The 143,176-nt window shown below is 48.5% G+C and overlaps 2 protein-coding genes across 6 annotated transcripts; both read left to right on the top strand.

Moving 5' to 3' along the window:
* Positions 1-10,020: 10,020 nt before the first annotated feature.
* Tifab (TIFA inhibitor) lies at positions 10,021-13,129 on the top strand. Of its 2 annotated transcripts, XM_057787884.1 has the most exons (3): positions 10,021-10,118; positions 11,540-11,702; positions 11,949-13,129. In XM_057787884.1, exon 3 carries the CDS (start codon positions 11,959-11,961, stop codon positions 12,529-12,531), a length of 573 nt encoding a protein of 190 aa, XP_057643867.1. In that variant the 5' UTR covers positions 10,021-10,118; positions 11,540-11,702; positions 11,949-11,958; the 3' UTR covers positions 12,532-13,129. The 2 variants fall into 2 exon arrangements, with proteins under 2 accessions (XP_057643867.1, XP_057643868.1); XM_057787885.1 differs by lacking the exon at positions 10,021-10,118 and having other exon boundaries at positions 11,516-11,702.
* A 36,532-nt stretch (positions 13,130-49,661) lies between these two features.
* On the top strand, positions 49,662-113,120 carry LOC130885446 (core histone macro-H2A.1). 4 transcript variants are annotated; one of them, XM_057786921.1, is made up of 9 exons: positions 49,662-49,829; positions 59,900-60,104; positions 85,407-85,513; positions 85,870-86,067; positions 91,898-92,005; positions 98,159-98,249; positions 102,227-102,316; positions 104,412-104,586; positions 112,364-113,120. In XM_057786921.1, the coding sequence occupies exons 2-9, from the start codon at positions 59,933-59,935 to the stop codon at positions 112,527-112,529; spliced, it is 1,107 nt and encodes a 368-aa protein (XP_057642904.1). In that variant the 5' UTR covers positions 49,662-49,829; positions 59,900-59,932; the 3' UTR covers positions 112,530-113,120. The 4 variants fall into 4 exon arrangements, with proteins under 4 accessions (XP_057642904.1, XP_057642902.1, XP_057642903.1 ...); XM_057786919.1 differs by lacking the exon at positions 98,159-98,249 and adding an exon at positions 96,499-96,598; XM_057786920.1 differs by having other exon boundaries at positions 91,895-92,005.
* Positions 113,121-143,176: the final 30,056 nt, after the last annotated feature.

Genomic DNA, 143,176 nt, shown 5'->3' with positions numbered 1-143,176 from the left:
ACAAATATATGTATGCCCCCCAGAACACAGACACACTTACCACATACATGGAAATTAAAAATCTTTTTTTCATGAAGACGAATGGAGGAACAAAGTTAGTAATTGCACACAAGGGAAGGACATAACAATATATTCATATTCGCTATACGAAGGACATAACAATGAGAAGGCAAGCTGCAGAACAGAGAACACAATTGCAAAGCACAGCTCTGACAAAGGGCCAGGACCCAAAGGATGTGTTAAGAGCTCCTGCAAGCCAACCACCGTGATAGAAGCAAAAACCAAAAAACAGCAAAGGACTTTGAGTTGCTGTTTCTCCAGAGATGTTTACGAAAGTGGCTAACGCACGTGAAAAGATGTAGAGCATCACCTATCACTAGAGAAACGCAAATCAAAAACACAATCACCCCTTGGCCATCAAAAATAGGAAGTGCCAGTTATCTCTGAGGATGTAGAGGGACCACAGTCTAATGACGTGGTCTGGGGATGAGAATGTGAATTAGTTCCGTGACTGTGGAGAACAGTGTGATAATTCTTAAGAAATTGAGGAACAAAATGTGAGTCATGAATTCTGCTTCTTAATCTGCCAGTGTCGCTTTTAGTGTTACAGTGACTGACCAACCTGAGAGAAAAACTTTGAGCTTAGGATATGTGGTGGCTGTGGTTTCTGAAGGATCAGTCCATGGTGGCTTGACCTGTGAGCTCCAGTGGAGCATCATACGAGTGGAAACACGTGGCGGAGAGTATAACAGCAAAGAACCAGGTCAAGGTGCCTCCAGTGACCTACCTCCTTCTAGTCATCTGGAGGCTGGGTGCAAAAAAAAAAAAAAAAAACCATGAGCCAGTGGGGGGGCACTTCATTGTCGAGCATTAACAGGACTCAGACATATATGCATTTCCCTGCCCCACCATGTACATATCAACATGGAACCACAATATCCAAGGTGGGAGCAACCCAAGCATTCACTGGCAGATAAATGGATGAGTAAAGTCGGTAACAGCATACAAGGGAATGTTATTCAACCGTAAAAGGAATGAAATTCTGATACAGGCTACAGAAAAGATACACATTAAGGACACTATGCCAAGTAAAATAAGCCAATCACAGAAAGATGAATCTGTATGATTCTGATTCTTTGAAGTTCATTTAGAGTAGTCACACTTGTAGAGATAGAAAGCAAGAAGGTGTTACCAACCTGAAGGAGAAGGAAATGGGAAGCTATGTTTAATGAGTTTGGAAAACATTCTGGAGACGGTAAGTGCACCAGTTTAAACATGCTTAGTAAACTGGTTGGTTTTAATTGTCATCTTGACACAATCTAGTCACTATGGGAACTAGTCTCAGTGAGGGATTGTCTAGTTTATGTTCATTGTTGTGAGAAGATATAGCACCATCCCTGAGCTTGGGTCCTGGACTGTATAGATGTGGAAGAAATGTTTTATGCATGCTTGCATTTTTCTCTCTTCTGGTCTCTAGAGGTGCTGTGACTGGTTGCTTTGAGTTGCTACCTTGGCTTTCTTTTCATGAAGGATGGCACCTTGACACTGTGAGCCAAAAAAGACCCCGCCCCTCCCAAGCTGCTTTTGTAGGGGTTTATCCCACAACCGAAACAAAAGTAGGACAGTACCACAAATGGTTAAAATGACCTAAAATGACCATGTGTGGATAATTACAATATTTACAAGAAGCTGTCTCTTTCGTCTTCCTGCTTTTAGATCAATACAATGCTTTAAGGAACATTAAACTACATTTCCATAGAAAGGATATTTTTTATGGCACATTTAAAATTTGCCTTTGAAGTTTCACAATTTTTAGATACTCTTTATTCCCACATAAATATGGTTTATCATAAATTATGATATTTATGCTGGGCTTTCACCTCATCTGAAAACAGAAAGCTCATGTGTGATCACATATCACATTGTGAGGTCAGAGATGCATGCTTTTAAGAGATGTGTATCGCATGTGTGTGTGTGTGTGTGTGTGTGCTTGCGCGCATGCGTGCATGCGCGCAATCTCAGCTGTCACTTCCCAGGTGCAGCTCTCATTTTTGTTTTGTTTTTTTTTTTTTAAACAGGTTCTCTCATTGCTCTGAATCTCACCAAGTAGGCTGCGAGCAAGCCCCAGGAATCCAACTATCTCAACCTCTCCAGTGCTGGGATTATAAGTATGTGCCACTAGGCCCAGTTTATTTTATGTGGCTGCTGGGGATTGAACTCAGGACCACAGACTTTTGCAACAAGCACTTTGTCAACTGAGTTATCTCCCCAACATTTTGATATGGAATTATAAACTGAAAAAAAAAAAAAGAGAGAGAGATCCCTTCCTGCTCCCTTAGGCCAACAGAACTAACGAAGATGTTGGGGATGGAGGTAAGGAAGGCTGTGCAGAAGCAATTTATTTCTATTCTAAAGTTGAGGAAACTAAGACTCAGAGGGGCCAATGTCGTGACATTTCAAGTGTATTTTAATAAATTAAGACTGCCTGAAGATCTGAGAGTAGAACAGTCCCACTGGTCAGCCTTACAGACCAGGTTATGATAACACGCACCCATCCCAGTAGCCACAATGACACACACCCTTAATCCCAATAGCTACCCTAGTTGCCATAGAAATCGGGTGGTGCACGCCTTTAATCCCAGCCCTAGAGAGGAAAATAAGATGGAGGGCGACAGCTCTTGGACAGTCTCATTCTGAGATTCCAGGACACAAAATCGCTGTTTCCGACTGAGGTAGAGGTAAGAGCCAGTGGCTGGCTGTTTTGCTTTTTGGATCTTAAGGTCAAACCCCAATTTCTGACCCTGAGTTTTTATCAATCGTGCATCAGGCCAAGTCCATGGTGGTTGTGGCTCTCTGTCCTCCAGGCTTGGTCCTCACCATCCTGAAAGCAGAGCAGCTGTACTTACCCCCAAGAGATCCTCACAGGATGGGGCCTGTCAACCTTTTCTTGTGTCTGAGATTGTGGTCCCTCTCCCTCTGCTACACCTCCAACCCCCTCAGTCTAACCCAGTGAACCCAGCTGCAAGGTTTTGGAGGCACTAAGAGTATATAGGAAATGAAAGGTTAGCCAGAGGGGAACGCTTCTGCACAGATATTGGGATGTCATCACCCACAGTGGGTGGGAAATTTGGAGATCATCTCCACCCCTGTAAGTAAGTAGATCTAGTAAGTCCATTGGCCAACCAACCTAGGTTTAGCTGGAGCTATTCCTTGGTCTGCTGTGGGTGCCCTATCCAGGGTGAGGAGCTGTCCACTCACACCTTGACAGAGAAGGTCATGCAGCGATGGCAGAGCGGAGCCTGGCTTCCCATGCAGTGGTGTGTGAAATGCAACCGCCACTGTGATGGTGTTAGGGACCTGTGAGAGGTGATGAGAGGCTGAGCAAATGGCTTGGTGAGGAAGGCACTTGTGCAGGTGTAAGGAACTGAAGGCCTGAGTTTGAATTCTTAGCATCCGTGTAGATACTGGGTGGATGAGGTGGACCACCTGCAATTCCAGTACTCAGAAGCAGAGATGAAGGGTTCCCAGGGAAGTGACTAGCTAGATTAGATGATTTGGCAAGTTCTGTGTTCAAGTGACAGGCCTGACTCAGTATACAAGGTAGAAGACAATTAAGGAAAGCATCTCACATCAACCTTTGACCCCCAAAGAATGTGCATGGAGACACACATGTATATCTATACACATGGATATGCAAATACATATGTGTGCACACCTTACACAAGTACATATGTAAAAAAGAGAAATAAGATTATGAGGGGCCTGTCATCCTGAATGGACTAATGGTTACCAGAGCATGGGACAGGTATCTCAGGAGTCATTTTTGATAAAAGGATGATGAAGTGTGGCCCTCATCCTGGGTCTGGCATGCTCACCTGCCCACCCATGTGAGGACAGAGCATAAATAGCCTACCAGATTCAACATCAGGCTACTAGACTTCAAGTCTTCTGAACCGTGAGCCAAATACTTTCCCATTCATTATACATTGCTTAGCGCACAATACCCCTGCGTAGGTTCCCTTTTTTCTCTATGGTCCCTTGGTCATCAGGATGCTGTAGGTAAAGGAAGAGGAGATGGCATGGAACCCAGGGCACTGGGAAGCCTCCTCCTCCATGTCCCTGCTCTCAGGCAGCCTGAGAGACAACCAGTGCATCCTGTGGACACAGGGAGTTAAAACATGTGAATTAATGGTGCCTTAAAGGAACCAGCTCTGAATGATCTGGTCTCTCCCCCAGGTCATGGTTCCAGTCATTGTTGAATTTAGCATTAAGTAGAATTTTGTAAATTAAAAATAGGAAGGGCAATGAAATTGTTTTAGTAATGAATCCTGGAATAGGGGAAGAAGTGTGGACCAGAATAGCAGCAGCTTCCTCTTCCCACCAGTTCTGACTCCTCAGGTGGAAACCAGCCAGTCTCTGCAAGGAGGCCCAGTGTTTGCATCTGGAAGCAGGAAGGGCCATCCTGACTGTGCTCCACTTGCCAGCAGGATTTAGGCCAAGGGATAGCAGAGCTGTTCCAACCTGTGTGAGCCCACCCAGTCCATGAGAGCTTGCCCTTGGGTTGACACGGAGTCCAGGAGTTAGGGGTAAAGATTTGGAGATCAGATCTGGGTTTGAGAGACAGTATATGTAGATGAACCAGAGTAAGAGGCCTCCTTAGCTCTGCCTCAGTTTCTCACTTGTAATAAAGATAAATAAATAGTGGGCCCTGTTTCTACCAGGAGGATTGAGCCAAGACATAATATTTAGGAAGGAATTATATGTTTTAGTGTTTTGAAATTCAAATATTCCATGATTACTGTTCAGGGCAAGGCAGAGTCAGCTACAGAACAGGAACCCACCCCCACAACCATCTTCCCACCAGGCCTTACCCCACATACAGCAATGCACCAACCCCTCATAATCACACAGACACAGGCACATCTCCAGGAGATCTTCCTGGTGGCTGCTTGTTTGAATATGACGAGTCTCCCACAGCTCATCATCTTAAGCAATCCCTAGATGACTACAGCGGTGACAGGTGATTGACCAACTAGGGTGTGACCTCATCAATGGGTTAATCTATGGATGAGTTCATATCCAACTGGATTATCAGGCAGTGGGGCCCAGTTGGAGGAAGCAGTAGGAAGTGGGCATGCCTCTGAAGAGAATATCTTACCCTTAGCTCTTCCTCCCTCCCCCACCTCCCTTTCTTCTACCACAGCTTTCCATCATGGTCCTGGCCATTCCGCCTTGCCCCAGACCTAAAGCAATGGAGGCAGGTTACCAGAGGTTGAAATGTAACAGAACCACCAAAACAGGCCTTCCTGTTTTGTTTTTTGTTTCTTTCATGTATTTGATGACAGAAGCAGAAGGCTCCCCTGCCTTGGGGTCACAGTCACAGTGAGTCACAAACACTCACCCTTCCTGAGAGTTGGCAGGGGCAGGAAGTGTTGTCTCAACCATAGAGAGCCACACTCAGCTCCCCTGGGAGGGGGGTCAGGGCCAAGCTTGGTTATATCTTCTCCCAGGTTCCCCTCAATGGGCAGGTCATCTCACCCCATCTTACAAGACAACTGTTCCCTGTGTCCTCCTTCCTGCGCCTCTGACCACTGTCCCACGTAGCCTGTCTTATCTCTGTACTCTCTGCAGTCTGAGTGGGGTCAAAGAAACCAGGCTCTCTCACTGTGTTGATTATTTTTTGTCAACTCAACACTGAACTAGAGTCACCTGGAAAGAAGGGCCCTCAAATGAAGAATTGTCTCTGATTAGATTGGCCTCTAGGCAGGTCTGTGGGTGTGATTTAACTTTCTTTTCGGATCGCCAGCTCATAGATAACAACATGAGCTTATTATTAATTATGAACGCTTGGCCTTAGCTTAGACTCTTTCCTAACTACTTCTTAAAACTTAAATTAACTCATATTTTTAAAATCTACATTCTGTCACGTAGCTTGTTACCTCACCCCAATACTGCCTGTCCTGCTCTCCCTCTGTGTCTCTCTGGCGACTCTGCCTTTCTTCTTCTCAGAGTTTTCTCTCTGTCTGGAAGTCCCACCGACACCTCCTGCCCCACTATTGGCCCTTCAGCTTTGTATTACACCAATCACAACAGCACATCTTCACACAGTGTACACATATTCCACAATGTGTGGGAGGGCTTGCCCAGCCCAACACTACAGTGCCATCGCTGGGCAGGTGGTCCTAGGTTGTAGCTGAGTAAGCCGTGAGAGCAAGCCCGGCAGTGGCGTTCCTCATTGCTCATGCTTCAATTCCTGCCTTGAGTTCCCGCCCTGACTTCCCTGGGTGACGGGCCGACACTCGGAAAAGTAAGCTGAAACAAACATTCTCTTCCCCAAACTGCTTTTGTCAGGGTCTCATGGCAGCAGCTAAAGGCAGATTAGAGCGTTCGCCATCAGAGGGGTGGCTCTCCTAGGATTTCTGTCTCTTCTCTCCCTTCAGCTTTGAAAAGCGGGTCACTGGTCTAGGGTGCTGCCGCAGATCCTCAAGGCAAGACACATCAAAGGCATTCAAGTTGGTTGGGGAGCCGGAAGCAGGCATCCTTAGCTGAGCAGCTAGCTGGCCAGGCAGCTAAATTCCAGAGAACACCTGGATGTAAGCAGCAGCTTGATGTGGTCCAGGAGCCTCACAGACCAAGCTCTAGTGTGGTCTGCTGCTGTCCAGGCATATGACCTTGAGCAAGCCACCCGACTGCTTCAGCCTCAGCTTCCGCATCTGTAAGATGGGTAGCAGGGACCCATTCTGCAGCAAAGAGTCAGAGACTTTCCGGCATGCTGTATTTAACTCATTTTGATTAAAATGGAACTCAGGTGACGCTCCCACATGGTGGTTATTTCACTCCTAAACTATCCTGTTTTGATCCCAAACTGGAGCTTTTTGGAAATGTAAGCTTTATGTGTGTCGGTCTCTCCTGAGAGCCCCTCTTCTGGGGTATATTCTGGGTCTTCAGCTAAGGCTTCTGCTGAGGCTGAGTTAGCAGATCTTGCCATGCCTGGCACTTTCCACACATTTAGTCCTTCCAACTGCAGCCAATTAAAGAGCAGAAAACTGAGGTCCAGACAGGATGCCTGACTCAAGGTCATGCAACTGTTGCTTGAATGAGCAAGCCTCAGACACAAGCGTGCCTGGGCATGGGAGCCTGAGGGGGAAGATCTGGGGAAGTGGTTGTTTTGTTTCTAGGCTTTTTAGCTGGCTCGTGATGGGGGCACATCTTCTTGAAACAACACCCCAGAGTCCTATACCGGATGCCAACAGTCAGTCAGTGGTGGTGTGGGTAACACAGAGCCAGACAGAGGAAACCTTCCTAGTGAGGCAGGGAGACTGTGCCTCCATTTCCTGGCTTTATTTTCCCGCTAACTTTGCCTCCAACCTTCCACATAAAAAGCTGGCACGAAGTGTAGTCTCTACACACCAGCCCCAGAAATTCAGAGTTCCTATTATGTCCAGAACCTGGGACAGAACTTCCTCTCTCCAGTGTTTCACTTCCCTTTCTTAATGGGAAGTGTTCTAGGCCACAACTTCTACCCCGCAGGGACTGAAAACTGTCTCATACCCACACCCTTGTGGAGGCGTGACTGTTGCAGGGAGGGGGGTCCCCTCCCCAGAGGAGAGACTCAGGAGTGGGCAAAGGCCCATGCCAGGCCCTGGTCTGTAGATAGAGAGGTGTAACATCTGAACGTCATTGAGGTATCATGTAAACTAGAAGGCCAGCAGATGCGGGGAACATTGAGGAGGCTCTTTCATGCAGAAAGAGGGGCTTGGTTGTCTTCAAGCTTGAGAGACCTATGTAGGCAAAGACTGCAGCATGTGAGCCCCGACGTGCAGTAGACACATCCGTCTGTGTATATACAGTCCATGAGGCTCCTTCTTGTGGCTACTGGACTTCTGGTCATCAGAGATTGTGGTGTTTTCACAGAATGGGACACAGCCCTGGTAATATGGCTGAGGTCCAGTCTAGCTTCCCAACCTATGTATGGCTTCTCACACTCCCCAGGCAATTAGCATGCCTGCCACATCCTCCAGGCCACTCCCTGGGTTACTATTGCCCCCCAAGTTCCCTAAAGAGACAGCCAGCTGGTCACCAAGAATTTTCACAGCGACATGGGTGTTCTACTCCTTCCTTTTCAAAGCCAGGAGGGCTAGGGCACGGGGAGTTGGGGGAAACTGAAGAAAGGGCTGTCAAAGGCACTAAAGCCGCATCCATGATAACACCAGTCGAAACACCCTGCTTCCTGCCATCGGTGGCTCCCAGAGGCAGCCTGGCTCCTTCCCACCTGTCCCGAATCACCAGTGGCAGAGTCATACTTTTTCCAGACCCCAAAGACTGTCCCCAAAACATGGCCTAGAGGGATTCCGTGGCCCAGCAAGCAAGGTATTGCACTACGGCCCGGCCATGGAGCCTGGGGATGAGTTCTCCTGGGCCCTCACCTGGCTGTGCTGCAGATTCACTATGTGACCCTGGCAAGTCGCCTCTGAGCCTTGGAGTCGGTTATTTCAGCACCAGCTCTGGGGTGGAAAGGAAAGGAATGGTCCAGGGGTAGCTATGGTGCCCCAGAGCTCCCTTGAGCAAGCACAGCCTCTAAGACACTGTATCAAAGGGTCCAAACCACGCCTTCTTATAAGAAAGCAGTAGAAGCCTCTGGAATGAGTGAGTTTCTGCTCAGGGAAAGTATTTCATGCCAGGCCCTCTCCCGTTCTACCCAACCCAACTGCAAGCCAGGACTAAACTGTCCTTGTCCTACCTCCTTAGACGTCCGCTTATCCTGCTGCCCTTTTTAAGCACATGAAGCCCTCACTGTCATTTTTTATTCCATTCTCCAGCCATTAGCTTGTCTTGGAGACATAATCTCCTGATTACATAGAAAATCAGATCATGCACGTTTAGATTATCATTATTATTGTTGTTGTTATTATTATTATTTGGTTTTTCAAGACAGGATTTCTCTGTAGCTTTGGAGCCTGTCCTGGAACTAGCTCTTGTAGACCAGGCTGGTCTCGAACTCACAGAGTTCCGACTGCCTCTGCCTCCTGAGTGCTGGGATTAAAGGCATGCGCCACCACCGCCCAGCACGCCTTTAGATTATTAAGTCTACCTTCAGTTCATGTCCCTGCATCCTGGACAATTGAGAGGAATTTGAAACACTAACTATATGTAACCCTCCCACCTACCCGGACTTTAATAATACATACATAAATTTGTAGATATTTTAAACATATATAACATATGTAATGAAGCCCATTTTAGAATGTCATCCTTGTTGTTTCATTGACCTGAACCAGCAGATCATTCTTCAGGGACGGTCCTCAGAGAAAGGACCAGAGGATCAGAAAGAAGGCAGGAAAGTGGGCTCAGGTGGTCTTGCACAAGCTGGGTCTCATGCCAAGCAAGTTTATGAAGAACTACGGCATCTTCTGTCTGATTTTAAGGGGAGAAACGGGACAAAATTATCAGAAGGCCTTCTCTGTGTGCCGAAAGGGGCCTATTCCTATGAGTGGTCATGCTCTCTGTCCCCTGGGTCTCTCCTGAGATACCCCGGAGAGCTGCCATTTCCTAAGACTTCCTTAACCAACCCCTGACAGCAGAAAGGAACCGTGTAATCTGGGAGCTCTCTGTCCAGCAGCCCTCTGCCGTCAGATGGGAGAGGAAGGTCGTCGATACTCTGTGGTCTCTGGGGCTGGAGTAGTAGAGCCTGGGAGCTCTGAGGCCCGAGACACCCCAATATCAAGAGGAGGGAATAGTAAAGGCTGGGAGCTCTGAGGCACAGGACACCCCAATATCAAGAGGAGGGAATAGTAAAGACTGGGAGCTCTGAGGCCCAAGACACCCCAATATCAAGAGGAGGGAATAATAAAGGCTGGCAGCTCTGAGGCCCAGGACACCCCACTATCAAGAGGACCCTCCTAGAGGGTACCAGTTTCGCAACTCTGGCAGTGGGTTCCTCTTCTGTCATGGAAAATGGCACTTTCATTTCTTTCCTAGAGGGAAAACGGAAGAGCCGTAGGACAGACGCTCTGACAATGCTTTCCTGAACTACAAAGAGCCCGCCCAGGCTTTGCCACAGCCCAGTCCCTTCCCTGCAGAGAGAGCACACAGCTGCAGAGACATACTCCAGCAGTAAGGTAGGTGGAGGTCAGAGGAACTGGGACCACCAGGGAGGCCTTGTGGGGCTAAGGGGAGGACTCCCGGCCAAAACCAGCGTTCCTGTTTGTCAGTCATGGTGGGCAGTAAGAGGTCTGGGTTTCTGTTTTCCCAGATCCACTGGGATTCAAGACAAACAGGTCAGCCTCTGCAGACGTGCTGCTGGGCAGAGAGCAGGCTCCCACTAGCTCTGACTGCTCAGCAGCACAGAGAGAGATCTCACAGGGCCATGCTTATTTATAGTATCCATGGGTCATGGTGTTGGTTTCTAAAGGATGAACGCTATGCTATGCTCTCAGGCTTGAGAGCTCTGGTGCCCAGCCCTCAATCCTGGGCCCTGCCACAGGAAGAAGTGTTCTTCGGGGTCAGAAGGCGGTGGCCAGAGGTGTGTGTCTGCCTGCTAGGGAATGAATATCCTCAGGGGACTCGGTCCCATTGTCGGTTAGATTCCCACTGACATACGACATCCAAAAAGCACCAGGACAAAGGGTGGTAATCTAGCAAGGCTCCCTATCCCACATACTGTAAGAACCAAGCTGCCATCTATAGTTGGTTGAATATCATCCATTATATGTGATGTCGCCTTACCTTGTTCCTGGCAGATGTGCCCCCAGACATCTGCTGTGGCCAAGTGCTCTCTGAACTACATGGCAGGTCACACTCTGCCACTGGAAGACCTTAGGGAGACAAGAGAGGAGATTGAGGAAGACAAAAGCCTGCAGAACTCTGGGGGTGGCAATGCAGATGTGTGTGAGGGGGTAGGGGTTGGCTGAGTGCCCTTGTGGCTGATATTAGAGGACACAGACAAGGTTACCTTCTCTAGAGAAGAAAGTATTTGAACTGGTTCTTGAGAGATGAGAAATGTTTTCACACACAATCTAGGATGGTACAAACATTCTTAGCAGAAAAAAAATACTGCAGACCAAAGCCAGGCACTAGAGAAGGTATATAATTGCTATTGAGTCCCACTCAGCCCTTGGTTCCTGCTGAAATTAGTGGCAAATGTGGGGTTACGTGAGGTGTGTAGATGTGACAGAGTCTGTCCTTCAAAACCAGGCAGGAACAAAGCCGAACATAGGATGGTCCTTCCCACGTGTGCCCATCAGACACTGAAGGACGAGTTCCTGGAGGTGGAGTTTTGGGACCTTATGTGCATTTCCCGGAGGCCCTGAGGGGTCTCCAGTGAGCCAGCTTCCCTCTGCCCAGTCTCTACCGGGATCTGCCTTCTGCCCGGATGTTCAGGAGACATGGTGCCTGACCCGCTGGAAGCACCAAGAAGGTGCTTGCTATGTTCAGGACCCCTTTATGTTGCTCTGTACCTCCATATCTGGAAGCACCATATCTTCCCCTCAAGAGGGGTGCCCCCAAGAGTGAAGGCCTGTCTCCTTCTGCTTCACCACAGCACCCAGGCTGACACCTGGCTCAAAGAAGGGCTCTGCGAGGCTTTGTTTGTTCGTGCCTGCCAGATACAAGGAAGCCTCACGTGTCTGCTTTCCTGTTCCTCTAACGCAGAGACAAACTGTCTCCAGTGACCTGCAGACTCTCAGACTCCAACCTGTAAGCTGGTAAGGTTTATCCCATGCCTAGAAGGATAGGCATGCCTTTATTACAAAATAGTACAACCCAGGGAGGACGGGCAATGTGTCCTGCTGTGAAGAAACGGAGTTCCAACACTAATGTCAACCTCCACTCCATCCTTGCTTGGGCAGAATAACTGTATCCATTTAGCCATGGTCCTCATCGGCAAGACGTGGCCCCAGGACCCCCAAGGTGACACAGACGTGTGTGTGTCTTTGTCACATTCTCCCCAGGATCTCATCCATGGAGAGGACCCTCACCGTCCTGCAAGTGAGCCTGTACCACTCCACGCCGGACCAGGTTGCCTTTGCCAAGGTCCCATTACAGCTGCAGCACGATACCAGTCGGCTGCTGGTGGGACGAGGGAAGGACACCCACATCCAACTGCAGCTGCCCCAGCTGTCCCGACACCATCTGTCCTTGGAGCCCTACCTGGAGAAAGGCAGCACTCTGCTGGCCTTCTGCCTCAAGGTACTGTCCCGCAAAAGCTGTGTGTGGGTCAACGGGTTGCCACTGAGGTACCTGGAGCAGGTGCCCCTCAGCACTGTCAACAGAATCTCCTTCTCCGGCATCCAGATGGTAGTCCGCAGAGAGGGGGGTGACTCCCTTGATACCTTTGTCTGCTACTTCCGGTTCAGCTCCTCACCCCTGATTTACAGACCCCAGGCCCAGGAGACTGACGAATGGGAAAACGTAAAGAAAGAGACTCCTCCTGTTCGGAGGGAGGCAACTCATGGTCTCTTGGGGTCTCCCCATGGCTCCTCCTGGACTCAGACAGCAGTTTCCAGCCAAGCCCCAGAGGAGCAACAGAAATGAAACTCCAGAGGGAGTCCCCAAACATAGCACCCTGCCAGCCCTGCTGGCTGAGAGCAAGCCTTGCTAAAACGGGGTTTGAAATATTTGAGCTACGGCATGCGAGATTGACACACGAAGCTGACATGCAAGGCCTGCTGGTCACCCCACTCATAGCGAACTGATTCTGTAAACTTTGAGCAGCCCATGGGTGGAGAAGTGCCCTTCATGGCTCTGGGTAATGGGAACTTCATATATTTTAAGAGGCCCTGAGGGGTTCTGGGAGTCTCTCCCAACACCCCCACCCCCCCACACACCATTTCCTCCCTTGTCTGTCTGCAGTTACTTTATGTTGCTCATTTCACATGCTGCTGAAGAACAGAAGCATAGGGTCGCAACAGGAATGCAAGGACACGTGGAGAGATGACATTTGGGGTAGCTTGGGGTTGCCTTCAGCTTTCAAATACCCACAGGCACTTGGGGCTTAGGAAAGCCTGTGTTTAATAAACTGAAAGTATTTCATTAAGCTGGCATACTCAGTAGGATTCCCTGAGCCCCAGATGGGCCACATGTACGCCATGTTGTCGTGTGGAGCTGGGAGGAGGAGGGGACCTGGAAGAGGTGTGAGAGGAAATTGGGAAGGTAGGTAGGAGTTTCTGGGAAGGCTGTAAGCAGAGCTCAGAGCTTCCAGGAGGGGAGCTAGGAGCCAGGACAGCTTGACTATTTCTTCCCCTTCTCCCCCTCCCCATCTTCCCTCCTCCTTCTCCTCCCCTCCTCCCCCTCCTCCTCCCTCTCTTCCTCCTCCTCGCTCTCTTCCTCCTCCTCTTCCTCCTCCTCTTCCTCCCTCTTCCTCCTCCTCTTCCTCCCTCTCTCCCTCCTCCTCTTCCTCCCTCTCTTCCTCCTCCCTCTCTTCCTCCCTCTCTCCCTCCTCCTCTTCCTCCCTCTCTTCCTCCTCCCTCTCTTCCTCCTCTTCCTCCCTCTCTTCCTCCTCCCTCTCTTCCTCCTCCTCCTCCCTCTCTTCCTCCTCCTCTTCCTCCCTCTCTTTCTCCTCCTCCTCCTCCCTCTCCTCCTCCTCCCTCTCCTCCTCCTCCTCCTCTTCCTTCGCCTCCTCTTCCTCCTCCTCCTCTTCCTCCTCCTCCTCCTCCTCCTCCTCCTCCTCCTCCTCCTCCTCCTCCTCCTCCTCCTCTTCTTCTTCTTCTTCTTCTTCTTCTTCTTCTTCTTCTTCTTCTTCTTCTTCTTCCTTCTCTTCTCCCATTCTCTGTCACTTTTGGACCAAGGCCTTTGCTCACCAGAGAGCAAAGATCCTCAGGGAAAGACGGTTTCCCAGAGAAGTAGGCTCTTTCAGAACTAATTCCATGGTTGGAAGGCAAGGCTGTGTCTGAAGACAACCAAGTTATCCCACTCAGAGTAAACCAGATGCCTGCTGGGCTTATCTTCCCTGTGGGGGTGGGGGTGGGGTCATTCAGGAGCAGGCAAAGGTTGGAGAATTTTCTCAGTGAGAAGGGAGCAGAGGGCTAGCAGCTGCTTGTCACTTAGAAACACATTGACTCTTGAGGGCAGGAGAGTCCCTCAGACTCAGGTAACCATCATAAGTCCACACTTTGCCCCAGATAGACACGGATGATCTCGAGTGCAGTTCACAGAAAAGGAAGGTAAGACCCAGAAGGTTAACTATCTAGTCAGGGCCTTGTCATTTGTGACCCAGGTGACCTTGGGCAACTGACTTAGCCTGTTTTGCTCTCCATTTCCCCCTCTGGAAAGCCAGGAAGATAAGCATACCTACCTGCCAGGACAGTTGAGAGGCTCTTAGGAGGTGAGACATGCAAAATGCTTAGTGCCATACCTGGCACACAGAATGCACTCAAGAAAGGCCAGCCATCCTGAGACCAAAGACAGGGAAGCTAAAATATACAAATCCTGAGGCTCATCACAAACATGGAACTTGGAGAACTTGAACCCTGGTGATGTGGCTCCAGAGCTCAAGGGCTTCCAGCGTTCTGTGACTCTACCGCTTTTGTTTCAGTGCGGCTCCTGGAGGGAGGAGGGGGCTTTAAGCTACTTTCGTATCAGAAGATCTAGGTTTGTAGAAGGAGAGACAGTATTGGCAGTGGAGAGGAGGCCCTGCCTGTAGTTTCAGCTGATCCAGTCCTCTGCTCAGGATTGCTTTGATGTGCCCCTAATTCTAAAGGAGGCACAGATCCTTGGAAGATTCTAGCACTGTCCAGTCTATGTATTACAGAGCAGCTGCCCACAGCCAAAGCTTGAGAAGCCACACTTAGAGACTGTGTGGCCACCCAAGGCTGAAGGCACCTGGGTCTCTGGGTGCAGCCCTTGCACCTCTGAAGAACGTTCAGAACAGACTACAGCGGCTGAGCGCCTCTCTCCATCCAAGAAGGCATGAGATAGCATAGCGCATTTCCTCTGCAGGGAACTGTGTGGTTGGTGTGTTGTGGGCGAAGTGACTGTGAGGTCCTCACACGGAAAAGTGGCTGGAGGATGACAGGCCAGACACAGGAAGGGGAAACGCCAGGAAACATCTGGCTTCTTTCACAAAGTCTCCTCGGAAACGTTCCTTCCTCCTCCTCGTTCTCTTCTTCTTACTCTTTTTTCTCTTGAGTTTTATTATTTTTGTAGACAAAGTCTCACTGTGAGTCTCAGAGTAGCCTTGTGCTCGCTATCCCGCTTCTATCTCCCAAGGCGTCAGTCACAAGCGTACACCTGGCTTGTGCTAAGTATTCAAGACAGCAAACTCTGCTAGACCTCCCTCTGGCAAAACACAAACTCCATCCCCCTCTATCACTTGAGATTTCAAGGTTGATTTCAAGACCCTGGTTTGTGGATTTGACATCGGGACCGCCACTTCTCTTGTCTACACAGACTCCTTTCTAACCATCTCTTATGAATGTTCTAAGCCTCTCCCCTTTCAGCAGGGCAACTTGTGTGGCCACGGGGGTAAGCACATGGAAGCATACGAACATGCAGACATGCAAACACCTATATGCACAAAACACAGGTCGTTTTGAGCTCTCTGGGCAATTCATGCTGCTCACTTACCATCCCATGATCTTTGGACCTGTGACTCCTCCAGTAGAGTCACTGTAGAAGGAAAATGAGGCTATACAGTTGTCTGTGGCACACAGTAAGTGCTCAGGAGGGTTGGTTAGTGATGGCCAGTGCAATGGAACAAGTTAAGCATATGTGGTTCTGTGGGCTCAGCTGCGTGTACACATATTTTCTAATGCACCTGCCATATGTGGAGAATCTCTTATGATCAGATGGACTGCAGACCACTGCAATCCCAGAGACAATGTCTGCAAATTCCAAGGTCATGCCCTGCCCTGCCTGTTGAAGCTATTTAATCCTCACAGGTACTGCTAATGCACATCTTCCCAAGCCGATACTATCTGCTCAGGACTGTGGGATGCTGCTCTTCCAGTGGCCGGGATGTTGCTGGACAGAGGATGTGAGGCCAACAGTGATAAAGGTCTGAGGTAAACCCACAGACACCAGCACTTAGAGACCCACAGAAGAAGCTAAGCAGCCAGCGAGGTCAAGAAGACCAGAGAGCCTGGGAGGATGAGACAGAGCTGTTGGTCCCTTCCTTGCCTCAAACAGAACACAGCAGTGTTTCCTTTCTCTTCTTCCTCAAGCCTCTGGACCCCAACTCAACTGGAATCTGGGCTTTGCGATTTCACATGGTGAGTGGTGACTGTCATGGTGAAGAAGAGACGATGCCCTCTCACCAGCACTGGTGATGTCATGGTGAAGGAGAGACAGTGCCCTGTCATGAGCACTGGTGACTGTCATGGTGAAGGAGAGATGATGCCCTGTCGCCAGCACTGGTGATGTCATGGTGAAGGAAACAGTGCCCTGTCACCAGCACTGGTGGCTGTCATGGGGAAGGAGAGACAATGCCCTGTCATGAGCACTGGTGGCTGTCATGGTGAGGGAGAGACGATGCCCTCTCACCAGCACTGGTGATGTCATGGTGAAGGAGAGACGATGCCCTCTTGCCAGCACTTCTAGTCTCTAATAGAGGTGCAAGAGGGCAGGCTCCTCCAGGAGACCCCCAGAATGGCTCTGAGCAATGCCAGTCAGGGGTCAGCTGGCTAGACTGAGTCCAGACCAGTCACCTACCAAATCTCTTCTCTCTGCTTCCCGTCCCAGGCACACACCAGCAATACCCACCTTGCTGTGCCAGCCTGACATCTACACACACCAGTTCTGCTTGAAGCCATAGGGAACCATGAGGCCACCCTGCTAGAGGCCTGGACAGGACAGTTCTTAACCTGAAAGAATACTTGTTGGTAGGCAAAGGAGCAGCAGTCTGTTCTGCCAGCGGGACACCAAGGGAGCACCAGAGGGTCACTGAGGGAGCACCAGCAGGTTACTGAGGGAGCAACAATGGGTCACCAAGGGAGCATCAGCGGGGCATGGAGGGAGTACCAGCAGGTTACTGAGGGAGCACCAGCGGGTCACCGAGGGAGGACCAGCGGGTCACCGAGGGAGCACCAGCAGGTTACTGAGGGAGCACCAGCGGGTCACCGAGGGAGGACCAGCGGGTCACCGAGGGAGCACCAGCAGGTTACTGAGGGAGCAACAATGGGTCACCAAGGGAGCATCAGTGAGGCATGGAGGGAGTACCAGCAGGACACTGAGGGAGCACCAGCGGGTCACCGAGGGAGGACCAGCGGGTCACCGAGGGAGCACCAGCAGGTTACTGAGGGAGCAACAACGGGTCACCAAGGGAGCATCAGCGGGGCATGGAGGGAGTACCAGCAGGACACTGAGGGAGCACCAGCGGGTCACCGAGGGAGGACCAGCGGGCATTGAGGGGGCAGCAGCGTGGTCACCAAGGGAAGAGCAGTAGGACATCGAGGGAACAGTTGCTCCATAAACGTGTAAAGGAAGCTTTAGTTGAGGGATCTGGTTTCAGGCCTCCCAGTGACTGACTGACTGGTAGAGTTGAGGACCTGGACAGAGGATCATTTCTGTAATGACCCACTGCACCACCAGGCTGCCATCAGCCATGAGGTGTCAGAAACAAGCAAGCTTCACTGAGTGTGGACGGTTCCTCACTACCTCTGCAGCCCAGAAACCAGCGCGAGCTGGGACACCTGCCTCCTACTCCATCCATCGGCCTCTGGGTCGCAGTCACTATCTGCTGCCTCAGCCCCTCCATCCGGCCAAGATCTGGGGGAGGGGTTAAGCCATTGATTTCAGTGAACTTGGTTCACATTGCGGGATTCTGATTCCTCTTACCTTTAACATGAACTCACAGGCGGATTAAAGTGAAATAAAACCTACCATTTGAGCTACATTTTCAGCTTATTGGAAACATGCACTGCCTCCTCGTGACTGGGCCGTGAGAAGGAAAGTTATTATCTCCCTTTAGAGTTTGTAAACGCTTTATGGCTGAGGCATTAATCCTGCTGGGGTGGGTGATGGAGGAAAAGATTGTTCCCACTTACCTTTGTTTCCCAATCACATGCTCCAGCGGGAATGGAGCATCCCAAGTGAGCAATGGAGGGCCAGGTGAGTCCCGGCAGTGGCGTGTAATTACCTTCTTCTTTAGGCATGGGAACTGCAAGGGCATTAAAGTGCCATTTGGCGAGGGAGCTTGTTCCATCCTCCGGAGAGCACGCAACTCACCCATCCTCACCCCAGCCTTGCCCTGGATCTTCTAGTATTTATTTCCAGGAGAAAAATGGCCTCCATCCCCATGACAACATCTGCATCTTAGAGGGGGTGCTTGCTGAGAAGGGCACAGCTCTAGACATCTGGGAACAAGAAGGAGCCAGAAAAAAAGCAGCGCAGAGTCACGATCACATCCATGCAGGAATGAAGGAGTCACCATGTGGACCTGGCTCTAGAGAAACGGGATTCTTCTCCCTGTCGTTTCCCTAATCCCTCTGTATACCTGTCAACACAGAGAAGCCCCAGCCCCAGGCTTGGAGTCCGGCTTCCTGACTCCTGGAAGGAAGCCTGGCTAAGGTGTCTGCTTTCTTTTAAAGCTACGGAGTCAGGAGCTGAGAGAGTCTTCAGGGAAGCAGAGGCTGGCCCGAGAAACCAGGACGCAGCCAGGCAGATAGACCTGACATTTCTGGGGTTGCTTCTCTGCAGGGTCAGATGTCATGATGCTATTCTTCTGGAGAGCCTGTCTCAGATGGGTTAGGTACAGGAACACTATCAAGTATCCCTTATTAGAGAGTCTTAGCCATCCAGGGTCAATTCAGGCAAACAAAGACAAACACAAGTATTGAAAAATTAAAAAATCTGATTTGGGGAATTGGAGACACAACTGAGAGAGTTGCTGAGCAGCTAAAGAGGACGCAGAACTCAGAGGAGGGCATGTGAAGACATTATAACCACTGCCGGCTGCACCCCTGGAGCTGGGGGTGGTGTAAGAGACACTAGGGTGGGCCCGATCCTGAACTGCCATGGCCAGCTGGGACCACAAGTGGCTCGTGAGTTGGTGGGAAGAGGCAGAGATGGTGGGGTGGCTCCCCTCTTCATGAGCCCCCATCTCCCAATAGACCTCCCATTGGCAGCAACAGCTGACGAAGGATACTGAGACCGACTGTTGGCCTGAAGGGCCTGGATCCCCGCAGGACAGAACGGAGGCGGGAAGAGTGTGGTGGATCAAACTTCAAAGCCAGCTCCATGTGCTCCCTCTCAGTGTCCCTTAACCTTGCCTGGGCCCTAGGGTAGCCACCAAGTACAACCCAGTACAGGGAGGGGGAGCAGTGCACTGCCCAGGGGCTCTGTCGCCAATCTCTCTAACCTAAGCATCTGTGGAAAGGCGTACAGCATAGTGACACACAGATGTGGCCTTTTTTGACTTGCCTAAGTCCTTACCAGGATGCCATAATGCCTTGTTCCCCCTTCTTAGGAGTCAGGGCACAGAGCAGAGGTGTCCAGAGAAGACCAAGCCCCAAATCCTAACTGTTTCCACTGATTCTAACAACCTCATCATCACACATGCCACCATTTCCTCATCTACAATGAGAATACTGTTAGCACCTTCCTCCCCTCTGTGACGGCGGAATAACCCAACGTGTGAAAACAACTTACTACATGGACCATGCGCCAAGCGCCAGCCGATGCATTGGCCACTGGATCCTTGCAGAAAGATCCCTGGCTGCTTCCGCTCAGAAGAGCCCTCTACCGCCCAGCTCCACACCAATGCTGGGGCACTGAAAGCAGTTATCTGTAGCACAAAAGTCCCCATCTCCACAGGGGTTCATTTTAGATGTCTACTTGCTGGAACTTCCCACCAGAAAAACCCTGTATGCAGCAGAAACTCTCAGACATGCCTATAGACTGTCAGCAACCCTGTATGTGTCAGAAACTCTCAGACATGCCTATAGACTGTCAGCAAACCTGTATGTGACAGAAACTCTCAGACGTGCCTATAGACTGGCAGCTGCCTGGCTCCCGGTAGGCAGGAGGGTGAGCTGTGAGGAAGAATTTTGGTGGGGCAGGAGCAGGCTTCTAAGGACAAGGCTGAGCTGACCCTTGATGAAGTCTTGGTTAAGCCGTTGCGGGAGCCAACCAAATGGACTTTGAACATCCGGGTGCTCAACTGAGAAGATGAAAATGGTTTCGCTCTGTTGCGGGAGCTCCTTCCGCTCCTTCAGCCAATAGCTGCTGAGAGACCATGCCCCAATGGTGCCATCATCACATTGCTTATTTAACATTTTTAAGGCTTATTTTGTTATGGATGCATGTATGCCTGCGTGCCAGAAGAGGGCGCCAGATCTCACTACTCTTGATTGTGAGCCATGATATGGTTGCTGGGAATTGAACTCAGCACCTCTGGAAGAGCAACCAGTGCTCTTAACCACTGAGCCATCTCTCCAGCCCCCAAATATATCTTATTATTAAATTAAATGGTTTGGTTCTACTTAGATGTCTCACATCTCATGATCTTTTTAAAGATTTTATATATATATATGAATGAATATATGAATGTGTGGTTTGCATGTGTGTCTGTGCTTGAAGGGTATTTCTTATGATCCCCTGAAACTGACATTATGAATGGTTTTGAGTCACTGTGTGGGTGCTGAGAACTGGATTTGGGTCCTCTGTGAGAATAGCAAGTGCTCCTAATGGCTGAGCCATCTCGCTAATAGACATCTCGTAGTCTTTAACAACCAATGCTTATGACAAAGCCTCAGTCCCCTGCTGCATGGGGAGCATTCTGGTCCCCAGTACTCAGGTGCTGGTTGGGACAAGAAAATAAGCAAAGTAAAAATGCCTTTAAAACATGAAATGATTTTACCATGCAGTAACAATTTTCTTTTTTAAAGCACTGCAGAGGTCAGAAGTAACTTCAGGAGAAGGCTTAGCTGTTGCATGTTCTAAATGAGGAAATGCAGGGTCAGAGAGCAGAAGGGAGCCCGGCCTTCTCAGCTGGTCAGTGGTGGCCCTCGGGCTTTGCTTACCTCCCATTCCTCCATCCACGGATAAAGGACAGCCCATGGTTAGCTCTGAGCTTGCCTGGTGGAGCCTCATTGCTGAGGTCTGCCTAGCAAGGGTGACCTGTCATATTTTATAGCTGGAGAGCCTATGCAAGAACTGGAATCAGGCAGTCCTTAAAATGCAGCCTGGTAGGGAGTAGCAGATAAACGGCCATAATCACGTCTTTCCTAGGGCCTTTCTCTCTCAGAACTTAGAGTCAGTGACAGGTTGAGGGTCACACATAGGCACCTAGAGACCCCCTTCCTTCTCACAAGGTTGGAGGAACAGGGTTCTCTGAACTTCATCTTCTGCCCTCTGGGATACAGGATGCTTCTGGAAAATGGATCAGCAGGAAGCAGGAGCAAAGGGTTTTAGCCTAGGTTCTCTGAGTTGGTCTCCTGGACGCTAAGAACAGGGCAGTGCATGGTTGGTCACCCATGTTATCTGTGCAGAGCTACCCAGCAGCCCTTGCAGGGCCCCATGACACCTCACCCTGCAGCTGCCAGCGCTGGGCTCCTGGACCCTGCTGGGTCTGAAAAGCAGCCCCACACAGCCTTCAATGTACACTGTCCCCTTCTCCCACCTCCTCCTCTCTCAGTGCCACTGCTGCTTCAGCTTCCGGGCAGGAGACACCCGTTGCCCAGGCTCCATCCCTTCTGTCTTTGTATCTCTCTGTTTTCTGTAGGTTTAGCATGCTTGGCTCTCTTAAAAATCACGCTTTATGGTCGTTTGCAGTGCAATTTTGTTCCTATCCTGCCATTCAATTTGAATTAAATATCAAACAGATGTGAGTCATTTTTGCTCTCTTTTTAAAGAAAAAAAGTTTAATATTGGGGAGCATGCCCTGCTAAGGTCAGGAAAGCCATTCAGAGAAATAAGCCCCCTCAAATTAAAAAAGAATCGCATTGGTTAGCTTGAGATGCTTTCAAGTGGTACCTTCCGAAGTGCTAGGGAACCGTGTTTCCAGCAAGCTATAAAGCATCAGGAGAAAGCAAGGCAAGATATATGGCCTGGGGCTGATGGGGAAATTGAGCTCCGAGAAGGGGCAGCCCCACCTGGGAGGAAGCGCTGAGCCTGGAGATGAGGTTTGCAGACGACGTTGGGGGAGGCCATCTTCCCTCGAGGCCCCAGGAAGAGCCTGTGCTTTGCAGCCTGTGTGGTCAGGCTGAGTAGGGGCGCAGGATAGGTCATCCGTTTGCCCAAAGAGCCAGTTGAACCTGTGCAGAATGTCCCACCTTCACAGGCTGGTACCCCATGGCTTCTCCCGCGGTCAACTGTTACAGCCTGAATTGTCTTTCTTGACACGCCAAACGCCTTTGGGTCTCTGTTACAATCTCCTGAATGGGGAATCTCTGGCCATTGGCTGGTCATTGGAGGATGAAGAAAAAGTCACACCTCCTCTTTGCAGACAAGATCAGAAATAGACTCGTCCATGACCTCGGTGGCTATGCTTACCACCCAGCATAGAACAGCTCATCTACAACCTCGGTGGCTAAGCTCACTGCCCAGCAGAGCCTTACAGCACAGAGTGGCTTGTCCTGAAGTGCTCCACTCGCAGGGCTGGGGCCCATCTCTTGATGGCTTTCCCCATGAACAGGAATGGTTGGTCAGGCTCCAAACAACTCCCCTCAGTTCTTGGCACAGCCGTACCTGCCTCTCCAAATTATTGGACCTGCCGCCGTCATGGCTCCCAGCCAGGACCTCTCCAGGGCCAGCGAGGCTAAAGTGTTTCCATGTGGTCCCTTGACTCAGTACACCAAAGACACCACTCCAACCGCTGTGCCGACTGCAAACGGCATTTCCACATCCAGGGCGCGGGGCCAGCTTGTTCTAGACATTTTGGATATTAATACAATGTTCTGCACACCCATGGTTTGCCTCAGGGACAACAAGGGAAGACCCAGGATCCTTGCATCAGGCCCTGCTGATGAAACAGAGCCAGCACTTCCCAAAATTCTGAAGAAAACAGACCAGGCAAGCGGAGGGATTTAAAGAAAGAAAAGCCTAGATGTTGGCTTCAGGTAGCCGAAATCAAGACTGAGGTTCTACCCCTTTCTAGTTCTGTGACCTTAGCAACGATCAACCTCACCCAGTCTTCCTTGTTTTTCGTGTGTGTGTGTGTGTGTGTGTGTGTGTGATTTTATGTGGGAGTGTTTGGCCTGCATGTATGTCTCTATGCTGTGTGCTTGCAGTGCCCACAGAGGCCGGAAGTTACAGTATGTTGTGAGCCACCACGTGGGCACTCAGAATCAAACCCTGGGGTCCTCCGAAAGAGCAGTCAGTGCTCTTAATTGCTGAGACATTTCTCTAGCTTTCCCCACCCGCGTTTGTTTTGTGTGTGTAACACAAGCATCTCTCACCTCATGGATGCCAAGGGAAGATGGGGTGACATGTGGAGGAGGGCTCAGCACAGTGGAAGACCAGTACTTTAGCACTAGTGGTAGGTAGTTATTCACCCCACCTTCAGGTAACAGGCACCCCCAATCTGATAGAACTTGCTAGGGTCTGGGAAGCTGGACGTTGGGTCAGAGCCAAGTTTCTCCCTGAAGGAACCGCACTGATGACCTCAGGAGGAATGGCAGACACAAAGAGAGGGTGATGAACTAGCTTTAGTTATGTCCCAGGGAAGGAAGAGCCAGGGTGGGGTGGGTGGGGTGGGTGGAAAACCTAAAGAAATATCAAGAAGCTACAGATAAGGAACTGAGAGTTGTGAACCCCTGTTGTTCCAAAGGTCCTGCGTCCACAGGACCCAAGGCCGGCCTCTGAGAGCCTGTGGTGGTGGAGTGAGATGGTGGGCAGTTGAGAGCGTGGAAAACAAAGGTCCTGCCCCATAGGGAGGAACAACACTATTTGGTTTCTAGCAGGACTCTCAGCTCAGACTAAGGCTGGTGAGAAAAGGTTTCTAGAAGAAGCTGATGAAGGGCAGTGGACGAAGACAGGGTGGAGGGGGAGAGTGTTCTCTCTTGCTGCTCACCAGGACGGGCAGCCAGCTCTTGGAGATCTCAGTCGCTTTCCAACGTGCACAGCTCCGCCCGCAGCCGCTTGCTGGGACTTCACTGAGGACAAGAGGTCCTCAGAAAGGGCGGCTTAAGGCCCAGCCGTGGAATAGCCGTGGAATAGCTCACCACTGAAGGGCTCTGCACACAGAATGGCTGGGGCCCTCTTCTGGCAGAATGCAGTGGACTTCAGGGGATCTGAAGGCCCTCTGGATCTTGGCAGCAAGCATGCCTACAGCTCAGCACAAATCCTCTGCCCCTAGAGCCAAAGAGGTCAGATATCCTGAGGCGCAGCCACAGAGAAAGGGGCTCTTCTCTCTTAGACCCAGTATTAGGTAGGGCTCTCCCTGCCCCCTCCATCCCTACAGAGTGTAGGGGTGCGAGACTCTAAGTTATGAAAGACCAACCATGGGATGGGGAGATGGTTCAGTAGTCAGAGTACTTGCCACTCAAGCATGAGGACCCGACTTTGGATCCCCAGTGTTCCTGTTGTCATAGCAGCTATACCTATATATAGGTATATATACAGCTATATACCCAATGCTGGAGGTGTGGAGAGAGGCAGGTCCCCAGAACTCATAGGCTGGCCAGTCTAACAGAAATGTCAAGATCTATGTTTGATGAGAAAGTCTGTCTCAAACAGAATGGGATGGGATGGGATGAGATGGGATGGGATGGGATAGAATAGAATAGAATTAGAATAGGCAATGAAGAGTGTTAGAGAAAGACACATATCAACCTGCACAAGCACAGGCGAGCACACCTACACACACACAAAGACACACAGACACACACAAACACACACAGACACACAGAGACATACACACACAAAGGCACACACAGACACAGACATATACACACAGAGAGACTCACAGAGACATATACACAAACACACACACAGACACACAGAGACATATGCAAAGACACACACACACACACACACACACGTGTGCGCACGTGGCTGACTGTGGTGCTGACTCAGTCTCACACAGCCCCAGCATACGCCTCAGGCTGAAACCTTCAATCTGCAGCCACCCATATTCACGCTGATGGCCTGCTTCCACATCCCTGGCCGGGCAAGGACCTTCTCAGTCCCTGCCACATCTGAGCTAACACTGGTCTCGTCCTCTGCTGATGCCATGGGGCTTAGGCTGATTGGAATTCAGCATCTTATACACATTCGTATCATCTCTGTTGCCGGGTGCATTAACCTATTAGATGGTTTAAGCCCAGTAAATAAGCAATTACTACACCGTCATTCAGTGTTCCTCAAGGCAGACAGGCTTTTGCTTCCTGGGCTCTGGGTCTGGGTCCATGCTTGTCGTATCCGTCTAACCGGTTACTTTGTCTAATCATCTGATAGACCTTTGAAATGTTTGCCGTATCTCGGGCTGTGTTTGAAGTTATAATCCAATGCATCCATAAAATGTGCCTTTGGAGCAATTCCCTTGGGGCTGTTCCAGGGCTACATGCCCAGGTGAGAGTTCTGTATTGGATTTTCTCAACTCTAAACCTAGGTATGTACCTGAGAGTTGACAAAGGTTATTTCATTAGCCCACATGCCAGTCTAGCTCGGAGTGCTCTTATGATGGGAAAACAGTGAGGTGGGGTGGGATGGGGGTGCTGGCTCAGTGGTGCCCCATGTCTGTGTGTATCATTTCTCAGGTTCCTCTGCTCTCAAGCTGTAGTCTGGATTGCACTGGGGCTGTGAGTGCCATTGTTCATGGTAGCAAAAGACTAACAGTGGAATTAGTCCCACAGCAGCACAGAGGCGCGAGGGGAGGAGAAAGCTGCTGCTTTGGCCTCTGAAGCCACCTCTGCAGATGGCCGTCTCAGACCAAGCCCAAGGCTGCCCTTCCTGACCCCTCTGAAGATGCCCTTTTAAGTGAGTGGGGTGCATTAGGATTTCTAAGCTTCTTGGAAGATGTGAAAATGGGGGCAGGTCAGTCACATGAAGAGCTGGCTACAATGTGTAAACACACCTTGGGGATGCTAATCTCCCAGGTCAGCCTCTGGGGCCTGGCTGCCCACTGCAGAAGCAAAGGCTGTGTGATCCTGTACCAATGACAGGTGGTCTCCGGGTTTCTAGGGTCAGGCAGGACACTATTAGTTGGCACTTATGCCCGCAGCAGCCCAAGTGTCCTGCCCAGCCTTCCCCAAATACAAAGCCACCAGAGCTACCAGGCTAGAGTGGAGCTACAGGTTCCCAGAAAGATCTCTGGCCCCTGGTTGTGCCCCTGGCTGAGGTGCACAGGGCTAATCAGAAACACCTGTGTACATGGAATTTCCTGCCCTGGTTCAGCCTTCATTTCCGCTGCCAGTAAAACCCCAAGGCAAGCAAAGGTGAAAGAAACCAGCCAGTCAATCACCCAGATGACGGCCACCAAGGCTACAGGGAAAGGACTTTCTAAATTAAAATTTAATTTTCACCTGATGGCCCAGCCAGGACAACCATGTTTCCAACCTTGCAACCAGTGGTCATAGCCGGGGAGCTCTCCACCCTGTCCTTGCTGGAAACAACCTCACTGCCTGCTCCGGCTTGATCATCAGGCAGTAGGGCAAGCCCCTGAGAAAGACACCCTTTCTTGTCAGCTCTATCCTGCAGCTGTAAGGGCTGTTGCCTGATTAGCTGCTCTTGACTTCAGGCTGTTTGAATTATTAGGTGCTGGAGAGATCAGAGCTCAAGGGTGACCTGGGGACATTTAGTAGACAACATCAAAGCCTGGGTCCAAACTAGAGGATAATGGTCAGAGCCTGAGGGTCTGTGCTCTGTCCTAGCCCAGCAGGTTTAGGTGAGGAGAGAGTCATAAAAATGCCTCTGTCTTTTCCAGACCATTTTCCCAGAGATCCCTGCAGGCTAGTGGGGGTGGGGCTTGGAATGGGGAGGAAGAAGTGTGGTGCTGCCCACTTTATGATCAAACAAACTTTGTCTGAAGAACGACCTGGCTGATTGCACAGATGGAGAGCGAGGCTCCAGGCTGAGGAAATCACAGGGGACGCAGTCCTGGGATGGACATGGCCCTGAGAGGCCACATCCAGGCTAAGGACCCAGGCCTGAGGTTATTTGATTGTGAGCTCAAAGCCTATCTTGGGCCATTGCACAAGCTGATTTTGAACAGAACAGAAATAATGGTTCTCTCTCTCTCTCTCTCTCTCTCTCTCTCTCTCTCTCTCTCTCTCTCTCTCTCTCTCCCTCCCTCCCTCCCTCCCTCCCTCTCTCTTTCCCTCCTTCCTCCCTTGCTCCCTCCCTTTCTCCCTTCCCTCTCCCTGATATGGCTAGACTGACTGACCAATGAGGCCCCAGGACCCTACTGTTTGCACCAATCAGAGTGAGAACCATCCAAATGAAAGCACAGCAAGCCCTTGGCCCCTGAGCCATCTCCCCCCCCCCACACACACACACTCCCACTACAGACAGTGGTAATGCAGGTGGCTTCCACTGGAAATACCAAGCACAAGCTTGCAGACAAAACAGTTCCTACGAAGAGTAAAATGGGACAAACCGAGTTTGTTACATTTAATCAGAAGAAGGGGGACTGGAGAGATAGCTCAGTGGTGCAGAACTGCTCTTGCAGAGAGACGACCTGGTTTTGGTTCTCAGCATCTGAACAGTGCTCATTACTGCCTGGAGCACCTGGTCCAGGAGACCCAACATCCTCTTCTAGCCTCTGGGCGTGCCTACAAGCATGTGGGGCAATATTCTCATGAAGGCTCGCACATACATTAAAGTCAACAAAGCTTTTAAAAATAAGAAAACACAATAAATCAGGAAAGGGTCCTCCTTGCCACAGGTATCGAGTAGGGGTTGCTGTTGGAGATAGGGCTGCAGTAATGACTGACTTATTTTGACCTCAGTGCTGGCTATGTGCACTTAATGAAAATCCACTCTGCCCTACACTCAATTTGTTTGCTTTCCCTATGCATGCCATATTAAATACCATTTTCATTAAAAAGTTGTCAGGTCCAAAACACTGTATATGCAAATAAGTAAGTATGTAACAGTCATCCTAGTTGAGAAAAATGTGGGTCTTACTTGGTTTTAAAGTAGAAATCTAGAAATACGTCATTCATCTCAGCATCTGGAGTTAATTCCTTAAATGTTTTAGTGGACTTCCTTCCCATTCTTAAAAATTCCTTTTTTAATATTTATGTACATGTTTTGCACAGGTACATGTATGCAGGTGCCTGAAGAGGCCAGAGAGGGTACTGGGTATCCTGGATCTGGAATTAGAGATGGTTGTGAGCTGCCTGCTGTGTGTGCCAAGAACTGAACTCAGGTCCTCTGCAGAAGCAGTAAGGGCTCCAAGCCCCTGCGTCATCTCCCCAGGCAGTTCTTCTCACTTTTTTCTAGTGCAGGATGCTGTGTGTGTTTTTAGCTTTAGTAATAGTCTCATATATAAACATTACATGCACTTTAGAAAACAGTCCACGGCTAGTCACGTCTGCTCCTGCTCTTGCTAATGACTGGGCTCAGGATTCCATTCCTTTTTCTGGTCAGTGACACTCCATTGTCTAGACGCAAGCCCACATTCGCTTCCCTATCCATCGGCTTCTGGCTCCGTAGGCTGCATCTGCATCTTAGCTATCGATGGGGCCTGTGTATGCACAGGCATGCGGATTCCATTTCCTTGGGCCATAAGCTGGCGTGTTCCTGTGTCACGTGGCAGAAACCTCCATACTTGCTCGCCATTGTGACTGCCCTGATTGATTCTCACCGAATGTATTCACAAGTTTCTTTTCTTCCACATCCTCTCCGGGATTTTATTGTTGTTCGTTCTTTCTTTTTTGTAATAGCCATTTTAACTGGAACAAGTAGATACCCTGTCTTAATAAATAATAATAGAGTTCTTTATGTATTATGGGTGTCTGTTGTCTGTCAGCTGAAGCGCTGGCAAATACCTCCTCTATTCTGTAGTCATCTCACAACGCTGTCCATCATCTTCTTGGGATCCCCCCTTGCAGTGGCAGCCTTTTGTTTCCTGTGCTGTCTGGATCCTCTCCAGAGAATCCTGCCTGTGCCAAAGTCTCGGAGTGCATCCCTTCTTCTTGAAATGTCGGTTTCAGATCTTCAGGTCTTTGATCCATTTGGGGTTGATTTTTGTGCTGAATCAAAAGGATTGCATTCCAGTTTAGGGGAGGGGATTTTTTGATAGTCCTCAAATAATGAGTTTTCTACTCTCAAATAAAACAAAACACTGGTTTCTGGTGCTGAGCTCGGTGGTGCCTCAAGAGCACGTGACACTTAAGACTTTGACATGAGCCATCTGCACAGCCACGCTTGTATCTTACGTGAGCTGGCAGTGCTCGGCGATGGAGCTGCAGCACCCTGCACCAGGGATCTCCCTCATTGTGCTTTTGTCTGTGGAAAGGAACGGGTCTGAACCTCTCCAGGAGCTAAGAGTTTATAAGTTGGCTTCTGTAGCATAACTTCCTTGGAGATACGAAAGCAGTGAGCAAAGTGCCAGGCAGCGTCTGAATGAAAAACTAAATAGATAAAAATAAAAAAGTAAACCAAAAACCTCATAAACTAATATACAGAGAGGGTTTCTCTGCTTTCCAACCACTAGAGTCAATAGGCCAGGTCTCAGTGACCCAAGTACCAGGCTTTGGGTCCATGTTGGCAGACACCACATTGGGAGACCTTTCTTGCAGTGCAGGATGTCTGGAAGCATGGGGAGGCCGCTTAGGAATTTCCATCAGCCTGGCCAAGAAGTTCCTGCCCAGTTGTTGTCTGAGAAAGGTTTAGTGGCATCCAGAGCTAATCCTGGAGCCCCCATGGAGGCTGCCCTCTGTCAACTGCCAAACGCAGCCAGAGAAACCCTCCCGGATCTGGCATAATAATTGCTGGTGTTCGGCTGCAGTGGGACAAGTAGCCCAGCAGAGCTCTGTGGGTAAGAACCTTCTCCATGAGACTTGTAAGAGCCACAGTCAAGAGATCAAATAACTCGCTTGCTCTCTGCCCTACAGCAGGCCTGGTCTCCATCAAGCAGGACGCGCCAAGCCAGTCAGGACATAACTTCCCTGCAGACAGCGGGGCAATGAGGCAAGCCATAAAAAGGCCTAATCTCTTAAAGCAACATGAACTGTTGGCAAGAACATAAGGAAAAAACAGCATTAGCCAAAGGCTAATTTTCTTCTTGTTTTAGATACCTGTTGACTGCCTGCAGAAACCAAAAAGGGGAAAAGTCCTGCAGATACTAGTGGGCAGCGAGATGCATAAATAACCTTCTTGTAGCTACTAGTGATAGCCACTGACTGAGTGCTCCTCTGCAAAAGAGAGTTTTATATTTAACTGCTTGACAAAACCTTGTGCTCCTAAGGCACTAGTAGTGTTATCATCCTATGCCATTCATATCCTGTACAAAACCCAGAAGACACTTGAGTATTTCCTACAAAAGGTTTACATATGGGGAATCAAAGGCTAATAAGTTGTAGTAAGGACTAGAGAAGACTATGAATAGAGGTGACAACTATCTTTGGAATATGAGGAAATGTCACAATCCTTACATTCGAGGACATGTGGACTATATATCTCAACTGAGGACAGCAAGCAGCTGCTGTAGCTGGCACCATAACTATTAGCACAACCAATTCTGTCACTCTTGAAGCTGGTGGCCCTCTTGGTTTGGCTTCATTACTGTCAAACTCTTTAGAAGAAAGAAGACTTACTGTGTTCTACCTTCCAAAAATCTCACAAGAAAGATCACTAAGAGGAATTTATTTCTACCTGAGAACCCTAGCTGCAAGGGAGTCCAGGAAACTTTCCAGGCAAGCAGCATGGATTGAGAATAAGAGTGTCTTCCATCTAGGCTTCTCGGTTGAGGTAAAATTAAGTAGGTAAAAGCCTGGCAGTGGTGGTGCATGCCTTTAATTCTAGCACTTGGAAGGCAAAGGCAGGCAGATCTCTGTGAGTTCAAGGCCAGCCTGGTCTACAGAGCGAGTTCCAAGACAACCAGAGGTACACAGAGAAACCTTGTCTTGGAGAAAACAAAACAAAACAAAAAACAGGCAAAAAACACTATCAAAGCCGGGCGGTGGTGGCGCACGCCTTTAATCCCAGCACTCGGGAGGCAGAGGCGGGTGGATCTCTGTAAGTTCGAGGCTAGCCTGGTCTACAAAGGGAGTTCCAGGAAAGGCTCCAAAGCTACAGAGAAACCCTGTCTCGAAAAAAAAAAAAAAAAAAAAAACACGATCAAGTAGGCAAGCCAGTACTTGAGCCTAAATTAAGGGATTCTGAAGTCTGACCTTATCCTCTGCTTTCTGGGGAATTAAGGAAAAAAAACACTCTGTATTCTAAGCATTTAATTATGTAGAATTACATCAATTATGATCTTATTAGAACTCAAATTAAACTGCTGTTGGGGGCTGTGGACCCACAGAACCTGAATTTCCTGTGCCAAAATAAACAGCTTGTTTTTCCTATGCTTGCAGCTGCTCTGAGCATGAGGCCCTCATCAGTTCCTGATGGAAGGGGAGTGGTTTCTGGTGGGTAGCAGGTGAAACTCCAGAGAGCTAGGGCAAGGCCATTGGTCAAGGAGATTCTATATAAGCTGCCCTGGACCACAATAAAGTGGGCTTTCTTGATTCAAGCTGGCATTCTTGGGAAATCCGAGGATGACCCATGTCTCTGTGTGTGTATGTGTGTGTCAATCTCCAGGCCTTTGCCCGGCTTGCGAACGTCTGTGGTACCGACAGGTACAGTACCGTAGTGAAGGTGCTACAGGACCGTAGCGCAGAGCAGGTGTTGCTTTTATAAACTGCCACAGGATCACTCTGAATTTCACACAGAAAATGCATCTTGGTTGTGAGAAATTGATTGTTTCCATATTAGTAGAGATGGGATGAAGACAGACACAGTGAAAGGAATAAAAATCAAAGTGATTGGCATGGATCAAGCTTCAGATCAAATCTGTTTTCACCTAGGTGCCACCAAGCCATTCTCCGGGGGTGACCACGGCGTGATACACATAGCTAAGCCTCACTGAGTTCATTTCATCTACTCAATGTGTTAAAGAGGCAGAGCTCTCCTTTGAATTTCATAAGCAATGATATTGAGTCTCAGGTCAAAGGAGATGCCCAAGGTCACACTGCCTGCCCATGGGAAAGCAGAGCTGGTATCCAAGTCTATCTCAGATTACATTCTGAACTTTTTAACCCCGGGCTATGTGCATACCTTCCTGACCGCTTAAGTTCTAGAAGCTTCTCACAGCACTGAGGAGTTAGATCCGCAGCAAGACAGTGGTGACGGCTCTGGAGCACTTGAGCAAGCTGGTGCCAGGAGATCAGGAGCTGCGTGAGACCAAGGCATCTCTCTAAGCCAGTGACTCCTGCCAGGCCCGTCACGAAACCCCATCCTTCAAACCCATCCTACTAGGTCCAGGACAACTCCTAGAACCACACTGTTCCAGATTAAGAATCTTTGCTAATCCAGCCCTGCGCAGACGATGGTAACAGGAGGGCCGAGCCCAGGCCCTGCCAGCCTCGTCAGCTTTGGCACCAACAGGACAAACCCAGTCTTGCCGAGGAAGCTGCTTCTTGCCATGAATGGGCATTAACACAGACCCACAGCTGGACAAGGCACTGAGCATGAGGGACTTCTGGACACTCAGAAGTGGGATGTCTTCCTCAAGGCCCTCCCTCAGGGCTCACGGCTATATGCAGAAGAGGAGACAGGAAGACTGTAAGAGCCAGAGGCGAAGGAGACCCCGGACACAGTGACTCCGGAAGCCGCAGGACTGATGCACACGTGAACTCACAGGAACCATGGCAGCACACACGTGACCTGCACAGGTTCCAACACTGAGAGTGGCCCATGAGCAAGAAGCCCCACCCCTTCCCAAGAAGCTCTCTGCGGCTGATACCCACCCAGCAAAGGGAAAACTGGCTTTCCCCAGTGGACTCTCAGTGTGTATATCAGCCACACTCCAGAGCAGGCCCATGCCCAGGAGTAGTTAGCCAACACAAAGTGAACTCCATGGTTTTTGTGTGCTGTTTGTTTCATTTTGGTCTATTAGTTTTGTTTGTTTTTATTTTTACGGCTCTTTTTTTTTTTTTTTGAGAGGAGAAATCAAAGTTGGGTATATAGGAAGGTGGGAAGGGTCAGAGAAAAGTTGGGGGAGGGGAAAACATGACAAAAATGTTGCATGAAAATTTTTAATGAGAGACAGAGAGAGGTCCCATAGCCCAATTGATGTGCCAACAGTTCTGCCACACACACACACACACACACACACACACATACACACACACGCACACACATACACACGCACGCACACACATACATACACACATGCACACACACACACACACACACAGGAATTCCTCCACATCTGTGGGCAGCTTGTGAAACTGGATAACGATCTATTTCTTGAGCTGGGTAGTTTGACCTGGCCATATTGACACAATGAAAATTCTCTGAACTCAATACTTCCATTTCTACATTTTTATATTATCTCAAGTTTCCAATTGAAAATTTACTTAGAAGCCATATTGTCTGCTGGACTGATCCCAGGACCAGGAAACTCATCCACATTGTGTTTGAAAACTCTCCTCTTTCTGGATGAAGAAGTTGAAAACCAGTCCTGCCCATTACAACCACCAACTCAGCTTGAGTAAGCACAGTGAAAGGCAAGGCCGTCTGGGAAACCGTGGCAGAAGCCATGACATTACTTCTCATGCTTTTAGAATGCAGGGTCTCCTGCTCTGTCTCCATCCCTCTCTGTTCCTCTCTGTCTCTCTCTGTATGTGCATGTGTGTGTGAGAGACAGAGAGAGAGAGAGAGAGAGAGAGAGAGAGAGAGAGAGAACTACACAAACCGTTCACCTCTCTTCCAGAGCAATCAACTAAATACATGTCTCAGCCTCCCTTGCAGGCAGTGCAACCATGCAATGGATCCTGGCCAATAGAACACTCAAAGTGGGCACAAGTAGTGAACGTGAATTCCAAGTCTGGCTCATATCATTGTCTTGTACAGCCTCAGTTACCGTCTCTAACCTGCTGGGAAAGTTCTCTGAGGTGCTGGAGGAGCATAGGACATAAAATGGAAAAGGCCTGGGCTCCCAAGAGACAACAAGGAGCAGAGCCACACAGGAAATTAACCTGACCCGGTAGACCTACAGTGGGGCACTTGCACAAACAAGAAATAAAGTGTGAGGCACACAGTGGTAAAGCCTCCTGACTCACGCGAGGGCTACTCCCTTACTGGGCACATCTATTCTCTGAGCCATTTGCATCGCTTCTGTTTAGAGGCAACCCCAAAAACATTTTTAAGTTTCAAGAAAACATGGTCACTTCTTAACCTGTGACTTTTAAAAACGATTTATTTATCTTGATTTCCTGTGTGCATGCAGGTTTTGCCTGTATGTGTGTACTTGCACTGCATGCGAGCCTGGTGTCTTCAGAGGCTAGAGGGTGGCTTTATATAGCCTGAATCTGGTGCTGTGGAAGGTGTGAGCTGTGGAAGGTGGACGGGAGCCTAACCCAAGCCTTCTTCAAAAGCAGCACGTGCTCTTAACTGAGCCATTTCTCTGTCCCAGACTTTTAAAGCCAAACCAAACCAAACCAAACAACAAGAACAACAATGAAAAAAAAATTAACAAGAGCAAGTCACTGTTTGGCTCTCAGGTCATCAGAGCGCGAATCCAGAGGGAGAAATTCACTGTCGTACATGGTAAGAACTGGATATTCTGTCCTTTCTTTGTATCTTTAAAAAAAATTTCTCCTGTCTTCCCCATCGCTGACGGAGAACTCAGACCAGCAGCAGCCTGGATTCACTTGATACAGGGCCTGACGGTCCCACACCACCAGGGGGCAATACTACATAACAGCAAAAGCAGATTGTGAGTGTTGTCAGAGAGAAATGGAGGGAATCCTCCAGCAGGGACTCCAACGTGGTCCTTGGGAAATGGGAAGGGGATGGCTAAGAAGGCTTCCTCGACCTCCGACTCCCACTTCTACTTCCTCTGTCATTCTTCCCAGAGCTACCCCTGCCTGTATTTTTCCTGCACATATGAAAACTCCACAGCAGGAAGATCCAGTTGCAGGAGGTAAGGAACAACCATGCTAAAGCCACCTGCCGCGGAGACATCTAAACACATAGCTGTTGGGAAATGAAAATACGGAGGGCAGACCTTGGGCCTGCAAGACAACAGTATCTTCCACATCACCCTGTGGTTTCCTAGTAAAACCCAGGGCTGTGAGTTCTGCTTCCTGGAATGGGAGCTTACTTCCCCTAACCCCCATAACGAGTCCTCGCTAAAAATACATTGAGAAAGTTCAGCCTGTTTAATAGCTGCAAAGAGCAGCTGAAGGTTTGTAGAGCAAGATGGAGGAGAAACGGTGAAGGGGCTCTAGCTGGTCCCGGCGCTGGCAAACATGGCTCCAGAGGGCCTTGCCTTTCCCTCGTCTTTGCTAAAGCTAGCCACCAAGTCTATTCCCTTATTTGGCCACTTCTGGCTGGCTACCAAGGTGTAGCTATCAAAGTATTAAAGTCCAGAAATCAAAGCCCCATTTTGACAATCAAAATTAAACCCCTCATTTTAACATGGGCTTCCCCTTTTTATCTTTATAAACCAGCATTTGCCTATGGGCCACACCTGTTTCTTCTCTATCCAGAGGCGGTCCTTTGTCTCTCTGGGGCAAATATCCCTTCCCCTCCCCTTGTTCCTTTCCCCATCTTCCTGGTCCTCTATCTCCTGTCTCTGTTCCTTATCCCTGCACTCTGTCCCTATGGGGCAAACAAATCTCCTATGTGCTGAGACCTAGGTCTTGAGGTGCCTTGTGCCAATACTGGTCCTTTCAGGTGGGGAATTCAGAGTTCAGGGTTAAGCAGAGCATTTGACAAGCCCTCACTGGATCAGGACCCAAGATACCCCAAACAGAAGAGCATCAATGAGCAGCTTGGATTTTCAGTTGGGATCTCTGAGTTTAGCTCCAGAACAAGGGAATTTGGGGGCAGGTAGCCTGAGGCAAAGGGTTTGACATGCGTGCAGGAAACAGGATCTTAAGAGAACGTCACAGAAAAAAGGAGACAAGGAAGAGAAGAGGCCACAGAGTTTAGACAAGGAAGATGTAAAAATTCTAATATTAGACCAAATAGATTCCAAGATGCATTATCGAGAAGAAGGGTGAAGGTTTCTTATGGTGTGACCTAGTTCATTATGACATCACAGTCCTGATCTGTCCATAGCTAAGACATATATAGCGTTAACACATTCATGTACAAAGCATGTTATATATAAAAGCATGTGTATATGTATATATATATATAATGCTAATGTATCTAAAGCCACAATCATAACTGACAGAACTAAAAGAGATTGACGAATCAACAGTCAGAATGGAAGATTCTCACATACCCCACTCAATTCCTGATTAAAAATAAAGACAAGAATTGGGGGAGGGAAATGGGAGGTGGTGGTGGGGAGGAGGCAGAAATCTTTAATAAATAAATAAATTAAAAAAAATAAAATAAAATGACTGATGGAAAAAATGAAAAAAAAATAAAGACAAGAAATCAACCATTGAAGTCAGGACACTGAAAATCTGAAAAATATAATTAATAAACCTAACTTAATTGATATATAAAATATATTCCCAGTGATAGTAAAAGGCAAACTATTGCCAAGTGCATATGAAATTTTTAATAGGAGAAAGCCATATGCTGAACCAAAAAGACTCTCAGCCATTTTCAATGCTCATGTGATCTGTTGAATAGTGGCTGCGTATAATAGCAGTAAGCCAGTAGTAAGCATCAGAATCCTGATGAGCCCAAATGTCAACTTTACAAGTCACCTAGACTTGGGGGCTGAAGAGCAATTAAAAGCACTCGTTGCTCTTGCAGAAGACCCAGGTTTGATCTCCAGCACCCACGCGGCTGCTCACAATCAAGTGTAACTCCAGTTCGAGGGCAGCCTAGGCTACAGAAAATCCATTTCCAGAAAGAAAAAAGAAAACGGAAACAGAACTGGAAAAGACACTAGATAAAATAGGAAAGCATGCAATCTTAGCAATTTAATTGGAGTAACTGAAAATTCAATTGAAGTGAATTAATTCTGGGACAAGCAAGTGACCAAACTGACACAAGAATAGATAATTTAAATAATACTTAAGAAATAAATCCTGTAATTCAAACCTTCCCACCAAGTGAAACTCCAGATGGTTCTACTAATTTCCACCAAGTTTATATATAGGAAATGAATCCAGTACTACTGATCCAATATAAAATCTTCCAGAAAACTTAAAAAAGAAGGAGAACACTCATCCAAATTCTATTTTCGACAAGTAATCTCGAGAGTGTCAATAAACTGATTCTAAAGCTTGTGAGGGAAGCAAGAGACCCAGAATGACCAGCACAGTATGGGGGAGAACAGAGGTGGAAGCCTGATGCAAGTTCAAGACTTCCTGCAAAGCTGCTGCCCTGAGACAGCTGCTGTGAGAGGCAAAAGGGTCTCCCACATGGCTGGGGGGAACAGACAGCCAGGAATAGGTCCACATGAACGCAGATTTCTTTAGCGGTCTTTGGTACAGGCTTACAGTATTCAGCACAGAGAAGATTTTCAACTGAGTGTTGGAGCAACTGGACACACACACTCTCTCTCTCTCACACACACACACACATATATATACACACACATATATGTATATATATGTGGGTCCAAGGTCATTTTATATATATATAATATATTATATATATATATATAATACTAGGTATAATAACCTAGTGATGTACACACAGACCTTGGACCCTTTACACTAAATGAAATGGGTCACAGAATTGAAATGTAAAACACAAAACTATAACATCCCTTCATGATACTATAGAAGAAAACCTTGGTGACCTGGGCTTGGTGATGATACTAAAACCAACACCAGAGGCACGATCTATGAAAGAAATAATTTACAAGATATACTCCATTAAAATAAATTTATCTAGGGGCTGGAGGGATGGCTCAGGGGTTGTGCACACTTGCTAGAGGACCCAGGTTCAGTTCCCAGCACCCACACTAGCTCACAAGCATCTGTAACTCCAGCTCCAGGGGACCCGATGCTCTCTTTAGTCACTGCTCGTACACGGTGCATATACATTCTTGCAGGCAAAACACTCATGCACATAACATTTTAAAATCTTAAAAAGTTAAAAAGGTTATCTTTTGTCTGAATTCAGTGGACAGCGTTCCGGAAAAGTGAACCCCTTACAGAGAGTTAAAAAAAAAATCAGTGTTTGCCAGTTATTGGGGAGTAGAAGTGGGAAAGGTAAACAGGCAGAGGGAAGACATTCAGGGAGTAAAATCACTTGCATGAAGCAACAGTGGGAGCCACACACCCTCCATGAGACCTTAGTGCAAACCCTTGCACTATGTAACACCGACTGTAAACTATTGTAAATCATAGTCTTTGTGTGACCATGGCATGTCAGAATGACTTTCTATTGGTAACTAAGGATGGCTTTGGTGAGGGCTGAGAGTGGGGAAGCTGTAATAGAAACATCACTAAACCGTATGAGCTACAGGAATACAAAGTATCAATTAAAGCACTAATAAATAACCACAAAACTGCAAAGTGCAGAACTGATCTTGAACAGCCTAGGAAGTTAATTTAAGGTAAGTGTGGAAACAGTAAACAAATGGTGCAGCAGGGAAAGGAGAGAAAGAGGAAAGGGACTAAGGGAAGACGTTATGGAGGGGGAGAGAAAAGAGCAAGAGATAAAAAGACACAAATATAAAAAGAAAGAAAGGAGAAGTTAAAGATAATTTACTGATTATCTGAGAAAAATACCAGACAAACCCAGGGGCTTAGGGGATGGCTCTGTCAGTAAAGTACTTGCAGCAAAAGTATGAGGACCTAAGTTCAAATCCCCAGCACTCACGTAAAAGCCAGGAGGGACAACACACATCTAACCCAGCACTAGGGGTATGTGAGGAAGGGCAGGTCCCTGGAGCTCACTGGTGAGCCAATCTAGCTGAATCAGTGAGGTCTGGTTCAGTGGGAGACACTATCTTAAAATCAAGGCAGACGCTGACTGGGGAAGACAGCTTGCACTGACCTCTGGCCTCCACATGCACACACACACACATCCACATGCATGTTCATGCACATGCAAATTGGTTAAGTGTAAGATTGAGCTAAAAATTCAAAGCATAATAATTAAAAAATAAAGTAAGTTAAAATATTACTAAAAAGTACAGTAGAGAGAAAAGCGGGACAAAGCAAAGAGGACCAACAAGATGGCTTTGTGGACGAAGCTCTTGCACAAGCCGGACAGCCCACATGCCCAGGACCCATTTGAAAGTAGAAGTAGAGGGCTGATTTCACAAAGTTGACTGCACACGTGTGCCATTGCATGTGTGCTCGCCTGCCCACAGAATGAAATTAAAACTCCTACAGAAAAAAAGAAAGAAGAAGAGAAAGGAGAAGGAAGGTATTTCCCAGTAAGGAAAATTTTATATAAGTTAAAAACATTATGTGAGTATATGGAGAATTAAAAAATAAAAAAACAATTAAAAACATGATAAAGTTAAAAAATACAGTAAAAGTGTAGGGGAAATGGGGGGTAGGGAAGAGCAAGAGCTTAGAAAGAAAACAGTGGATGTCTGTTTTCTAGAAAGTTAGAGACTGCTTACTATGTGCTGTGAAGGAGGAAGAGCTGCCCTGCGGGAGTCTTGCCTTTCTTCAACTTAGTGGCTTCCCTTCTTTGTGTACCAGGGGCCTCTGCTGGCCATGCTTAGCTTTGCAGTCTGTGGACTTGGCTCTCTCACCCTCCTGAGACTCCTCTCCACACCTCCTGGAGTAGCTAAAGCCCCAAGTGTATCTGGAGTGTTGGCAGCAAACAGCACTGAGATCTGAGCCAGTGGAGGTACTGCCTTCTTACTCAAGTCCTCCTATGTATAAACTACCCTGGTAGAAGGTTGCATTGGGAATGGGTTAGTCTTTACTAAACGTGTCTTGGCCTGAGCCAGACCTCCTGCCACTTGTGCCCTTTGGTTTTCAAGCATCTGTCTGTCCCTCCTCCTCTCCATGGCTGCCCTAAAAGCTGTCTCTCTTCTTGGGGGTGTGGCAGGTTAAATTCAGGCTCCCTGACTTGTGGTCAGGCTCCTTGTTCTCACGCTATCTCAGTTGGAAACCGTGGATTCACTCCAGAGGTGGTTTCTGGCAACCACACTCTGAGTCACAGGGAACAAAGAAAGGGGACTCTTTTGATGACAGGTTCCTACAGAGACCACTGTCTTACTGAACCCTTAACTTGCATTTGAAGCCTGTGAGACTGGGGACATGGCCTCGGGCCAGGACCGCAAGTCTATTTTCACCAGGACATCTGGCTAACCTTCTGGATTAGGCTTCTGTTTCCTTTTCTAGACCAGGGCACAGGGGCTGTGTTCCGCTAGGCTTGCTTTTCTGTGTGTTCTCTTTTTGTTGCATCTTTCTGGTGAACTGTCATTGTTCATTCAGAATCCCAGAAAGTCCCTTTCCCCTCTCTTTGGAAGAGTTGGCATTTTGTAGTTTTGATTTTTCCTCAGCCAGACGCCCACTTGCTTGATTTTTGACTTTGCATTTTCACTTAAAGCCTTTGGCTTTTAATAAGGTCAAGGCAGGGACATTAGGATAATCTTTTCAGATAACTGTGCACATTGTCCGGTTCTGTACCCAAATTTGACAAGTGGCCAGTTCTTAACACTGGAAAATGTTGAGTTCTTAGATCCCATAGAATTTAAAGCCAGGCCACTAACTTCACATACTGACATTAAACCCACTGGAGTATCTTGTACTTTGAATGGATCTTCTCATTCACATATAATCTTGTGACATTCTACATTCATAATTTGGAAAAGTTATGCAGATATTTAAAATGTTAGGTGACCTTACTGTACACTATACAATGTATGCCATCAAGAAGTCATACTATTTTGTGACACTATTTTGTGAAACAAATGTCTACTCACCCCAAACAGGGAACCAACGACAGACCAAAGTCCAACTTGGTGAACCAATGAGTTTTATTCGGGTTACTTCCAGGAGTCTGGGCGAGGGATTACTTAGAGGAACAGAAATGACTCCTGGGCAGCTGCATCACCAAAGCCCCTTCCCCAGTGCCTACCATGGGTAATAGTTCGTGAAAGCGAGACACTTGAATCTCACTGTACAACTTACAGGAAGCTCAACAGGTTGGAGAGTGTCTCTTACAGCTGTTCAGCTTGTCTGAAAGTATCTCTCAGTAAGCCTTACTGCTTATACATGCTTAGAGAGGGAGGGGCCTAGTACATCTGGTTCATTTCAGGGACTTTCTAAACCTTTTGAGTTGTTTTCTTGTTGAGTGGCAGTGTTGAAGGGTATTTGTTTACACTGTGTGAAGATGTGTCTTTGTGATTTGTTTAATGAAAAGCTAAATGGCCAATAGTTAGGCGGCAGAGAATAGGCGGGACTTCCAGGGAGAGAGATAAGAGACCAGAATAAGTTGGGCATACACAGTGGGGAGAAAGGTAAAAGCCACAAGGCAGAACTTTGATTAATAGAATCAGGTTAATTTAAGTTATAAGAGCTAGTTGGAAACAAGCCTAAGCTAAAGGCCAAACTTTCTTAATTAATAATAAGTCTCCATGTCATTATTTGGGGGTTGGTAGTCCAAGAAAGTCCAACAAAAAAAATCCAACTACATGGAAGAGCTAACCTGCAGGATGGAAATGTCTCGCCTTCTTTTAGGACCGACTGCCTGTGGGGTGTGACCCCTTTGGAGGTTGAAAGATTCTTTCACGGGGGTCACCTCAGACCATCAGGTATTTACTTTATGATCCATAAGACAGCAAAATTGGGACTGGAGAGATGGCTCAGTGGTTAAGAGCATTGCCTGCTCTTCCAAAGGTCCTGAGTTCAATTCCCAGCAACCACATGGTGGCTCACAACCATCTGTAATGAGATCTGGTGCCCACTTCTGGCCTGCAGACATACAGACAGAATATTGTATACATAATAAATAAATAAATATTAAAAAAAGACAGCAAAATTATGGTTATGAAGCAGTAATGAAAATAATCTCATGGTCAGGGGTCAGCACAACATGAGGAACTGTATTAAAGGGTAACAGCATTAGGAGGGTGGAGAAGCATTGCTCTAGAACATCCTGTGTCCTAATGGACTCTCCTCTAGGGGGAGGCTTTATCTAGGAGGAAACTGATACTCAGCACACATCAACTGTTACCTGTCACGTCCGAACAATTTTACACTTTGGGAAGACACACAGAGTTCATGTTAGAAGGCAAAAGTTTTAAACTTTTCTAAATTTTTATGATTACAAACTTTTTAACTCTTACGTAAAAGTATGCATGTAAAAGGCGAGAGTGAGGAGGATAGGAAGCGAAGAAGCCTAGGCATTAGCTCAGTCTCCTGTGTGTTGCTGGGCGCCAGGTTTATTCATGGAAGCCTTTGCATCTCACCATAAACAGCAAAACAGGCTTTTTTATTTATTTTATTTAATATTTATTTATTATGTATGCAATATTCTGTCTGTGTGTATGCCTGCAGGCCAGAAGAGAGCACCAGACCTCATTACAGATGGTTGTGAGCCACCATGTGGTTGCTGGGAATTGAACTCAGGACCTTTGGAAGAGCAGACAATGCTCTTAACCTCTGAGCCATCTCTCCAGCCCCAACAGGCTTTTTTAAATATTGGCAAATGACGCTTTGTTATTAATATAAAAACAATTTTGAGAAACAAACTTCATGAAAGGATCCTAGAGTCCTCGGAGGACCACATTCTAAGTACAGCTGCTGAGCTGCAGAATCTTTCAAACTGTTTACAGCCCTGCTCTAACCCCAGGGGCAAATTCCCACTTCAGTCTAGAAAGGTCTGTAAGCAACAAAAGAGATGGTAACAGTTTCTCCTCCTTCCCATAACCACCCCAGGCGGTCTTCCTGGCTTCTTTGTTATTCTTCAGGAAGGGTAAGCTGTCAGTCTCTTTCCCCCTAAAGCGGGGCATTCATTGCTTAACAAACTTGGGAGTTGAGTCTTAGAAAACCAGGGAGGGTGTTGGCTGGAAAAGTAAATTGTTGGTGGGTCAAAGTAAGAGACCAAAGGAGGAGCTAAGTGCTCCCCTAGGTGGAATGGAACACTGGCATGCTAGGAGGATGGGAGGAGCAGACAGTACCCAGTGGAAAGGTCTGCCACCCTCTCCTGCTTGCCCCACCCACTTTCCCTGAGCACACACACCTTTCTGGTATCCTGGAGACCCACTCTTGCCTTCTGCACAGCACCCAGGAGAAATAGGTTGTTTACTGCAAAGACATGGGAGATAGTCTCAAAGATTTGTTTCACACACATCTGAGTATTGGGGGGACAGTCTTAGAGACAGTGTCACAAGGTCAGAGATCGCTGGACTTCTAGCCCAGGTGGTCAGATGGCTCAGGGGAGATGTCAAGGTGTGTGGCCAGTGGGTGGGGTTAAGTGCCCTCCATGTCCTCAACGCTTCTCGCCCCCTCAAAGTGGTCCAACCTTTGTGGATCTGAGGGTCAAACTGAGACAGACTTGGAAGGGGAAAGGGGGGGAAGAGCACAGCCATCATCTGTTAAGTACACAATGGCTCCCACCCCTGGATGCACCTGACACCTTCCTGAGCTCTGGAGAGTCAACACAGCTCTCACAAGAACACTGAGACATGACTTGACTTTTCACTATTGATTTTTGCACAAAGTAGCGCAACCATGGTATAAACACAAGTCAACAGTCTATCTAGTGAGCAAATATGATTCAATTCACTACTTCCCAGTCTCGCAAGGGAAACTGCCAGCCCTGATGTGCTCTTGATGTCACAGCAAACAGGTGAATAATTGTTGAGCCTTTGGGACAAATTTTAAAAAATATTCTATGTGACTGAATGAGAAACATGCATGAGGTGCTTTGTTGTCTGACAAACGTGGACGGTCACCCGGAGAAAGAGCGCTCACTACCCATTCCTTTTCTGAGGGACATATTTCAAACTGGCACCGTGATGTAGGGCTCTGTCCTGCTTTCGTGGGTCATGGACACTCATGCTTTGTGAGCCCCATCCTTTGGGAAAAGGAAGGGAAAACTGCATTTTGAGATCTTGCTGTCATGAAGACAAATGTATTACTATTATCTGTTGTTTTCTTCAATTAAGAAAGGACCTAACCTTCATTTTTTCTGATTTTGAAAGAAATGTTTTTGTAGACAGGCAAAGACCCACAGGCTTTGCTGTAACTCCTCAGGGTGGGCTGAGCAGCTCTGAGACACCGCTTTCTACAGGCACGATTCCCTAAGAGGAAGTGTTCATAGGCCGTAACAATGTATCCGTCTTTTTACCAGTGCAGGTTGTTTTTGTTTTGAGACCGGATCTCACCATGAACCCCTAGCAAGCTTGGAACTTCCTGTGTAGACCAGGCTGGCCTCAAACTAACAGAGATCTACCTACTTCTGCCTCCTGAGTGGAATTTGAGGGGAGGGCCATGAACAAAGCAGTTATTTCAAGGAAAACTCATGTGACATTACTGTTTCCAACAATATGGTTGAGCTTTTGAGCAAAAAATACAAATTTGAAAAATTTGTTTGCCACCATGAACCTGACAACTTCCCGGTCTGAAAAAACCCTCACGGGAGAAACCTCTCTGCTGCTTAGTTTCTGTCGACTTAATCCGAGGGGTCCCCTGGGAAGAAGGAACCTCAGTTGAGGAATTGCCTCTGTCAGCTTGGGGCACGTCTGTGGAGTGCTTTCTTAACTGCTAAATGACAAGGGGAGCCCAGTGGCACCTTGGGCAAGGCGGTCCAGTTGTATAAAAAGGTTACTGAGTGGGAGCCTGCTTCAGTTCCTGCCATGATTTCCGACTGCAGCATAGATGTATAAGCCTTTAAATAAACCCTTTCCTCCCCAAGTTGCTCTGGTTATGGTGTTTACCAGAGCGACAGAAATAAAACAAGATATGGTGAGCAGGCCATGAACAGGTACAGTACCCATGTGCGCCATGAACTGTTTACCAGAAATCCGTCCTACGTAATTCAGGGAGTTTGCTTTGTCCAAATGACCGGATCCTGTGCAGCTAAATGGTCCCTTCCAGATACAAGACCAATGCCTTGTAATGTAAATGCCATCAAAAGCTGACTCACTGGTTTCAGATTCTACATTGCAATAATCTTGAAGAAACTATTACTTTTTAGGGCTAGAGATGGCACACTGGTTAAGAGCACTTGCTCTCTTCCAAAGAACCCGAGGTTTGATTCCCAGCACCCACATTAGATAGTTCACAACTACTTGTAACTCCAGTTCCAGGAGCCCGATGCCTGCTTCTGACCTCCATGGGCACCTGCGTGCATGTGGTGTATACACATACACTCGGGCACATGCATAGACATAAAATAATAAAGAACTCAAAATATTATTGAACTTGAATACAGTATCAAGAAAGTATCTGCAAAGACTATTTAAACCCTCTATCCAAATACACATCTATATCCACAAAGCTGATTCATCAAAAGTGCATATAGCAGCTGATTGAACACAGAAGATGCCAGAATCTAGCTCTATTAAATCAGGCATTCAAGAGGAGTTCAAAATCATGGCACAATGTCACTCTTCTTGCTAGCTTTTTAGTTAATACAAGTATTTTTATAACAGTTTCACTATTGTGTTATACATATGCTAACATTTTTTAAATGAACATTTTGCTGAATATTTATTTTTTCTCAGTTTTAGTTTAGTTTTTATGGTATTTTTTTTTTGGCAGAAAGGACTTGAATGTAGGGCCATGCACTTGCTAATTAAGGTCTCTATCACTGGGCTACAACCTTACACCTTAGCAGAGACTATACACACACACACACACACACACACACACATCTCCATATAAACAGGTCTCTTCAGGGTCTTCAGCACTTTTTAAGAGTGTCAAGGGGTTCTGAACGCACACAGTTTGAGAGCTGTAGCTATAGGAAAACTCTCTGGGAAAATACTCACGCAGAACCATTAAGTTTAAAAGCAGGTGCTGAGCACCGGAGTGGAAACCGTACACATTTAATATGAAGCAGATTTAAGAAACCCGTGTAACTCAGCAGACTTTAAGGGGAACATTCTTTCCCAGTGAGTGCTTCGAGTGATACTTATCTTTGCAGCATTTTTATTTTTGTAGTTTCCATGATGAACACACATTTATCTTGTGGGGGGGGGTAAAGTCTTTAAAAATTAAGAGGAGCAGCTGTGTGTCTCCCTGAGCCAGACTGAGAAGAGGGCAGATCTCTGAGAGAGAGGGTGGGGCACACGGTGGGGGGAGAGAGGCAGGTAAAGGCTTGCTGCACTGGACAGTACAAGAGTCTTACTGTATTCTTATGTAGTCTGTGTCAATAACACACTGGGGTTCCAGGGGTGGAGGTGGCACAAGATGGCCTCTTGAGGGGGACAAGCTCTGACTTTACCTGGTGGCCACCGCAGAACTAAGGTGCTTGCCCAATGATTCAGAGGGGGATCTAGCGACAAAGAAGGTCAGCCCTCTGGCTTCCCCATGTCTGCTCCCTAGGCACCCTGAATGCTTTGTTTGAGATTCGAAGTGTCTTCATTGCCTCAGCTTTTCTCCTGTCACAGCGAGTCTTGATTATATCTTAATTGCCAATTAGAACAGATTAAGAAGTATCTAAATTAGTAAAGTGTATCTTTGGGAGGAATAAGAAAGAAGGGAGATCTGCCATGAATCTGGGTGGCATGGTATCATGGGCTGGGAGCCCAGATGGAATAGAAGAGGGAGGAGGGCACCAGGGAGGCAGGCGGTCTCTCTGCATCCTAGGTATACAAGGTGATGAGTGGCTCCAGCAAGCACTCCCTGCCTCGATGTTCTCAAACTGTGAGTTGGGATAAATCTTCCCTAATTTGCTTCTTTTAATTCAGTCACAACATGACCAACATGGAAGTATGATATATGAGAAGTAATGTGACTGCGTAGCGCAGATGCCTTTAGAACTGGATCATGGCAGGAGACATACAGAGCTGTAAGCAGCACTTAACAGACAAATTCTGGTAGAAGCTCACAAGACCAGAATGGATATTAACGTAGACAAGAAAAACAGTGTTTATGAGCTTTCAAATGACAAGGACTTCATCGGAAACTGAGTCTGTGTTTATCACATTTTGGCACGTAGTTGTGTCTACGTTTTGTCTGTGTCCTGAGACATAGAAGACTGGGTTTGAACGATCAATTAATCTGATGGAGGAGGACTGAAGGCAGTACTGAAGTGTGGCATAGGTGTTGCTCAATGCTTTTAGCCAGGTTTACAGTGAGAATTAGGAGAAAATCCCGAACAGGAAGAGAAACTTGCACCTCAGTCAGAAAAGTCAGCGTCAAAGGCTGATAAAGACATGGTTTCTAAGGAAACCAGGGCTACCAAGGAGAAGCCAAGAGCTTTGTATTAGGACAACAGAAAGGATACCTTGAAGGCATCTCGAGAATGGGCCAGACCCCATGTTTTGTAGGCACAGGGTATAAGATTTATAAACTCATTTGGAAGACTTCCCCTTGATAGGAGTGTGCTTAGCAGTTCCCAGCTCACACAAGGGCACCCGGAGAAGTGTTTGGTTGTTTTCAGCTGCCTGGGCACTCAGAAAGTCGAGAAACACTGCCATAGGGGCTCACAGTTAAAGAGTTTGCCTCAAGTGTCAAGATTTTGGACTTAAACTTTTGAACAACATTGGGATATTAAGAGCATAGCCACTTGTGTCTTTTGCATTATGAGATGACACTGGCCCTTTAGCCCCCAGAGGCAGACAATATGGCTTAAATATGACGCCCGCCCTGACATGTCCACTGTTGAAAGTATGGTCTTTAGTTGGTGATGTTGCTTGAGGAAGTCTGAGAAGCTTTAGGGTATGAGTCCTCGTGGGAGGAATTAGGTTACAGAGGGCTCATTACTGTCCTGGCTCTCTCCCTCTCTTTGCTTCCTGTTTGCCATGGGATGAGTATCCTCGACCATGTGCTCTGCCACTTTGATGTTCTATTTCACAATATGCCCTAATCATTAGGGCTGTGGACTATGGGTTGAAACCTCTGACATTTAGTAAAAAAACAAAACAAAAAAACAAAAACCCTTTCTTCTTTAAATTGTTCCTCTCAAATATCTGTTACAGCGACAGAGTCTTACTAATGTGTTTTCCCTTCTCCATTTTCATACTCTGCTCCATAATAGTTTTAGACATGCTCTTGCCTCAGGGCCTCATGCTTGAAACACTCCTCTCCAACAACCACATGGTTTGCTTGCCCCCTTTATTCCTTCAGGCCTTTCCTTGAATGTTTCTTTAGTACTGAGCCTTGTTTTGTTTTGCTTTGTTTTGAGACAGTGTTTCTCTGTAGCTTTGGAGCTTGTCCTGGAACTAGCTCTTGTAGACCAGGCTGGTCTCAAACTCACAGAGATCCGCCTGCCTCTGCCTCCTGAGTGCTGGATGAAAAGCGTGCTCCACCACCGCCCGGCTGGGCCACCTCTTTAAAACAGATTTACTTATTTTAATTCTCTGTGCATGAGTGTTTTGCCTGCACGTGTGTATGTGCACCACATCATGCCTGGTACCCATGGATGTCAGAAGAGAACATTGTATCCCCCCAGACTGCAATTATCAGGACCACACGAGTGCTGGGAACAGAACCCGGGTCCTCTGTAAGAGCATGAAGTGCAGTTAAATACCGGGCCCTCTCTCCAGCCCCAAGACCGCCTCTTAAACACACCCTGTCTCATCTTTCCTATTAATTTCCTACCCCATTTCCTCCCAGGATTTATATTCTGTAATACATGATTTCTTTGTCTCTTGCTTTTCTTTCCCCACCAGACTGCAACTCTAGGACGTCAGGGACTTTTGCCTGTTTTGTTCATAACTTCATATCTAACACCCAAATTTATGCATGGTGCAAAGTATGTCCTAGGTATTTACTTGAAATAATGAAAGCCTGGATGACAGGTATCAGTGCTTTGTGTCACTTGAAAATTATGCGTAAGGGGTGGAGAGCTGGCTCAAATGTTAAAGACTAAGGGTCACAATCCAAATACCTGCTGCTATTTTAGCGCAGCCTGAGCTTGGGGGTGGTCTTTAGTTCTGTAGATGGACTTGGGTGTCTTTTCCTGACTGTCTGCTCTCCCCTCCTTAATACATGTCTAAGAAAAGTGTCAATCTCCACTTAAAGCCAATAGCCAACAAACGTTTGCTTAGTGGAGGTAGCTGACCAATGCCACGAACAAAGCAAGCTCGGACTTTGAGGCCATCTGTGAAGAAACCCCACTGATCCAGGGAGTCGAGATGCAGCGGCGGATCCAGGAGCATGCACCGGGTAGGCTTGCGGGGCCGGGGATTTGCACTGACTGGGGAGAAAAAGATCCCCGGTAATAACAAATATACTATCCTCGGTCTTTGTGGACGACGCTCCTGGGCTTGGGGCTGTGCAAGCCACACAGTAGGTGCTCACTGAAGACACAGGCTGCGATGCGCACCGGACGAGCATCTTCCTAAGGCCTGACTCCCGTAGCTCGCGCGCGCGGACCCACGCCTGGGGACAGGGCGGGCCAGCAGGCCTGGGTACAGCCCAGGCTAGAACCGTTGACGTCCGGGACCCCGGCACAGGCCCGGGGTCAAGGCCGGGGCGCTGGGCAGCGCGGGGAGGGGTGGCCGGACGCGCGAGGCCGGGAAGGGATGTGACGAGCGGCGCGCTGTGCATTGTGGGAATCCCGGGGCGGCCGCGAGTGGTTCCAGTTCACTGGTTCCAGCGGAGCCGGGCGGAGGGCGCGAGCGCGGGACGCGCGGGCGGGAAGCGAGGAGGCGTGGGCGGGCCGGCAGGAGTGCGGAGCGGAGCGGCGTGAGCGGCCGACAGGGCTTGGGCCCCACACCTTGCAGCCGCCCGGTAAGTGCCGCGCGGGCCTCGGAGCCGCAGACTGCCGGTCCGCACCGTCTGGGCCCCGCTCGCCCTCCCGCCGCCGCCGTGCGCACCGGCCCTGCCTGGTGTCCGGGAGAGCTCGGGCGAGTGCCCTCGGTCAGCGGGCTGCACGGAGCCCGCCAAGGCCCTGTCCGAGCAGTGCGCGGGTCCGGGTGTTTTTGTTCGGAAAGCAAACCCGGAAACCAACTTCTCTTGGAGACGCACCCCTGCCCCCGCCGGGGCGCTTTGTGGGAAAGGGGCCTTTCGGGTCCCCTCCCCGGGCGGTAGAGCCAGAGCTGATGCGGGCCCGAGGACACCGAGGCCCGGAGGCCCTGACTGGCCCGTCCGCCCGGGGCTCGGAGCTGCTGTGCTCGGAGTTGTACTTGGTCGCGCGCCGCCGGCCCGCGCGTGTCCTCCCGGGCACAATAAGTGGGGCGCGAGCCTTGGGCCGTTGTGTGGCCGGCTGGAGGGGACCTGCCGCGAGGCCTGAGCAAGGGAGGCCTGGGGACCACTCGAGGACCGAATCCCAGGCCGGGGCGGGCCGGAGTGGAGCCATGGAAGCCCCGCTGCTCTCGCTCGCCTTTTGTTTGCTTTGTGGTGGGGAGGTGTTATTTTAAGGTGACTCCGGAAGGCCGTAGGCTCCCCGCGCGCAGAGGGACAACTGAGAAGAGTCTCTGGGGGTGGGGCGGGTGGAGATGGAAGGCGCGGGATGCTGCTGGCTGGGTCACCTGACAACAGGTGTGCAAGATGATGAGCCCTGTCCCCCCCACACCTGCAGAGACCGCTGATTACTCACGTTGCTAAGCCGAGCAGAAGATCGCTTGAAAGAGTCTTTTAGAAGCAATGTAGGGGACGTGTTTTCAGAGTTTGAAAGTGAGTGACTTTTGAACGAGCAGTTGAGACAGACCTTGGCTGCAACAATTACAATCATTACGAAGTCTTTGTAAGATTTTAATGATCCAATAAACCGCTTAGAAGAATAGACAATTAGAAGGGTTCTCCTGCTCGCTTTCCTCCTTGCTGACACCTCTGTGGTTTGAGGTTTTACTGTTAAAAGAGAGGAAGTGTTTTGTTTCTAGACTCTGCTGCAGGGAGTCCCAGTTTGGGGCAGTTTTATACTGGAGTGCAAGACTCAGGAGCAAACTTGGGCAACGCTACTAACCCCCCTGCCACTTTTGGTTCCTGCTATGCAGGCACAGTTGCCCTTAGCACCGAAATGGACAGTTGGTGCCTGCTGCTGGAATTAATGCCCCCAGTCCACAGTCGGGCAGCAGCAACTCGGTTCACACACCCCCTCTGACTAGATCACCTTTTTCGATTTGTGGGTTTTCCCCTCAAGGATAACGAAACTCCTGAGACTTTAGACTTTCTCCCTTTCTCGTGTTGCTGTGAACGAGGGCCATAGTTTTCACGTGTTGCTGTTAGTGCTGATCCCTAGGTGAGGCGTGGAGGAGGGGTAGGTGGACACTGATAGTTTACATATGATGAGGCAGGGAGAGATCACATTGTAGTAACTGAGAACTGTCTGGACAGTCACGTGTGATGACTCCGCACTGGCTTGATTTTTACCAAATGGGCCAGCGTCACTGGTGCCATGTGCTTCACTCCTAGGAAGAGCCAGTTTTTTCCTCCCCCAGTGACAGGCTTGGAGCTGATGATACCCCAAGTTGATTAAAGACTTACTTGAAAGAATAAACTGGAAAACCCAGATAAGCTCTCTGTGATGTTCAGAGATGTGCAGTAGCGTTTGGTTCTTGATGGGCTCTGAGCCTGATCTTGGAACATGGGATGGGAAAGGGTGGTGGGAGTAGGAGGGAAGCCTACCTATCCTGAGCCCCTCCCCCAGTCAGTATGCTTATAGTCAGTGGCTCGTGCCTCAGGTCTCCTGAGTGCATCTGAGTAGATCAACTCTTCATTCCAGAGAGGCCTGTGGCTTGTTTGCTGAGAGCAACCCCACCTGGTTGGTCTTGCAGTTACTAGTATGTCTCAGGAATCTGTTCTGGGTTAGGTAATGGGGACAGAGTCATGAGCAAGAAATGTCCAGGCCTTGTCCTGACTGTAGGAGATGCAAACAGGTGAGTGGCTCTGAGGAGACCAGTGGGAGAGGGACAGTTGGGTTAGTGGGACTGAGCTCTGGTGGCCTGGGAAGATCGAGGGGAAGTTTGCTGCACAAAGGAGGACAGATGGGGGCCAGTGTCTGAGGGCTGAGGAACCACGTGTGCCGATTGTAGAAGACAACAGTAGAGGACCTGTGAGGTCCAGCCAAAGGTTTAGGATGGCAGTCTAGGGAGAGGGGACAGGCAGGCAAAATCACAAGGAATCCTCATCAGAACACAGTTGATCCTAAGAGCAGTCCGGAGCCACCAAGGAGCGCTGAGCAAGGGAGGAGAGCAGTGGTCAGATAGTCTTGTTTGGTTGGGATGCCTGTTTAGCAAACAGCCAGAAGCTTCCAGACATCCGCTAACTGGGTTCCTGCCCTCTTAAGGTCACATTTTCTTCTAATGGCTTTTTGGAGGAGCTGTCTTGGAATTTAGCACAACCTTTAGCAGGGAGAGGAAGCAAGTGGCAGTGTTGCCCTCACAATGCAGGACTGCCCCCTCCCCCTGTGCCACTCAGGAAGCACACTGTAGGGCATATTCGAGGGTGAAGTTGCAGGCCCAGCTACAAGCCATCTCCTGCTTGTGATTGACCCTTGGGTTCAGAGTATGCTTTTTCCCCACCGCTGGAAGCTGGACACAGAGCAACACACGTGTACTAGGACTGCTTCTGTTTGTAGTCCCGCCTTTGGTTGCCAATGATTCATTTTGTGACTTAGTGTTTGGTGAACAGAGAGATTTTTCCTGATTGACTAGAGTACAAAGACCAGTCTCTGTTCTGAACCAATCAGAATGCAGCTTGGGTCGTGTAGCAGCCACATGCCTCTGGGGACAGAACAACAGTGCTGCTGTTAATAGTCTGGCAGGAAAGGAATATGCAGGGGAGCGTTGCAGACAGGATTGCCATCAGAGTGGAGCCCCTCTGCTTTGCCTTCGTGATCAGCGCTGACAGGTGATCTCTACTGCATACAAGCATCTGCTCAACGGCAGGGAATGGAGCAGGTGGCCCTCAATGAAAGTGTCTTGAACACTTCATTTCAGAGTCCTCCATGCCTAGGACTGGGACTTAGGTTCTCTGACACAACTCCCCAGTGGTTCTAACCAATAACTTCATTCACAGTCAATACACATATATTTGTAGCTTAGAAAATGAAATGGATCATTCCTACGATTTGGGTTCCCTGATTGGTTACATGTACAGCCTACAACCTGCAAGCTGTGTGCATCCTAGGGTAGCATGAATGTGGTCCAGCACTTTGTAGATGCCAACTTCATGTTGTTCTGGTAAAAGCGTTGGTCACTCCAGGTAAAGGCTGTCTCTGCTATAGTGTCAGTGGGTCAGTGTCTTGTAGGTGTGAAGATTAACATTTCCTCTGGCCAGTATTCGTCAGAATAGTGCTGAGAAGAAAGGCAGACAGGGTCAAAGATTGTCACAGACATAACCCTTTGTGGGACTTGTGTCTCATCCATCAGGACATGTTTGCTTCCTGGGAACTCCCAAGGTGGCACAAACTCCCCTGACTTTTGAAGTTCTCAACTTTCACAGCTACTTGACAGACGGGTCTTGACAAATGGTATATAGGATAATCCAAAGATTACTGATGTTCCACTAGCCATGGTTGAGTCTGTAGCCTTTGGAAATGCTGCCCTGTTCTCTTTGGTGGGAACCCATTCACTGTAACTAAACAGCCAGACAAGATAGCAAGCAGGGATACAGTGGCAACCAGAGGAGAAATTGGTTGGGGTACCAAGACAGCTAAGAAAACAGGTGCCGATGATACAGTGTAGCGAGGGTTGAGGTGTCCCGATGATACAGTCGGTGTAGCGAGGGTTGAGGTCAGATCAGAATGGTGAACAGGATGGAAGGGAGGATTGAAAAAGCATTTGAAGAGAACATGACATTGAAAAGAATCACTGAATATATTAGAAGAAACTGGCAGAGGGAAATTATCATATAAGGATTTATTTATTTATTTATTGTTAGGTCCCCCGGAGCTATAGCAAGAATAACTGGGTAAAAGTCGGACTGGGGATGTTTTAGTTGCTAGAAATAAAAGATTGGGGAAAGAAAAGATGCTCAAAACTTTGTGCCTCAGAACTGACCTTGCCAGGATGTCAGCAGGGACAGAAAGCATGGCCACAATAGCATGGTGAGCCCCTTGATGGACTTGCATCATCGGTGGAAGACACAGGTCCCTCTAGGGAGGACAGCTTGTGTGGGGAGGGTGGAGTGGGAGTGAAGGAGGTTGTTGTAGGAAGGTGTGCCGGGCAGGTGGCAGATCTCTACAGCACTTCCCCTCCTGTCCCTCCTGGAGAAAGGGCTTCTTGTCTTGTCCACCCCTCCCATGGAGTCCTCACCAGCTTTCTGCTCCATCTGTGCTCTGAGGACAGACTGTACTATCCCAGTATACCTTCCTTGTCAAGCAGCTTGCGAGTGGAAATTGCCTTTTCATTCATGTGCTGTTTCTCCACAAGTTTTTCTTTGGGTAAGTTTTGCGTTTCTGCAAATGAGGTGCATGCTTGCTGTGATTAGCCTGGAGATGAAGGAGTTACAGAGTGAGCTCCTCCGTCTTGGTACTATGATGAGCTTTCAGAGGTGGGCTATTTTATAAAAGAAAGGGGTTTTGGAAGTAAGCCTTCTTCCTGTTACGGTCCTGAGGTTGTGTAGAGTATCACATGGTGTGGGACAGGGATTGTGTGTGTGTGTCTGTCTGTCTATCTGAGTCTTAAACTCTCTTCTTCCTTTAAAGGCACCAAGATTGACTCATGCGGATTCTTGTCTATTGACCTTACTCAATCCTAATCATTTCCTGAAGGCACCGCCTCTAAACGTACTGCCAGTTTAAATGTCTATCCTCTGACTGCCCAAAGCTGTAGGAAGCCTCAGAGACACTGAGACCACAAGTATCCCAGAGTATAGGGATGTGTGGCAGGAGCTTCATGTCCTAGCCTAGTGACAGCCGAGGGATGGCTAGCATGCAGTATAACCGGGTGCATTTTCAGTGTCTTCTGAGTGTTTGGGACCCTCTGGATCCTTCTGGATGGATCCTCCTGGATGGTTAGCACAGCAAGGAGAGAGATTGTTCGATGCCCAGAAGAATAGCAGTGGTGTCCTGAGAAGAGACTGAATGCTTGGAAAGTCTTGTCCACGATGTCGGACTGTCCTTCCCTCAGATCAAGCTGCAGTAGGACACAGGTTATACTGGACTTGCCGCTCAGACTGTGGCTTCAGAGTCAGCTTTCAGACTGGCTTGTCATGGGCCCATCACAGCCCCTCTTTTGGTTCCATAGAGATGTGTAACTAGGTTCGGTTCTGACTGATAGCTCACAGTCAGTAGTGGTGCGCCCATTTTCAGGCACAACCCCTAAATCTGTGTGTTATCCTCCATGGCAACAGTGGAAGACAGGCACGAAAGATGGCAGAACCACATATGGGAGGGGTCGGGATCTATATGTCATGGAGATGCGACTACCAGTCATCGAAACCATTTCTGCTTTCTGCTGCCATCATGAACTGAGGCTAGGTAACTTCACAAAGAAATTGACTTAGCTCACAGTTTCGAAGGTTCATGGGTATGGTGCCAGCCTCAGCCTAGCTCGGATGAGCCCCTCCTGATGCATATTACAGTGCTTTGGGGAAGGGGTTGGTGAGCATGATCCTCTGGTAAGAGAGGAAGGCAGAGGAGTCTGGAGGAGCCAGTACTAGAGTCCCCACTAGCTCCACATCATAAAGTCAATGTCCCTTATCACCAAAATGGAGACTACTCTAACACTCGAGTCTGGGCGGTGTCACGTCTAAACCATAGCAGGAATTTTTTTTTTTTTTTTTGGTTTTTCAAGACAGGGTTTCTCTGTGGTTTTGGAGCCTGTCCTGGAACTAGCTCTTGTAGACCAGGCTGGTCTCGAACTCACAGAGATCCGTCTGCCTCTGCCTCCCAAGTGCTGGGATTAAAGGCGTGCGCCACCACCACCCGGCTCATAGCAGGAATTTTTATGAGTGAGAAATAAGTTGTAGGGAATTACCTAATGGCAGTTTAGCAGTGGTGCCCTGTCCAGGACAAGTGTCTCACTAAAGAGTTGCCTTTTCTTAGGTGTCCTGTGTCTTGGCTCACAGTTGAGCAGTGACTCGGAGTGTTAGCTCCCTTCCTCACACACTCAACCAGTTTTCCTACCAGTTCTCTATGGTCCTTTTTACCATCACCTCCAACAGACAGAGGAAAAGAAAGGTTCAGAGAGATTAAGTCACTTGACCAAGGCCATGTGCCTACTGGTGTAGAGCCATATTAGAAGCAGGTCAGGTTGGTGGAGCTTCTCACTATGGATCATACTGCCCAGTAGCCTCCTCTCCCATGGCCATTCTTCTCACATTGGAGCTGGAGCTGCTCTTACCCCAGAGGTCTTGGAGCAGGCAGGACCTGGCACATGCACAGGCTTCTCTGGAGACTGCAGGTAGGAAGTGATTGGGTAGAGGATGCTTAAAAACCAACACGCACTGCTTGAGGTGAGGAGGCTCAGAGCACACAGCATTCTTCCATGACTTGGGGAACTGTAGAGGAAGTGCAGAAAGGACACAGGCGTGTAACACGACTACAGCGCAGCTGGGGAACTGTAGAGGAAGTGCAGAGAGAGCACAGGTGTGTAACACAACTGCAGCACAGCTCCCACGTTAGTGAAGATGCTGACACAAGGAGGAGATATGGGGATGCTCCTCGCCAGCATGGTGGCTTTGGGATTAGTGATGAGCCACCTGCAGTAGTTGGCATGCAGTCGCATGGGCAGGCACATACACATGCTGACATACATGTGCTGATACAGGCTTTGGAAATAGGGAACAGTGGTCATTCTGACTGTGGCCAGGGCCAAAAGGGCGTCTGTGAACTTCCGTTCAGCAGGTTGATAGGACAGAGAGCATTCCAGGCGGGAGAAACAGCGTATTTAAAGATGTTCTTGACACAGCATGGCGGGCTTGGGATGTCAGAGGGGGCCTGGGGTTCCTGAGCCAGCAAGGACAGTAGGAAACGGTGCTGTGGAAATAGGTAAAGATGTGTTCTCAGAGCTCACAGAGTATTGCCACAGATGGGACTAGAGACCCAGAGAACTTTAAGGCGCCTGTAGAACTGATAAGTGGGCCTTTGTCATAGAGGTCTGGTAGCCGGATAGACACTGACATAGGGACCGAGTGTCACTAGTTTGTGGCATAAAAACTCTTGGCTGCTGTCAGAAGGAAACAGAAGGAATATCCCTCCTAAAGAGTGAATATGTGTAACACTTGTCCGGTCCTGGTACCTATGGCCTCCGCTGAACACAGCTGTCCACAGAGGCAGCACAGGCACACTGTAGGCTTTCTGGGGGAGCTGCTGGTCTGTGCATGCATCATGAAGGGATTGAGCTGATGACACTCATCCTTGACCACAGACTGCTCCTGCAGACAGAGGAGAGACCCAACAGTAAACTCTCTGAAAGTCTTGGGTTGTTGGCAAAGATTGTAGGAACCAGTGCCAACTCCCCTGAAAACAGGTACAACTGTGCCCCCCCGCCCCACTGCGTGCTCGGAGAGCCTGGGTGCCTGTGCACGTGGTGTGCCCTGGAATGCTGTGGCCACAGAGAGTGCATTGCTTCAGAAAAGCTCTGACCGGCTCCCAGCATCCCAAGACATTAAGACTTTGTGTCTTGGATCTTGTGCAGTGCAGGGCTCCTGGCAGGGCTGGAGCTACATTACCTCAGCTGTTGTGTGACTGCCCCGGCACACCCAGGAATTTTGTTGCCTGTGGCCCTCACAGCTAATAACAAGCACTCCTAGCCTTGGGGTCTCCAGGCTCACAGGCATAGCCTTTAGCGCTGGAAGGCCCATATATAGAGCCTGACCTCAGTGCCTTAGCACATGGGAGACCTGTCCATTTGGTTCAGTGAGAGATAAGAGTGTATCAGGGAGACTCCAGAATCACCCGGTATCCCTCAGAACCCATCTTCATCAGCACCCACCTCACACTGACTTCACACGCAAATTTTACATTTGTTACCATTATAAATTAAGTGACTATAGGGTTTTTTGTTTAATTTTTTTAAATATTTATTTATTTATTAAGTATACAGTATTCTGTGTGCATGTATGCCTGCAGGCCAGAAGAGGGCACCAGACCTCATTACAGATGGTTGTGAGCCACCCTGTGGTTGCTGGGAATTGAACTCAGGACCTTTGGAAGAGCAGGCAGTGCTCTTAACCTCTGAGCCATCTCTCCAGCCCTCATTTTGTTTTTTGAGACAGGGTTTCTCTGCATAGATTGGTGCCTGTCCTGGAATTCACTCTGTAGACCATGCTGACCTCAAACTCACAGAGATCCACCTGCCTCTGCTTCTCGAGTGCTGGGATTAAAGGCGTGCACCACCACTGCCTGACTGACTATAGAATTCTTAATCACCACTCCCCGCCACCTTGGGAGGGCAGGGAGCTTTGCTGGGTAGTGTAAGCCCCTGTAATGCATACTCTGTGTGAGTGTGAGTGTTCGTCACCCTACAAGTGCACCAGTTCAGCCCTCCTTCCACTTGAGCAGTCTGTAGGAGAAGCTGGAATCAGGGCCCATCATTGCTGTGGCCTGAAGCTGGCGGAGCTGAGATTATGCTAGATCAGAGATAATTAGCAGAGCAAGGAGAACGCAGCTAAAGGAGGCCCTGACAAGGGAAGAATCAGCGTAGAGGCATGAAGAAGAAGCCAAGCCGGAGGACCTTCGTGGGGTGCCCCGTGGATCTCCATCAGAGTTGAGCTCATAGTGATGCGATGCCAAATTAGACTTCTGTGGCAGGCTCAGATTTCTAGGGCCTTGCGTAGTGGTATCCAAGGATCATGATTTTTATCTTGGGATTTGTGGTGGTCCTGGTAAGCTTGAATCAGGGTGAGGACACATTCAGGTATGTTTGATAAGCCTGCAGGGTAGAGTAGGAAAGCAGGCAAGTGAAGGACTTTGCAGATGCCTGGGACCGCATGGTTAACATTGGGTGAGCTGGGTCCATTCATGGCAGGTGACCACGTGGTTAGCATTGGGTGAGCTGGGTCCATCCATGACAGTGACCACGTGGTTGACATTGGGTGAGCTGGGTCCAGTCATGGCAGGTGACCACGTGGTTAGCATTGGATGAGCCGGGTCCAGTCATGGCAGGTGACCACGTGGTTAGCATCGGATGAGCTGGGTCCAGTCATGGCAGGTGACCACGTGGTTAGCATTGGATGAGCTGGGTCCAGTCATGGCAGGTGACCACGTAGTTAACATTGGGTGAGCTGGGTCCATCCATGGCAGGTGACCACATGGTTAGCATTGGATGAGCTGGGTCCTGTTGTGGCAGGTGCCAAGGAACATCCTCTGGGCTAAAGGCAGTGTGGGTGGGAGTAGAGAGTAAACGAAAGTGGGGCCGAGGCAGCCCCAGTGGACTGCGTGCACTCGGAAGGCCTTGTTCAGCTGCCACCTCTGGCATCTGGCGTTTCCTCACTGCTCTTGCCTGTCATAGATCAGGGTCCTAGGGGAGAGAACACAACTCTCATTACAGAATCGAGCCTCTTGGCTTTTCGTCCTTATTCTAGGTGAAGACTGTGGACTTTCTTTTATGCTGCAGATTTATTATTCCAGTCTCAAGTGCATAAAAATACAATTACTGAAGAAGTGTAGAACATCATAGAAAATCCCATTATTTTTATTATTTTTACACCATGAGGCATAAAGGCAAGACACTTAGGAGCAGTCGTTGTCAGCACAGTAAATGGAAGTGACCAATAAGACTGACGTCACAGGATGGAATGTACAAAACTGCGCATTCTCTGTGCAAGGCTCGGACAAGGCCTTTCAAGCACATAAATGCCTCGGCAGGCTGCCTGCTGCACCTGTCCTCTGTTCCTGTCGAGACCACAGCAGCCCTGGAAAATGGGTAGTGAGCCGTCCCCAGTGGCCCTGACTGTGCTTCTTGCCTTCACAGTGAACTTACTGATCTGCTTCTGGGGCCACCGCCATGTCGAGCCGTGGTGGGAAGAAGAAATCTACCAAGACCTCCCGGTCAGCCAAGGCAGGAGTCATCTTCCCTGTGGGACGGATGCTGCGGTACATCAAGAAAGGTCACCCTAAATACCGGATCGGCGTGGGGGCACCTGTGTACATGGCTGCCGTCCTGGAATACCTGACAGGTGGGTGTGCCCAAGCCAGCTGTGGCACCATGGGGTGAATGTGCTGGGTCTGTGAGCTTTCTAAGGACTTGGGGAAGCTTCTTCCAATTTCTGGAAAAGTCAGAATAGAAGAATTGTTTTTACTTAGATTTGCCAGTCTCTAACATTTTACCTCAGTTACTTGCCCCCCTCCTTTACAGTTTTGTGCGCAGATTCTTCTGTATTTATTTTTAGATGTTAGGTACCTCATTTTTAAGTTTTCAGAGTTACCCTAATTTCTAACGTCACCTTTGGATTTCTTTCTCGGTTCAGGATTTGTTTCAGTATGTTGGATGGTGCTGTCCCTCAGGTTGACTGGCTCCAGGCTTTGGTTGTTTCCGAGCCTCCTGTTGCCTTGGCATCTTAAGGCTCCCATGCCACTCACCTTGCCGGATGTCCTTTGCTCTGAGCTGTTCTCAGGATGGGAGACTGAGGCCCTGACTTGCAGGCGAAGCAGGGTGTGTTCACTCTTACTCTGCAGAGGCTGTGGGCGTGTCCTGTTCCTCGTTCTGCTGGAGTGGCAGCTACCAGCTCAGCACACTCTCGCTCGGCAGTCTGTCGTCCTTGGTCTTTAGTCTCCCGGGATGGTCTTATAGCCCGTAGGTCATGCTGTGGTTGAGCAAGGATCTGGGGCTTGGGCTATTTATTTAGAGATAAAATCTCATGTAGCCCAGGTTCTCCCCCAACTCTACAGAGATAAGAATGACCTCGAAATATGGTAGTTATAAAATAGAGTTTTTTTTTTCATCTCTTTCATTCTGTATGTGGGATGTTCTCCACCCCCGCCGCCCTTCCCTTCTTATTTTTTTTTTTTTTTTTTGGATTTTCGAGACAGGGTTTCTCCGTAGTTTTTTGGTTCCAGTCCTGGAACTAGCTCTTGTAGACCAGGCTGGCCTCGAACTCACAGAGATCCGCCTGCCTCTGCCTCCCGAGTGCTGGGATTAAAGGCGTGCGCCACCACCGCCCAGCTTCCCTTCTTATTTTTGTGCTATTAATATTGGCTGATGACTGCGTGACTTGGTGTGTGATTCTCCACTCTTGTCATGGCTCATTTTAATGCTCAAGCTGGCCCAAGGTAGAAGGAAAGGCTGGTTCTTATGCTCCTCTTCCATGTCCTCATTGCTTTTTGTATGTTTTCTTGCTGTGGAGCTCAGTGCCTTAGTCTCACCTTGAACACCTCTGGTCCTGGTCTTGGAGCTATCCACTTCTCAACGGCCTGTGTTCCTTTGCACAGGTCTAGTCTTTGATTGTGGCTCCATTGTGGGAGGCCAGCTGGGCAGGGAAAGATACTGTCCCTGTTTTCAGTAAGGAGAAAACGAGGCCTCGGAGCATGAAAGGACCTGCCTGGTCTGCACACGCCCTTTAAGGGGCTCCGCAGGTTCCAGATGCTGCCTGGTCTGCACACACCCTTTAAGGGGCTCTGAAGGTCCCAGATACTGCTTGGTCTGCACATGCCCGTTAAGGGGCTCTGTAGGCCCCAGGTGCTGCTTGATCTGCATGCATCTTTTAAGGGGCTCTGAAGACCCCAGATACTGCTGTCTTTCAGAATGGCACTTAATTGGATGAGCTTCCAGGGTGCTAAAAAGTAGCTCCCTGATGCTTGTGGCTGCCTCTCCTCTAAGAAAGAAGAGGTTTAACAAGACAGGGCACCTCTTCTAAACCGGCACAGCTAATAGCAGAGTTGCTGTCTGCTCCTGGATTGTCCACACCTTTCCGCATGGCAAGTCTCAGGCTCCCCTGGAGCAGACACAGTCATGAAGGAGACGACATTCTCATGATCATCAAGCCTCGAAAAGTAGTATTTTGTTCGAGTCATGATGTATTTGTACATATTTTGGGGCTTTTGATTTTCTGCTTGGGAAGTGTGCACATAGGTGACAGACCTGGTGGTGTGAACTGGGCACGAGTCTCACTCTATAGATGAGGAAACAGAGTACCCAGTGTTCTGGTGTGTTTCTCTGTCCTGTGGAAAAACATTGACAAAAAAAAGCAGCTTGGTGGAAGGAGAGAGTTAGTTTAGCCTACAGGTTATAATCCTTCATTGGGTGAAGCCAAGGCAGAAATTGGGGTAGGGACTGAAAATAGAGCCCATGGGGGAGTACTGCCTGCTGTCTTGCTTCCAGTTTTGTATTCAGCTACGGTTCTTACACAGTCCAGGCCCACCTGCCCACGGATAGCACTGCCCACGGTGGACTAGGTCCTCCTCCATCAGCAATCAAGAAAATGCCCCCCAGATGTACCCACAGGCCAGTCTGTTGGCTCAGTTCCTTAGCTGAGGCTCCCTCTTCCCAGGTCTGTCAGGTAGTAACTGAGGCTGACTGTGACAGGGAAATGATACATAGCATTGGCAGTCAGCCGGAGAAGGGGTGGGTGACTAGATAGAGAGCAGAGGACTGTAGTTTTACATAGGCAGTTGCAGACATGGTCACCTACGGTAAGTCACTTTCCTTACAGCTCACATGGAGTCAACCGTCCCTGCTCCACTAAATCCAGGCTCTTTGAGAGCCAGAGCAACTTCTTTAGAGTAAGATGGGAAAGCTTTTGTCTTGGGAGTTTTATTTCTTCCCTATAGCTGCTTCTGTTTTGGTAGTGAAGTGTGAGGGGACAATACCATTGTCATCTCAGGCGACTGCCACCTGTTGCCCCACATGTATCTATATGAGTCTCTTGTCTTTCTGTCTCCTTTTCACTCTGAGCCCACTACTTAGGGGACCTAGGTGAAGATCCTTTTGCATGGGTTTGGAGACTTTGACCATGGTGTCCTGCCACCTGTGAGGTCACGGTATCCTGTGTCCTGATGGAGACAAGTCAGATGAGTGCATGGGGCTGTATCCAGTGAAAGTCCTCAGAGCAGCGCTGCATGCACAGGGACTGCTCTCAGAAGGTTGTGGGATCAGAATGTGACGTGCAGGGATACCTGGGAGTTTTAGGTGCCTCCCTGTTCTCAGTCTGTTGACAGAGGTTTCTGTCCTGCCCTGTTCTACAGCTGTTCAGTCACAGAGAAACACACAAGAGACCTACATAAATTATAAACTGGTTGGCCTATTAGCTCAGGCTTCTTATTAACTAATTCTTACATCTTACAGTAACACATAATTCTTGTCTGTGTTAGCCACGTGGCTTGGTACCTTTATCAGTGAGGCGTTCTCATCTTGCTTCCTCTGTGTCTGGGTGATGACTACAGACTGTATATTTTGTTCCCTGCACCCTGCAGAGAGATTGCTTTCTTCTCTGCATGGCCCAGACTCAGGCAGGCATGGCATTGGGGATGTCTATTTGAAAGATGAACTGGCCTCTTACCTTTGAAAAGGCTGCTGGAGACACAAGAGGGGCCTGTGGATATGCTGAGCCTTCTGGAGAAGGGAGGATGTCCATGGGTGACCAGCTCTGTTAGTTCTGTTGTCTCTGGGACAAGAACCCTGACAGAATGACTGAGGAAGGAAGCACTTGTTCCTCCTTTCCTGTGGGAAGGCAGAGTCTCCCTCTCGTCACAGGAGGCGGTGGCAGGAGATGGCAGCTGCTTACACTGTGTCCAGGCAGGAAACATGGATGCTGATGTTCAGCCCACAGGATGATACTGCCCGTATTTAGGGTAGGCTTTCCTACCTTAATTAACCCAATTTAGAAACTCCCTTATACACATGCCCAGAGGTGTGCCTCCTGGGGGTTTCTAGATCCTGCTGAGCTGACAGTATTGATGTCACTCTGACCTAGGGTTGCCTTACTGTTTGTAAGGTGGGCGTCCCAGTCCTTGTCCCCGTGAGCTCTGAAGTGGAGGCAGAGGCAGCTGCAGAGTCTTCTCGACTGTGTACCCCGTGTGCCAAAATAGAACATAAGAGAGGTAGGAAGTCTCCACAAGTTCTATTCTGAGGTGTCCGGGTTGCCACTTCCATTGAGGATAAGGGGAGCTATCGTTGCCCACTGTGACTTGTCTCTCCAACTGACCCCCTGACCTGGTCTCCCTGGTACCCACAGGATGTCTTAGAGTTGCTGGACTGTGTTCCAAAAGCCTTCATCATTGGACATTTCAAGGTGCATCCTTGGCAAACTCTTATCTGGTGCTGTAGGTTCTGTGTCTTGAGTTCTGAAACATTCTTGGAAATCTGAAGGATTTCTCAGGTTATGGAGGAGCTGAGAGGGCCCAGCTTTTGGCCTATTACACCGAGCTAAGGCCAGACTAGCCTGGGAAGGTGTTGAGCTGGTGGTACCCTGTCAACCAGAGTTTCAGAGCATGGTTACACACTGTGGAGGTTGTATTTTCAGGGTCAGCCATGCAGCTTGTCTTTTACTCCTCTTAAGGATGGAGGGATGTGAGGAGGTGGTAGTGCATGTTGCTCTGGAACTTGAAGCTGGCATTGGTTCCTGTGGGAGGAGCCCAGTCATTTGCTGAGACTAAAAGGAGTGAGTGCCATCTGGAAGAAGCCCAGATCTACCAGACTCCCCAGCCTCTGCACTGTGGTCAAAGCCTGGCCCAACCCTTCCCTAGGTCCTGATGGGAAGTATATGTAGTGCTATATGCTGTCCCTGGAGTGCCTCAGCGGTGCTGTATAGCCTCCTGGCTCTTGGTCTCCCAGCCAGAAGATCAGAGCAGCCGTACCTCTTGAGAGTACTCCATATACTGATACTGCTTCTAAAACATGCAGGTATTTCTTCTCTTCCTTTCTTTCATTCTTTCATTATTTCTTTTTTAGGAAGTGTGAATCAGGTCATCCTCTAATTTTAGCCACAGACACTATACTACCACGTAAATGTCAGCCCACATCAATGGAAATCTCAGGAGCAGAAGTAATGACCCATGTCTTTGCTATTTTTTTTTTAGATTTATTTGTTGTATTTCATGTTATACAATCAGCAACAGAAAAAAGCAAGTGTTAACCTGGGGGCAGTGAGGCAGTCAGGGACAGACTATACCCAGCCATCATCTTTGACCCCATAGTATTGGGGACCTTTAAAAATGATTTATTTTCTTTTGAATAATATGTATATATATGTATATATTATATATATATAATCACAAAGAAACTATATTAATTACAACACCGGTTGGCCTATTAGCTCAGGCTTCTTATTCGCTAGCTCTTACATCTTAAACCATTTCTATTCATCTCTGTATAGCCACAAGGCTGTGGCCTACCAGTAAGTTCTGGTGTGTCCTTCTTTTTCAGCAACTACATGGTGTGTCCTTAACTCTGCCTACTCTCTCTCTAGATCTCTTCCAGCCTGTCTATATTCTGTCCTGCTGTTGACTGAGGTTTCCTAGCCCACCAGGTCCCACAGCCGTTAAGTCCCAAAGAATCACACAGAGGTCTATATTAGTTTTAAACTGATTGGCCCATTAGCTCAAGCTTCTTATTACTCTTACAACTTATATTAGCCCATTATACTTGTCTATGTTAGCCACATGGCTCGGTACCTTATTTGCCGAAGCAGTCACATCTTGCTTCTTCTTTGGCTGGGTCACGACTGCAGATTGCACTTCCCTCTTCCCAGCATTCTCGTTGTCCCGCCTATACTTCCTGCCTGGTTGTCCTGCCTATACTTCCTGCCTAGCTACTGGCCAATCAGTATTTTATTAAAATACAATTGACAGGGTACAAACCATTGTCCCACAGATCAAAGAAGCTTTATTCATTAACAAGTAAGAGCAACACATATACAGAAGGACATCCCACATCATCTCCTCTTTTCTGTGTAAGTAAAAAGGAAGATTTTAACTTTAACATAGCAAAATTACATATGTAAATCAGATATCAAGTAAGAATTATACTTAAAATATTTAGTCTATTTGTATCTGGAAAGTTTCATATCTAATTTATCTTTTATCATTAGTAAGCCAAACTATAACTGTAACTATCTGTCTTCAATTCTTTAAAGATCCAGAAAGATACAATATTACCCAAGTAAACAGGAAATGCATTGCAAGCAATGTCTAAAACTCTAGAATTGACAGATACATATTACTGCCTGGACAGTCACCCAGAGTTTCTCTGTAATGCAGGGCATCTATCTTCAGCCTACAGGCCATAGTATCCATCAGATTTTTCTATGAAGCAGGAAATTTGAAGATCTATTTTGTCTTATAATGACAAAGTTCATTAGTTGCTTTCTTCTGTGTCCTGCATAATTTCTGGCAGTTTCTTCTGTAAAACAGGAACCCTGAAGGATCATCCCATCTTTTGGAAAGTTCAGCAGTCACTTTTCTGTGGGTCCTGCATATCCAGTTTATATAGTACACAGTCAAGCAGTCTGGGCAAGAACAGTTTCTTACCCAAAGGGCTAGCCTTGTCATATTGAAGGCAAATTCTGTAATGAGTTTCTTCAGTGTCCATCAACCTCTCTGAAGTAATTGATACTGCCAGAAGCAGACATGTCTCACTAAGTTCTTAAAACATTTTAAATGCCATATTCTGTAGTTCTTTGAAAGATTTGAAGAATACCTATCCCTCTGAAATATATCTCTGTACATCTAGAAAATCTAACTAACATGGCTACAAGTTTGACTATTATAAATGACTTAATCTGTAATTTTTAATTATATATTGCATTTTAAATGAGCTGTATAAACATAATACCTCAAACAAAAGCAGAAAAACATATACACAGTATAACAAAATCAACCTTAAATATGTATCAATAGACCTAGATCCTTACTGATGCAAGTTCATCTCTGTATTATATCTTTTATTTTTTAAGAAATTGACTTTGACCATTAGTCATTTATAACCAACCTTTTAAAAATAAAAACAAATATTTATAAACAATCACTTTGAGAATGTGAATATAGTTTTCTCCAAACTCTTTTCTGCTGTTTTTTGGGTGAATTATTTTTAGGGTATACAGACACCTTTTGGGGAATCTTGGTTCATCAAACCACAGCAGCCTAGAAGGAATCCACAGATTCTTATCTTCTGTGGAAACAAAAGCAGAACCTTTTTTCTTTTCTTTTTTTTTAAAATATTTATTTATTTATTATGTATACAATATTCTGTCTGTGTGTATCTCTGCAGGCCAGAAGAGGGCACCAGACCTCATTACAGATGGTTGTGAGCCACCATGTGGTTGCTGGGAATTGAACTCAGGACCTTTGGAAGGGCAGGCAGTGCTCTTAACCACTGAGCCATCTCTCCAGCCCAGAACCTTTTTTCAAAGTAACATATCCTTAGTCTCAAATTTTAAAGTCAAAATACCTTTAAAATATATATGTTGGTTTAGCATAGCAGCCTCCAGAATCAAATGTGTCTCTTTAACCAAAAAATTTAAAGAAAACACAATAATATACATAATCCAGACTCTCTGTGTATGTCCCATCTTTATGTGGCTTATTTTTTTACTCTCTTAATACTGTCTTTACTCCTTTAATTTATGACTTTCTGTACTCTTTCTTCTCTCTCATAGCCCATATACATTTATCCAACATTGTGACCCATTCAGATGTCTTTTTTTGTTTGAATCCGTCTTTATTGCATATCTGTAATCATTTTCTGACCAGGAGCACCTTTTTCTTTCTAAATGCTAAGTGGGTGTGACTAGTACCACCTCCATGGCCTTGCCTGTTGGCTCCACCCTATCCAACATGACAGAGGTATGTTTACTGCCTCTGCTAGCCATGCTCATGGCCCCAGCTCCAGGGATGCAGTGGGTCTTTGTCGCCATTAAGGAACTAGTAGCATGCTGCTCACAAACCCCATTTAAGCACAGGACCTCTCAAATAGCCAGAGTTCATGCTGCCAGCACAAACCTGGAAAATGTTTTTTGGTTTTGTTTGTTTGTTTGTTTGTCTTTTGTTGTTGCTAATGGTGAGCCAGGAAGCCTTCCCTTAAAGGAGCCACACCTCTGCTTGCCACCAGCAAACAGAGCCTATCTGGAGAAAAAAAAAATGCACCAAGAAGCTGTGCTTGGCTTTCTTTTCTTTTCTTTTTTTTTTTTTGTGGGTCTATTAGCCTTCTTTCTTCTTCTTCCTCCTCCTCCTCCTCCTCCTTTTAAGCTTTTTAGGTCTTATGTGGATCCATGCCCCAGATGGTGGGTGTCTTTTTGTAACTGGAGACTGCTCTTGGGTTTCCTAGACACCCAGATCAGAATAATCACAAAGAAACTGTATTAATTACAACATGGGTTGGCCTGTTAGCTGAGGCTTCTTACTGGCTAGCTCTTAACATCTAAACCATTTCTATTCATCTGTGTATCACCTTGAGGCTGTGGCCTACCGGTAAGTTCTAATATGTCCTTCTCCTTGAGCAGCGTCATGGTGTCTCCTTGATTCCACCTACTTTCTCTAAATCTCTTCCAGCCTGTCTATAGTCTACCCTGCCATAGGCCAAAGCAACTTTAATTCATTAACCAATAAGAGCAACATATATACAGAAGGACATCTCACATAAGAAAAAAAAGAAGAAATACCTATATGAAGACTTTGCTATGACATAATTAGGAGCACTGGACCCAGAGCGGTGGCATCTGAGGAGGGCTAAGTTAGGAGACACAAAGCATTACCTTAAAGAATGAACTGTGGTCTGGCTTGGCGTTGACTTTCCAAGCTGGACCTAGGAATACCCGGGTTTCCTCCATAGAGAACTATAATGTAGACAGGACTGAAACATCTAAGTTAGACAGTCACCGTGGGAAGTTTTATGCTCATGCTATGTATGCTTGCACTAAGCTACTGAGGGACCTAGTGCTACACCCTGGGGCTGGAAACAAGAGCTCAGCCTTCAAGAAGCTTGCCCTGGAAGGAAGAGCCTTCATGGCCTCTCAACCAAAGCCCTGCGAGAACAGGTCTGGTTCTTCCATGATCAGATCATTTTCCTGTTTTCGTCCCATCCCTTGTTATGTTACCTTGCCGCATACCTTATTCTGTATTTATCATTCTATTGACTGAAGCCTGTATGCCCAAATGAAATCCACCAGCAAAAGGTGTCATGCAGATAAGCAGAATGGGAAATGTTGGCTACCAACTCCCAGGATAGGCTATCCCTACAGGACCATTGATTTGAGTCAAAGCTGGGATGTTTAAAAACCTAGTGTCATATTGGTATATGAATCTTGTAGGGTGAGGTGGTGGCCTGTGGCTTTTCTGCCTTGCTTGGGTCAAATCTGTAAAATGTATAATATAATGAGGACATCAGCATTTGCATATTGATCATCCCTTTCTCTTTCATTCCATTTCCAAAGCCCCACCCCATCCCCATGTTTTTAATCTTGGTCTTCCCTCTCGCGTCTCGTCCCTGGCTAAAGCCTTTCCATGACCTCTCATGGTCAGTGCTGCAGGTCAGATACTTGACTGATGGTTGTAAAGTTTCGGGGCTAACTCCTGACTTGAAGCAGATGTTCCCCCACTCCTCCACCCACCCAGGGTGACCTGATGGTCACTATTCAGCCTGAATGAGGTTCAGATCTTGGACCAGCCTGCACAAAACCCCAAGAACAAGGCCTGACTGCTCGACATTTTCCTGCCAACTGGGTTTGTCCAACAAAATGGTCGTCCTCACCCATGCACCATGGGGCTTCTGGTCTCTAACTAGGGCTAAATGTTGCATATGCCACAGCCCATTTCTCTTAGGGAAAGGGAAGAGAGAACTCTCTTGGCGACAGCATTGCTACACAGATGTGCCTTGCGACTCACAGCTGTCACGCTTGTTTGTTTGTTTGTTTGTTTTCGAGACAGGGTTTCTCTGTATCTTTGGAACCTGACCTGGAACTTGCTCTGTAGACCAGGCTAGCCTCGAACCCACAGAGGTCCATCTGCCTCTTCCCCCAAGGGCTGGGATTAAAGACATGCGCCACCACTGCCCAGCCCACACTTGCTACTTCTGTGGAGAAAAAGACAGGATCCTCCAAACTGAAGATTGGCTTTGGCAGGGCCTGCAGTTAATCTGTCGCTTTCCTTGAAAATGAGTCTCAAATCTCTTTGCTGCTTTCCTTTCTGGGACACCCCAGTGTGTCCTGAACTAACACAGCTAAAAATAGAGCAGAAAGTGGCATATATTCAGGCTGAGCTCTGTGATGCTGCACAGCCTTGGAATGCCTGCGTGCCTTGTCTGCATGACTGCTTTGACACTATGACAGCACCAACCCCATTTTCTTTAAATTAAAATAAAACACAGAACTGAGAAGCCAAAAATTTTAAGGAGACAGGATTGCAACAAGAAGAAAGGTGGTGGCTACTGAAATTTAAAGTTAACTGTGCAGAGGCCATTTTGGATGCGTGTCCTTTTCTGGCTTGGTGAGTACTTTGTGTCGGAAAGTCCAGGAAACTGAAACATACTTACAATCCCACCAGCCAGAGGGAGCAGCTGGCTCTGCAGCCCTGTGTGCAGGATGAACAGTGTTAGTCTGGCTGTCACTAACATGAACTATCAGTGTTCTTTTTTGGTAACAGACAATGGAGTTAATGCCGAGTCTTACACTAAACTGTTGCGTGACTAAGGAGATTCCGGAGCTGTGTCCACCTGCAACCTCAGTCTTTTATCTCTTGAGGGGCAGATGACTCCAGGGAGCCCTTGAACAAGAATCAGTTCAGCACTACTTCCCTAACTGAATGGTGTCAGCAGTAACGGCTTCCCTTGGGGTATACTTTAGGGCTAAAGGGAGGAGCCTGGAAGCCAAGGGTCGCCTTCCCGCAGATGTGGAGGAACAGCAGGGCTGGAGGACTGGCCTCCTGTGCTGCACTGACGCACAGGCTCTGTAGAGCTCCAGGCTGAGTTCTTAAAGAGTCCTTGATCTGCATTTAGTTTGTTTCTTATTTCTTCTTTCCTTTTTACTTTTGATTTTTGAGGTAATATGTTTCTCCCTTCCCTTCCCCCCTCGCCAAACCTTCTCCACTTTACTTCAAATTTATGGCCTCTTCTTTCATTGTTACTACATGCATATATGTATATGTTATTTACATATATATTCCTAAATATAACCTGCTTAGTCCATATGTTACTTGCATGTATGTTTTCAGAGCTGACCATTTGGCACTGGGCAAACAGTTGGTGTGTTCTTCCCTGGAGAAGACTATACGTCTCCTGCCCCCAGGCCTTGTGGGTCCCCCCCACTCCATCTCAGTGTGTCCATTGATACCATCCCTATTCAGCTCACGTTTGGGCAGTCATGGTGAGACTTTATGTGCGTAGCTTCTGACATTACTAGCAAATTCTCTGAGCCTCTGGCTCTTATGATTTTTTTTGCCCACTTTCTGCAGTGTTCCTGAGCCTTAGGTGCAGGACTACTTTGTACGTGTAACCTTTCACACTGGGATCCACAGCTCTGCATCTCATTGGTTGTGGTTTCTCTGGTTAGGGGGTGTAAAGACGTGTATAGATTGTTGTTAGGGATTACACTGACTAATCTGGCTTCCCTAAAATGTCCATGGAGCAGATGGGACCTAGATACTCTGAAATAGTTGTCCCTGATCCCCATTCTCTCCCAGGGCTGGATCACACATTTATATCAGACTTAATTTATATTATCATTTAGTGCTTAGGCTTCTTTGTATGTTTATTTTGTTGTTTTAAGACAGGGTCTTATTGTGTAGCACTGACTTGCCTGAAACTCGTTGTGTAAATGAGTCTGACCTTGAACTCGCAGAGATCTGTCTTTCAGGTGCTGGGCTTGAAGGCCTGTGTCACCCTGTCAGCACTACCATGCCCCCATTTTGAAGCCTGTAATCCAGGCTGACCTCGAAATCACTGAGTATCTATGTTGGCGAGGACTAGGGTGACCTTAAGCTCAGAATCCTCCTGCCTCAACATCCCAGTTCTGAGGTTGTAGGGTGATACCACCACGCTCAACTCATTGTTTTCCTTCCTTCCTTCCTTCCTTCCTTCCTTCCTTCCTTCCTTCCTTCCTTCCTTCCTTCCTTCCTTCCTTCCTTCCTCCTTTCTTTTATTCTTTCTCTCTCTTTGTTTTTTGGGGAGGTTGTTGTTAATGTGGCACTGGGGATTGACCCTAGGACTTTACAAGTGCTAGGAAATGCTTTGTCATTGAATTTCATCTCCAGCCCTTGACAGTGTCTTTCATAGAAGAGAACAAATAAATTTCAACAAAGGCTAACCTGTCAGTTCTTTCTTTCACAGATGGGACTGTAGTGTATTCATCAGACCCAAAGACATCAAGGTTTTTTTCCCATTACCTTCTATGAATTTTATGGTTCTTGTTCTATACAGTTAGATCTGTGGTCTATTTTGACTTAATTTTTTTTGTTGCCAAGTATAACATCCATATTGAAACTGTTTACATACCTGTTTACACATTATAGTATACTTATTGAAAATCTCTGCCATTGTGAAGATAAACCACAGCACCTGAGAACTGTAGAGAGTGTGGAGGCTCACTGTGCTTTCATGGTCTCTTTATCTCTCTAAAAAAATGCATTTATTTTACATCCCAACCAGAGTTTCCCCCCCCCCCTCTCCTACCAATCCCTCCTCCCACCTCCCCTCTGCTCTCCATCTCCATCCACGTCTCTTCCATTTCTATTCAGAAAAGTCAGGCCTCCCATGGATAGCAACAACATATCAAGTTGTAGTAAAACTAAGCACCTGGCCTTGTATTGAGACTGGGCAGGGCAAACCAGAACGAGGAATCCAGCCCAGTATGAGGGTCTCCAAAACCAGTAAAAGAGTCAAGCGGCCCCTGCGTCCACTGTTAGGAGCCCCACAAGAAGACCAAGCTCTGCAGTTGTCGCAAACACATGCAGAGGGCCTAGGTCAGTCCCATGCGGGCTCCCTGGTTGTCAGTTAAGCCTGGGAGCTTCTGGGAGCTCAGATTAGTGGATTCTGCGGGTTGTGCTGTGATGTCCTCTGGCTGTCACAATTCTTCCTCCTTCTCTTCAGTCGGATTCACTAAACTAGGCCTAATGTTTGACTGCGGGCCTCTGCAGCTGTCTACACCAGTTGCTGTACGAAGCCTCTCTGATGACAACTGGGGCAGTCACTGTTCGTATGAGAATAGCAGAACATCATTAGGCCTCATCACATCGACTTTGTATTTCTCATCGTTTTGGTTCTATCCTAGGTCTCTGACACTCCAGGCGTGGGCTCTCTCCTGGCCTGGGTCTCAGGCTGGACCAGGCAGGTTGGCCACTCCCACAGTCTCTGTGCCACCCTTATCCCAGCACATCTCATAGGCAGGGCAGGCAGTGGATCAAGGATTCTGAAGCTGGTTTGGTGTCCACTGGAGATCTTGCCTGGTCACAGGCGATGGTCAGCCAATTCAGGCCATGTATCCACTATTTCTAGGAGTCTTAGCTGGGGTCATCCATGGAGATTCCTGGGACTTGCCCTTGGCACCGGGTTTCTACCTAACCCTGAAATGATCCTCTTTCCACTAGTTTCTTTCAGCTTTCCCCCCCACCCCCCATGATATCTCTTGATGAAGCAATCTGGCATTTTTATTTTTGCCACCAGTATCTGCAAAAGAACAGACAACTTCTACATTAAGGGTCTGTTTTTCTTGGGCCAAGAGAAGCTTATAGCATCTTGAAATGCAGGCTTTACATGCCACAACCTTAATGTGCTTTCTTCCTTCTGGGATGTATGTCTGTTCATGGTAAATACTCTCGGGTTGTTTGTGAACTTGACGGTATCTCAGTCTTTCCTTATAGATGACAGATTTAACATGTGTTAGTGTTTCATTCCACCTTCCTCTGTTAATCTTATTTTTCCCCATCTCTTTATGAACGTTCTAGATAAGCTCTTCTGATTTGGGTAAGAGCCCTCTGGGTCTTCCCAGTTTATTGACTTTCTATTCAGTGATACATAATCTGTGGTTCAGTCAGAAAATGTTAGGGTGTTTGTGTGCTGGTGTGCAGTGCCACGGGGCACATGGGGGTCAGAGGACAGTTTCTGGGAGTCTGTCTTCTCTTTTTGAGGCAGGGTCTGTCATGCTGGCCCGTGAGCTTCTAGATGGTTCTTGGGTCTCTGCTCCTACCTTTCCTTAGGAGTGCACATCACTTTGGGCTCTCTGTGGTTTCTGGATTGAACATGGGTCATCAGACTGGAAAGTGCTTTTGCCACTTGAGTCGTCCCCAGGCCAGGCTGCAGCGATACCCCAATTTCTCTAAGTTCTTCTGGAGCTCTTAAAAAATGTCAGCTAGTCTTTATTTATTTATTTTAGTATAATTTCTTTGATTTTACATAATCTGTTATTATATTTAAATAAATTTTACAATTGTATGTTCTTTAAATAATGGTATAAAATCTTTAAAAAAGATTTATTTTAATTTTATCTGTATGGGTGTTTTGCTTGTATGAATGTAAGTATACTATGTGTATACAGTGGAGGTCAGATCCGTTAGAACTGAAATTACACTTGGTTGTGAGCTGAGCACTGAACCCAAGCCCTCTACAAGAGCAGGCAGTACTCTAACTGCTGAGCCACCCCCAGCCATATACTGTCTGACAGTTTGTCCGTGTACACACGCATTCTTACTCCGTTGCCTTTCTCACTGCCCTCCCACTTCTCGACGCCAGCAGGTTTCCCTCCTCCTCGCAAGCCTTTCGTCTTTGCGCAGCATTGATTTAACGAGAGTGACCTGTGAGAACGGGCAGAGAGTAGGATTGACACCACGGGAAAATGGTCTGTTTGTAGTGGTTTGCTTTTTATATTCTTACTTTAAAGCATTTGGAATTTATCCGTGTGATAAACTGGTTACTCCAGTACGGTTAACTGAAGTCCCCATCTTTCCCCTGATCTAGCTGCTGCCTGGATCACACATAGACTTCCCAGGATAATGGGGATTCCTTCTGGACCCCTTTTTTGTTTTATTGGTCTGAATTGTTGCATACTTCCCCCCTCGTCGCTGTTTCTTATATCCAGTGGTATGCGTTGCCTTGCCTTTTGTCCAATTTATTTTCTTTAGTAAGTAAAAGTTCCCTTGGTAAAATTCACCTGACAAAGGATATTCAGTGAGGCCTAGGATCTCTCTCTATGCTTTGACTACCTGTTTCTCCCTTGTTTTTTATATGTGTACTTTGTGAAAATAGTCTTTTCCTTTGAATAAATTTTCTAGAATAAATCTAGAAAATGAAATGAAAAAAAAAAAACCAACTCAGTGCACCAAGAGGGTAATGGGCTCACATGGTATGCACACGTTGATTGAGTGGGGTGGATCTGGGGATCTTTTAATCAGTCCCTAACCTGCCTCTACCCCCTTCCCCAGCTCAGTCTTCACTTGGGGCTGTGAGACAGGGCTTGCCACACCCTGAGCCCAGCCTGGCCTGCTTTCCTCTGGGATGGCACTTTGTCCCCACGGTCCTCGCCCGCACTGTATCCAGAGCCTGTGTTCTGATAGATGAAACCAGGCCAGGGCCTTGGAGAACAGCCCGTGCATCGCCTTCCGCACCTCCCGACCACACCAGTGATCGGGCCTCTCAGTTAGTAATTCATCCGGAATGACCCACTTGTGAAAGATTCACTGAGCCAAGTACACAAGCTGGGTGTGGGAGTCAATGGATTTGTATCCAGTGTCCCATGCATCAACCATATCAGAGGCTGTCACCTTGATCCAGCACAGGGACTAAGCCTTTCTCTCCCATCTCTCTGGTGGTAGCTGAGCTCCTTGCATGGGGCCTGAAGTCCCACAGCATGGCAGGAACAGTTCTTTCCTGAAGGAGGACACTAGTCAGGATGGTGAGCTTCAGGAGGGAGCAGGGCACTGATGGGTCATGATGCCGGGAAACTGGAGCTGCGCTGGAGCCTGGAGTTTTAAATGAAGCAGAATTGGGATGAACCTGAGAGCAATGACCACACCTGTGGAAGGAGGGGCACTTGATGGGGCTGCTGTTACTGGCAAGCAGGAGGGATTTAGAAGACTCACACAGACTGCCTTTTCCTGTTGTTCCTAAAGTCCCCGAGGTCCGTCATCTATACCATGAGCAGGTTTGCTTGCCAAGAAGGTGACATAAACCCTCCTTGGATTTGCCAGGTGCACCATTCGCCCGCAGCTCTGGTCCTAGTCCCTACCTTCCATCCCTCCTTTTCTGCCTTCTCTTGAGACCCCGGCTGCTTCTTTATTAGGTAATTGCATCTTCCATGCGTGTGTGGTCTCGGGTCTCCAGAACTGCCCCCTTCTGCAGCTTACGGGACTGCCCGATGTCCTCTCATTATATGATTACGTCTGTCTGTCTGTCTGTCTGAAGGGAGCTGTTTGGCATCTTTTAGAAGCCTACTCCTCCATTTCAGTTGACAGGGCCGTTTGGAAACTCAGACGCTCTGCAGATAGCTATGATCGTCCTTCTTATATCCTGACTGATGTTACTTGTAGTGATTAGTAGCTGAGGTAGACTTCGGTGAACGTTTATCTGTTGTCTTTATAAATCTGGATGCTGACTGCTGAGAGTCAGTGTCTGCATTCATTGAGAAAACGAGGACAACTTGCCTGAGGCAGTACCATTTTCCTTGTCCTTCTGACCCTACTTAGGCCCCTCTGGTCTCCAGGGACTGGTTTGTCATATTTTGTTGAGTATCAGTCAAGGGCTTTTGCGTGGAGCAGTTGATCTTTGTCGAGCACTTAACTGTGTGCCAAGTACTGGTGAAATATTTTACCCTAGGCAGCTCGCTGACTCCACAGCCACCCAAAGCTCCTCCACAGCTCCCCAGTACAGTAACTTGTCTCCCCAAGAGGAAGAGGCTTCCCTGGGCTGAACCCCTCAGAGCTTAAGAGAACTGGGACCCAGGACCACTAGTCCACTCTGTGCTTGCTTGTTTCAAGTAGCCCCTGGTGACCCCCAGGAGGACTGGTGTGTATCCAGTCTTAGTTCTTAGTGAAGGCTAAGCCTGAGGGGGCAGCTCCAGAGCAGACAGACACATGTCACTACCAGAGTGTGCAGGGGCTGGAGACCCTTCTGTGGCCTGGTGGATCAGGGAAACAGAGGTCCTGCAACAGAGACTAGGGGATGACAGGTACAAGGCCAAGGGTGAGGGGACTCCAGAGCATGAGTTGGAAATGGTAGAAGCCAGGAGGGCATGGTTCTTGGAGTGACCTGGGCTGGGGTTTCGGGAAGGATCTGGCCCATGCTAGCAGTCACAGAATAGCAAGTTTCTAGGGAGCATCTGCATAGCCAGGAACCTCGGGAGAGCCCCACAGGCCTCAAATGGAAGGCCTGTGCAATCAGTGTGCAAGGTTGTGTTGCTCAGGAGTGCTGGGGACGCAGTGGAGGGCAAGAGGCTTCTGGACCAATGTCTCTTCTTTGGTCCCTCAAAGGAGGGAGAATGGAGTCCAGGGTGTATACTGAGCTTATGCACGTGTGCCTAGACACTGACCCTCAGCCTCAGGAATCCACAGATAGTACAAAGGTAGGACTAATGAGGGTGGCCCCAGGATCTGCAGTCCCTCTTGGGGTCCTTCCTTTTGTGGCACTCTGCTACTTTGGCTACTCTTCCAGAAACACTCAGTCATGGAGAGCAACCTGACGTTCCCTGTGCTTGCAGCCTTGCTCTGAGAAGACAATGCAAGATGGGAGGCAGTGTCTGAGGTACTTGTGACTTGTAGTAGCCAAAGCCTATGGGACAGCATGGAGCTGCGCCACTTGGCATTCGCTCTTGTTTTGATTTCTTTCTGTTTCCCTGACTTCTCTCTGATTCTGGTCCCCCTGGCCATGCCTGTGTGAGAGTGTACCACAGCCATCGCCTCCACAGCAATGCAGTTTGCTGCTCTGCGCCTGGGTTTCCCTTTAGAAGCCCATCTGGAAAATGGTACCAAGTAGGGGCTCTTTAAATGAACTTCCTTTTTACATTATGCTCTAAATCATTTCATTTCCGCAGCCATCTGATTGTTCACTCCTTCCTGGCTGAACGAAGAACAAATGGCTGTGGTTTTCCGTATTAAAACAAGCATACCCATTAACCATTTCCTTGTAAATTAATTTAGAGACCTTGAAAGTAAGTGATTGGTGGTGCAGCACCAGCCAGGGCTGGGGTAGAGCACCTTTCCTTAGGCCACCTTTCCCATCCCTCTTTTGCTGCAAGAGTTCTGTAGTCTCCGCACCTGGCTCTGGTTCTGCCTGGCCATGGCGCCCCCTGCTGGGGTCAGTTAAAAGTCCCTGACCCCATCCCAAGGCAGAGCCCGCTTGCTGCCTGGGGGTCTCTGCCTGTGCAGCTGCCTGGGGTGCTGTGTTCTATCAAGGCAGGTCTGGCAGGACAGAGGTTAATAGAGTTCAAGTGCATTTTTCAAACATATGTAAACTGTTAAGTGTAACAGCAAAGGGTGAACTGCTGAGGAGGAAACACCAGGGTTTCTGCTGCTCTTCATACACCTCTGTCCACCCGGTGCTTAGATGAAGAAACAAGGGAAAGGAAGTCTCGTTTCTTGCCCTGGTAATTAAGGCTGGGCTGCTGCTATCACCTCTCCTTCCTCCACCTCCACCACCTTTCCCCTCTGCCCCTTCCTCCCTCTCCTCCCTCTTCTTTCTCTTCTTCATAAAGATAGTGTAGCCTTAGTACGTAGTAGCTTATGGTTACTAAGTCTACTAAGCATTTTTACTTAGTAACAGCCCTTACAAACCTCAGAGCTAAGCTCAGTCGTGTTTCATAGAATGGGGAAGGGTGTTGTCTTAGCCATGTCTGACAGCAAATTACAGAAGCTAAGATTCAAATCTCTGTACCTGGCAGCAGACCTGACCTAGTGCTACCCATGGCACATTCATGGCTGCTGCCCTTTGCCGCAGGTCCCTGGAGGTGGTGTAAGTAAAGCTCATATCTGCAGAAGTGAAGGACAGGTCCCTGCATCGGAGCTGCTCAAGCACTGGGCTTGGCAGCAAAGTTCAAATGTTTCTTCTGTTAGCATGCATGCCTCTCCAAACGCGCATATGACCCTGACGTGAAAAACGTGTGTCCAGTGGAGCATACTTCAGAGACTCCACGTTAGGCTGCAGTTCTGCCTTGTTGGTAGTCCTTGTGGGACTGGACCAGATGCCTGGTTCATAGAGCTGACAGCAGGGATGAGCTGCATGGGCCTCGTAGGAAACAGTGGAGCAGTTCACTCGTGAAAAGTCTCTGTATTCAGCATAGAAAGACTGTCTACAGTGCCTGTGTAGCCTTTACTTTATGGAATACCCGGTTCTTCTGAAAGCCCAGGGTCGGGGGAGGGTGGACTCTGGGACAGGCCCACAGCAGGGAGCCCCACCAAGGGGACAACTCTGCCAGCCTTAGTCTCTGCGATTCCCCATCTGGAAGATGGGGTGGATTCTGTGGTGAACATGGCAGCAGACAATAGGGTCACTGAGGGAATTAGAGAGGACCATGGTGTTGTCAGGACACAGGGTACTCTTAGCGGTCATCCTCCAGTTGGGGTTGACTGGGTTAAGGCCTTCTGGAATGGTGTCCCAGTTCTGAACCTCATGAAGTCCACGGAGGGGTGAGCAATCAAAAGAAACACAATGAACAGATTCCTTGTCATGCTGTTGGCTCTGCAGCAGATATCTGTGTTCTCCCTGGGATTACGTGAGTATTTGCTTTCTTTGATTTCTGATTGTTACTTTCGATCTTTCTTTTGTTAGACGAGATGCTTCAAACAGCTCTTTAAAAGCCCCAGATTCTTTCCTATTACAAGGTTTGTGTTTGGACTTTGGCTCAGCCTCGCCACATCACCTGTTAGCTGTTAGAGTCTAATTCTGCAAACCATGACTTCATCTCCCTCAAGGAAGGTAGACGGAATGCTTCCATACAGCAGAGCACTGGAGTTGGAGATGTTGCGTGGGGGAGGGGGAGGGGAGAGTCTAAACCTTTGGGCTTGGGGTAAAATCGAGAAGCAGAGCTGTCAGAAGTACTCTTGCTCAGCCAGCTGTCCCAGAGATGAAAGGGCTGCTAAATCACGCCCTTGTCCAGGGCTGTGGGAATCTTGTCATGTTGCCCTAAAACCATCATGTTCAATGAGGCTTGAGAGCTGTGCACTCTGAGAGACAAGACCACATCACCAGTCCTGGCCACCACAAGCCAGGAGACCTGGCCAAGAGTGGGGTGCTTGGGTGTCTTTCCAGTCAGATCTTAAACCAGTATTAAAAGAACAGCTACCGGAGTACCATCAGTGCGCCTCGTGCAGCTTTCTGCCTATGGAGCTTTTTCCGTATTTACAGTCCCTCTGGAGCTGACCTCGTGTGCTCTGGGCCCCAAACCAGGCCAGTGCTGGTCGTTAGCCATAACAGTTAGCCTGTCTCTGGCCAGGAAGAATGTTCCACGGGTGAAGGGCCTGGCGTGGGCTTCTGGTTCTTGTCTCCTAATGCTCCCATCCCAGCCTTCCATGGCTTGTCACCGGCTCCTAAATAGCCCTCTGAGGAAGAGTCTAGGCACTGAGCCCTGGAAGCCATGGAGATGCGGTCGCAAGAATTAATTGCCCTACAGCTCAGAGTCCCCATGATCTTGCCCTCCGTGTAACTCACCAATGAGAGGGTCACATTCAGAAGAGCAGAGCTCAGGCCCTCCTCCCTGTGGTGTTCACATTCGGCCACAGTCTCACAGCAACCTTCCTCTCCCTTTGTGTAAAGGCCAGTGTACCCTGAAGAGCAAGCAGGAACCACCCTGTTTTGCTGAATGCCTGGCAGTTTGTATCTCGCCTTCTCCATGCAGCAGGTGGCCCTCTCCTGGCCAGGAAAGCTGTTACTTTATTGCTGTTTCTAAGAGGGCAGAGGGTACCTGCTGCTCAGCAAGGAGCGAGCGCTCACAGCTGAATTCAGGATTTGCCCATCTTCTTTCTCACCTGCTGTAAAATGCAGTGTAGAGGCAGCTTGGGTGTGGAGCACATTTCTTGTAAAAGGTGTGTCTTTGAGGTGTTCTGTCTGTGTGTCCCCTTGTGATAGTGTTACTGTGGTTACTATCCATCTGGAAAAACATGCGAGTAAACAAACCACAGTACTGGCTCAGTCAGCTGGAGTCTGTCCAAGCCGCACCTTACTGTTGTACTGTTGTAATGTGGACAGCTCCTGCTCCTCCCTGCAGAGTCCAGGGCCCACTCTTTTGTGCTAGGAACCTAGTGCTGGACATTATTTTGGTCTGTGCACCTTGCTGGGTTTTGCAGAAAGGAAGCTTTGGACTTCAGTTCCTTGGTACAGAAGGCAAAGGAGTGACATCATTCCCATGCTCTTTCCCAGGAGCCCCCATTCCTACACCTGTCCACCCTCCTCTCTTCACGTCACCATTCCCATGGGACTCCAGCTGGCCTCCCTGAATCCAAGCTAAACTGGCAACATGCAAGGTGTCCTCAAAGTTTTCCAAGGGAAACTAATCCATTGAAGCAGGAGCCATAAATCAGGGGCAAGCTGGTGAAAGCTGGGTGTCCTCAGGTCTGTGGGGTTAGTGTGCCCCTTGACCTCTGGTGCTGCTTCTGGAGCATTCGGTTGCTTTCTATCCATTTCTCACAGTCTACCTTCCCCTCCAAGTCAGCAGCCCATACCTCTCAGGGTTTATGTTCATTTCTGCCTCCTCCCAAATCAGTGGCCCACACTGCTCAGGGTCTTCTATCTTCATATCTATTTCTCTGCACAGAGAATTGAGGACAGTTTTGGAAACAAAACAAAACACACAAAAAATCAGAAACCCCAGAGAGACCCCACCTCTCCTTCACCCCGCCTCTGCCTGGGGAAGCCTTCTGCTGGCACTCCTGTGAGAAGAGGAAAGAGGCTTCTTCTCCAAGAAACTGCTCTCATGTTTGCTCGTCATGCGGTGGGCTCAGAGTTTCTGTGAAACAGTGTACCGCTGTAGGCTCCTGTGTGCTCCCTGTGTTCCGAAAGGAGCAGGCAAGGCATTTTTGGCAGGAGGGTCAGCAGACTGTAACCTATCAGGCGCCTTCTGCTCACTCTGGTTCCTCCTTCCCTATAGCTTCAGGGAAGGAGGAAAGGCTTAAGAGGGGAGTATGCTGGAGGCTTGATGTTAGTGTTCTGGAATCTGTACTGGCCTGCCCTTGGGGTCCTGACAGGATATGTCCTCAGTCCGCAGCCACTAAGAGCACCTCCTGTGCTCTTTCATTAAGTTTCTTTTTAAAGGTGCCCTGCCCACCTCACCTCTCTTTCTTTTTCTCTGTTTGCCCCCCCCTCTGATTCTCTGCCTATCTCTCTCGCCTCCTCTCTCTTTATCTGTCCATCTTTCTCTTTTCTCCTGCTGTTCCTATCCCCAGAGGCCAGTCTCCCCCTTCCTTTCCCCCTTTTTATGTTATCTTTCCCTAATAAACATCCCCTCCACATGAGCTCTGTGCATGGTGTTTTTCTCTCTCGCACCGCTTTTTAATCTACAACACTAAGAAACGTCTAAGAGTGGGCTCCAGAGCTCCGTGATGCCAGAGGCCACCCTAAAGCCTTCCTAACTGCTGAGTTCTAGCCCTGGAACTGCTCTGGTGGGCTCTTCTCTCTGCCCTTTACTGCCAGAATCTGCTCTTGTGGGGCCTCAGGTACCTACTTTGCTAACTTTTGAGCTGAAGTTAGAACAGTAGCCTTGTGGATTTCCTCCTCCACCACAAGGCCAGGAACCTGAGGCTCCATTGGACCACAAGCAGGCGTTTCTGCATCCTGAGGCACTACAGCTAACCTCTTCGTTTACCATGAGAGCCCATGAGAGAACAGTTCCCTCAGTACTGAGAAACCGTGTGTACTGAGGTTGTAGAATCACCTTGTGAGGCTGGGGTGGAAAAGGTACACCTGTCTTCAGTTAGTGCCTGTAGGGCTTGGCCAGTCTCCTGCCTCACACTTTGACTAGTGTACATGAAGCCCAGTTTGGTACTCCCTAGAGCTCTTGTCTCCTGCACAGTCTTGTTCGGTCTCCCTTCCTGCTGGTAAGACAGGGACCTCAGTGCCTTTGCATCCCTTCTTAGACGCAGGCTATTTGTCTCTGGGTGACGACTGAGCAAAATGATTTCCTGGATTTAGGGACAGTGATCTGCTGTGCCAAGTGTCATTCCCCTTCTGCCTGCTGTCATTATGACTGTGCTCATGAGTAATCACACACTCTCGTCTTTATACAAACGTAACAAGTTTGGCATGGGGCTTAGTTGCTAATCTCAAAAATATACATACTATCTCAAGTGTGGTGATGCCTGCACTAAGCTAACTCTCAGGAGATTGAGGCAGGAGAGCCACAGGTTTGAGGCTAGCCTGGTTACCTAGTAATTCTAAGACCAAAGTAAGACTGTGTCTCAAAGCAAGCAGAATAGATGGCCTGAGTATTGTAAGTTTGAGGCTTGGTTTTCACACAGCTGCCAATATATCTATCTCTAAGACCCACAGTGTGGACAACAGATGATACAGTCAGGAACAGTCTGCACATCCCATGAAGACAGTGAGGGTTATCAAGGGAACTGAATTGCCTAGCAGGGAGTCTGGAGGGATCTCTTGCCAGGGCACTCCCCAGTGCCATTGGTAATGGGGACGATCTGTGTTTGCCCCACGAGGCTGCCTTGAAGGGCAGGAAGATTGACTTTGTAAGCATCAGCTACATGTTAAACCCCACCTCCCAGTCTTGTTTTGTTCCCCCTTGTGATTTTTGTTTTGAAGACATTTTAGACATCCAAAATGCTGGGAAAAAGGATTGTATTATTTCTGATGGATAAATACCAATCTGTATACTCAGGGTACAGTGCTGCTTTGTATGTGCTTACTTAGTATGTTAATCTGGTTAGCATGCTTGTCCTTCATATTCCTGTGGTTAGGTTTGGAGAACATTTAAAATACATGTTAGCAATCAGGAGATACATAGTATTTCAAACTACAGTCACCATCCTGGACACACCATTAGAACTCTCCCTAAAATATAACTCAACTTTTACCCTTTGACCCTCATTTCCCATCACCGCACCCCCCACCCTAGCCCCAACTTCTAAATTAAACTTATGTAGATCTGGTATCTTAGTAGGCTCTTACAGTATTTATCTTCCTGTGCCTGGCTTATTTCATTTAGACATATCACTTGAGGTCTGTAAAGTTCAGGTCTGTACATGTCACAAAGGACAGGATTGGAAAGAGGGACTCTGACCCTAGCAGATTAAACAGCAGCTGCCACAGTTCTCACGACAACGTCAGGACGCTCCATTCCTAAATACTTGAGCGTGAACTTTCTGTTTTATTTTTATTTACTTTCGTGTTGTGTGTGTGCGCGTGTGTGCATGCATTCAGTACAAGCAGAGGCCAGAAGATGACGTCAGTTTCCAGGAACTGGACTTAGATGTAGTTGTGAGCTGCCATGTGGGTGCTGGGAACTGATCCCAGGTCCTCTGAAAAAATAGTCAGTGCTCTTAACTCCTGAGCTATCTAGCCACAGCATAAATTCCTTAAGAACAAGAATGCTCCCTTCAAGTTGACCATGCTACTGTCCAATTTAGGAAAGATTGTAGTAGGAGACTATTCCTTTGTTCCCAGCTGCCCAGACCCAAACAATCACACAGAAACTATATTAATACAACACTGTTTGGCCAGTGACTCTTGCGTATTCCTAACTAGCTCTTACATCATAAATTAGCCCATTTCTATCAATCTGTGTATGGCTATGAGGTTGTGGCCTACTGATAAGGTTCCGGTGTGTCCTCCTTTGGCAGCTACATGGTGTCTCCCTGACTCTGTCCAGGCTTTCTCTGTTCGGATTTCCTGCCTGGCATCAATCACTCTACTAAGCCATTGGCCTAAAAAAGCTTTTTTCATCAACCAATAAACCATACACGGAAGAACATCCTCATCATCAAAACCATTCCTCGGATGTGACTCCCATGTTCAGCCCTCTTCGCTTGTCTTCAGAATGACTTGGGAGGATCTCGTCAAAGGAACACACTGTAGCTGGTTCTGTTCCTAGCCATCCTCAGCCTGTATTATCCCCACCCCTTTGTTTTATATGACTGTGACATTGACTTTGAGTCTACTCACAGCTTCCTGACTTCAAATCCAAATGTGCAGGTTTTCTTTCTTGATTCAGGAACCAAAGATTTCTCAAGCACTGTCTGTATCAAGCCCCCTCCCTATATTCTACAGGTGGGTGATGCATTACCGGAAGTGCAGGTATTGTGTCCTTCTGGCCACACCCACTCCAAACACCCCTCCCAGGCAGCTCTGTGAGATGGAAGCAGAGCTGGATTTCTATCTTAGTCCTACCACAGACTTAGTTAGTGGCCTTCCACTGGTCCCCATTCCTCCCAACTTCCCATTTTCAAAACGAAAGGTGGAACCTTTAATCCCGCCCATCTTTTCTGTTAAACTCTCCCTGGTTTCTCCAGAAGTTCTGCCTATAAAACCCACTTCTGGTTAGCTCTTTCTTGTGCCCCATCCTGCATGAGGTACAGAGGCAAGTGAGTTCTCTAATACCTTGAAATGACCACATGTTCCTCTTTGCCTACAGCTGAGATCTTGGAGCTGGCTGGCAATGCAGCAAGAGACAACAAGAAGGGACGGGTCACTCCCCGGCACATCCTGTTAGCTGTGGCCAATGATGAGGAGCTAAACCAGGTATGGGGCTCTCCAGCCTGCCACCCCCCTCAGCATGCTAGAAATACACTCAGGCGACCCCGGAGAGTCAGTGGTGGCTGTCAAGACCTGGAGCAGCTTCTTTTTTTCTTGGGACTTCACTGGGAGTGGGGTAGGGAGTTGGCAAGGGTGCCTAGCTCTCCTGGGAGAAATGATAGTGTAAACTGAAACCAAGTGATGAATGAAGGACTTTATCTCTGTCGTCCGAGTCCTGTCCCGTCCTTGTAGCTGCCACAGAGGCAGGGTATGTATGAGCAGGGCCGACCACTTGAGTCAGGCAGGGCACTCCTGGAGCAGGTGGTCTGGCTCACCCCCTGTGACTTTGCTTTTCCTGCAAGCTGCTCAAAGGAGTCACCATAGCCAGCGGGGGAGTGTTGCCTAATATCCACCCTGAGCTGCTGGCAAAGAAGCGAGGATCCAAGGGAAAGTTGGAAGCCATCATCACGCCTCCACCGGCCAAAAAGGCCAAGTCTCCATCCCAGAAGAAGCCAGTGGCTAAGAAAACAGGAGGCAAGAAGGGGGCCCGGAAGTCTAAGGTATGGAATCTGGCAGGGATGTGTGGGATGGGGTAAATAAGGTCATAGGGGACCTCGTGAGCCCTCTTCAGAGCTGATCCCCATTCCTGTTGGGGAAACTGGCTGAGACAGGAACATGTGGGAGTCCAGCTCCCTAGCTAGAGTGCCTCCTGGGACCTGGCCACAGTTGGAGGACTGAGCCCTTATGACTTGGGGATGTGTAGTGGGTATCCAGGCGCAGTTGGAGGTGGGTGGCAGCCCAGCCCCACACCTTCTGACCTGGTCTCCCACATAGATGTGAGGGCCTATGGAAAGGTTTCCTTCTGCCAGAACTCGGCCGCCATACCGTCCTCAGAGGGACCATCTGCCCATTTGCTTTGATGCTGAGTTGTCCAGTGTCATTGTGTTGCCATGGCAATGTGTCCTCCTTTGGCTGTGTTTGAGCAGGAGCACTGCAGACAGCTGTCAGGAAAGAAGAGCAGTACAGGCTTGGGGCAGTTCTTCAGTTCTTCCCTGGTGTGTAATGTCCAGGCCGTGATCTGTGGGAGGAAAGCCCTCTCGGCAGCATGACCTAAGCTATTTTCATGGAAAGGGCAAAAATTCCCCATCTCTTCACGTGTTTTGGAGCATGTGTTAGCTGGGGAGAAGGTGCTGTGTCTCTTCACACACACTTGTGAGTGCAGACAACACTGCCTTGAAATCTAAATCTAAAGAAACCCCTTTCCAAGGCCCAGAATCGTTTGCATTCCTGGAAAGAGAATCCTGACCTTGAAGAGCAGCCAGGTCAAAGGCTCCAAAGACTTGTGTTCCACCTCGCTCAGGAGGAGTCCTGGAGGAGGCAGGGCAGGCAGGGAGGGGCTTTACAGAATGTTCCCCATTCATTCCTAACTATGAAGTGAGCAAATTGGAAGGTTCCCTCCCCCCTTCTTCTGTTTGCAGTTGGGAGGAAGGGACGGGCAGAGGAAGCAGGACAAGTGCCAGGTGGCCTGGCCCTTTGGAATGTTAGAAGAAACACAGAGAAACCAAACCTCTTCTCCCTTGAAAATGGACCCCTGGGGCCTGGTGGCCTACAGCAAGGCCCTGGAACTAGGTGTTGGCACAAGCAGGGTAGAACCATGTATTGAACTTGGCCCTTGCTCTCTTTCATGTACACAAGTAGTGACATCTGTATTTGTATTTGTATGTATGTGTGTGACATGTGTATTTATGTGTATATGTGGTGTGTGTATGCATGAGTATTTGTGTGGATGTGTGTATTTGTATATATGTGTGATGTGTGGTGTGAGTGTATTTGTGTGTATGTATTTGCATGTGTATGTGGTGTGTGTATGTGTGTGGTGTGTGTGTATGTGTGTAGTATATGAGTATATTTGTGTGGGGGCTTTGTGTGTGTGTTTTCTAGTCCCTAGTAGCTATGTTCCTAATAACCATATGCCAATAATCACTTGAACACTCAACTTTTCCCTTGATTACTAAAGCAGAGAGTCTGTGGTGGTGGTCTGTTTTTCTTCCACACAATAAAACACATTGTCTGCTTACTGTACCAGTATTTGGCTAACATTAAACCCTAGGGGAAGCTGAAATTGGAACTGTGAACAGCTAATTTTCAAAACATTTGTTTAATGTAAATTGTATCAGCGCCCAGCAACAGTGTGGAGGACCTGGCATCTCCACGTTGCCATGGAACATCCTGAGAATCCCCTTTCCAGGGTCCTGTGCAGAGCCCCCCACCCCGGGACAATGCTAAAACACTTGCACTGAAAGGTGGCTTGTAGTTTTCAAGTGTCAATACTCGAAGTCCAAATCATAAATTTCTCCCTCAACTCTATATAATTCGAAGGTTTTGAAAATCTCCAGTGTGACAGTTGGGTCAGCTACAGTGGGAACGGAAGGCACAGAAAACCCTGCAGCCCAAGTGCAGAGCTATGCTGTGCCCTACTTGGGTGGCCTCGGGCAAGTCTGCTCCCTCTCTGCCTTGGTCTGCCCTAGCCCATAAAATGATAGGGTCTGTTCCAGCCCTGCAAGCCAGTGACTCTGGGGGTATTGCATAATATATTTTTGTATAGGTAATGTGTGTAAGTTTGGAGGCAGAAACAACAACAACAAAAAAGATCTTGCTCCCGTCACAGTCTGTAATGAATTATTAACAGACTTTTCAGAAAGTCTATATATATAAAAAGATTTATTTATGGGAATCCCTTCTATCCTAGATGTTTAAAGCATTAAATCACATAACCACTGTTTTGGCAATGTAGCGTAGTGTCAGAAGTGGAAGGCCTAGGGTCTGTGACCTGTGTTCTCATATACCATGTGTGTGCCCTTGGCGAGTTCCTTATGGTGCTCAGTTTCCCCATCTACGAACTGAAGCTACAACACAGAACCTTGGAAGGCTTAGAATTCATGGCAAGCACTTAACTGTGTCACTTACCTTGTCCGTGTTGTGGCAGGAGCTGCGGCTGCCCTGACCTGGGTAGTTCTCTCATCCTCTTGCATCTCAAATCCACCCTTTTTCTATGTAAGACCACACACACACACACACACACACATACACACACACACACACCTAGTGATGGAGGTGTGCTTACTGCGCGTGCCTGGCAGAAGGCCAGGCTGATTTTGGTGAGTGCCTCTTTTCTGAGGACTATCGGGCAAACTAAGCGAATGATGGTTTGCTGCAGCTGTGGTTCTGACACGTGGGTCGAGACCCTGTGGGGAGTTGTTTATCAGATATTTACCTTATAATTCATAACTAGCAGCATTCTAGTTTGAAGTAGCAACAAAATAAGTTTTATGGTTCCAGGTCACCAGAACATGAGGAACTGTGTTAAAGGGCCATAGCGCTGAGAACACTGTTAAAGGATGTCAAAGAAAGGAGTTGGTTCTCATGAGTAATTGCTTCTCTGGCAGTTCACTGCCCTTTGACTGATGAAGAGAAGATGAGGTCTAGGTGAACTTGGCCGATGAGTTTATCTCCATCTTTTTCAACAAGGTCTTAAATGTGACTCCAGAAAACAGCCTTGTACATGATCAATATGCAGCACTTTTGCATTTATATAAAGTCAGTGACAGTAGATGCCTGACACCTGACCATGGGAACAGTCTCTGACAATGGATGCCTGACACCTGTCCACGGACATGTGCTCTAACAATGGACTTGACACCTGTCCACAGAACACGCTCTGACAGGGGTGTCTGACACCTGTCTGTGAGGTCTTCTCACTGCTTACAAGGCAGTGTGCTCTCCCTATCTGCTTAACCCTTGGGGAGATACCTGCTCCCGGTTCCTGGCCACGGACTGGGCAATCCCCTTACAGGTGACACTGTGTTGACTAGAATAGTGGTGTTCAAGATTTTTGCTTGAATACCTCCTAAGAGAGCTTTCGAAAGCTTTGTAGATATGCATTTAAAACCTTGAGAGACTCTTCATAAGAAATTTAAGGCTATTTTTTGGTATGCTCTCTTTCTCTTGCTGTATGTGTGTGTATATACATATATTTATATACACATACACACACACACACACACACATAGTCAATTGTTTGTATGCATTCAGGAGAGTCAGCTATCCAGTACAAATTCACAGCAAAGCAATTTACTAACATTGAAAAATTTGTATGATTTTACTTACCGTCCTTTCACTTACCCTACAGAATTTAGTTCTAATATAATACTTTATTAAAAGTGTGTATGTATGTGCGCGCGTGTGCCTGTGCTGTGTGTGCATGTGCCACCATTCGAGTATGGAAGTCAGAAGACAATCTCCTTGATTGTTCTTTTCTCACACCTTTTCATGGGTCCTGGGGACCAAGCTGAGGTCACCAGGCTTATGTGGTTTGTGCCTTTACCTACTGAGCCATTTCACTGACCTCGTATACTGTATCTTTATGCCTAATGTTTTAGTGATGTTTGTAGCAGAGCATTGCATATTTCAACTCATTTGAAATCGTTCTTGTGATCTTATACTAAACAATGCACGTTTTCCAAGTTAACACACTTAATAGTATACATTTAATTAAACCAACAAATGCATGCCAGGTTTTAGAGAAAAAATTAAATTTTATTGGAAAACACCTTGTAGTAGAATGATTTCCTCTCCAGTTTGTTCAAGGACCCTAAGTTGTATGGATTGCTAAGATGACACAAAGGTCAGATCCTGTTCTTTGGCACGAGCTGCAGTCCTTGCAAACCTTGCTTCCTGGAACGATGAAATGATGATAGCGAGGTCTGTTTCAGCAGCGCTCTGGCCTCCTCTGTCCTGGTACAAATGGTCAGGCTAGCAGTCTCCCATCAGCTAATGGACTTAGATTTACAAGTGAGTTACAGAGATAGCATGGAGATTTCCCTGTTGTTAGTACTCCATGCTCACCGCTGATAGCAGCTGACATTGGTACATCACCATTAACCGCTCCCCCTGTGTGCTTTTTGGTGATCTCCAGCTGTTAACTATGATGGCTCTTTAGTTTTGTTGAAAGCAGCAGCCGTGTGAATGGCTTTGCCAGCCTCTGCTTTCCTCACTCAGACAGGGTATCTCCAAAGGCTGTGGCTCCCACGCCGCTCTTGTCTACCTGGCTCTCGGATAAATTCAAGCCAGTAGGAAAATGAACCAGCGAGAACCTACACATACATCTTCTGGCTCTCCTCCTTGATACAGTGCTTTTGTCTGATCCCCAAACCCTGGAGCTGTGGGCCTAGTTTAGTTTATGGAAGGCCAGCTATTATTATTACCAAAGCAGTCGTCACTGCTAAAGCAATCGACAAAACTAGATGGTTTTTCCACTGCAGGGGAGCCTGCTATTATACAGTGCTTATGGATTTGAATCGTAAGCATGTATATGGCCAGGACACGGGCCTTGTCCTGAGCTCACTGTCCGAAACCACCATTCTGGAAAGCAGAGCCCTCTGTGATGCCCCTTCCCCATCATCTAGGCAGGTGTTTGCCACCCAGCTAGGCCTCAGCTGCATCTTCTTGATCTTCTCCCACTGGACCTTTCTCGGGATCCGTGGACTCTGATGATCTGGGGGAAGGGAAAGGAAAGAAGCTGAACTGTCTAACTAGAAGTCCCACCATTCCCACTGTCCTCATCTGATAGCTGAATTAGACAACCCACAAATAAGTGAAATCCGTTCCTCTTCGTTTCCATCTGTGTGTCCCCAGAGCCACTTGCGCTTTCAACACTTGGGCGGTGAGAGGTGAGGGACCCAGGGCAGAGGAAGCACACTGGGGAGCTGAGAACAGAGCCCCTGCTCCTCTGGAGAGTTCCTCAGGAGCTCCAGGGCACACCAGTTTCAGTCTGCAGGATGCTGGGGAGTGCATTAAAGAATGGCCCCATGGAGGGGGCGTCCACAGCAGCCTCCATGGCACTCTCCCAGTGAGCTGAGCTCTAGGGAGGAAATGGAAAAGGGCTTCGGCTACTGTCTGCTCTCTAAGAACTCAGCTGTGTAGCCCAGGTTGCCCTAAACTAATGGCAGTCCTCCTGCCTCAGCCTTCTGAGCACTGGATTGCAGTAAGTCATGTGCAAATATCTAAAACGGGGAGATCTTTAAAAACCATTAGCAAAGATATTATTCTGAATTTATGAAGTGATTCTATTCTACGTTATTGGAAATTTAGGTTTGCTTTTAAGGATTTTTTCAAGACTATAAGTAATTTATACAATTAAAATTTTTTTTCATAAAACTCTGGGCTCTCAAAATAAGTCATAGCCTCCACTGTGGGACATGCCAATGTTTTTTGTTTCCTGTGTTCTCTTAATTAGTAATGGGTGAGGCCTGGGGTCGTCTCATTAGGAAAGACAGCTGTATGGCCCCTGCCCAATGGTCCATGTTCTAACTCTGTGCTTTGTACAAGAAGAAGCAGGGAGAAGTCAGCAAGGCAGCCAGCGCAGACAGTACAACGGAGGGCACGCCCGCGGATGGCTTTACTGTCCTCTCCACCAAGAGCCTCTTCCTCGGCCAGAAGGTAGGCAGACACCGCTCAGTCTGCTCCAGGGCCCTGGGAGAGAGGGCACAGGCTGAGATTCCTGAGTACCACTCAGCTCAGAGGGTGGGAATGACCAATTTGGCCGGGTGTGGGGGGGTTGGCTTTGGAGGTAGTCCCAGGGAGGGGGTGAATGCTGACAGAATCACCAAGCTGGGTCGGGATTCTGGCAGGTTCCAGGGAGGGGAGAGGGGAGGTGGGGGACAGGACCTGGGCTCAGCCCAGAGTAGGCGCCACTTCCCTGGAGTAGGCTGGTCATCAGGGGGCATGTGCGGGGGAGAGACCTTATCCAGCAGTTCTGGTGGGCTCTGGGTTGATCTTAGACAAACTGACAGGTGGACAAGGGCTTCTTCACTGACCCACCAGGCGACCCCTCCAGCCAAGTCGTTTGTTTTAACCACGGGCAATATGTTTTCAGCCGCCCCAGTGATGCAGCTTTGCCAGGACGCCATGGTTTTGTAAAAGTTGATTCACTTTTATTGAAAATAAAAATGATGCAAAGGCTTTTAAGACCTGAAAATGAGAGTTGGTTAAAAGAGGGGTGGGGATTGTCTCAATTTAAAAAAGAAAAAAGAAAAAGATAAAAAATCTTTAAGGACTGAATTCAACCTTGCAGGTTGGTTTGCTTAAAGATGGTGTAAATTGGTTTAGAAGCTGCATCATTTTTAGGTCCTCACTGTCAGTTTTATTTTGCATCACAGTGCCACCATTTTCTTGCTCGCTCATTGCCAGTTGTCCCCAGCCCTTCCCTCTCTGTCACTAATTGCACTCAGGCTCTCATGATGCAATTCCTGCGGTGACTGTTCCGGAATCTAACCATCCTCTTTACGTTTCATAACCATCATCTGTATTTTGTGTGCATTTTTCTAAGGCAGCAACTCTAGTTGTCATCTTAAGGTCTGGGACTTTGAAAGTTGAGCTTCTGCTCAGCACTGAAGGCAAACAGCTGGGTCTCCTTCCACTCCTTTAACAGGTCCAAGCAAAGTGCCTCAGGTGCCACCGATGCTCTCCTTCCCTAAGGGCCAGGAGACCTAGTGAACAGGTAGCCCTGCTCAATCTCTGGGGGCACCTACCTTCTTCCTCAGCTGCCCTGTCCTCTGTCACCTCCACCCTGGCCTTTCCCGATTCTACTCCATTCCACTGTCACCTCAGCTAGAATTCACATTTGCCTCACCGGAAAAGATACAGTTACAGACAGAGTAAAAGCACCAAGCTATGCCAGGCCAGTGTGCCAACACAAATGTCCTGTGGGCTCTGGCAGTTCAGAAAGACATGGGATCATGTCCACATCCGGGCTGTTGTCTGGAGCCCTGCTGAAGATACTTTGCTTGTGTCTGCAGAGCTGGGTATGGCAGCTCTCTGCAGTTCTTCCTCCTGGTCTGAGTGCAGAATGGGTATCTCAGGGAAAACACCGTAAATCTCTTTAATACTTATTGTCCCTCTTGGGCCTGGCAGGGTCCAGAAAGCCAGAGAAAGGCGTTGATGCTCCAATACTTTGCAGACGGTCTGATAAGTAGAACGAAGGCATCATGCTAGACCACAAAGCTCGTCTGCCTGATGGGCCTGACTGTTGATAAAGACTTACCAAACTAGCACCTAGAGTAGAATGGTCAGCCCTGAAAAAGGCACTGAATGCCAGCCTGTTTTCCTGGACATTTAAACACTTCAGTCTTTTGGAGGTCATGAAACTGCCCTTCTTGCTGAATGTGTGTCCAGAAGGATGTACTGACCCCCACGATCGCCAGATGAGGTCCCCAGAATTACTCACTGCAAACAGAATATTACCTCAGTCAGCCTGGGCACCCATAATGGAAATTAGGGTGCTTCTGTCTTTTCAAGAACCCTCCCCTCCGGTAGCCCGAGGCAGAGTAAGTGCCATCCAGGACATTACTCTGCAGCAGCACTTCCAGGCCCTTTGTTGGCTTTGACTGTCAGGCAACAAGTTTAGTGTGTAGTCCTGTGGGGCAGGAGTCATAAAACGGACCGCGGAGTCACACAAAGAACCCTGGAAGCCTGGCTCGGGCATTAGTTTGGGTTTGGTAAAATGTTTCCGAAAGTGTTCTGTAGAAGCATGGCTGTGACCCCTGCTCTGTGACAGCGTGAGCAGCACTTGAATGTAGCAAGCAAGCAGGTAGAGAAAGGCGGCATTGACCTCCAGCCCTGTGAGCCTGCCTGCTACTCACAGGAGGAGCCAGTCCGGGGCTTAGGAGCCTCGGTTCTAGTTGTTGGTAATGATGCATTTCACAGACTGCAGCCTCAGGAGCAGTCTCCCTCATTACTCCGTGATGGCCGTGCTCACACATGGTTGAATTTTTTTCCCCCTTTTTAAGAAAACAGTGTTGTGAGCCCAAATCCACGAATATTCGCCTTGTGGTCCCACCGAGACTTGGCTTCTCCTTCACCCTTTAAAAACTTCACGGTTTATTTAAAGCAGCAGCAGCAGCAGCAACAACAAAACCACTTGCAGTGCATGCATCCGTGTCTCTGTCAGCAGTGGTGCTTTGTTTTGTGGAGAAGCTGTCTTTGAAGCAGCTGGGAAATCAAATTAGGGAGGGCATAGTTCAGGATCGTGGTACAGTGCTAGAAGCCCAGGTGTCAGGTACTGGGCATTCCCTTTGTTCCATGCCACTTCTTCTGAGGGTGGGAAGTTGGCAAGAGAGGGGTAGCTCTCAATCCTGTCCCTCCGTTCAGATCACTCAACAGCCTCTGAAGTAGGACAGGGCATGATGATGGGGTCGTACAGCATGGCCCCACCCTGGCCTCTGGCACTTTCTGGATGTTCCCGTCTTTCTGGGGCACTGCTTGGTCACCATATGGTACCCCTAAGCCCAAGGCTCTGGGAGGGTTTAGGCTTGAAACATGGGAGACATAGTGACAGCACAGATGTGAAGATAGGAGTGGCCTGATGTGGCTCCCCTTACTTCTCTCACCAGTCTCTTGCCTTTTCACAGTGCAGGTTGGGTGTTTGGTGAGGGCATGGAGTATTGGCTTAGTTTTTTTCTTTTCCAAATAGTATTTCCTTGGAGTCTGTGCTCACCCTCCCTTCTTCCCAGCAGGAAGGAACAGCCAGGCCCACAGGGTTGAATGCATCTGACCCTGGTCCAGAGGTTCCGATACGCAGCTTCATGAGGAAACCTGGTGGCTTTCTTCTGCTGCCTTAGGGATGTGACTAGCCCCAAATCACCGTGAGGTGCTAGGAAGAGGAAGCCCTAGTGTGAAAACCGGGCCTTTCCTCTGACTTTGAATCTTTCTTTGGCCAAACAACCACATTCATTTTTACCATTGCTTTCTCCCAGAGGACTTTGAGAGTCTAGCAGCTTTTAAGGATCAGAAATTTGGGGGAGTATTTCTCTTGCATATAGCCTACCAAATTTTTTTTTTCTTTAAAAACAAAATGTTTGGCCCTAGAAGTTCAACACCTTGGGGCTCAGTAGCAGGAGCCATACTGGCTTGAACTCCATCTACTCCCCTCCATAGTGAACATCAGGACAGGGATTCAGTCCTGCTGCCCCATGTAGGCTCAGGCACTCCCCAAGCCTAGGCCTTGGTGCGTGTGTGCTGCTTCTGCTACAGTTGATGTCACTGAAGAACGAGCAATTCAATGACAAGACAGAGACTGTGAATGTGCAAGCGTAGCCACACCTGAACTTACAGAAAAGACAGGGCAGCAGAATCCAGCACCCACTGCTCTTAGTTAATGACCAAGGGTTGCCATGGCAGCAGAGCAACACTGGGAGAAAGGTCAGTGGCCCTTCAGAAAGACCCAGTGATGGGGCAGACACAACGCAAGGTATTTGCGAGCCACCCACCAGCCTCAGTGCTACCTGACAGGTGAGGTGAAATTATTTTTAAAAAGATAGATTGTCTTTCTGGAGAATGACTGGGCTTCTTCCCAGGTGTCTCCAGAGCTCCAACATTGTGACTAATGGACACATAGAATTAAATGTTCCCAAGCAACAAACTATTCTTGCTCTTTGCTGTCCCTGAGTAAGATGGAAGGAAGGAGAGACAGCCAGCAGCTACAGTGGTGGAGAGCCTTAGAGACTGACGAACACATACAAGACAGTGGCACTTTGTAGCTATATACACAACCAGGTAGGGTTTCTCTACCACCTTAGTGCCCAAGGACAAGGACCCTGCCTCCCCCCACACCGAGCATCCTGGTTCTGGGTTCTCATGGTTACAAGTTCCTCTACAGGAAAACTACCAGCTTTTTTCCCAGGCCAGTGTGGCTTGTGCTTCCCTTTCACCCTAAGCAACACCTGCAGGTTTTGAATGCCCCGCCTAGCTTGCTTCCCCTAGCAGCCCGTGGCACTGGACTCTTCTGTTTGAAGTAGATCCGCATTACCAGCGGTTCCTGTTTCTCTCTGTGCCCAGTACACTGTGGGCATTGCCGCCTCACCCGTGTCCAGGGGTCATCTCTCTGCACCTTGCCGGCTCTCCTGTTATTTCCCACCTCGTGCTTCTCTTTTCAGCTGAACCTTATTCACAGTGAGATCAGTAATTTAGCCGGCTTTGAGGTGGAGGCCATAATCAATCCTACCAATGCTGACATTGACCTTAAAGATGACCTAGGTAATTGGGGATGGGGTTTGGCACCACCAGCTGTCAGATGACAATTTATGGAACCCAGAATTTAGACTTTTCATTTGCCTAGACTTAAGCATGGTCAAGGCAAATCCCCAATCCTTGATTGGCATTTAGTTGTAGACCCTAAATATTGATTCGCTCTAGGCCACTCTGAACAGAGACCGTCTCTTAAGTCTCGATTGTGATTGGCTACTTCTCCTGGATTGCAAATACATCACCATCTAAATTCTCTTCCATAATGATCAGACTGGCTGCTGGTTTCTTGGGAGGGATTTTAAAATGTGTTTCTTTGGTTTGTTGTTGTTTTTCTTTCCTTTTTATTTTTGATTTTTAAGCTGAGAAATCTCAGGTAACAACAGAACAATAGTTTCTCCATTTGAGCTTGGTTAGAATGCCACTCTGAGGGTGCGGCAGAAAGCGAGCTGGCGTTTATGTCGTGGACTGTCCTTACTCAGAAGCAGATTCACCAGCCCTGTCCTCAGCCTTTGCTCCTGTGCGGTGTGTGGCTGGGCGCGGGGGGGGGGGGGGTGTTAATCAGAAGGGCAGACTCTTTCTGAGTTTGTTCCATTCAAGGAGAGCAGACATTCAGCACAAGGTATCCCACTTCTGTGGTTTCATTCATGAGAGGAACTGTAGCTCAAAGCATGATAAGTACCTGTCTGGGTACAGCCTTGCTGGGACATACAGGCTTTTCAGATGCCTCTTGGGCAGTGCCACCCAACACCAACCACAAGATAGTCTCTGTGCCTTCTGCTCTCAGCTGCAGCTGCTTTTGTCCTAACCTGGTGGGTTTCTCATCAAGGGGCCACTCCCACCCACACAAACTGGCCTTTGCTGAACAGAGTGGAGCTCAGAAGTACCCCAATCCAGATATGCCTTCCACCTGCCTTATCCAGATGCCGTCTGTAAAACAGAAGGGCAGAAGCTATAAATGGTATTGGTTCTGTCCAAAATACATTGAAAAGATTCGCTGGGGAAAGAGAAAAGCCTGGAAAAATATTTCTGCCCGTTCAGGGAAAAACTACTGGCAACTCTGGGCATGATATGGGCTGTCCTGAGCTCGTATTTCAGAGGAGGCAGAAATGGTAAATCCCGAGGAAAAGTCAAGCCTCCAGGTTGATTGCTGCAGACCAATGGAGAAACTCATTGTTGCGGTTGGCCTGACAGTCCACATTTTTTTCAAAGCAGATGCCATGTTTTTGTAGCCTTCTCAGTGGGGTGCCAGCATTGTACAGGCTTCTGCAGGGTGAAATGGGGCATCATTGTTTTATTTCTTTTAATCTTTGGAAATGATATCATATGTGTGTTTCTCTTTTTTTTTGACTTGTCATTCAAATGTTTAATTTAAACATGTCACATTTGATATTCCTCCTCCTGTCCTCACTCCCATCCACATGTGCGCACACTGCGTGGACTGATTGCCCCTTGGGCTCATATGTTGGAATCGACCAGGTAGGCTAGCCCTGCCATTGGGGCGTTAGTAAATGTGCCTGTGCGTGGGTCTCGGTCCAACACAGTTGATCTACATTTGTTTACCTGTTATAGTTGCAAGTTGTTCAGGCTGACATTGCCTCGATCGACAGTGATGCTGTCGTTCACCCGACAAACACTGACTTCTACACCGGTGGTGAAGTAGGTAATGCCGAGCTGGGTGCTGCCGAGTGTGTGTGTGCATGGTCGGTCGGCCGCGCAGACAGCTTGATCCTCTGACAGCTACGCAGGCTGCATTCATTTCACACTTCCAGCCGTCCCGACCTTCCTGGGGCCTTCGTCCCTGGGTTGTGAACTGGAGAAGTACAGCTGGCCATCAGCCAGTGCAGCGTGCAGCTGCCCCGTGGGCACTTCTGGTTTGGAAGCTGGCTCAGCGGCAGCATTTCTTTCTCCACTTCACGAGGTACCGCTCTGTTGGAGACTGGGTTCCCGCAGGCCTCAGTGACAGGCAGGCAGGGCCACTGGTGTGCCCTCATCGGAACAGAGGTGCAAACTCCCATGCACAGGGCTCAGTGCTCACGCCACTATCATATGTCAGAAGCATGTTTGTTCTTGCGAATGGCCTCACAGACTAGACACACAAAGGGGTCAGTCACTCTTTCTAAATGTGTTCCCACATGCAGGGTTTCAGTGAGATTCAAGGTGGATTTAATGAGCTGTCCTTGGACACCACTTTGAGAAGTGTCCTGCTAGACACAGGAAGCACTTGGCTCCCCACTGGAAGCTGGCACCTGTGGGTCCAGTGTGCTCTTGTTCAGTGTAGCTGAGTGACAACTTGAGGGATGTGGGGTCAGGACTCAGCATGGCCCTGAGGGTGTGTCGCGAGATACCCCACCTAGGAAGAGCCTAAATTCTAGCTTCACTGTCTACCCATTATAAGACCTAGCCAAGTCATGTGAGCCCCCACACCTCCTTTTCTCTCCTTGGTAATGAGGGTCTGTGAAGACCAGACAGCACCTATAGGGTGGCTCCTGGATTGTGCTTCCTGGTGCCTTCAGTGTTCCGTGCGTCTGTGACCTGACATAAGGGTGCTGGGCCTCAGCAGTGTTCTGAATGTGGACCCAGAGACAATGGTGACATCCCAAGTCAGTACCAAGCCCTGTAACTTTGAGGGATGAGACACTGGGCACAGATAGTCTGGGCCCGCACTGCCCAGCTTGGCTCAGTGTCACCAGCAGAGCCTACGCTTGCACTTGGTTCAGACGTGCGAATTGGGCTGTTGATTCTCCTGGGCATCTTAGACTTCAGACACGGATGGCAAGTGTGCCATGCCAAAATGAAACCCGGCTGCAGGCAGTTAAATCCCCTCCTAAGAAGGCAGCTAAAAGATGTTTCCTTTCTCAAGTCAATAAAAACTTGAGGGGAAGGAAGTACTTATTTGGAGAAAAGTAATAAATGAGCGGTACAGGTCTGGTCTTGTGAGCTGGGAATGCCTAAGGCCTGCTCATCCTGTCCTCCAGGGTGTTAGATGCAGTGGGGACCCTGAAGTCCCCGGGCAGAGTGTCTCGCTGGCTCCGTGAACGGCTCCTGGTCAGCAGAACTGAGCAGAGGGGAAGAGGTATAAGTTTGAGACAGGGTTGCAGCCCATTAGTGAGTGGCGTGAGAAGCAAAGGTGGCGTCCCCAAGCTGGGACTCATCCCGTCGCTGTCACAGCTCGCAGAACCTCAGGAGGAGGAAAGAGTAGCAGACGGGAACCCAGTCTTCCAGAGCCCACCTCTGTGCTCTCTGCCAAGATCCAGTCCAAACTAGTACTGACCTCAGATACCTCGTACAATCCCAAAACAACAATAATCCAGATTCATGCATCGCCTCAATTGGCTCCAGCTCCCACTTGATGTGAGAGAAGGGAAAGAGGAAGCTAGGAAGAAATGGCTGCACTTTGTGTTTTTGGTGTGAATTCCCGAGTCCTGAGACTGCTGGAAGAAGGGATTCGAGTGCAGGAATGCTTAGCCCAGTGATTAACTCTACCCATCAAAAGTTCTTTCTAACAGTGAAATAGACCACAGGCTGAGCCTGACATTTGTCCAAGCCTAAATTTTTGCCTAGGCTGTTTTGAACACTGATACTTATGCCTGCTTTCTAAGCATGAAATAATGTTCTTGTTCTCCTGGGAGTAACACATGTTTATGCTTGGGGGCAAATCAGCCGATTGCTTTATGATTAACCCTGAAGTTGAACCTAAAAAGCAAGAGCCTTACATTAAGAGTGTTGACAATATGGTTGAAAATGGGCCTGTTTCTTGTTAAAAAGTACACGTGTGTCTACATGAACATGTGCATACATGTGTGTGTGTAGGAGTCAAGTCCTGACTGGGTTGATTGCCTGTGACCTAGGGTTCAGTTTTTAAGTTTGAGAAATGCATTAAGTGTATTTTTAGCTTGCAATTTCACTTCTAATTAAAGCAATATTTCATTATTAGTAAAAAATTTCAAGTAAACACACTCTTCCTAAGATAAAACACCTTTAATTATAAAGCAGCCTATTATTTTAGGAAATGTTTTATATCTTAGAAGGGAGTCAGTGATCTTCACAAATGAAGAACCTGACTGTTTTCCAAATTGCTCAGTTCTCACCTAAGAGTAGATGTGACAGAGCCTTAGATAGTAGCCAACAGAGTACCGCCCCCTTCACACTTGAGACAGGCTAAAAGGAAGACTAGACTATGGACTAAATTATTTGGGCCCCATGCTTTCAGCTGCATGGACATTTCAGCTGGGTGCTATCATGATAGCATTTTGAGTGTGGGGGCATGAGGCCCAGAGTGGTCCCCTGAGACACATGGCACATTCAGTTACCACTCTGGTGCTGAAGTTTGCTATGAACATGGAGTAGCAGCAGGTGAAAATCTTTGGAAATGACTTTGAGCCACATAAAGTTCAGGGAGGTAAAGGCAAAAGAGCATTCTGAGCTGTTGACAACAGACACAGGATCCCGTCCTGTCTTAGCTCAGAACTCCTGACCATTGGCGTCCACGCACCTTGGGCTGCTGCAGTGACCGTGATGGGTCAGTCCCTGCCGGTAGCCTTGCTCTGTCTTCCCTGTGACATGTTCAGGGTCTTCCTCTTGCTTCCAGACACTTCCTGGGTTAGTTCCCACCCAAGGAACATGCATGTACACGAAACAGTAATTCTGGTCTGGCTGGTACTTTCCAGTAGACCTTGGCCAACCCAGGTACACTTAGACTTTCCAAGATAAATGGGAATCTTAAGGGGAGTATTTCATCCTCTTCAAGGAAAAGGACTTTAAAATGCACAAAACTGAGGAACCAGAGCTTAAGGAAGATGAGAACTGTGGGCAGAACAAACATGACAAGCTGTTGTCCCCACGGCTGAGATTGCTGCTCGTGGCCCACCTGAACTGGGAGCCCTGAGTTCTGACAGGTGCTGGTCATCTTGGCTTTCATAGCAAGCACCCTGGTTTCAGAAAGGCCTTTTAAAAGTTGGGTCCTAAGCAGCCAGCCTTTTCCAAGCGTTGTGAAGTACCAGTTTGTCTTTAGGCTCTGCTTCTGATGTTTTCATCTTTTCCTAAGGCAATTCTGAATCATTAATGTAATTAAGAAAATATTGTCTTGAGACCATTTTTTCTTTCTTTTCTCTATTTATTTAATTCACATATGACACCAAGGCTGCAACATAGGAACTAAGCACGCAGTGCTGGCCCAGAGTGGCTATGGGAACACTTTCTCCTTGGCCTCATTCCAGGAGCGCTGGCTGCTGGATAGGAGGAGCTTGTGCCTCAGCTTCACAGACCTCCTTATTTGGGGCTTCTCCCCGAGATAAGCCCCCCAGCACACTCATTGGAAGCCAGTGCCACCTGGTTTGTCATGCACTGGAAATCAGGCATGTTTGCCAAGAACAGATGCCTCCTTTGTATCTCCTCTGTTACCCTGGGAGAGGGGCAGCAGAAGGAGCCAGAGTGAACTGTAGTGCCTAGTGGCCACTGGCTGAAGGCATATCCTTTCTGGGTTTTCACTCTCTGGCCAGCCAGGGCATAGGTTCTGTTTTGCAGCCTTATGAAAGTGTAGCTTCTCAGACCACTTAAAGTATGTAATCAAGTGACCTGTTGAGTGTCTGTGTGCCACAGACAGGGGTGGCACTCTGACCCTGCCCTGCCCTTGCCTAGGAAACACACTGGAGAAGAAGGGTGGCAAGGAGTTTGTAGAAGCTGTTCTTGAACTTCGGAAAAAGAATGGACCCTTGGAAATAGCCGGAGGTAAGGTGGGCGGGCCCTGTGCTCATCCGGTGTGGCTTGCACAGTGCTTGGGAGCTGAGAGCGGAGGACATAGAGCAGTGCCACTTGTCTGTGAGGAAGACAGCCTTGACCCCTTAGAACGCAGCCCGTGCATAGTCAGCAGGTGAAGGCTCATGAAAACCTTCATGTGCAAAAATTTTTTAGTAGCTCCTGTCTAGTGTGTCTATCTCAAACGGAAAGGAATTACAGAAGCCGAGGCTGACAGATCTGAGAGCTGGGAACAATCGAGGGTGAGACTGAGCCACCTGCAAGTCTGCTGGCGAGCCACCTTCCTCAGCCAGCTGTACGTTTAATGGGAAACGTAAACACCCATTTCTCATGTGCCATAACCACCATTCTTGGCTGGAGAGGGAAGAAAAAGACTGGGGACGTCCATGGGAGATGGGCTGAAATCCAGAAGTAGGGCTCAAGTTTGGGAACCTTGGGGAGTTAGGTTTGAAGAACAGGGCTTCCTGTGTCCATTCAAGGGGAGGGGTACCTGCTCTGCATGAAGACAGACCCTCCCTTCCTCATTTCAAACTCTTGTTCCTTTGTTTTTTTGAGACAGGGTTTCTCTATGGAACTAGCTGTCCTGGAACTCACTTTGTAGTCCAGGCTGGCCTCAAACTCAGAGATCCACCTGTTTCTGCCTCCCAAATGCTGGGATTAAAGGTGTGTACCACCACCACCCAGCTCTTTTTCCTTTCTTACTCTGCAGTCCTGGATGTCCATTTTGTCAAGGCCCTTTTTTAAAAAAGTAACTCTTGACTACATGTAGACTACATTAGTAATTATATATAATGTCTACAGAGGTCCTTTCAGGAGAGACAGCTGGCCTCGCCCAGCAATGAAATACCATCTGCATCCTTACTAGTATCAGCATCTGTGGCATGGGAATATGAACTTTTATCTGTGCCGTGGGGCACGGTGGGCAGAGCACCAATGAAAAGGCTCTTCTAGACAATCCCACCTAAGGCCAACCTTGTACGAGGGTGGGGAGGGTGGACACAGACAGCTGACTACAACAGGGGCTACTGGCCACTCCTACCCATGCACCCATTGCAGGCCCGCGAGAGACTCTTGGCACATGCTGTGCTCTGATGGGAGGCAGCTTGGCACAACCAGAGCTGTGACTGAAGGATGTTAGATTTAGAATGGTTCAGATTATTTTAATAGAATTTTTAGATCTTGATTCTAAGCTATTAGGATTTTGTAGTTACCCAAGCTGTTCTCAAACTTGAGGACTCAGGCCTCTCAAATGCTGAGATTATACCTGACTTAAACTGTTTTGAAAAGTATAGGAGCTAATCTGTTAATGTGTTTTATTCTAGCCCTTTCTCACCCAATTTAGCCCTAGCTTCAAATGCTCCTTAGGGTTCATGTCACCTGTTAGCCCAGAGCGTGAGAACCTATAGAGCACAGCCTTACAACTGTTACTGGCACAAGACCCTTAAGTGTCTTACGACGTCCCTGGGGCAATGCTGATTATTCAAGAGTGCCTTCCTGTAGCGGCTCTGCTCCAGGAGACACAGAGACTGGTTCCAGCTCATGCGAAGGGACAGAACTGAGGCTGTACCCTTAGATTTCACGTAGGAGAGGAGACAGTCATGGAGCTGTGCGTCTGGAAACCGGCCCCTCCTTCAGAAAGGGAAGCAAGGCGCCCTAAAGAGCCAGTCTTGTTCTGTCATCATGGACAGGAGCAGATCACACAACCAGGCTGCCGCTTCTGCAAAGCCTTGCGCCCAAGGCCATCTTGACCTGTGCGTAGGAAGTTAGACATAGTTACTCACGGACATTCAGTGGAACTGATGTGAAAGCCCCGCGCCATGCTTCTGAGACAGGGACCGCGGACATTCCTCTGCAGCTCCCGGAGCAGCGAGTTGAATGCCGCTGCTCGTGGGGGGGGGATGCCTGAAGCGTGGGTTCCAGGTCAGGCTGATGTTGGAGTCACAGCATGGGCACAGCTGCAGTCTTCCTTGGACAAAGGCCCACAGAGGCAGCTAAGGGGTCACTCTAGAGCGGGAAAGAGGTGTGGGTTTGGTCTCCTGTGACATGTGCCGCTTTCTGTCCCTTCCAGCTGCTGTTAGTGCAGGCCATGGCCTGCCCGCCAAGTTTGTGATTCACTGTAATAGTCCAGTCTGGGGTACAGACAAGTGTGAAGAGCTTCTGGAGAAGACGGTAAAAAACTGCTTGGCCTTAGCTGATGACAGAAAGCTGAAATCCATCGCCTTCCCGTCCATTGGCAGTGGCAGGTATGGATGGGCACAGAAGTGGGTTTTCTGTAACGATGTCCCCCTTCAGAAGCACACTCAAAAGAAAGCCAAGGAAGCCTCAAGAGGTGTGGTGGGGCTTCCTGCTCTTCCGGGGTCCACCTGGGGACTCTTCCAACTGCCTGAAACTCAAGCTTCAGGGTAACGTGCTCCTGACTTCTGCAGACACCTGTATGCAGGTAGCACATACAAATATATACACACATCATTTAAAAATACAGTGTGCTGATGAAGGGTTAGAAAGACCTAAAACTCTGTGACAGCAAGTCTCACCACAGAGGAGTCCACAGACAGACAAACCCCAGGCTCTTGAGGAGCACTAAGACTCCGGTGGGTTCAAACAGGAGGAGGAAAGCAGGGGAGAAGGACCTTTCCAGCACACCTGTAACTGTGGTTGTTGAGACCTGGATTGCCGTAGAGAGTTCAGGCAAAGCCCTCGTCTTAGTGTTCTGCTGCTGTAAAGACACACAAAAGCATTTCCCTGAAGCAGGCTTATAGTTCAGAGGCTTAGTCCATTGTCATTGTGGGAAGCATGGTGGCAGACACGGTGCTGGAGAAGTAGCTCAGAGTTCTACATCTGGGTCAGCAGGAAGAGAGCCAGCCACTGGGCCTGGCTTAAACTAATGAAACCTCAGAGGCCAGCCCCAGTGACACACCTCCTCCAGCAAGGCCACACCTCCTAATAGTGCCATTCCTTATGAGCTTATGGGGTTATTCAAAACAGCACATCCACTCCCTGGCCCCCATAGGCTTGTAGCCACATTAGAATGCAGAAATGCATTTAGTCCAATTTCAAAAGTTGCTGTAGCCTATAACAGTCTCAGGCATGTTTAAAAGTCCAAACTCTTCTGAGACTCATGGCAATCTCTTAACTGTAACCCCCTGTGAAATCAAAAAGCAGATCATATATTTTTAACATGTAATGGCACAGGATACGCATTACCATCCCAAATGACAGGAAAAGGTGCATAATGAAGAAATATTGAACCAACGCAAGACCAGAAACCAGCAGGGCACACTCTAAATTCTGCATCTCCATGTCTGATGTCAAAGCGCTCTTGAGATCTCCAGCTCCTTTCAGCTTGCTTATTGCAGCACACTTCTTTCACCTGGGATGGTTCCACTCCCCATTAGCACCTTTCCTTGACAGGTATCCTGCGACTCTGGTATCTCCAACATATTGCAGTCTCCACAGGAAATCCGGGTTTCACCTTTACAGCTTCATGCAATGTCCTCTAGTCCTCAATGCAGGGACACCCCTGACACATACCTGGCCTCCTTAGCCATAGAGGGAGGTGGATTCAAAGTGGGGCAGAATGAAAATATCCAAAGATAAGCACTCAGGGCGAGGCCCTGCCCCAGGTCCTGTCCATCATGTACCCAGGTGGACTATGAGACCAGTGCTGGGACCGTGTACTCCTTCTACAGCTGAGGCAGGGGTCGGACTTAGCTCAAGTCCAGGCTTGGCTCCACCATGCCCTGCTGACTAACAGCAGAGAAACTCCCGTTGAACATCTCAAGGCTGTTTGGGGAGGTTTGAGAGCTGTGCCGTGGAGAGGGACAGGGTTCCTCAGAACATCAGGCCCTGGATCCTCTCTGCTACCAGCCTGGGAAGTCTGGGGCCAGGCACGAAGCACAGTGCAGGCCCTGCAGGGGCTTTGCTGGCAGGAGCCGAGTCCTCAAGAAGCTTATCTGGGAGTCTGTACAGGGCGAGTGGTGTAGCTCGGATAGAGCCCCTCCCAGTTTTGAGGCTGTGTCCCTCCTCTACCTGAGTAGGTTGGGATAAGGGCAGTGACTGCCTGAGCCCTGTGTTGTGCTGTCCTCCAGGCAGCCTCTGCCCTGCAGGTTAAAGGCATCTCTTGCCAAACATTCCCTTCTGCTGTCAAAAGAATTGTGGAAGGCAGAGGCCCCTGCTTCCCTTTTTGGGCAGCACTGAGATCTCATTACCTAAGTGACTCCACTGTGGTCAGTCTCTAGCTGTTGCTGACCCTGTTTCTCTGGAGCCATGACAGAGCCCATCTCAGCCGTCTCTCCCAGGCCAGGAGCTGTGGCAGATTCTCTCTGCAGCCTGCACTGGTGACAGGCCCTCCAGTCCCCAGCGTTGTTCACATGGGGACCAGAACTAGGCTCCACAGTGTAGATGAGCTCGAAGGACTCCAGCTCACACCTGTTCCTGCAGCTCGCTCACACCTGGCAGCACTCTGCAGGTGCCATGCCAAAGCAGGAGCTCAGCCCAGCAGAGCTGGGAGCCCCTGGGAACTCAGTGGGTGGCTGTGTCCTCTGACTGAATTATCTCCACTCCAGTCTCTTGTCATCATTTCAAATCGGCACCAGAAAACCGAGTGACAGCTGACATGTAATACCAGCTCTTGGAAGGTGAGGAAGGAGCCTGGCTATAGCGTGAGACCCTACCCTATCTCCTGGACACACAGCAGGGTCGAACCTTCCCAGTGCCCTTTCCCTCTGCTGTGCAAGTATCTGTGAAGACTAAGTGTCTAGTCATGCCATGCCACAGAACTTGTTATAGAACTGAATGTGTTATAGGTGTCAGGACCCCTCCCAAAGTAGATTCAAGATCTTTATTATTTTTTTATTTTAGCAGAGCTTCTGAATCAGAGCTTAAACAGCCACACTTGCCAGGCAGTGGTGGCACACGCCTTTAATCCCAGCACTTGGGAGGCAGAAGCAGGTGGATCTCTGTGAGCTTGAGGCCAGCCTGGTCTACAAGAACTAGTTTCAGGACAGGCTGCAAAGCTACAAAGAAACCCTGTTTTCAAAAACAAAAACAAAACACAAACAAAAAACAAGTCATACTAATTGCTTCCACCTCCCATAGAAGGTCTGTTGTTTGGCATTATGTTAGTGTGCTGTGTGACCTCTGGTAAATGAATCAGTCTCTCTGTTCTGGGCCTTCCTTAATAAGCGAGGCCATGGGGGTCTACCCTTCTTCACAGATGGTTCAGAGGCTCAGTTAATTAATGTTTCGGATGCGCTTTGATCTGCCCTGATGAAAGGTGCTTCTGAAGAGCAAGGCATAGCACCCTTTATCAGAGGTAATAATTTCACGCTCTTTCATATGGCTATTGGGAAATTCTTAATTGAAGCATAAAAGTAATTCCCATAAAAGAACATCTGTTATTACAAACTTATTTACATTTTTCATGGAGTAAAAGTTTTTAAAAATAATCAATGGGAAGCTTTTAAAGGGCAGAATGCCAAAGGCAGCACATGTGCAGGCTCCCCGGCCACATCTGTCAGGCAGACCTCGTCCCACAGCCGTGCAGGCAGCTGCCCCTGCTTTCATGGGGAAAGGATAGGATTAGATCTGGCCAGCCAGCAAATCACGGGCTAAGAGGGGAATAAAATGACTTGTTTGGGCATCCAGTATCTCTGGCGTAGAAGTCAAGGGAACACAGTGACGCTCTGGGGAACACTTCCCGGAGAGGCTGGTGGTCCCCAGACATGCTGGCCTGCTCCTGTCACCTTCTGACTTTGACTGGGGCCAGTGGAGACCCCATGCCTGTAACCCTGGTCTTGGTCACACTTTGCCATGTTAGACACAAGGAAGGGACCCATCTTGGCAGCACACAGAAACTCGGGGCGGCGGGGGGGGGCCTTGGGCTACCCCTCCTTCTGATTTATGAGCATAGAAGGGAAGCTGGTGTTCTTCAAACACCATTTATGGGCAACAGAGCCCCGGGCACTGCGAGCCGCTTTCTCTCCACTGTTAAATCCATTTAAAGGTCAAAGAGCGAACTTAGAGGGCATGGCATGCACCTGAGGTCACACGGCTCATCCTTGGCCGAGCTGGAGATTGCTGTCAGGCTGGCTGAACCCCCTGCGTGCCCACTGTGAATAGATTTTTCTGAAATGTGGCCAATCTCAGCAGTGCCTGAGCTGCTAGGGCACAGCAGTGTCCTGTACCCAGGTGTGGCTTTAGAAAGGAGACCAACACCCACTGTGCAGTCCCGTGGCCTAGCGGGAATCCAGAGCTCCCTGCTTCTCCTTCCAAGACACCTGTCTGGGCTCTGAGATGTGACTTCTGACAGGTTTTCTGGGGTCTCCAGCTGGCCTACTTCTCACAATGGCCCTTAACCCCCTGGAAGTGATAAGGCTTAGCAAGGCCTACACAGGAGAGGACTCTGCAGACTAGGAGAGCTGGAACTTACCCCATATATGGGTCTTCTGAACTCAGCTTTCCATGGACCCATCTGCCTGACCTGACAGAGCCCTTGAGATCCCTTTGCACTAGCCCAGGGAGACTGGGGCCAGATGTGGAGAAAGGGTTCTTCAGACACAGCAGGGGTAACCCAAAGGACACTCAATGGCTCTAGTGTATGCCAGACAAGGCCCAAGACAGGTAGAACAGGGGGCAGTCCTGCCTGAGGAACTTGAGGTACTATAAACACAAGCCAGAGACAGGTAAGACCAGGAGAGTCTGGGAGGGGGATCCCAGGTGGCCCTAGTGGCCTCTCTTCATCCTCATCACACCTGAGAACACCAGCGCTCACGTCCTGATGCTCCTCCTGCCCACGAGCAGCTGAAGCCTGAATCTACCTCCAGAGCAGGAGCCCTGAGCCCTCTCAAGTCTGTAGCTCACCCAAATTAGAAAAGAAAGCAGAGACCTGGCAAGACTGGAGTGACCATTTAGATGGGAACTGAGGCAGTACCTGTACCAAGGCAGTATCTGTACCCGTGCTATTCATGCCAACAGCCAGATCCACAGCCCTCCAGTAGAGCTGGGCACCATACCCTGTTTACAGTGCTTACAGTGGCTGTGATGCCAACAGCAGCCATCTAGTCATAACTATCTGAGGGGCTGGGGTAGTCTTCCACCACAGGAACCTTATGGATGATCCTGGGACATCAGTTACCTCTACTGGGAGCCTGGGCCACACCCTGATGCTTAACACACATTATCTTGTCTTGCCCTCTGCCTTCACAGGGCCGGGCAAGTCACAGACAAGGGATCATTGTACAGCCAAGAAGTCTGCATCTCTCAGCTGCCCTACCTCTACCATGGGCAAAGAGCATATAGTCAGGTCTCCTGTGTGCTGCATAAGGGGCTAGCCACGGCACTGTGGCTACAGCTGCCCTCACCTTTTGTGGGGATAGTGGGTGAAGTGTCAGCATCTCACATCTGCCAGCAGTGTGAGGAAAGTGCCTGCTTCGCTGCTGCCTCCCACTGTTTCCATGGCCTCAGCAGGCTGCTTTAGGGTCTGGCTCCCTAGGATGAACAGGTTCACATACGTGCAGGGTAGGGCAGCAGGAGGGCATGCTGGGTATGTGTGAAGGGTGCTTGCTGCTGGTGTAAACTTGCAAGTTCAGACTGGCAGCCCTGCCCTATAGCCTGCATACAGAACGTGGTGCCAAAGAATAGCCGCAGACCTGAGGGAGGGAAAGCTGCAGGGAGAGCCCAGCCAGGACTGCGTGATGAGGTGTCCATGATGCCAACACCAGCTACAGGTTCAGACTTAGGATACAGGAACAGGAAGGAACCTTCCTCTAGCAGTAGTTACATACCCCTTCCAAGGGCCACAGAACTGGAAAGCACCGAGGGTCTGACCGTAAACACTGACCAGCGAGGAGTGACCAGCAGTGCGCCTGGAAACTGGCCTTGCAGTCAGGTAGAGGCTGGGACCACAGATGTCTACATCACAGAGCTCCCGTGGGGCTAAGGTTAGAGCTGGAAGCCAAGCACAGCAGCTGACTGAACACACAGGAGGGCAGCCTGCAACCCAGTTCCTCAGGCCCTCCAGCTCTGCTCACCTGAGCATACGTGAGTCTCCAGTGGAGCATGGCTCTCGTGGAGCTTGGCCTGGATCTTCGCATGCAGAGAACAGCTCCCCCCTCCAAGTTCTCAGGTCCCATCTATCTAGGTTATGCCCATGGACTGAGGTCTGCCTGGTCTAGCAGCCGTTAGCTGATCCTGAGTGCAGGCTACAGCAGGACACAGGGACACCCCAAAAGTTAGTTGTGCCCTGCACAGCTGGGAAGAGCTCTTGACAACTGAAGGGCAAACTTACCTCCTCCGGCAGCAGCACCCGACACAGCCTCTGTGCTCCTCTGTACAGAAGGAAGTCATGGCCCCTGTGCCCAGTTGACCATAAGACTGTAGACAGTTACCTTGGGTGCCTCACTATAGCCTGTATTCCTGTCCCCCCCCCCTGATATCCTACAGCCTGGCTAGACTACCAGGGTCGCTCTGGGGCGCTGAACAGTGCTGTGTTTAGGGGTCCCTGAGCCTTATCACACCCCATTATTTCCCACAGACTGAGAAAATGCCCTGAGGGGGCACTTTACCCTGTAAGGATGAACTATGTGGGACTGCCCCGGTCTCATGGGTGACAGCAGGTCACAGAAGAGCTTTTTCCTGTGGCCATGTGACACCTTGAACACTAGCAGCTATGGAGAATGTCAGTCGCCAGGTGTCACAGGCACACTGTGCAGAAGGCTAGAAAGTGTTGGGGAAAACATTCCCACTCCAGTGTGCAGACCACCTCACCTAGAAGTAGACCAGCCAATCCAGCAGGCACACCGAGACAGTAGACCACAATAAGCAAGAGGATGTCCATGACAGCTACTCTAAGCGTTAGATTATTTCCGCCAGGCTGGCACCTGTGCACTGCACCTCCTGGGGGTGCCTATGCAGTGTTGACCAGGGCCGCCGCGGATCCATCAGAGCTGAGCTTCAGGACTCGAGTTCAGCTCTGTGGCATTTTCAGTGGACCAGGACACTGATAGGGAGACTTTGATGATATCCTGAAGTCAGGACCCAAAGTTTTGCTCTGCAACAGAGTGGCTGCCCTGCCTTGAAGATGGTCTCTGGACCAACAGCCCTTGTTGCTGACACCCAGTAAGAGGGCCGTACACTGGAGGCCAGAGCTCTTCAGAGACACCCCCACCCCACCCCACCCGCGCCATGATGGCTGACAATGACGGGACTCTAACGCTGGTTCCAGGGACAACAGAAAAGAGAAGCAGAAGCTTATGCACCCTTGGCCATCTCATGCACATTCAGCGTCCCTACTTACTGATCCCCTTCTAGAATGTTCCCTGGGGCCCTGCCCCCCTGTGGCGATTGTATCATATTCTTCCTATGCCCACTGTTAAATGCCTGTCCTCTTGTGAGTGCTGGATGGCTCCGTCTAGACGAAGAGCTGCGATAGCCATACTTTTGGTTTTATATGAGTTGCTTGTTAAGCATGCAGAGGAACAGTGAGCTGCAGGTAGACAGCAAACACCAGACCAGGTGAATCGACTCCAGAAGCCTAATGGAGAGGGCGGGCAAATAGAAAGTTCATAGCAAGCAGCCATAGTTATCGGATGGGTCAACTGTGCTCCCCATTGATACGGTTCCGAGCAGTGTTCAGAGTAAGCTTCTGGCTTCTCTTTCCCAGAGAAGCAGGCATTTATTTTTTTATAGTATGGTTAGAAATGGTTTGCCTTCTGGTGTGCTCAAGATCTCTGTTCTTAATGTCATTGGGCTGTTACTCTTTGGCCCTTGTGTCTGAGCCAGTCTTCTTCAGGGCGAGGAGTCTAGGAGGACCCCCAAGATGGCCATGCCCTGAGACGAGAGAGGTCACTCCCAAGTACAAACAATACACGACAGCTCCCTAATCGACTTGTCCCACAAGGACTCTCCATGAACACCTCCAGGGCTCAGTAAACTCCAGCCCAGAGTGAGAACCCTGCAGGGGAAACTGAGGTGGGCTCATTGTGGAGCCCTGAATGCTGACCACTGTGTTCTCTCCTACAGGAATGGGTTCCCGAAGCAGACGGCGGCCCAGCTCATTCTGAAGGCCATCTCCAACTACTTCGTGTCCACTATGTCCTCCTCCATCAAAACCGTGTACTTTGTGCTTTTTGACAGTGAGAGTATAGGCATCTATGTGCAGGAAATGGCCAAGCTGGATGCCAACTAGGCCAGTGATCCCTAGAGCCAGCACAGACCATGTCCCCTGCCTCCAACTGGAAAGAAAGAAAGAAAACAAAAAATTAACCTTTGCTCTTACTGGGAGGTGGGACTGCTTTCGTTTTCAGTTTTGCTCATCTAGGGAAAATAAGGTTTTGGTTTCCAGTTTGATTGTTTTGGGCCTTCTAAAATGTTTTCTGTTAGCACTGATAGTCAGCATTGTCCTCGTTAAGCACTGCGTTCCAGACCGTGTCTGACTTAGTTAACCTAGGGGATTTTATAGTTTTCCTTTAATGAAGTCCTGATTAACACAGCAGTGGGGAGGACGGTCCCTCTCCTGTGTCGCAGCAGCAGGAAGCCCCATTTGTAATGTGTGTTGTGGTGCTTTACTGTACACCCAGTGGCGTTCTTTTTACTATAATGTTTTTTCCCTCAGAAGAAAAATCATAAGATTTGCAACAGACCTAACTTTTGTTTACTTTTTGTCTTACTGATAGATTTGAAAATGAAAAATGTTAAAGACAGAACTGAATCTGTTGTCCTTAATTATATTTGCAATTTGAAATTTGTGTGAGTTGATTTAGTAAAATGTTGAACTGTTGTGACTGGCATGTTTTGCATTATTGTACCTGTGTGTCCCAGGCCAGTCTCCCTAGGACATGGGTCTCCTTATCCTACAACCCTGAAGCCTCAAGCCCTCTCCTGGTTTATGTTTTGTCATAGCCCTGAAGGAGAGTCCCTGGCAAGAGGGTCCCCAAAGACATTGTACCACTACCAAGGTCCCAGGATGTCCCGCCACTCCAGGGTGCCTTAGCGAAACACAAGACACATTTTACTTCATGGGCACTTGTGACTTAATCTTCATTTGCCTAAAAGCACAGGTGCTGTTTCTCCTTTTTTTCAGAAGTGACTGTCTAGAAGAGCAGGTAGAACCATAAGGAATATGAAGTACCCGAACGGATGGAGGTGAAAGGTCTCTTCTGCCAGGTGTGGTGGCAGGGGCTGGTGGAGCCCTGTGAAGAAGAGGCTAGTCGGGGCTGTACAGACTGTCTCAAAAACCAAAAGGGGAAGCTCACAGACAGTCTCAGCAGTAGACACAACCACTTCTAACGCAGACCTCAACAATGCTTTCCCAGCCTCACTCTTCAGGATCCCCCCCACCCCCCAGGTTTAGATCGGCTCGTCTACTGATTAGAATGGGGCTCAGTTTGGCACTGATTTCCTAAGGGACGTATCTTTAAAAAGGAGCGCGGACTTCAGAGGAGCCACTCAGTCCTCGTCCTTGAGAGCATCGCTCCTACCTCCTACGTGTAGCCACTGCAGGCGCATAAGTAGAGACTGCTGTTCGGTGAGAGTTTCGGCATTTGCTGTGTGCCAGGCGCTGTAGTGCACAGTGGGCAACAGTGCACACGCTCCTTGCTCTCACATCGAAAGGCAAGGCCTGCTGCGGCCACCTCCCAGCTGAGGGTAAATGATTTGCTGGGAGACCGCTGCCTGACAAGATGCACAGGCCTGGACACTGATCTCTCTGACAGGCCACCTGGCCTTGGTGGCAGTTCTAACTCAGAGAAGAACCTCTCCGGCACTTACTAGAAGGAGCCAGGTTTAAATGGCTTCTTTGAGACTTGGGTTTCTCTACCTTTGGAGTCTAGTGAAGCAAGGCGGAGTTTTTGAAGACCCTCCACTAGATGTCGCCCAAAGGACTGGGAAGGGAGCGGAGAAAAGGGCAGGCGGTTTCTGTTCTGGCAAGAGCACAAAAGAATTCATTGCATTAGCAGGGTTTGCACGAACTAACAAAGTCACCTAAATGATTCTCAGTGTACAGTGAATTCCTGGGATTGTGTGCGCTAAAGAAACTTCAGGGAAATGGAAGGGAAGGTCTAACTGGCCACCTGAGATTCCCTTTGTCTGTGAACCAACTCTAAATGGGTCATAATGTGTTGTCTGCCACCAGCCTCCCGTTTGGAGGTGGGAGTCAGGGAGAGACTCACTGCTTTTAAGAAAATCATCTGGGGCTGGAGAGATGGCTCAAGGCTAGGCTTGCAACCAAAAGTGTAAGAAATGTATCCAAGGGGAGCCTCTTGTATGCGCGTGCGCACGCGCGCGCGCGTGTGTGTGTGTGTGTGTGTTTGTGTGTGTGTGTGTGTAAAAGAAATGTACCTATAGGGAGCCTCTTAAAACGTGTGAGAGTGTGTAAAAGTACCCACGGTGTGTGTGTCTGTGTAAGAAATGTATCCACGGGGAGCCTCTTAGACCACATCCCAGCCTCCTTCAGAAGACCAGGCTCGAGTTAGTAAACCGTACACAGAAACTACTGTGAGGGACGCGTGCAAGCACTACAGGTGACCTGCAGCCCAGGACATCCTCCTACCAAAGCCACGGGTAAGTGACAGAGAATGCCACAGAGCCCCCACCTCCATCTAGACTTCAGGGCCATACACCCTTATATTCCAAAGTGACCCCAGAAAGCAAACCTGCCTCCTCTCTTGGGAAATTGTGTGTCTGTGTGTGTATGAGATATATGTGCACCTCTATGTCCTGCTCTATCATGTTTACTTAAGACAGGGCCTCTTACTGAACCCAGAGCTGGACTGTCAGCTAGTAAGCTGGCACAATCTTCCTCCCTCTGCCCCATCACAGCACCGGCATCATAGCCTCATGAAGCCGCACCTGGAATTTTTATTTTTGTAAGTGCTATGGATTTGAACTCAGGTCCTAATGTTTCCATGGTAAACACTCTTACCCATTGGGCCATCTTCACCCCCTCCCCTGACTTATTACTGAAGAGCAACTTTTGCCCTCTGGTGGGGCTCCACCCTGAATAAATCCATGATTTTCTCGGCAGACTCTTCCATGAGCCTTCAGTGACCCTTGGGATCTATCAGATACCAGAGCTCCAGCTGGGACTGAACTCGCCATAGCCGCAGCCAGTATCCCCTCTATATGCATGCTCTCGCCTGCTTCTCACACAAGCCTATGAGGACAGTAACAGTTTCCACAGCTACGGGGAACGGAGGTGAAGCGTGTTCCCACAGGACCACATGACTAGAAACTGAGGATTTGTACCCAGCTCTGCCTCTGGTATCAGCCCATTATTTGGCTCTGCACTTAGACAGGGCTTCTTGTCTGCTCACTGGTAGGACCTGGGTGGTCAGCCTTGGGGTCATAAACAACCTACTGTGTGAAAGATGAGTCAAAATGTGTACTGAAGGAGCCAGAGAGATGTTCAGGGGTCAAGAACACTGGGTGTTCTAGAGGACCCAGGTTTCATCCCCAGCATCTACATGGCAGCTCACAACTGTTCATGACTCCAGTTCCAGGGGTTCCAACACCCTTCTGGCCTCTTTGGGTACCAGGCACACATGGTGCATAGACAAGGGTATGCAAAACACCCATATGTATAATATATATAACTTTAAAATGTGTATTTTAGTAAGCTAGTGCTTGACATGGATTTACTGGATGCTTTCTCTGGTGGAGGCTTTTGCTGGGTGACCTGTCACATAGGCAAGTCAGACAGTGCCTCTGTCCAGCAGTGGGCTTAGAGGAGTGAGCTTTGCTCTCTGATGTGGGAGGCTCTAGAGAGTTTCTTGGAGCACGTAGCCTAGCCCTAGACTTGGTAGGAAAGATTGGAATCTCTCAGCCAAGAGAGCAAAGCAGAACATGGCAGCTCCCTCAGCTCCATGTGAGAGAAACACTAGGTCCTCTGCTGAGGACCCAGGCCTGTGCTCTACTCCTCCCTCCCCAACCTCTGCACCCTAGTCTCGGCGTTGGGCAAATTCCTTTCCATCCAGGGTCAGGTGGGTACTGGGTCACAGCTGCAACCAGCCCTGACAGACAAATCAGCTTATACACTACAGGGGGTGTGGGGGGCATGGGCACCAATCTCCCTGCTTCCCCCAGAGCCTACACCTCCTGGTCCCAGGGCTCCAAGGCTATCTGCTCAGCCTTCCTCAGAAGGTGGGGCCCAGCAAGCTTCTTCATTCCTTGTTTGCCATGCGGGCTGCTTGGCAGTCACCCTGGGGTCCTGGAGGCAACGCCTAGCCCATATCCTCATTAGCAACCGTGATATTTAATTTTCCCCGAGTTACTTCTGGCCAACTTTATCTGAGAAGCTGGCCTTGGGGCCACCTTGCAGGGGAGGGGGGGGATGGTCTGCCTGAGGGTGCTGGGGAAGGAGGGAGCCTGACACCCACTCCTCAATGAGAAGAAAGGGACATGGTCAATGGCAAGGGGTGGGGCCACCTTTTCTCAGGCTTTTCTTCTATTTATGACTTGACCTGTCATGTTTGCTTGTGGGGCCCCCTCATATCAAAAATCATATCACATGACCCTCCCAACAGGTGAGGCAATACGCTGCTCATTAATCCCAGGCCCCGACACCCCCTGCGCTCCAGGCAAAGGCACGTAAATAGACTGCCCTCTCCCTGACCCCTGGAAGTCAACCCAGCAGGGGCTGCACTGTTAGACTCAGGAGCTGTTTCAGAAAGAACTACTTCCCTCCAGAGAAGACACCTGCCTCCTCTGCGGCCGGCCACTCTGGCAACCCCATCCTATGCTCGTGTGTGCCCGCACACACGCGCGCGCACCCACACACAGAGACATGCCTTCACATATATAGAAGGTTCTGGAGCCTTCTGTCTGGTCAAGGACAGACTTGAGAGACACACAAATAACCATCTTTAGACCCTGAGTGGGAACAGTGGGTGCCAACTCCCACCAAACAGCTACAGTTTCTGAGGTGCCCTCCTGGAGCTCTTTTGCTCTGTGAAGTGGACACAACTGTCTACAGATGTGCCATCAGAACCCTTGAAGGACTTCAAACAAGTCTCCTGAGACTAAACAGAGTCTGCTAGGTTTCTGGCCTGCAGCAGCAGTCATGCGCAGCAGTCATGCATTAGGATGATTCCCCTGCACCTGGGTATGTTTGTGTGCACAAAGTAGGTCCTATGCATCCTGGCCAAGAGGTCTCCTGATTGCCTTCCTGGGCAAAGTAGGGAAGCTGCCCCAATGTCAGAGGTTGAAAGTCATTGCTTGGCTTCAGGTTTCCATCTGGACTGTGACGGGGGAAAGCGTACGGTGCCAAGAAGACGCTCTCCAAATCTCTAGTCTAGCACTCAAAACCACAGGACTGATTACGGAGTGGAGCGCAGCACAGCTTAGAACACACAGAGAACGGGAAACCAGTGCTCCTTGCTGGCGGGAGTCCTTTCTTGCCCCGAGCTCTTGGGCAGGTGACATCTCCGCACCCTCAGGTGATATTTTTGTCTCCCACACACGCCCAACATACCATGAAGGCTTAATGGGCAAGAGATCCATTTCCTCTAGACCTAGCTGGTGGTACGTCCCCAGCTGACCATCATGGCTTGCTCAGGCCAGACCCCAGATGAGACACTCTGGAACATCTGCCTGTGAGCCCCTGCCCGAGCTGCCTGGGAAACTTAATATTTCTGTACTATGAAACAACAAGGCTTCCTAAGCTTAAGAGAATAAATTAGAGTTGAGTTCAAGTAGGCTCAGCTGTGGCAGATGGGCAAATTGATTTGCTTCCCGGCTGGGAGATTAAATTCCACTGCCCAAAAACCAGCAGCAGGGTAATGAGCTGTCAGTCAAACGGTGCAGAGCAAGACCCCTCGCATAACTGAAGCCGAGCAGCTCCACATTAGGTCCCACAGAGATCTCGGCTAGGAGGTCGCACCTTGAGGTCCTGCACTAAAGGAACCACCACAGGGACAAATATCCCGTGAACTTAAGGGACTTCCGCTCACTCCAAGCGTTTGTACTGTTTGCCCGCTGTGCCTAAGAGTGCCTAGGAGTTAATGATGCGCCCGTCCAAACAGATAAGAGCTGATGATTCTGTCAGCATCACATCCAAGGGGCATCCCTTCCCAAAGGCCATCTCCAGAACTCTCTTCTGCCTCCTAGTGTGTCTCCAGCACACAAACCGTCACTGTCACGTGGCCCCTTCCAGCACACAGCACAAATGTACATACACTGTCACGGAAGTCCTCACAGGGTCCCAAAGCGCAGACTCAATGCCTGTCTCACAGATTAAACAAACTGAGACCCTAGAAGTAGGGACCTGCCTTCCCCTGCGGCCTGCCAAGAAAAAAGGCTGGATCTCTCCCTGCTCTCTCTTCAGCACCTCTGTGTCTGACCGCATTCCAGAGGGTCCACACGTCTTGCTCATGCAGCCTCTTGCATGCACCAACTCTTTCAAGGCCACCACCGCCTTTGCTTGTTTACAGCCCTGCCCAACCCTGCGTGCCTCCACTCCTTGGACATTTCCTGCATCTTCCAGGAGTGCTTCCCTTTTGGAAGGATGCCTTTTCTTAGTCCACCCTACATATCCTCTGGTGTTGGAGGCTAGCCCCTCTGGCCATACTGCATCCCGCAGCCTGGATCTCACAGTCTCTGGTGCCTCTGTGTGACCTGGTCTCAGATTTGGAGAGAATGCGAGCGCAGCCCTACCAGGGAGGATGATGGGGGATGCTTGCAGGAAGGACTTAGTGTTGTGCCCACAGAGAGCCTTTGCTTGTGTGCCAATGAGCCGGGTAGATACATTTTACAGGACAGGGCGCTGGCCTTGGAGAGCTGTCCTTGCTGGGCCACTCACAGCCCATCCTGGTGATTGCATGCACGTTTGTGTCAGCAGGATCCTCGTAAGTCACGATGTGACAGGAGGGCCCAGTCCTGCAGCTTGCTCCACGGTACCATAGCCCAGCTCCTGGTACTGTGTGCTTATTTGTTCTGTTTCTGTTTGTTTTCACATCCAAAAGAGGGGCCTGTGGCCCTCAGCTTAGCCCAGGTGGGTCTCCAGGTGCTCCTGGCAGGAAGTGTGTCCCATCTCCGCTTCCCTGACCATCATACCACTGAGTGCTGTCATCATGGCAGCGGGGCCTTAGAGAGCCCACCACAGGACCCAGGCAGGTGCCGCCTCTATTCCTAGGATGGAAACATCGACAGCACAGGGCCGTAACTGTGCAGTAAGGACCGTGTGAACACTGTGTGCAGCCAGAGGAGCCCACAGACGGCCCCACACCCTCCTAACCATTCTGCACACTATTTCCCTGTATCCCTGCCTTCTAGGTAACATTTGGATCAGAGTGGTAAGACAATTTGTGCAGGCCACAGAACAGGGACCCGGCCTAACCAGAATTCAAGACAGGAATGACAAATTCTGAAATTAGCTCTTATTTGCTCTGGGACACTTCCTTCCATTGGCCTTGAAGAGCTGGGATCCCATTTTACAGATGAGGACAAGTGAGGAGGAGGTGAGTTCAGTACCACGTCTGAGGCAGCAGAGCTAGTGAATGAGCACCACAGTCTGCACGCCCTGGGTCTCCCTGGTAGAGACAGACGGGACCCAGCAGAGCCCAGGCTGACAGGAACTGCCCCTGTGCTCCTCCTCAGGTTGGGGTTCTGGCGGAGGCCTTCCCGTAATTAGTAGACTGTTGTTAAGACCCAGTCGCGCCACACTTGGGCCGGCACTTGTTTTTGTTCCCATGTGGAGGCCCGTGAAGGAAGGCCAGGCCCAAGTGCGCAGCCCCATAAATCCAGGCGGCGTCGCTCATTACAACGTTCCGCTTCAGGACTCCGCCAGCCTCAGCCTGCGAGGGCTTCTCAGGCCATAGGGCCTCCCAGCAGCCAGGCCCAGCTCTCTGTGCTGCTCACAGCCTCAGACATGAGCTCATCCAGCACGCAGCGTGTGAGGAAGTGGCCGGGCGGCACTCTGGAAACACGGGGACAATGTGCCTATTAAGACCTTTTCAGCTCCCGCCCCACAGAGCAGGACCACCCCACTCTGCACCCTGCCCAGCTCAGGGTAGCGCTTTGAGAAGCCATTTCACAGAGATGTGCCCAGGGGTGTGATCTGTGCTCCCAGAAAATGTCAGAGGATGTCCCTGAGAGTCAGGGGCAGAGAAAAGGGCTCCTAGGTGGAGAGCTGCCAAGGCTGTCCTGACTCCCGGGGGACTGGTCTCGGACTGGTCTCCTCTGCAGGTCACTCAGCTCCTCAAAGCCATCATCGCCATGGCTATGGACAAGGAGCTCTTTCCCACCTCGGCCACTCATAGCCAGGGGACACTGCCATGAACAGATGGTAGGACAAGGACATAGGTCTCCTCACCGGGGAGTCTGTGAAGGTGGGTAGACACTGAGGAGCTCCAAGTAAGAGCTCCCCGTGTCCTGCCTCTGCTGCAGGGGAGGCCTGGCCTGGCCGTTCTTTCGGTTTATGCTCTGAGGAACTCCCAGGGGAGTAAAGACCTAAGTCGCCACCGTGTGATCTTGTGAAAAGTGACCTCCCCTCTTGTGTAGGGTTGGTGGCACAGTGTTTGTCACAAATGGCCTAGAAGTAAGAACCTTCATTTCTTAGTCACCAGATAGGGAAGAAACTGTTTGCTGGTTAGGTCTCGCACCCAGACTAGCCACGACCAGGTTTCAGGAGCAGCAACCTCACCTACGGGGTTATTCCAGCCATGGGCTATTTAGGAGTTACCTTGATCGCATGAGGCCAAAGGGACTGAAGGCTCTGGAGTCCTCCATGTTGCACTGTCGTGGCTCAGAGCAACCAAGCAATGTCCAGCTTGGAAAGAATATTCCAGAACAGCACTGGCTAATCTGGCAGACACTATCACATGTGGCTAAATTTAAACTAATTAATATTAAACGAAGTCATTAATTTATTTCCTCACCCACACAAGCCACATTTCAAGTCTGTGGTAGCCACAGAGTCAGTGGATGTCACGGTTTGATGGAGACATGACAGCTATACTGAGCTTGATTCTAGAACACCAGGTCCACAGAGCCCATCAGAATGATGTCCTGAGTTTTCTGTATCATTTGACTTAGAATATGGGACGAATGTCCCAGTCGGGGCCTTTCCATGAACGAATGATGCTGATCCACTAAACATAGCAGCAGTGAAAATCAGAGATCCGTGGAAACAATTGCTCACACAATAAACACGGCTGCATTCCAGGAACACAGAAATGCCTGCCGTCCACCCTCATGCCGAACTCCTGAAGAGGACTTTCCTGTTCTTGACATAGCTCCACTGTCCAGACCCAGAGAGGCCACAGGATCCAGGTGGAGTGGCCAAGCCAGGCCAGGCTGCAAAGCTGGTCTGTAGGCAGGAATTCTGAATGGATTTGCCCAGAGGACAGTCTGAATGCGCTTCCTCCCCTACATGATCCCACTCCCCTGGGAGCCAAGGTCCTCTCAAGCTCTTACTGTAGATACCACCCATGATGCCTCAGAGCTGAGATGGGGCACTCTGAGTCACTGCTCACCCAGGCCACCCAGGTCCCAAGAGGACCTGCTCCTCTGCAGTCCGCCTGGATCAGTCACCATGCAGAGATGGACTGAGCTGTCTGCTACAGCCCACTTCAGGGGTCAGGTTCATGGAGTTAAAAGGACATAAGTGTCAGGTGATGCCCAGTGAGTGTACCTGACGTTAGGGGGTGCCCCATGCATGTGTCTGAAGTTAGGGGGGTGCCAAGTATATGCGTCTGAGGTTTAGGGGGTGCCAAGTGCATATGTCTGAGGTTAGGAGATGCTCAGTGCATGCGTCTGAGGTTAGGGGATGCCTGGTGCATGCATCTGAGGCTAGGGGATTCCCAGTGTATGTGTCTGAGTTTAGGGGGTGCCTAGTGCATGAATCTGAGATTAGGGGGTGCCTAGTGCATGAATCTGAGATTAGGGGGTGCCCAGTGCATGCGTCTGAGGCTAGGGGTGCCCAGTGCATGCATCTGAGGTTAGAGGGTACCCAGTGCATGCATCTGAGATTAGGGGTGCCTACACATTCCTGTTTCAAGCCACAACCGTAACACAGCAGGAAAGAAAGCAGGGCAAGGGGACTGGCCAGACTAAGAGCCCCGCGCCTCGATTTGTTAGCCATCCTCAGCTATGCATTGAGCAAAGAGCAAGTGCAATTCATTCCATCAGGGCCAAGTATGCCTGGTAGCCCTGAGGAGATTGTCAGCGGCAAGTTAGTTCTTCTGGGCCACAGAAACCTCATCCCCCACTCCAGCTCCTTCCTCTGACTTGGTTTTCTCCTTGTGTCAAACTCTTGAGTCTAGCACTCAGAGAAGTGACCACTCCCAAGAGGACAGGTGGAGAAACTGAGGCTGGATGATCTCTGGCAGTGGCCAACCCTCCATACTGCCTTGGGATGCGACCTTGAACTGCATCCCCTGCTCCTGAGACTGTCAAAGAAGAGTTTCCACAGACAGACGCCTGGTGCCCTCTGTAGCTCCTGAAGCCAAACAAGGAACCCTCTTTTCCACTCCAGGCCTCTCGGTGCCCTTATCACAGCAGGCCGCCCAGGAACCCCAGTCACCTGGCAGGACGACTGCTGACAACCGTCCCTCTGGTAGAGGACATTCCCTCTCTCACAGACACTCGGGAACTGCTGCTTTTGAATTGGGTCCAGGAAATAGTCCTGGACCACAGAGCTCCCTCCCACTCACACCCAGAGGGTCACCAAGGACTCACCAGAAACAGCCTGCCAGCCTCAGGGCAGTCTCTCAGCTGGGATCCCCTGGCCACAGGCATGAACCCACTGTGAAGAAAATGTCCAGTCTGCGCCCAGGCCCTGGCCTTGCACACCGGAGCAGCCCACAGCTCTGCAAAGGGCAGAGGGAGGCACAGCACCTCCCCGAGGCCTCATCCTACATTTGTCTTGCGGAAGCCCTAGGACTCCGGTTTAAGAGCCTTTTTATAGACTCCTATAAAGGAGAAAGTGAACTTTTAACATGTTTGCACTCTGCTAAGTCAATACACATAAAAAGGATAACAGCTGAGCTTCCTCTGCCCACTCGCAGCCCAGCCAGCCGAGGGCAGGAGGTGCCATCGGTTCCTGTGGGCAGCTCAAGGCTGCTCTTTGTCCCCCAGGCTGGAAGATGGCCTGTACTTTGCAAAGTGGAGGGTGGACTCTGATGAAGCTGGAGGCCCTACCCTGGGTGGCTGGGCTCCGGGGGTGGGGAGCTGGGTGGTTCCAGCCCTTGCTCGGCAAGACGTCCCCCCAGATGCATGGCTTTCATGGCTTAAAGATGGAGAGGAGGGGAAAGCAGGAAACTGTAAACTTTTACTAGGAGTTCTCCACCATCCTCCTTTGGCCCCGACATGCATGCTGCCCTTCCATTTAAAGAGAGCTTCCTTTCTGCTTTGAACCTTAAACCTAGGCAGCCCTGTGCTCGCCCTTCAGGTTGGAGGTCTGTCTCCACAGATGCTTGCCTGCCTACCTGCCTGGGAGGAGCAGGGAGACTGCCCAGGGCACTGTTCACCTTGGGGCAGATCTGGAGGATGGGACCTGCCTGCCTGGCAGCCCATCGGAGTCCAGGAATCGGGGTCTCATGCCTGAGAGCCAGTAACACCTCGGGGGTGGGGGTACAGGTATTAGTGCAGAGCCCTTGCCCACGCACCTGTCCTAGGCAGCCCCCATATGCAAGTCACAGGAATGACGAGCCTTAGCACGACCACGTCAGTGGTAGCCGTGCTTGGCTTCCAGCTCTATGCTCTGCAGACGGTGGTTTGGGGTATGCTACTTAGCTTCTCTGGGTCTGTAACTTACCTATAAAAATGCACTAGTGCTATACACAGACACACTGTCACTGAAATAGCTGCTGTGAAGACGAAATGACCTGGTAGATGTCCCTAGAGTGGAAGGAGTCCTCAATAAATGGTAGCTCAGAGTGGCAACCCCTCTCTGAGGAAGGGCGATGGTTTAGATCTTGTTCCCCAAAAGCCCTCACACCGACGGCTCCCCCAGCATGAAGCCATTGGTAGAGGATGACAGTGTCAAGAAGTGGGCCCCAGTGGGGAGTCTACTGGGGAGCAAGCCACAGTATCCTGGTCTCTTCTCCTCTTTTGCTTCCCAGTGTCCCCTCCATTGTGAGATGTGGGCTCAATATAGGCACAAAAGCAATGGGGCCAGCAAACACAGATGAGACCTCCCAAGCTGACAGTCAATAGAAAGCCTTTTTCTTCCTCGGTTAGCTGCCACTGGTGCATTCAGAGGGACTAGTTTGGTCTTATGCTAGTTCCTTCCCAGTCAGGCCAGAGTTGGTAAGCACAGACACTGAGAGCAACAATAAATAAATGGGACCTACTGAAACTGAGAAGCTTCTGTAAAGCAAAGGACACAGTCAATAAGGCAAAAAGGCAGCCTACTGAATGGGAAAAAAATCTTCACCAATCCCACAGACTGGTCTCCAAAATATATAAAGAACTCAAGAAATTAGACATCAAAATTCCAAATAACCCAATTAAAAAATGGGGTACAGAACTAAAGAAAATTCTCAACAGAAGAATCTCAAATGGCAGAAAGACACTTAAGGAAATGTTCAACATCCTTAGCCATCGGGGAAATGCAAATCAAAACAACTTTGAGATACCATCTTACACCTGCCAAGAATGACTAAGATCAAAAACACCAATGATAGCTTATGCTGGAGAGGATGTGGAGTAAGGGGAACACTCATCCATTGCTGGTGGGAATGCAAACTTGCACAACCACTTTGGAAATCAGTATGGTGGTTTCTCAGAAAATTGGAAATCAACCTACCTCAGGATCCAGCAATACCACTCTTGGGCTTATACCCAAAAGATGCCCAATTATATTATAAAAGCATTTGTTCAACTATGTTCATAGCAGCATTATTTGTAATAGCCAGAACCTGGAAACAACCTATATGCCCCTCAGTGGAAGAATGGATAAAGAAAATGTGGCACATTCACACATTAGAGTACTACTCAGTGGAAAAAAAAAAAAAAGACATTTTGAATTTTGCATGCAAATGGATGGAACTAGAAAAACACCATCCTAAGTGAGGTCATCCAGATCCAAAAAGATGAATATGGCATGTACTCACTCATAAGTGGATACTAACCATAAACAAAGGATATTGAGCTTATAGTTCATGATCCTAGATAAGCTAAGTAACAAGTTGAACCATAAGAGAAACATATAGATCCACCTGGAAAGTCGAAATAGACAAGAACGCCTGACAAAATTGGGAACATGGGGTTGGGGGAGAAGAGGAAGGGGGAGGAGAACTTCTTTCTGTTTAATTCATGCAGTACGTTCTCAGAGTTCACCCATGTTGTGACACATGTGAGCAGTCCCTTCATTCTTACTGTGACATCACACTGTGCTCAATGGGTGGCATGCTTCGTTTACCTGTGAATCGGACGATGGGCACTTGGGTTATTGCCTGTTGGTGCAGTTGGTGGTATATAGATATATAGATATATATCACTGCAATGAACAATCATGCACAGCCTTCACCCAGTAAATTCTTGCTTGTCTTGGGTAACGTGGCTGGCAAAATAGCAGGCATGTGTATCTTGCTCATGGGCTGACCGTAAGAAAGCAAGATGACCTGGATTGTTTTATATTGTGCCCATTCTCTAATCCCCAGAACCCATGAACATCATACTGTATAGGAAGGGGGAATTAAGATCCCCATAGACTGGAGGTTACTAATCAGCTGCCTGTAAGGACGTGAGATTATCTGGATTATCTGGGGAGAGCCAGTGTGATCACCAGGATCTGTAAAGGGAGAACCCAGAAAGAAATGTAGTGGCTATTGGGTTCAACTGTAAACTTGGGCTTAACTTTTTCAGAAATTAACTTTTAAAGTGGCTGTACCATTTTACATTCTTATGAGAAAAGGGTGAAATTAGTTCCTTGTAGAGCCTTGAGGCAATTGTGTTTTAATGTTTTGTTGGTTTTATTATTGATTTTCAGGAGAGATGTGTTTCCAAGCTTCTCACCCCTCCGTCCCATGACAGCAGAATGGCTAAGTGACTCAGTTACTGAGAAACGAAAGATTCAAAGAAAGACCAAATGTTTCTTGATTTGCAGGCAATATTAGAAAGTGAGAGATTCTGGGGTTCCATCTTCAGCTAGTGATTTGGGGTGAATTATCTCACTGTCCTCTGTCTGTCCACTATAAAATAGTGCTAATCCCAGGATTTGCTTCCTAGCTATGTGCTGGAGATAAGACAGTCCAGGTGCTAAAGCTATCAGCTTTATATGTAACAGTCATGATGAGCAGAGCAGAGAGAGTGGACAGGCTTCTGCCTGCTCTGACCCATCTAAGGAACAGAGTGGGGAAGACGGATTGGTTCCAAAGAGCATGGGTTCTTGAAACATTTAAACACTTGTCTTATTTGACACGTATATTAGTTTCTTGTGTATTAATTTTACAAAATGAGCTTTGTTGTGACTTCATCAGGCATGTATATAATGGGCTTACCTCATTTTGACCCCATGAGTCTCTTATTCCCCCTTCCCCAATCCTTTATCCTAAAGTTAGTCTATTACATTCATCTTCCTTCCTTCCCGCCACCTAGAGCCACACATGAGAGAATCACGTGACGTCTGTCTCCTTGAGTCTGCTTTACTTCATTTAACATGGTAACGTTCAGTTCTGTCTAGTTTCATCAACAATATAATCTTATTCTTTGTTCTGGAAGAAGAGTTCCCCATTGTGCAGACACCCCACATTTTCACTGATGAACACATGGACTGATTCCCTAACTTGGGTGTTGTGCACACTGTTGCAGTAAAGTATAGATACTGCTCTCTCTGGTACACGGCCGACTCCTTTAGAATGTACCCAGGCATAGCACAGCTGAGTCATTGGATGAATGTTCATACTGGTTTCCATAGTGCCTGGTTTACAATCCGACTAATAGGTAAAAGTGACCCTTTCCTATCATGCACCCCAACATTTGTTATTACTTTCCTTATGTCCTCCATGGGTGTCTCACAGCTAGAGACACCACACACGTCTTTCATGTATGAAGGAACCATGTGTACTTCTTTTGGAAAACACATGCTCAGCTCGATTGCCCACTTGTTAGCTTGCTCCTTCCTCACTGGGAGCTGATGCGTGAAGTTCCTTCTGTGTTTCGGATCGCAATCCTCTGCCAGACGACAAGGTTTCCTCTTATCCTAAAGGCTGCCTCTCTCCTGTCATTTCCATTTTAATGGATCACAACCTCACTTGTCCTGTCTTACTGTTACTTCCTGAGCCGCTGGAGTCTTGTTCACAAAGTCATTGTCTGTGCCTGCATCTTAAAAATGCAGAAACCTTAAAGCTAAGTGCTGAGTTCCAAATCACACCTTGCCAGTGAAAGCCACATGCCACCATCTTTCTCCATCTGTAACATCTCTTTGAGACAGGACAGGACTATAGACTTGATCAGATTTCAACACAAACTTTTGCCTTCTTCCAAGTAGCCTGATGGGAGACGGACTGAGACTCAGGCTACTTGGGAAATTGAGGCCCAAAGTTACCAAGTGGCTCACTTAAGGCTCTACAGAAAGTGGCGAAACTGCTGCTAATGTCTTAATGAGTTTACTTTGTGTGAATATGTATGTATGTTATGTGTTCATATGTGTGCAGGTGTCCATGCACCTGTGTGCGTGTACCTGCATGTTGGAGGCCGGAGGCTCTTGTCTCCACCACTCCTGCGTTGTGATTACAAGCGTGTGTTGCCCTGCCTGGCTTTTTCTGTGAGTGATAGGGATCTAAACTCAGGTCCTCACACTTACACGTGCTTTACTAACAACCTTCTCCCCAGTCCTCTAAACCCTGGTTCTCACCCACAGGCACGGTTTCCACCTGTCTTTACCCACTGACTGTGGGAAGGTCAGGGTTCAACAGCCACAAGCATAAGCAGGTGTCGATACCCCACGACTCACCTGACTGGGCACAGTCAAGCTTGGCTTGGTAAAGAGTTGATTCTTCATCACGGAGAAGAAGCCATGCTTAGGCTAAATTGGCGTCTGTTCTGAGCCCAGTGGTATTTTTGTAAAAATGGAAATGAGTCAAGGCCCAAGGCCAATTACATCTCTCCCTGTCCCCCGCCCCCAGCCCACAGTGAAGGACTTGCCTGTGGATTCATAGTCCTGCCTAGAGCTCCCGTCTTCACCCTTGCCAAGACAAACCCTTCCTGAGCGGTGGCCCCCTCCCACATTCCAAGTCAGAAAAGTCTTCAGTGGCCTAGGACACAAGAGGGAGAGCTATCAAAGTTTGCCAAGACAAGATAGTACAACTTTTCAAAATAAAAAAAAAAAATCCTGCTTCACAGAAAAGTCTGTCAGATATGCTAGGCCTGTAGGCTGAAGCTGGATGCCCCAACATTGCAGAGGGACACTGGGTGGCTGTCCAGGCAGCCAGCTGGTTCTGGCATTTCTCACATTTTTTGGAAGTCACTTGCTTGCACTTTCTGCCTACTCAGTTAATACTATTTCCTTCTTGGGTCTTTGATGTAGTTGAAGACTAGATAGTTATAATCACAGTTTTCTTTAGTTATGATAAAAGATAAACTGAATATAAAGTTTTAGACCCACAAAGATAAGATAGATGATAAAATGTTTTCTTTAATTTTGTCAAATACAAACAGACTGGATATTGTAACTGATTATTACTTGATAACTGTTTTTGTTGTATATAATTTTACTATGTTAAAGCTAAAACCTTTTTAATTAGAAAAAAAAGGGAGTGATGTGGGATGTCCTTCTGTATGCTGTGAATATGTATTCCTCCCATTGGTTAAAAAAAAGAACCTGCTTTTGTCTATGGCAGGATAAAATATAGCTAGTCAGGAAATCCAAGCAGAGATAGAGAGAGAAAGAAGGCAGGGTCGAGAGAGATGCCAGCGAGTCACCCATAGAACAGGATGCCAGAACACCTAAAGTAACGTCACGGCCATGTAGCAACACACAGACTATTAGAATGTGTTTATTTACAAGTGAGAGCTATCTGGTAATAGCATAAGCCATCAGCCAAGCAATTATAATAGCCTCTGAGTGATTGATTATCCTATAAGCAGTTGTGGGGACCAGCGGACAGTAGAGAAACCAGTCCAGTGGGCCCAGGCGAGACAGAGAAGAAGCCTCTGGCTGCACATGTCTGTCTCATGACCTCCTTCCTGTCACTAAGTCTTGTAGAAGTACCCAAACAATACTCCCTCAAGGCCCTTGTCCCAACTTCGTTGCAAATGGGGAAGATCAGGCTCCTCCCCAGCTCAGAACTCCATGGCCGCAGCAGTACCTCCCAGAGGGTCATACCTGCATGTCCTCAGGACACCAGGGAGGGGCAGGATGTGTGACCTCCTCGTGACTCCAGTAAAACAGAGAGGGGCTTCCACTGTCTCCTGTAATCACCTAAAGAGATTTCTGGGGGGTACTTGGCAATCAGGACTGTTCCCCCACATCCCCCAGGACCATCCAAGACAGGGAGGTCGAGAAAGGGAGTAGACAAATACTCCAATCTCATTTTAGAAGGACAGCCAGCCTCATTCATTCCTTCATTTGTAGCCTATTCTGCGACAGCAGCCAGGTATGAACTAGTGACTAGCATTTGTTGTGAGATATTTAATTACAATGTGTCAAGATATGTCACTGTGATTGACTCAATAAAAAGCTAAATAGCCAATAGCTAGGCAGAAGATACAGTCAGGACTTCTGGGCAGAGAGGGGTCTAGGGAAAAAGGCAGAGTCTCCAGCCAGATACAGAAAAAGCAAGACATGCAGGGGAAGAGGCAAAAGCCACGAGCCACGTGGCAGCACGTAGATGAACAGAAATGGGTTAATTTAAGTTATAAGAGCTGGTTATAAACAAGCCTAAGCTAAGGCCGATATTTCATAATTAATAAGTCTCTGTGTGATTTGGGGGCTGGCGGTACAGAAAGACTGACAGCAAGCATCAACACAGCGCATTACAGTTTCCAGATTCATTTTACATGACTGACCTTTGGGGACTCTCATGACATCAAAGCAGAGGTGATATTCTGCCAGTTTTACAGATGAGCATACTGATGTCAGGAAATGGCTTGCCCTGAACATGGAAGTGCCCAAGCCATGCTAAAACCGAGGATGGAGGTTTGTAGATGGACCACACATGCTATCTGGAGATCTCCTGGGTCCTCTTGTGACAGGATAGGTGTGCTACAATGCAATGTATCAGAAATATTTCATGGCCTTGCATATTAATAATCTCAGCACTCTGAAAGCTGAGGCAGGAGGATTGTGAGTTTAACCTCAGCCTGACTCAAAACAACAACCAGAAGGAACATGTGTCTCCTATACACACACTGCCGGGTGTCGGTGGTCAGCGCGCCCCTCCCAGCCTATCCCTCAACACTACAACAATGCTGCTGCCCCTTCCTGCCGTGGTGCTCCACTGAGAACCTAATAACCTCATCTGCATACTGAGCACACCAAGCATCACCGTGTCAAGAGGGCTTCGGTGACCAAACAGAAAGCATGCTTCACGGAACATTTTAGGATGTTTCTAGACAGCTGGCCTGGCACACTGTGGGGGTTCAGGACTCTAGATTGACCAGAGTCCCCAGGCTAGTGAACCAGTTTCCTCCCTGCCTGGCCTCCCAGGAAGAGAAGATAAAGATAGTAGGAGGAGGGGAAGGAGGAGGCGTCCGAAGGGATCTGTGGCTACCTCATGCCCATACATTGCTAGTTCTCGCCTTTGTCTACACCCTCGTAACTGAGAGGCCTGTCTAGACTGAGCGGCTACTAGAAGTAATCCCAGGAAAATCTCCCTGAAACCTGATCGCTCTCCTTATCGAGGGGCAGGCAGATTAGCCTGACTGATTGAACAATGGACGCGATGTCTTAACAGGACCTCTGTGTGTCTCTGGTGCAGAAGAGGCTCCAAGAGCATAGGACCCACCTAGGGGAAGGACATGTCCTTCGGGGTCAGCGCTCTGCAGGTGAGGGACTTAAGATGATCCACCTCCTCTAAGGTGTCAACTCCAACCTAACGGCCCGGGTCCCTGCTGGGGCTTGAGGGCACCACAGTGTAAGGCACGCGTTTCTGTTACACGCAGAAAGGTCCCCAGCCTGAGCAACTCCCTCAAAGTCGCATGAAGCCAGCTTGTCTGCTTGACAGAAGCTGGAGCTCCTCCCCACATTCCCATCTTGCCCTTGGTGGTCACAGAGCTGGGGTCAGCTGGCCAACTGCTGTCCTTATCTGCGGCTCAGATGACATTCTCACACCTTCCAAGCCGCTTCATCACCATCGCAAATTCGAGAACCAGCCTTCGCCCCTGCCTTGTGCTCTGAGGGCTGCTAAGGGTAAGATCAACCTGTACCTTGTATGCAGATCACATTCCTCGGAACTGTGGAAACTCAGAATTGATTTTCTAGTCATTTAAAGCAGCCAGCTAGCAGCAATAGACAGGAAAATTGATCTCCACCCTGTACTTGGAGAAATGTTTATGTACTGGAGATGGGGGGGGGGAGAATCCTTGTTCTGAATGCCATTGCCTGTGAGCTGCTCTGATACTGTGCTAGGGGTTCGAGTCACAGATGAGGAGACTGAGGCTCCAGAAGAATTCATCAAGGAAATTAGACGGCTCTTCCCTTAGAATGCACCTGAGAGGTTTCCACGGCAACGCTGTCAGCTCATTAACTAGAGTGGGTAGCACTGATCTCCCCTAATACCTCTGAGAGGCTTTGCAACCTAAACACCCAGCCAGGGTCCTAATTCATTTCAGCAAGTGGCATGGAATGTGTTTCTGTCTCTGTGATCTCAAATTGGATAATCCTTGCCCTTGGCTTCCCATTGGCCAAAGGAACACCTGGCATATCACAGTGAGCCCTTTGCTTGTGTGTGATGCAGTTCTGATAATTCCAGCTGTCCCATAGCGACCTCAGAACCCCTGCAGACTGTCCGGAGTGAACCAAACTCTCAGCTTAGCATCTGGCCCATCCCACCTCCTAGACAGTAGCTGTTTGGGTTAGCTGTTGCCTAAACGTTGGCCTCACATTACCCTCGGCTTAGCAGAAGGCATAGCAGTGCCTCACCTCCAGCCACCAGCCAGCTTCTTCATGTGGCTTTACAACGAGGCAAGGAATAGCAACTGAGCCAGGCCTTCCTTTAGGGATAGGGACCAAGCCCATGGGAGAGGGTCTGGGGCAGGGGAGTAGAGGAGGCAGAGGGGAATCAGGCAGTAGCTTGGCATTGAGAACAAAGGAGGCAAAGAGGCAGATATCTCCAGGAAAGCTAGTTGCACACCCAATCCCCTGGGTAGCTGAGAGACACCCTGGTTACTAGAATGTCACCCACCAACTCAACTCAGAGGACATGGAAAGGGTACGGCTGGGTGGGCCGGATTCCAATTGTACTGAGTTCTCAGACCACTGTGGTGACAGAGTAGCAGGTGGACTAGGGAGGGGCAGAAAGAAGGGAGCCATCCGTCCAAGAAAGCGAGCGCCTGGCTCCACTCTCCTTACCCTTTATAAGCTGTGTGGCCTTGCGTAGAATACTTAACCTTTCTGAGGTTTTCCGTCTGCTGAGTTGAAAAGAGACCCCAACAGCAGGCCTGTCCTGAGGATTAAACTTGATAACGCATGAAAAGCATTTGGCAGGGTGCCTGGCACACAGTAAATGCTCAATAAATGTTTGCTTAGAAAAACAAAAAGGCGAAGGTTGATTCTAGGGGCCCTTCCCTCCCCGAGTCCCTACAATCAATAAAAGCAGCCCTTTTATCTAAATCCCCGGGTCCAAGGGGAAACCAAACACAGCAGCTGCAGCCCTGCCTTCTAAGACCGGCGCCCCCTGCCCTGGCTGCTCCAGGCAGGCCCTCGGTGCTGCTGTGGCCCAGGCAAGAATGTTGTGCTGTGACCTGGCCATGAACCTCCCCCAGCCTCACACACACACACAAAAGCCATTGCCTTGCCTCACAAATGCTCTGCTCAGCCCTAACTCCCCGTCCCATCGGGAGTCCATGGATGGATGCGGGCAGATCCTGACAGAGTGGCACACCTGCCTGGGGTTGCTGCCTGGCCCAAACGTTTAAGGATAAAACAATGTGTTCTGCGTATTCATTACTTGTGTGGTGCTTTTTGTGCTTGGTGCTGACTCCTGTGTGAAGAATGGAAATTCAATCCGGTGTAAAATATGCTTCGTAAAGGAGGAGACACAAGCTCTTTGCACCCTGAGAACTTCCTGTTGGTCTTTTCACAAGAAAGTTGTGGGGTCTTTTCGGGTTGGCTGGGAGATACGTATTTTACAGAGCGTGGGTGTATGGGCGAGGGCAGATTCACCCAGACTCTCCACAGCTAAGAGAGTTACCCTGCCGACCGTGTTGGACAGCAGTGTGGCATTCCCAGTGTGGTCATCAGCTGCTATATGCTACAGTCACAGGCGGGCTGAACATCACCTCAAACTAAGGGAGGAGGCTGCTCTCCTGCTTGCCTCCAGATCACAGTGCATCTGCCTTGCTGTGCAACAGAGACACCCCAGGCCGGGAAGATCCCAGACTGCCAGCCCGTTTTTTACCACTTAACAATCCACAAGGCTTCCTTGACCTGATTCTCAGCTCCAGGGTTGAACTGCGGTGCTGGCAGCTATGAGGCTGGAACTAAATATGACAGCTGGGCCTGTACCCAGCACGCCATAATTATCTGTCCCTTCCCCTTCCACAAGTGTCCATGTCAAAATACAGCCCAGCTGAGCCATCCTCATCCCCAAAGCAGGCCAAGGAACCTATTATCTTAAGCTAGAGCAAAATCATTTTTAAAATTAATATTACTAGATCACTAAGATAACAGGGATTAAAGAAAAAAAAAACGCCCATGGATATTATCTAAATAAGCTTCAAGTTTCCTGTGTGTGCAATAAACAGATAAGCAAGGAGTCTACGGGCCTGGATGAAAACCCAAGCTCTGCCTATTTCCAGCAGATGGAAGGAAACCTGCTCTTGCTCCTGTGGATTTCTGTCTCACAGTGACTGTTCCTTACAGGGAAAACTACATGGAAAAATCCCTGGGAAGGTGCAAAGTTCATGTTAAAGTGGAAGGAGACATAAATCCTTCATGAATGCTGTGTCTTCCACTTTTAAAACCAGACACTTTGGGGCTGGAGACAGCTCAGTGGTTAAGAGCACTGGCTGCTCTTCCAGAGGACCCGGTTTCCGTTCCCAGCACCTACATGGTGGCTCACAACCACCTCTGTGGAAACCAGATGTACACGTGGTACAGGCATGCACACACCCTGGTACACAAACACAAACGTGCATATCACACTCATACAAAGTATTTTTTAATTAACTTTAAAAGTAAAATGAAGACACTTTTAAAAACTGACTTATGTTTCCAGTTTTCTAATGTAGAATTTCTGAAATGAGAATTCAAGTTATAGGCGCATCCTAACAGTGCAGTAAACGTCCTGCTGACCTGGTTGGTAGAATTCTCTGTCAAATGTGAAGTCAAATGTTCCCCCTTTGTCTCCAGCATCTGTCTTGTGATAAACACAGACATACCTGGAACCCGGCACAGTCAGATGAGAGCAGGCACATTCTGTTTCCACAGTTTTCCTCGAACCCTTCCACAGCCAAATTCTTTGCTCCAGACAATGGTTCTGTCTGTTCCAGGGACCAGGGTCTCATCTGGGAGCATCCTTCCTCCCCTCTGCATGTAGCATTCGAGTGAGATGCTCCCTGGATGCTGTGTTTATCAGTAGTTCATTGGTGTGTGGGCGTTCTGTTTTGTTATTTTGTTGCCAAGTGGTATTTCACCGTGCAACTGCACCACAATCCGCCCATTCACTGATGAAACTCGGGTCATTCCAAGTTTGAGGCTCTGATGAATGAAGCTGCTATTAATATTCACGTAAAAGTCTCTCGGTGAACATATGTTTCCATTTCTCTTGAATAAATACCCGGGAATGGAATATGGCAAGTGTGTGCTTGACTCTGAAGGAAACTGCCAGCTCCTTTCCCAGAGGGGCTGCCCAATTTTACACTTCACCAAACAATGTGTGACAGTCCCAATTACTCCACCCACCAGCACTTGGAATCGCTAGTTTTTGTTTTACTTTTTTTTACATTTGAAATATATTCTTCCATAGATTTATTGAGGTATAAATCACAGGCAATAACATGTGCTGGTTTTAAGGACACGGCTTGATTAACTTCAGTACTTGTACATAGTTATGGAACCATAACCACAGTTAATATACAGATACACAGTCGGCCTTTCCACTGCCCCCCCCCAACCTTCCTCTGCATGTTCTCCACAGTCAGAGCAGTCCACTGGTCTTTGACCCTGCCCCCTGCCCCCACCTATCTCCTATAATCTTCCTTTCGCAGAATTTCACATAAATGGAGTCACACAATGAGTGGGGTTTTCACTTAGTATTTTTTGAGATCCAGCCATTTTGTTGTGTTTAGGAAGACCTCTTTCATGAACCACTATTTAACAATATAGGTCCACCACAATTTGTTTATCTAGTTGTCATTGGGTGGTCACAGTGTTGTTCCCAGCTTGGAACTCTTATAAATAATACTCGTAAGGATATATGAGTCTTTTTCATTATCCTTGGGTAAATACAGAGTCCCGGGAGAGCCCTTGTTCCCCTCTGAGCCTCATGGTTATTTATGGTCTGTATTCCTACCAGCATTCTAGTTTCCTGAACTCTCACCCATTAAGCTATGCTTACAGCATTCTAGAACTTCTCCATTTGCAGCTCCAAATGTTTCCAAATTGGTTCCATAAATCTGTCTCAAAGGCCTAGGAACCACACTGTCGGGTTCCATCGCAGCAGCAACCCTATCCCAGTGCCACTTTGAAAGGACAAGATGCTTTTCTCGTCAGGGTGGCCGAATAGCTGACCGAAGTGCCTGACGCAGGCGAGGTGGTTTCAGAGAGTGTGGCCAGTGGCTACTTGGCCCCAGGCTGACCGGGTAGAAACATGATGGCAGAAGCCATTTGGTGGGAGCGCTTTTCACCCGATAGCAGAGAGGAGATGGAGGAACAAGACAGGAAGGTCTCCCCAAGAGCCCCCAGCTAGCTCTGTCTCTGTAGACTTCCACAACCCCCCCCCCCAAAGAGTACCATCACCTCTGGACGACATGTTTAAAATATTAGCCCGAGGGAAACCCTGCTTATTCCAAATGATACTATCAACTTGAAAAACAAAGAAAAAAAAAAGCTTACTTGGGCACATGGTTTCCCAGGTATGAAGGCACAGCTGCTCAAGTCTGTCGCCTCCAGGCTGTGGCAGGCTGGTGAGAGCCCAGGACTGAAGAAACTCACTGCCCCATAATGGCTGGGAAGTGAAGACAGAGAAGAAGGGGCGGCCAACCCAACATTCCCACGTAAGAGCATACTCCAGCAACCTAAGTTTCTCTACCCACACTCTGCCTCTTACAGGTTCTGCTGTTCTGCAAACGGTGCTGCCTGCATGATTCAAAAGACACAGGGAGAAGATACGGTGTGCCTACCTTATCTGGGAAGGATATATTTCAAGACCTCCAGGAGATGCCAGAACCACAACAGTGCCAAACATTGTATTACTATGCTTTCCTAGACATTCACACATAAATACATACATGAAGTTTAATTTATAAATTGGACACAGAAAAAGATCAACAATGATAACCAATAATAAAATGAAACAATTAAAACAGTACTTAGAATAGAGTTATGTAAATATGCCTTCCCCCTTCAAAATATATTATTGCAGTACGATGTTAGCAACTTCAACACAGTCTCAGACCAGTCTAAAGGTGCCAGAGTTAAAATAATCAACTCATACCATGCCCCTGAATGGCACCAATGCCCAGAGGAAACCTTCCAGAGTGTTTGCCAGTTTATAGAAGGTACACATTCATCCATAGACCATGTAAGGTGAAGTCACTGCCCAAGAAGACAAGTGCCAAAGGAACTTGTACTAGGAACCTGTCTATGCTCAAAACAGAGTAAGTTGGGATGGGAAGGAGGAAAGAGGTCTTTGGACCATCCTAGATGGCACTGGCCAGATAATGCTCTGGTAGATGGCTGACTTACACCACTAATGGGGCCCCGATCCTGCCCATCCTCATGGCAGAGTTCCAAGAGAGTGGTGAGGTTATCCTTCACTGGGCCTAAACCTAGCCCATCCACTAACTACCTGCCATTGGGCTTTTCTGAAAAGTGCCCTTCATCCTGGCCATCTGTTCCTGAGAGCCTGTGTGCACACTACCTCAGACACACCAAGTGGTGCACACGCGTTTGCTGTGAGAATCATTAGCACCATCATCTTCATCTTCTTCCTCCTCTCCCTGTCCTTTCTCCCCACTCCCTGTCTCCAGTCTTCTTGTATGGCTTTTCCTCAAGGGACACCATAAAACATCTGCTCACTCCAGAAAGGGTACCGGCAATGAACCAAATACTTCACTCCGCCTAAATTTAGCTTAGTGCACCCGTGAGTTTACTGGGGTGACTTTGGAGGTAGTAAGGGTGAGGAGCTACTTAGATACATGAATGGTTCAAAGGCACCATAGAAACATGGTGGAAACTATGGTAGCCACAAGAACAAAGATTTTTTTTTTTAACAAAGCACTCAGCATTCCTTGCAGTCTGGGATTTTAATTTTTTTAAAAATATGCTTATAGATATTTCGCCTGTGTGTATGTGTGTGTGTGTGTATGTGTGTGTGTGTGTGTGTGTATACCACTTGCTTGCCTGGTGCTCACGGAGGCCAGAAGGGCATCAGATCACCTGGCACTGGAGTTACAGATGGCTGTGAGTTGCTGTGCAGATGCTGGGAATCGGGTTCATCCAGAAGAGCAGCCAGGGCTCACTCCAGCCTCACAGTTGGGGATTCAGTTGCAGCCCATTTTTGTAAGCTGAACTTCACCTCTCCTACATCTGCCCTGCCTAGAAAAGACCCTGATACCATAGCCAGCACTGGTGCACTTCCCTGTTTAACGTGATCATAACTTGGGTGGTCATAGAAATGAAAACACATTTTAGAGCAGATTTTCAACACATTTTAAATTCTTGCCACTGGTCCTCAGCAATGCCAAAGAGCATCCCCAAAGAATGTGCCACGGAAGTCTAATCTCAAGGAGGAGTACGTGCTGAGTGTCGGCCAGCCCTACAGTAGCCACAGCAAGAAAACTGGAACCCTGGAGGAACCTGTCCTTTTAGGAAAGAGATTGTCCTTCCCTTTCCGTGGCCACTGGAATAGCTCTCACTATGCAAGAGTACCAGTATGCAAAACAAACAAACAAACAAACAAAAACAAACATAACTGGGCTCTCCAGGTCTAGGGAACCACAAAAGGGGGGGGGGCTTGGAAGCTGAAGCAATCAGAACAGAAGCCAACAAACCCCTAAGCATGACCCCTGTTATACATGCACAGAACCCAATCAGACCAAGAGCTGACCAGAGAAAGCAAGGCTGAAGCTGCAGCTTGAACCTGACTGATAATGATCTGCTAAACAATTAACATTACAGAACCCTCAGTTTCATAACTTACCATACAGTATCCCTAGTTCCAAACGACTTGACATGGTAAGTGTCTAGAAAAATCTGACAATTACCAAAGGAAAAGACTGTCAATGGTCATCAACCCCAAGATGACCCGGATGCTAGAATTCTCCATCTAAGATTTTAAATAGCTACAGAATTACCCTCCATAAAATAAACAGTCTCAGAGTGAATGGAAAACAGACATGTAAATATATAGAAAGGATGAGGAGGAAGAAAATGCAGACTTTGGAATGGATAAACATATTCTGAAATTACAAATCACAGGATAGGTTCAATCGCATGGAGATTATAGAAGCAAGAATGTACAAATGGGGATGTGGATTTTTAAGAGACTTATCCAAGTTAAACAATAGAGAGGAAAGTTTAAGGACAAATGAACAGAATTTCAGAGACCTGCGGTAATTTCAAAAGGTCCAACATCCATGTCATCAGAAGTCCCTGAGAGAAAAGGCAGCAGTACAAAAGGAAAAAAGTATTTAAATACTTGCAGTTTGAAACTTTGGTAAAGAATATAAAGTTATGAATAAACAAGCTAAAAAGACTTCAAATCGAGTAAAGTTAAAGAATATCACATCCAGACACACAAAAACCAAACTGTTCAAAACTGGAGATATGGAGCAAAAACAACCCTAGACAGGCAGACAGTGCGTGGTCCGTGAGAACAGGATTAGAAGACCGTTATAAGCCCGTGTGCTTCCACTCGACGGGCCTTTGACAGTTGGGAATAAATGGTGTTGGGAAAACTGAATGACCACATGCAAGAATGAAAATGGGCCCTTCTCTCACAGCGGATATCAAAGCCAGCTCCGAATGGATTCAACTCAAATGTAAGGCATAAAACTATAAAACAAGTAGAAGGAAACTTCAGGCAGAAGCTCCACGGTGGTGGTCAGGATGAGGTCTTGGCTATGGCCTCAAAAGAAAGGACAAGCATCAAATAACATCAAAACAAACAAATAAAAGCCCGACACAGCGAAACAAACAATTTCTCCCACAGAATGGGAGAAAAAAATCTTTGTAAACAACCTCTAAGAAAAGGCTCCCTCCCTTCCTCCCTCCCTCCCTCCCTCCCTCCCTCCCTCCCTCCCTCTCTCTCTCTCTCTCTCTCTCTCTCACACACACACACACACTCTACTACTTGTGTGACTTTCCCTGGAGTTATGTAAACAAATGTCTCCATCCCAGATAGGACACTCACCACAGACCAGAGAAACATTCCCATCTGTCTAGCCTGACTAACCAGTGACTAACAGGGTGACTTCCTACAGAACAGGGGTGAGGAGTGATGGACAGGAACAAGGACAGCTCAGAGGGTAGCACAGTCTCCCTGCACCTCCAGCGGCTGTATATCACTTCTACCTCCTCAGGGAGGGGTTTGCGAGCTCTCCTGTGAGCCAACTTGTGTGTCCTCCCCACTTCTACAAGGGAACATTAGTAAATTCAGTTCTGTGAGGATCTGCTTTGGGTAATCACAGAGGCTCTGGTTCAAAATGGTAATGACTGCACCATGCCTGGGGGACAGAGCTTGTGACACACGAGGAACGCAAACTCAATAACAAGAAGAGAATTTGAGCTGGGTAGTAGTGGCGCACGCCCTTGATCGATCCCAGCACTCAGGAGGCAGAGGCAGAGGCAGACAGATCTCTGTGAGTTCAAGGCCAGTGTGGTCTACAAAGTGAGTTCCAGTACAGTCAGAGCTACACAGAGAAGCCCTGCCTTGAAAAAACAAACAAAAACAAGGAGAAGGAGAGGGAGAGGGAGAGAGGGAGGGAGGGAGGGAGGGAGGGAGGGAGGGAGAGGGAGGGAGAGAGAGAGAGAAACTTGATTTTTTTCTTTAATTGGCAAAGATCTGAGCAGACATTTCTCGAATGAAGAGATGCAAATGGCCAAAAGGTACGTGAAAACTGCTTAGCCTTGAGCTGGTCATTGAGACCGTCTCCAGTTCCAACTAGGTCCTTCCCTGCCCTCTCTAAACGTGAAGAGGGCAGACAGTGAAGAGAGCTTACCTATAGGAAGTGCTTCATTAGCAGTTTGGGTTCAACAACTTTTAGGATGAACAACTTTGATCGGCTGCCAAGTGGGACTTAACGATGAAACTGACCAGATTGGAATTCTAGTCAGCAGCGGGATGCCAGTCAGAGAGCCACTACAGCTCCAAAGGTTACCACAGCTCTCAAGGGTCTCTGAAGCTGCAGGAGAGGAAGAAGCAGCTTTTGTGGCCTCAGGTCAAATCCTGGAGGCTTGTTCAAGCCAGCTCTCTGAGGGTAGAAGCCTCAGGTGCAGAGAGACCCTGATGAAGCTGAGCCTGGCAAGTCTTAAGGGCAGTCCTTCGACTCCTCCTCCACCAACCCTGTGGTGGTGCTCCTTCCTGAAGCCCATTGCATCTGAATGTACAGGGGACTAGCCAAGCCCTGATTGGTTGAGTGTGGGTGTGCAGATAAAGTGAAGAAAATCAGACCTATCAGGAAAGAGCTGTCAAACCTGGTTTAAAAGGAGAAGAGAGAACCCTCACTAGGCCAAGAGTAGCCAAGAGTTCACAATCAGGCCTGGGTTTGTGGTTCTGCCTCCGCCATGGCAAGGAAACCAACTTTGGCTCAGAAGTTCCCATCTGTTCTGACTGTCGGCTCATTGCACCTCCTTTGCCCTCATGGTGAACATGGTGGCTTCCAGAAAGTTCTATGCTGGGAGGGGGGCTCCTTCCCCTATCAGTGTTTACTAATCACCAGGGATTAATGATTTAAATTAAAACAACAATGAGACAATCACCAACCTACAGAGTCAACCTAAGTGTCCATCAATGGATGGATGGATAAAAAAGTGGTGTGTTAAATGCAATAGAAAAGCAGTCAGTCTTAACAGACGTGGGGGACCCTGCCATTGGGACGGCATAGGTGAACCTAGATGACCATGCTAAGTTAGATAAGTGGAACACAGAAAGTCAAACACTGTGCGTGTGACCTAAAGAAGCTGGACTCTGAGCGTAGATTGATGGGTGCCAGAGGCTTGGATCTGGGGTGGGATGAATGGGGAGTGTTAGATTAAAAAGACACAGTGCTTCAGAAAAATAAGAAACAGGTTTTGAGGGGCCGGGAGATGACTGGGATGGTAAAATGTCTGCTGTGTGCGCGTGAGAACCTGAGTTTGCAGATCCATCACCCATGGAAAAATAAAACAAACAAATAAGCCAGGCGTGGCAGCACATATGTAACTGAATTCCAGCGCAGGGGTGTGGAGACTGGTGAAGCCCTGGAGCCCACTGGCAGTCATGTTAGTCCAATCAATGTGTGCCGGGTCCAGTGAGAGTCCTTGAGAGAGCTCAAAACGCAAGGCAGAGGAGCTGGGGAGATGGCTCAATAGTTAAAAGCATGAATTAGTCTTGCAGAGGACCCATTTCTATTGCCCAGCAGCCACATCAGGTGGCTCAAATGAACCTGTAAAGCTCCAAGGGAGCTACAGCTCTGGCCTTTGCCGGTACCTGCATGCATGTGTGCATGGGGAAAAGATTCAGAGAGAGGGAGATGGAGACAGAGGACAGGACGAGAATGCACATGTGTGTGTACACGGAAACAGATGAAATAAATCTTAAAAGAATAAGGTAGAGAACTATCTAATAAGACGCCCAGTCTCTATCACAGCACCAACCTGAACATGAAGACAGCCAGTAAGGAATACAGGTTATAAGGGATGGCTGTGAATGTATTGGAACTAAGTCAACTGAAATAGACGGGCAAGAGAGGAGCTACCCTAAGTCACTCCAAGGCCATGTTTTAACCAAGTGCTATGGAACAAAGGGAAACAAGCCAAATTCCAATTCTGTGCTGTCCTTAGCCAATGTGCATCTCCAAATGTAAGTCTTGAAACACTGGGCAGTTCTGAAGCAACTATATATACGCTAGAGTTGAAAAAAAAATGTAAATATTGGAAACCAGGCTCTTTGCAATCTAAGTCAGAGTTACAAATGAGGAAACGAGGGTGGTCAAAGTGAATACTGCGGAATGGGATTGGAATTTGAAACATCAATATGAACCAAATATTGAAATACACTCAGGTAGACTGAGAAGAAAATGCAAATGCTTGTGTGCATGGGTTGGTACACACGTGTGATTCCAAGCTCTGCACACTGACTGGGAGACGATGATAACGTGATAACCGTGAGGACATAGGCTGCCCAGCTCTCGTCTCTAAATACGGTTTTCCAATTTAAAATAAGCAAGCAGACAAGAAACAGGAAAAGGATTAATTCTAGGACTGGGACTGTTATTATTTTTTATGCGGGGTAGCAGGGACAGAATTTAAAATTTAAAATTTAAAAACAAAGGAAAGAAGTGGAACCTGGAGCATTTTGTGAGTTCTCTGGT

The sequence above is a fragment of the Chionomys nivalis genome, chromosome 13 (genome assembly GCF_950005125.1).
Source record: "Chionomys nivalis chromosome 13, mChiNiv1.1, whole genome shotgun sequence".
NCBI lineage: Eukaryota > Metazoa > Chordata > Mammalia > Rodentia > Cricetidae > Chionomys > Chionomys nivalis.
The sequence above is the reverse complement of the archived record's forward strand: the minus strand, read 5'-3'. Positions and strand labels throughout refer to the sequence as shown.

What these genes read in the sequence shown, in the direction of transcription:
- LOC130885446 (XM_057786918.1), top strand. Translation starts at nt 59,933, where the DNA reads ATGTCGAGCCGTGGTGGGAAGAAGAAATCTACCAAGACCTCCCGGTCA. An exon ending in CGTCCTGGAATACCTGACAG is followed by an intron (nt 60,105 to 85,406) that starts GTGGGTGTGCCC and finishes CTTTGCCTACAG; the next exon opens with CTGAGATCTTGGAGCTGGCT. An exon ending in CCGTCCATTGGCAGTGGCAG is followed by an intron (nt 104,587 to 112,363) that starts GTATGGATGGGC and finishes TCTCTCCTACAG; the next exon opens with GAATGGGTTCCCGAAGCAGA.
- Tifab (XM_057787884.1), top strand. Translation starts at nt 11,959, where the DNA reads ATGGAGAGGACCCTCACCGTCCTGCAAGTGAGCCTGTACCACTCCACG.